Source organism: Prionailurus bengalensis, chromosome A3, assembly GCF_016509475.1.
Source record: "Prionailurus bengalensis isolate Pbe53 chromosome A3, Fcat_Pben_1.1_paternal_pri, whole genome shotgun sequence".
Classification (NCBI taxonomy): Eukaryota; Metazoa; Chordata; class Mammalia; order Carnivora; family Felidae; genus Prionailurus; species Prionailurus bengalensis.
This window is the reverse complement of record NC_057354.1, coordinates 57431262-57575440: the sequence shown is the minus strand read 5'-3', so window position 1 is coordinate 57575440 and position 144179 is coordinate 57431262. Positions and strand designations below refer to the sequence as shown.

Genomic DNA, 144179 nt, shown 5'->3' with positions numbered 1-144179 from the left:
TTTACTTTTCTCTTGTGAAAAGACCAGATATGAAGAATATTCAGAGACAAATGTCCTAAACTCCTTAAAAATAAATTTCACATCTCTCTTGCTCCAAGGGCCCACCACAGTGTGCTGGTGTCCGAAGTCATCTTTTTATTCAAGGCTCCCGGAAAGTTTCAAAACCAGTCACCGTGCAAGGTCTAGATTCTTTTTTCACGCTTTCTCTCTTTCTTTTCACATGCAATCTTCTTTCTCCGCAAAAGGGATCTGTTTCCCTTTTTAAGCCTTATCAATTGGATAAGGCTGGTATAGCTGAGGGAGGCTTGAATGCCACTAGCAAAAGAAAATTTTCCATAGCAGGTAGGGACTGCCTATGAAACTTGTTTTATTTTAAATTTTTGTCCCTCTCACACTAAAAATCATCAGCCACCTGTTATATTTACCAAACTTTTCATTTTCACATATATGTAATTCTCATAATAACTCTGGAAACTGAGCCACGAAATGGCGTTTAGGCCTTATGGGCTAAAAAAAATTCTGGTGAACACAAGACGAAAATGAAAATAATACTCATTGCAAAATATATGTAAGGAAATGCAGCAGAATTATGATTTCTTAATAAAATATTGATCATTTTTCTTCTGAAGTAGCAACTGTCACATTAATGAAGAATTTTTTTTTTTTTTTTTTAAATACCAGTGCTCTAAGCATGGAACAAGTCTTCCTATTGGAATACACATCTCTGTCCGGGAGGTAGGTTTTGTTTCCATTTAACAAATAAATTAACTAAGGATCAGAGCAGTTATCACCTGTGTAACATCACACAGTTGGTAAGTGGCAGAGTAAGAATTGGAGCCCAGGTAATTCAGTCATTTGAGACGAAGCTCATTAGTGTTTTACTTTATTTTTCATTTTGTGCTAGAATTTTGGTTGGTTGGTTGCTTGCTTGCTTAGTGTTGTTTCCTTCCATTTTATACAGCAAGTACATCCTACCATGGAGTTCTACCCCATCTTTGGACATCTCCCAAACTCTACTCTTCTCTGATTATATGAGCAGTACATTTTGGCTCCCAATGGACACATCCCATTACCTACCTGGCTTTTCAATATATCGCAAATCCTCCCCGTGAAACCAAACAATGGACTCTTCTGTTTTGAGCTTCATTATTATACGGTCTGCATTATCACTGGCCTTATTACGGTTATTTCTGGCAATAGCAAGGATTGTAGGGAGGAAGAATGAGGGTGGAAATCCCCAGTTAAGGTACATGGAAAACTTGTTCAGCTCATAGCAAAGGAACTGCCTAGTTTATGGTCCACATATGTTCCCAAGAATCAGACTCAAATAGCCCTCCAGACAGCCTCTCAATACCATTCTGAAGCTGATCTCAGTTAACAGAATGACTGAAAATTGTGACCAGGTACTCAAAATCGCCAGAGGAGAGTCACTATTCAAGCAGGTATCATTTAATATCAGTAAGAGAGAAGTATTTGAAAAAAAGAATAGAAGATTTCATCAGGTCCATAGATCTTCAGAGTAAAATGGAAAGATATTATATATATTAAGACCTAAAGAAGCACACTAATGAGCCCTCTGCATTGTGTTGCAATTTCCCAGGGGGAGGGGGGGAGGGGGCCGTTCCCAAATAATTAGTCCCTGTGTAACTAATTCTATCTCTGGGACTACCTGACTGCTTCTTTCTGAGTAATGGAGTCATCCACCAGCCACCACAAATACAGTCAGGTATAATAACCCTCAGGGTCAGAGACAAGGATCAGTCATGTCCTGCTTGAAATCTCTGGACCTTAAGAAGCTTACCAGGTTGAGAAGACACTCCCTAAAATTGTATAGGAAAATAATTCCCAATTGTGTGAAATGCCATAATTCCTCTCTTTAAAAATAATTTTTTTTTAGTCTTTATCTATTTTTGAGAGAAAGAGAGACAGAGTGCAAGCAGGGGAGGAACAGAGACAGAGGGAGACACAGGATCCAAAGCAGGCTCCAGGCTCTAAGCTGTCAGCACAGAGCCCGACATGGGGCTCAAACTCACGAACCGCAAGATCACGACCTGATCCAAAGTCAGACGCTTAACCGACAGAGCCACCCAAGCGCTCCTACCATAATTCTTTCCTTAATGGATACCTGTCTTTCAATGATGAGAAGACTTAAAACTTAATGTAGGAAATATTTGGTGAGATCTAATCATTGGTATTGATGTCTTTGAGTTAAGAAATCTGTATATGATTGATACTTTATGTATTTGTATTGTTCCAGACTTTCAACTGATAGAGACAAGATTAGCCTTACAAATGCAGTATAAGATGAATATTTAAGCATTTGAAATAGTCCCATGATTTATAACTAGCCATCTTAGTAAGATTACAAATAGCAATGGAATTATAAGTCTGATTCATCAAATGTGAACTGACTTTAAAAGGTTAGAGAAACAGCTGAGGGTTTGAATTTTAAATTTATAACTTCAGTAAATTTATTATAGGTTTCTTCTGCCACCCAAGAGTATTCCCGTGAAATCTTTCCTGAGACGGCATAAAGTGGCATAAAGTAAAGAGCAGTTACTATTCATTTACATGGAAAAAGTTTTGAGCTTTCGTAGACCCCCAAAATAACCTCTCTTATACTTTTTCTGATACATGAGGACACATCTTGCCAACAGATGCACAGAACAAATCAAGATGAAGCCCAGGTCACAGACACAGGTCAGAGCTCCGGCAGGAGTGTGGCTCCGGGGAAGGGACTCACGGGCACCCCAACCTCTCCCGTGGCTCACTGCAAAACCAACAATGAATGCCATTTTTGCTTCTCAACTTTTTTCATATAAGTGAAAATCCTTTTTGGGTTTCTTTTGGTTAGCGGAAGCAGGTACTAGTGAAGGTCTTTTTGTCACGGCAAAGTGATGCAATGGCACCTTTTGAAAATCAGGGGATACCTGTATTAACTTTTTTTAAAACCAAAGTAAACCTCTGAATAGCTTTTCCATGCACAACACTGCCCTACAGGGCACCAAAACACACATACCTATTGTGAGTTAATCTCTCGGTAAGGTTTCTGCCTGTTTGACTTTCCATTTGGCTCTTCTTCAAATCTTCCTGGAAAATGCCTTCAGGCTGAGGAATGGCAGCGTGGGAGCTGGGGACAGAGTCACTAGGTGACCACCAGGATCACGAAGAGTTGCCGGATGGGGAAGCATTGCCAGGCTGTAAACTAAGAGAACCAGAGGAGATGTGGGGAGTCATCAGAAAGTTTTCAAGAGACTTCAGCTGACCCCTGACCACAATTTGGAGAACACTAAGTTTTAGACTGGAAGTACGTGCTGTACCCTTCCACCATAGGGATCCAGGTCCCAATGTTTGGCCTTGTTATCTCCAACGATAAAGGAATTAAGACCCACAGTGTGTTTTCTCTCTGAAAGCCAGGGTGAAGGGTTGTGTCTGAGATTATCTTTTGTTAGTCCTTGCTTGTTGGGGTTTTGTCTTTCCCTGAGGGTGAATTCCCTGGCACAATGGCCCCCTCCCTTCTCTATGTGGATGCTTTAGCTGGCAAAAGAACTGAGGTTGAAATTTGAGATTGGCTTTATGGGTGAGGTTCCTGTTTGTTCAAAGCCACCTCCTATCTTTCTCTTCTGAAGCCACCAAAGAAAACTCTGAAAATCCTGGAGTGACCCTTAATTAAGGCAGCTCAGGGAGGAGGCACAGAGTGGCTAAAATAGAACGCCTTTCTTTTTTCTGTATAGCAAATATAGTCTGGCTGAAAGGCTTTTATGGACTAATCAGTTTTCCCTGGTTTGATCTATTATCTGGGTAAAGTGAAACAATCTTTCCTCTGTTCCTTTTAGACAAGGGGCCAGATTTTGAGCTAGTGGGTCCTTTAGCTCCAAATAGCTATGCTTCTGGGAGCACCAGCCATTGTCTTCAAATGGCTGTTCCCTACTCTAAGGAAGATTAGTGTAACAAGGCAGGGATGGTCCTGGAAGGTGATGATGGGGTCAAGGTCTTCCAATCCAGCCCCTTGTTGCTGTGCTCATCCCTCCCCTCCAGGCCTCATGCTGCCCACCAACCACCACCACCCCCCCCCCCCCCCCCCCGCCCCTCCAACCCTTACTTTATCAAAATGCCTTCTTAGGCAAAGTTCAAGATAAGCACCTTACATTTTGGTGTGTTAGATCTCTCAGAGACCTAGCTTTGGAGCCTCATTTAAGGAAAATGAATTTCAGGCATCAAAGTGGTTGCAAAGGGTTTTTAGGGAAAAAGGGGACTTCCCTCTCACTTTATAAGAAAGGAGGACTTCTGAAACAGAAATGTGATGTGCTAAGATCTGTGTAGGACTCCAGACCAAAAAAAAAAAAAAAAGATTGGTCTGCACTGGTTCAAGCTGAACTTGAACTGACTTGAAGCAACCACGTTGAGCGCAATCTTCTGAAATGAAAACTAGAAAGCACTTACAAGTGTATCTTTAAGCTTAGTTGAAAGGAATGTGATAATGTGCCATCTCGTTTTGGCCATGCCATTTTAAATTGCCTTTTTTCTCAGGAAGGTCTTTCAAATAGAAGCGATTGGACACATAGAAAAGTTTAAAGGTCATTTTCTGGACATTTGCACATTCTAAATGTTTTCTTAAGAGCAAGGGTGATCGGGGCGCCTGGGTGGCGCAGTCGGTTAAGCGTCCGACTTCAACCAGGTCACGATCTCGCGGTCCGGGAGTTCGAGCCCCGCGTCGGGCTCTGGGCTGATGGCTCAGAGCCTGGAGCCTGTTTCCGATTCTGTGTCTCCCTCTCTCTCTGCCCCTCCCCCGTTCATGCTCTGTCTCTCTCTGTCCCAAAAATAAATAAACGTTGAAAAAAAAAATTAAAATTAAAAAGAGCAAGGGTGATCACCTGTAAAATGTACCACCATTTTGTCTTAATGATTCTCAGTCTTGACTGTGCATGAAAATTACCTCGGGAATTTGTCTAAAGCACAGATTTCTGCACATTCTCTCTCACTTCTCCCCAGATGATCCAACAGGTCTGTGCTGGGGCCCAGTAATGTACGTTTTGAGAAGTATACGATAAATCTGATCTTGGGTAAACCAGAAGGTTCCGTGTAACCTGCAGGACTACATAGCTAATTCTGATTTGGATGCTCACCCTCTTTCCTGGCCTTGCCTGTGCTCAGCCCCCTTTTTCTTTCTTTCTTTCTCCCCTTTGCCTGTGCTGCCTCCTCCCCCACCTCCCAAGGGAAGCTAAGCTCTGGGGCACCATGCACTGAATCCCTGGTGGTGACTTAGGTTCTTTGGGGGAGTATTGGTCACATGGCAAACAAACTCTCACTTGTTCTGCCTTCGTTTCTCAAAGATAGGCTTTGTACCCTTGGGGAAATGGCCCTCTAGAAGTATGTCATGTGGAGCTGGTTACCACACTTTAAGGAAAACATAGCAGATCTGGAAAAGAAACTGCAGAGATTAAAACAGTTCAGAAGGTTTCACAGAAGGCACAATAAATAATTAGATTCTATATATCTGGAAAGTCAAAAATTCCCCAGTAGGGCCATAGTCTGAGAACCAGTTGGCACCATAGGGATCACTGAGTGCTAGCTTCTCGATTCAGAGTCACTGAAAAACATGTGCATAAAAGCAAAACAATGTGGCCTTATCTCCTAAAGAAAAAAGACCTATCATAACTTGGAGGAGATCATTTTGCAAGGTAAAGTAAATATATTACCTAACAAGTTATAGATTAAATATAGACGATTTATTATTAGCAAGTAATTCATGCAAAATTTTAAAGAACATTCTTGAGACATTGATGCATGTTGGCTATATGAAGAAATAATTAAAGAAAATTAAATGTTCAGACACTAACATCATTAACCTCTCTCTAACATTTGAAAGAGACCAGTATAATCTCATCCAAAGGCATTTCTTTTTCTTTTAATTTTTAAATTTTTTAAAAAGTTTATTTATTTATTTATTTTGAGAGAGAGAGAGACAGAGAAAGAAAGAGACAGAGAAAGAGAGAGAGAGAGAGAGAGAGCTCGTGCATGAGCAGGGGATGGGCAGAGAGAGAGGGAGAGAGAGAAAATCCCAAGCAGACTCCGTGCTGTCAGCAGAGCCTGACACCAGACTTGAACCCGCTTACTGTGACATTATGACCTGAGCCAAAACCAAGAGCCAGATGCTCAACCCACTGAGCCACTCAGGGGCCCCACTTTGCTTTTTTTAAAAAAATCACTCAGGGTGCCTGGGTGGCTCCGTTAAGGGTCTGACTCTTGATTTCAGCTAAGGTCATGATCTCATCATTCCTGGGTTCGAGCCCTGCTTCAGGGTCTGTGATGTTTTCTACCACGCCACACTTTGTTTTAATCTGGCTAACTCTTACTCACCCCTCAAAACCCTATTCAAATCATACCTCCTCAGGAAGCTGGCTCTGGTTCCCTGATTTGGTTTTGGAGAGCACTGTTATCAGCACTGACCACTCAGTCTTGGGTCTTCTCCACTAGACTCCATGCTCTTTGAAGACAGAGCAGGATTTATTTTACTGGTGTCTCCAGGGCTTAACAACATGCTCAACCTATTGTAGGTACCAAAAAATAGTTCTTCATTAAATGAAATGGTTTTTCTTAAATAGGGAAGGCAGGACTTGATACTAACTCTCAAAGTTCAGGTAAATTCCTAAAGATCAGACACAGGAGGGGCCCAAAGTCTCATGACTGAAAAACCATTTGTTTATATGCATCTGCAAAGAGGTTATAATCCCCTCATCCTGCGGGTCCTTATTCTTCTGTTGGAAATTTACTTACAGGATGCAGTTTTAGTTTGGGTGTTGATATCTAGATTGTAACTCCTTCATCAAGCTAATTTAAAGGAGCCGGACATAGAATTCCCACTTCGTAAGGTTATTATTGCCATTAAATGTAATAATAAATGTTTGGAAGCAGAATTACCCAATATTAGTGTACCCAATATACATTCACAGCACTTTTGTTAATCCAACACTTCTTTCCTGTCTCAGGCTCTGGAATATAACCCCATGAAATGCAAGGACTGTGTCTCTTTCACCATTGTAACCAGAACGCCTGGAAGTGTGATTTCCAGGTAACTGCTCAATAAATATTGGTAGATTGATTGAATGAATGAATAAGATGGAAGGAACTTTCTTCCTCAATAAAATAGTTTACTCTTCTCCCATGTGCCTTCTGCACACAGATATTTCTCCCTTCGACTGACCTATGTTCTACAGCTTGTTAACCAACTTTACATACGCAAATATCCACCTGCTTGATAGCATCCTCTCAGAATTCATTTGAGATGCTTCCTCCTTCATTCCAGAACCTTATCGATCCTCCAATATAAATTATTGCCTCTGCAACTCAAGTCCGGTAATAATTGTCACCTCTTTTATAGCAAAGCTTGCATGCTGCTTGACTTTTTCTCACCCTTATCCGGATCTCAAGTAACTCATTTTTGTTCCTTGAGCTTTGTGTCAACTCATTCTCGATCACACATACGGCACGAGCTTTTGCTCTGTTGCTTCACAGAGAATTTTTACGTTATAAAAGTAATGGCTTTCACATATCAACATATCTCAATCATATGTAGATATGACTTACATATCTAGATGTAGATGTAAATGTTAATACATAACATCTACATATCTAGATGTAGATGTTAATATGTAGATATGACTTATATGTAGATATGACTTACATAATATGTTGGTAGGCATTTAGATTCAATTATTTTCCAAATATTTTCATTGGTGGATACTTAAATAAAAATACACCCTTTCTCTATTTCCTAATTTTAATTTTTTCCCTTTAGGTTCACAACACAGTGATGCAACAATTACATACATTACACAGTGTTCACACAGGGAGTGTAGTTACCATCTGTCACCAGAAAAGGTATTACTTTGTGTGAATTTTAAAATGACTTTTTATTTTTTATATTTATATTATAATTTACATATTACATATTACCTTATGTATTTTTGTATTTATTATGTTTTAAAGTGGTTCTATAATTTGAACTGGTTCTGATGTTTCACTTAGTTTACTTCCCTTATTCTCCATTTTCCAGTTAAAAAATTTTTTTTCTTTAATGTTCATTTATGTTTGAGACAGAGAGAGACAGAGCATGAATGGGGCGGGGGTGGGGCAGAGAGAGAGGGAGACACAGAACCCGAAGCAGGCTCCAGGCTCTGGGCTGTCAGCACAGAGCCCGAGGCGGGGCTCAAACTCACAAACTGTGAGATCATGACCTGAGCTGAAGTCTGACGCTCAACTGACTGAGCCACCCAGGCCCCCCCCCCTTTTTTTAAAAAATTTTTTTTTTAACTTACCGTTTTCCAGTTTATAAGGTAGAGTTTCCCATCAGTGAACATCATGTATGTCATAAAATTTACTATTCCTCCATAGTATTTAACCACAATATTAAAAACAGCGTGGGGAGGGGCACCCGGATGGCTCAGTTGGTTAAGTATCCATACTCATGGTTTGTGAGATCGAGCCTCGTGCTGGGCTCTGTTACTGACAGCACGGAGCCTGCTTGGGATTCTCTGTCTCCCTCTCTATCTCTCCCTCTCCGTGCTGCTCCCCAACTCACGCTTTCTCTCTCTCTCTCAAACTAAATTTAAAAAATTTGTTTGTAATCTTTAAAAAAATTGTATATTAATATTATTTTATTCCTATTACTTAGGTATAGATATTTTTAAAGCTGTTATAAGTAATGTCAAATTATTTTAAAGCTGTTATAAGTATTGTCAAATTATTTTTCAAACATTTTCTGCCACACTATATGGTCTTCAGGATTGGACAGATATACCAGTTCCATTTATATTTTCACCTGTACTACATACTGTAACTTTAAAAACAACTTAATAGAGGAAATGAACTTCATTACTGCTTTCACTTGAGATCTTTCACTATGAATGGAATTGAACAATTTTCAATTTACTCAGACATCTTTACTTCCTCTTACTCTTCACATACTGTGTCCATAATGTAGTGGAAAAATATTTTAGCAACTTTTATGCATTAAAAATAATCACTACAGGGGCGTCTGCGTGACTCGGTTAAGCGTCCGACTTCGGCTCAGGTCATGATATCACAGCTTGTGAGTTTGAGACCTGTGTTGGGCTCTGTGCTGACAGCTGGGAACCTGAAGCCTGCTTCGGATTCTGTGTCTCCCCCTCTTTCTGCCCCTCCCCCACTCATGCTCTGTCTCTCTCTGTCTCAAAAATAAATAAACATTAAAAATTTTGAAAAAATAAATCACTACAGATTTCAATAAACAAATGTTTAAAACAATCTTTTTTAATGATACCAATTCTAATCAGGCAGTGTTTGCAGAGCTCAAAGCTCACTTCAATGAGAAGGATAGACACTGCTCAAGAGAGAAGTCATAAAAATCAAGCCATGGACCTGTACTTGTGACACAAACTAATACGCTAGATCTTAAGTTCTAACAATCTGCATCTGTTCATTACAGACCAGGGGCGGAGGCGGGAGAGACAGTTTCTATTCTAGACCAAACCCAGAGAAAGGGAGGCCACTTATCTGGGTAGCACAAAGCAAATCAGACTCTGCTCCTTTCCCGATTCCACCTTTGTTTGCTTATTTAACCAGGCAAAAGTACTTAACCACACAAAACAGCTTCTACTGTATTGACATAAAACTCATTTCACATGACCCACAGATAATCATTGGCAACCTTCAGAAGGGTTACCCGCTCACGACTCCATCGTTTCCGTGAAACTAACTGTGGCCACAGCCCTGCTTTTAGTTTGTGCAATTTTATAACATTTTAGAACCAAACGACCCTTCATTTGTCAAGCAGTTTCCATGAAATAGACTTTAAAAAATCATTTCTAAAATCTCCTTCTCAGTGTTGGACAAGAACCTAGTTTGATGACCAGAGCTGAGGACCTCCTAGGGCCCTGGCTCTCAGTCATGGCTGTGCACTGGAGTCTCCTGGAGCTTTCTAAGACCCCAGTGTTGCCCCCTGTGCCAAAGGTTCTGATGTAATTGGCCTGGGATGAAGCCTAGGGATGGGGATTTTTAAAAGAGCCTCCACCTCACTGCTCAGGGGAAAGCAATGGATAGAGAGTTTCGCTGTCACCTGCTTACAAACCACCGATGGTGAAAGGTAATACTAACTCAGCCTAGTGTATTTCTCAAAAAAAGAGATTTGTGGGATTTTTGTTGCTGTGGCTGACTTGCTTCTTTGAAGACACGACTCCAAGGTATTTTGCGATACAGAATTAACATGACGCAAGTTATCGAACCTCTTAAAAGCAGTTCTTCGTGCATAAGACTTTGCCGGAATGCAGTTCAAGGCAAAACCTACCAAATGTAAACAGGACATGGATGTTTTTGCCACTGAGGCCGGGCACATATCCGTTGTTGGAGCGTATTTCCACGTGTCCTCTTTTCCGACTCCCCTCCCTTCCGGGGCCACGGGGATCGACTCCTTTCTGCGCCTCTTCGTTCCTGCCACCTGGCAGTGGTGCCTGATAACATCCAATACGTGGTTGTTGACTGCATTTTCCCCTTGTTCTGCCAGCTGGATAGGCTGCTCTATCAGTAGCAGTGCCACAGTGACCTCTCTCGATGAAACCAGAAAGTGCAGTGGGGAATTCCAGCAGGAGCTCTTGGAACAACAGTCACGTTGGGGTTGGAATGTGAGCCGGTCCCAGTCTCGGAGGAAACCGAGGAGGAAATAATGTCAGAGGAGCTTGGGGCAAATGGGAAGCAGAACAGCACTATGGGTCTGTCTCTGTGAGGAGCCCGTCCCGGCACTTTCGTTAACTCCTCTGATTCTTTTGGTTCTTCGTGTCCAGAGACCAGAGACATAAGCTTAAATTCACTCTTTTGAATGATTTTCCTAGTTTTTCAACATGCAAAGATTGCAATGTTTTATGCTACAGATTGATTTTTCAGGAGCCACCAAGGCGTTCCAATCAAGGCAATTAAAAAGAACCCCACACTGCATTTTAGAAGACAAAGTCACAGGGCTTTAGGGTATATTTTAAAAACCCTTCTTGGGGTGCTTGAGTGGCTCAGTCGGTTAAGTGTCTGACTTTGGCTCAGGTCATGATCTCATGGCACATTAGTTTGAGCCCCACATCGGGCTCTGTGCTGACAGCTCAGAGCCTGGAGCCTGCTTCGGATTCTGTGTCTCCCTCTCTCTCTGCCCTCCCCCCCCCCTTCTCTCTCTCAAAAAAACAAACTTAAAAAAAAACCTCTTCTCACTTTTAGTCTGTATTTGTTCTTATTGTTTATGTCCTGATGCATGCTTGGTGTAAACTCAGAGGGAAGAAGAAATGAAAGACACTGCCTTTAATGCCACAGTCAAGGTGACAACTACTTAAGAAATTAGAGGTGAGAAAACTTGATCCTATGAAGCAAGTACAAATGGGATTACTGTCACCAAATCATAAACACTTATGCTACCGGGGAGCAGCAGGCTAAGAGTTAACTTGGAGGCTAGCACTAAACTAAGTGTTCACTTCCAACCTTTGCACCGACCGAATCAATTAACATTCTGCCTAATTAACTCGGCTCTCAGATGGGGCTCCACGTCAAGCATCCCATATGGACAGTGGCCCCATTTCCCCCTCTAACAACAAGGTATAAAATTGTTTATCTGCATACTGATAACTTAGAGGTTAAAGAAGAAACAGGAGGTAGAGTGTTTATTTGAATAGAAATACGATATTAACACAAATGTTCTTTAAACAAAAAGATAATTTTAGTGGTGGCAATAGAGGAAAGGGTATACAGCAGCCAGGTGAAGAAAGAGAACATTTTCTTCCCCGAATGAAGAATGAAAACGTGCTGGATTCTCACTCCATTGAGGGTCTGGGGGATTCGACCATGGGACCACCTTCAAAATGGGCCTATGTTGTAGATCCCCTAATAACGGTAAATAAACCTTTAGCCACAAAACCATTGTAGATGGAATCCAACACAAAGAATTCCCTATCACATTACCAAACTATTTTTGTAAGACTTCAGGGTTAGCGTATTTATTTTTCTTCACACACCCTGTCTCCAAGACTTTTAAAAAGTGCTAAAAATGATACAAAACCCAAGAGGATAACAATCATAAAGCAGAAGCAACAGAATAAAGGAAACTAAAGAGAGGGTCAGAAAATGAAGCCAGAAAAAAGCCTAAACGTTTGCATAAACCAAGTATTGATGTGCTCTCTTCCACGTGTCTGGGCGACAAATGTGGCTCGAACCTGCCAGCAGCCACAGTGAAGACAGTAACCTGGTCAAGTGCTCCTGCTCAGACTCTAAGATAGAAATAAACGCATTTCACAGAAGATTCTTCCTGGCATTTAGACCCGAACAACAACCAAAAAAACCAAAACGCTTATGTTTGGTCTCTTTTTGAAAAAGAAACTACATGATAGAATAAACAATGTCCTCAACAATATCTTTTTTTTTTAGGCTTATTTATTTTGAGAGAAAGAGAGAGAAACAGAGACAGAGAGAGAGAGAACACTGGCAGGGGAGGGGCAGAGAGGAGAGAGAAGATCCCAAGCTAACTGCACAGAGCCCTATGCGGGGCTCAAACTCAAGAACTGTGAGATCGCGACCTGAGCTGAAACCAAGAGTCAGAGGCTTAACTGACTGGGCCACACAGGCATCCCTGTCCTCAGCAATACCTTGACACAAAGTTTCATGGGACTTTTCCTTAAAATACTCCTCTGGATAGGGTGCCCAGTTTAATTTGAATTTCAGATAAACAAGCCAGACATACTCTCACTAAACAATTACTCATTGTTTGTCTGTGATTCAAATTTAACTCACCCAACTCAGGTTCTTGTGAATCCTGTAAGGAAATTCTACTCATGTATACAAGCATAGATGTTACATATGCCTCCCTTTTATTAAACCTTTTGTTTTTAACATTTTTAAATTTTTTTTTAACGTTTATTTATTTTTGAGACAGAGAGAGACAGAGCATGAACAGGGGAGGGGCAGAGAGAGAGGGAGACACAGAATCTGAAACAGGCTCCAGGCTCTGAGCTGTCGGCACAGACCCCGACGCGGGGCTCGAACTCACGAACCGCGAGGTAGTGACCTGAGCCGAAGTCAGCAGCTTAACCGACTGAGCCACCCAGGCGCCCCTTGTTTTTAACATTTTTACTTTAACGAATGCAATCTTTTCATATCTACAAAGTTTTTAAAAGCTATGCATTGTTTAACTGTTTGGAGGTACCATAATTTATTTGACAATGTTTCTATTTAAAAATATTTTTTTTTGATGTTTATTTATTTTTGAGAGAGAGACAGAGTGTGAGAGGGGGAGGGACAGAGAGAGGGAGACACAGCATCTGAAGCAGGCTCCGGGCTCTGAGCTGTCAGCACAGTGTCCCACACAGGGCTTGAACCCAGGAACCGTGAGGTCATGACCTGAGCCGAAGTCAGACGCTCAAGCCACTGAGCCACCCAGGCTCCCCGACAATGTTTCTATTGATGAACGCTTAATTTAAATTGTTTCTTCTCTATCTTCTTTATAAACAACTTTGCCAACACCGTAAATCCCTTTTGCAGGTATGCATTAAGACTGCTTTTCAGGGGCGCCTGGGTGGCGCAGTCGGTTAAGCGTCCGACTTCAGCCAGGTCACGATCTCGCGGTCCGTGAGTTCGAGCCCCGCGTCGGGCTCTGGGCTGATGGCTCGGAGCCTGGAGCCTGTTTCCGATTCTGTGTCTCCCTCTCTCTCTGCCCCTCCCCCGTTCATGCTCTGTCTCTCTCTGTCCCAAAAATAAATAAACGTTGAAAAAAAAAATTTTTTTTTAAAATAAAAAAAATTAAAAAAAAAAAAAAAAAAGACTGCTTTTCAGGCTTGGAAGGTCAATTGTGGGTTCAAAGAGATTACTTAGTCTTAAATTTGATAGAAATTGTAGGGGCACCTGGATGGCTCAGCTGGTTGAGTGTCCAACCTCAGCCCAGGTCATGATCTCACGGTTCACAAATTTGAGCCCTGCGTTAGGCTCCACGCTGACAGCTCAGAACCTGGAGCCTGCTTCAGATTCTATGTCTCCCTCTCTCTCTGCCCCTCCCCGGCTCGTGCTCTATCTCAAAATAAATAAAAAACATTACATTTTTTTTAAATTTTGATAGAAATTCCAAATTTTCCCCTAAATACATTATATCAGTTTACATGCTAACCCACAGAATAGGAGAATGCTTTCCACACCCTTCGTAACAATACTCACTATGGATGCTGTAACTTTTTTTGCCAGTCCTATACCTAAAAGAAACTACATCTCCATGCCGAATCAATTTGATATTCCTCAATTAAGAACGAAGTTCTGGTTGTCATTTGTCAATTTTGGGCTGCCAGCTCCCACCGTCAGTCCTTTTCGTCCTTCCCAGGCACCCAAGGATTATCCTTTGGAGAACTGCACCTCCCTGCATCTTTGGGTTAGGATGTAGAGTGTAAGTCTTCCTATGGAAACTGTGGGGTCCAAATCACCCAACTCCCCACTCAGAAAAGCTGGGGGGTCCCATGCAGGGGACAGTCCTTGGGACATTTGGACCCTCTGGGGGATGCTGATACTTGGGAAAATGACCCACGAGCAAGAGCGCTGGTTGAAGCCATAGCCATCATGGGGGCAGCTGCTGTGTCAGTGTCCCTTACCTATGCTGTGACTCTGACTGTGGTTCTTACCACACAGCACCTCAGAGCTTGGTGGCCGTGGTCCGGTTTGGAATATAAGCTGTTAACCACTCTGAGCGCCAGCTGTCTCTCCAATGCATCCATTTCCTCTGAGGAAATCAATGTATTCCTTCTGCTTGAAACCAGGAACGCTGGCACAATTATAGAGACAGGTTCCATCTAATTTTCCTCTAAATAGTGAATCTGTTAAATAGTGAGTCTTTCCAGTACATGAAAATTATTTGATCATGGCTTATGTACAATTTCCTCAGGAATTCACCTATGGTATTATGCAAAGTACTCAATCTAAATTACAAAAGGAGAATGATCAAAGTGGACCCATCTAGAAGGCAGTAGTATCGGCTCTCGTTAAGGGGGCTCCTGGGTGGCTCTGTCGGTTAAGGATCTGACTTCGGCTCAGGTCATAATCTCACGGTTTGTGGGGTCCAGCCCTGCATCATGCTTTGTGCTGACAGCAAGGAGCCTGCTTGGGATTCCCTCTTTCCACTCTGGAACATAGGAAGGAGAACTGAAGCTTGTCGATCTCCAGGTTCCAAGGTCAGTGGCATAGGAATACTTTTCATTTCAGTTGATTAGCTAGTGCGGAGGATCAGAACGTGCCATCCCCAAATGTGCAGCTTTGGTACGACGGAGAATCAAGAGATGCAGAAAGAAGCCTTTTCAGAACTTCTCTTATCTAACTCAAAGCAGAAACTTCTGAAAATGAAAACTGCCCCAAATCCCCTCTCCCGGAGAAACTCTATGGTCACACAGAAGAAGGAAAATCAGCACCGAAGGGGACCTGTGCAACCAAACCTTGCTAAAGTGGCCCTTCCTTTCCACTGGTTTCTCCCACGTTGCCTTCCCACAGTTGGAAGTCCCTAGAAGCCAGAAACCCTTTCTCTGTGTCTTGTCACTTCCCTACAAATTTGTCCTTCTTTGTTAAGATGCCATTTAGGTGCAAGTTCAAACCACCTCTTTGAATTACCCATCACTGGGGCGCCTGGGTGGCGCAGTTGGTTAAGCGTCCGACTTCAGCCAGGTCACGATCTCGCGGTCCGTGAGTTCGAGCCCCGCGTCGGGCTCTAGGCTGATGGCTAGGAGCCTGGAGCCTGTTTCCGATTCTGTGTCTCCCTCTCTCTCTGCCCCTCCCCCATTCATGCTCTGTCTCTCTCTGTCCCAAAAATAAATAAAAACGTTGAATTACCCATCACTGAGTTTCTCCCACATGCATGCATGCTGCCCACGTTAACAAGCTCTGTTCTTCTCTTGTTCATCGGTCCTTGGTCAGTCATTTTCAGGCTCCAGCTGGAGACCCTCGGAGGGGATGGAGAAGAGGCTTTTTTTCCCTTCCTTACACTAGCACCAAAGACAGTACCAAACAAAAATATCTGCGCCTCGTGAGTAGATGCAGCTGCCCATGGTCCGATGTTCTGAGCCCAGGTGCAGAGCCCAGGTGAAAGCCATTCGATTCAAGGAAACCTGAAGTCTCGAGAGTTCTAAGTGTGTACCCCGTTGGGCAGGAAAGCGTCGAGTGAGTCTCAAGAGTCTACCTATTGCACGCCAGCTTGTACAGCAATGTCTTGCCACCAAAACTGTAGTCTCCTGTATCCTCTGTGGGCTTCAGCATTCTTCTTACTCCAGGAGATCTCACTGTGGCTGCCTCAGGACCATCTGTAGCAGCCATTCATTTCACAAATACTACATGCCCTCCATAAAAAGCACTGTTTCCTTTTGTTATTAAATGGTGTGTATGGAGAGCACCTTCCCTTATCAAATGGTTACAAAACACTGCAACTGCCCTCCTGAAGTGTAGTTTGAGTTTTGATTATTTCTCTTTCTTTCTCTGTATGTGTGTCTCTTTCTTTCTCATCTATGTATATATTTTCGCCATCCCCTTTGGCCAGAACAATCTTTTACGGATGTAGCTGTATAATTTACGTACAATACATAGATCTTAAGGACTCATTCTGAAGAGTTTTGTCGATGGCATACACCCATTTAACCACAACCTATGGAAATAGAAAACATTTCCAAAACCCCAGAAAATCCTCTCACACTTCTTTCTGGTCAGTTCTGCACTATTTCCTGTCAGGGAAAACAACAACAACAACAACAACAACAATAACAATAACAACTCTAGTTTCTAGTACATAGATTTGTTTTGCTTATACTGAAAGTCATATGAATTGAATCACACAATTTGTGCTTTTTTGGTGGAGGGGGCTTGATATAATGTTTCTGAAGTTGATCCAAATTGTTGTGTGTGTCAATAGTTCATTTCTTTTTACTAAGAAGCATTCTACTCTATCAGTTTACCACAATGTGTTTGTCCATTCACCTGTTGATGGTTATTTGGGCCATTTCGAGTTTGAGGCAATTATGAGTAAGGCTACTATGAACATTCTTCTCTACGTCTTTTTGTGTACACATCGTCCTTACTTCTTTACTGTTTACTTTATGTAAAGTAAAGTAACTGTTTAACTTTACGAGAAATTGCAAAGGAGTTCTTCCGTGTGGTTGGACATTCCTCGACATCTACCCACAATAGATGAGACTTCTAGTCACTTCAGATACTCACAAATGTCTGTTTTGTTAGGTGTTTTGAGAATAGCCCACTAGCACCTGTGAAAGGTATCTCACCATGGTTTTAATTTGCATCCTCTTATGGTTAATGACATAGAGCACGTTTTCATTTGCTTACTGGCTATTTGCATACCGTGTTTTGTGAAATATTTGTTCAAGTGTGAGGGGGTGTCATTTTAAATTAGGTTGTTTGTACTTTTTATTATGAGGGTTTTTTTTTATGTGTTTTGCAAATTTGCATGTCATCTGTGTACAGGGGTCGTGCTAATCTACTCTGCGTCATTCCAATTTAGTAGATGTGCTGCCAAAGTGAGCACAGTTCTTTATGTATTTTGGATTCAACTCTTTCGTTAGATGTATGTACCATAAATATATTTTCCAAAATGATTATTTTTTAATGGACAATGGCAAGTACATTTCATAACCATCTCTGGAATACCCAAACATTCAAGTAGCAGATAGACCAGGCAGTTACTGCCACCACAAAAGTTTGGTATAAAAAACTATTCTAAAACATAGTGACTTCAAACAATAAGCATTTATATAGAAACCAAGGCTACAAGTCAGTTGGGGTCAGCCGACCTAGGCTGGGGTCAGCTGAAGCACCTTGGCTGCATCATTTTGCTCCCTGGGTCTCATACTCTCCTCCTGGAACCAGTGCATTGGCACAGCCATATTCTTTTCATGGCGGTGGCTGAGACACAAAGAGACCAGCAGAAACATGCAAGACCTCTTGGGTCTTAGACTCAGACCAACACTGTGTTACTTTCACATCTACCTGTGGACCAAAGCATCTGTCATGGTTGAAATCAGAGCTGAGGTGGGACACGTGCCCTGCCCATGGTTAGTAAGCTTTGCAAAATTACTTGACAAGTGGCATAGATACAGGGAAAAGCGAAGAATAAGACTCAGTGAAATCTGTTGCAAACATGTGAAAGTCATAAGTGTGTAAACACATTTTTAAAGAATTTATGATGGAAAAGAGACATTAGGAATAATCCATCGACCATTTTGCCTTCATAACTGCCTTGCTGAGTGTTTGATTTCCCTCCCTCAGCCCAACTTATTCCATTTAGTATTCAACTAGTCCTAAAACCATTTATTTACGAATTCAGGAATTTATTCAATAATTATTTAGAATATTTCCTCTATGCCAGGTACTGGGTGCCAGGTTCTAGAACCACAAGAGTGATCAAGACAGGCAGAACTTATGAAATTCAGCGTTGGATACAGACAACTGAGTAGGAAATTTCAGTTCAATAGGATGCTTTAGGGGGCCATCGGAAGGACAGCTTACCCAGAGTCATGGTGTGAAGGTTTTACAAAGAAAATGAGACCTAAGCTAAAGCCTAACCAACAAATGGAGGGCAAGCTGACTTAGAACTGACAGTAGGTAGATGCAGTTTGAGTGGAGTTTCAGTGGAGAGAGGTGACTGTGGCCCAGAATGAAGAGTGGATGGAAGACGTAGGGAAACAAGAGGCAGGGAGGCTACTGCAATGTCTAAGCCGGAGGAAGCAGGGCATCAACCAGCGTAGACGCAGCAGAGGTGGAGATATGTGGATAGATTCCAGTGACATTTTGGAGCCCTGGGGGAAGGGCTTGGAGTTCTACTCTGTCTAGGATGAGGGAGAGTGAGAAATCAAGAATAGTGCCCAAGTTTCATGCCTAATCCAACAGATGGTTTTACACTTAATGAAATCAGAATTAGAGGAAAGGGTCATGTTGGATTGATAGGGGGAAGAGATAACAAATTTTATTCTAAAATATTGAGTTACCTATGTTAAAAGCTAAGCTGAGGTATGTTAAATATTTTCAGAGCTTATTTAAGCAAAAGTCAATTCAAATCAGGTGGCATCCAATCTAAAAGACAGAGAGAAGCTCTGAGGAACCTTACAAAATGGAAGACTTACATGGGCAGAAAGGAGTTGGAACAAGGAAGGTGGGAAAGAGGCACATTAGCGTGTGCAAAGTTATGGCAGGGTTACTTTCCTTTGGGGGATGACAGGGCTTTCTCTGGCAGATTACCTAATTAGTGCCGGTTAGGTGATTCCTGATGGACTGGTTTAAGATTCCATTTCTGGGAGAGCTGAGACTGTAATTAAATTAAGTCTTGCTTCCATGACATGGGATTTAGCAGAAGTGCCTCTGTTTGGGGCCTATTGTCTTATTTTTCACACTTGTGAGATATCCAGGAGGCACTGTCTTGCAGTTAGAGGTAAACATGAGCCTGAAGTTTAGTAGAGAATTTAGGGCTGGTGGTAGATTTATGTGTCATGGGTATATTGGACTTGGACACCAGCAGAGAAGGTGAAAATGCTCATGGAGAATACACGAAGAGGGCGGAATGAGGAGGGATATCAGCCAACAGCTCAACAAGGAAAGGGCGGGCAGGCAAAGGGATCTTGCCAGGGAAGCTAAGAATGTGCAGCCAAAGCCATAGGAAGGAAGATCATGGAGGAAGAGTGTATGCCTGCTTTCAGGGAGGGAGAGACTAAATGGCAAAGAACAAGAGAAAAATCAATATGGTGATGGTCCTGATAAGACCCAAGGGAAGGAAATTTGAAGCTCAGATACAAGAATAAAATTTGGGTAGGAACTGCCCCCCACCCCCACCCCCCCAGTAGGACAAGATAAAGAGACAGTATGGAAACAAATGAACGGTTGATACGGTGTGGGTGAGAGGGTTCTTGATGGTTTCTCTCTCTCTCTCTCTCTCTCTCTCTCTCTCTCTCTCTCTCTCTCTTTAAGGAGGATAGAGTGGTATGGGAAGGAGGTGAAGCATTATTCTTTAGGAAAGTAAAGGTTTGAAAACAAAAACAAAAACAAACACAAAAATTGGGAGAGAAAATGAAGAAAACCTCATTGTTCTCCCGGCAGCGTTAAGGTCCCAGGAGTGGTGGGGGACTGTGAATTTGTCATGTCTCACATCTTAATGACTTTGCCGTTTTCCACCAGACTTGGGAACACACAAAGAAAAAGCAGACATTCGGCTTGATTTACTCAGGTGGAGGGGAGACACCAAGAACGTGCCAGACACATTTCGTTCAGCGGCAAGCTGATCACCTCTTCACCGCCAACGCCCCTCAGTGAAGAACAACCAGAAGAATTTTCAATTTAAAAATAAATCCAAACATTTGTCTTCGTATTATCAATGCTGTGGTATATTCTGAACATACTGAGAAATTGAAGAGCATGCATTTGTGTCTGCTTCTTTCGATGTCTGTAGTGTCATATAATGTTTTAATATTCAGTGTTCATCAAAGTGTTTTAGATATGATACTGTTTCTTGAGGGAAGTGGGGATACTTTATACATTAAGCACGCAGAACAAAAAATGTACTTACCTTGCCTCCCTCTGTGAAGTGCAGTGCCTGCCAGAAGGACAGCGGAACAAGAGATTTGAGGATATTGGATTTCTTTTGCTCAAAACCAACTCCTTATTTTGTATTTTTGAAATTTTTCTTGGAATTGATTGAAAAAAATCAGAATTTTAGTTACTTTTTTATTTTTTTTAATTTTTTTTTAACATTTATTTATTTTTGAGACAGAGAGAGACAGAGCATGAATGGGGGAGGGTCAGAGAGAGGGAGACACAGAATCTGAAACAGGATTCAGGCTCTGAGCTGTCAGCACAGAGCCCGACGCAGGGCTTGAACTCACGGACCGCAAGATCATGACCTGAGCCGAAGTCGGCCGCTTAACTGACTGAGCCACCCAGGCGCCCCTTAGTTACTTTTTTAAATGTTTTATTTATTTTTGAGAGAGAGAAAGAGAGAGCATGAGCAAGGGAAGGAGCAGAGAGAGAGAGGGAGACACAGAATCCAAAGCAGGCTCCAGGCTCTGAGCTGTCAGCACAGAGCCCGATGCGGAGCTCGAACCTGCGAACCGTGAGACCATGACCTGAGCTGAAGTCAGATGCTTAACTGACTGAGCCACTCAGGAATCCCCAGAATTCTAGTTATTTTTGATCAGCTTCCCCAAAATAATCAACTCTTTGGTCAATAGTAAAGAAAGAAAAAATGGGTTTCCCATAACAATGCATGTTCAGTTGCTGTCTCGTTGATATTCTTATGTTTGTTTCCAGGTGCCTTCAATGGCCATGGTGAATTTATTTGCTGATCTTATTCTCTATGTCTGATACCTAGGGACATATCCTGTATATATGCTAATTTACCGTGATACTGCAAAAATTTTTGAAAAAAAATCATATGGATCAATGTTTACTATGTTAAGTCATCTAATTAAGAGATACACCTTTAAATGGGTGTCCTTTCAACCACAGCCTTTTGGATCAAGGCACAACCATGCCTGATGATCAAGCCTATATTCCCACTTTGTAGAGTGTAATACATCTCAGGACAGAAACACACTGAGATGTTGGTGGAAAACAGGAGCGTTCCTTTAAATTAATAAGTTATGATAAAGCATCTTTATCAACCACAGTCATGAGTTATTTACACAGGCAGCACTTTAAGTATAAAAGGTAGAACCCAAGTACCACTAGAGGAATGTAGGTCTACTTACAGAGAAACTACATCATCTGATGAAAAGATGTATACCAGAAGGCTCCTCTTGGTACAGCCCGAATAGAGGAACAGGTTTTACAGCTTTGTTTGACATCTATGAATTAAACAACAGGTCTTAAAAACAGGTTTATAAAAACTGGTTCTTAAACAGTGAAAGCCGGATTGCACCGTAGGCATTCTTGAAGAGTAACCTACCTCTCACCTTGAGTTGAATATACACAAGAGGAATGAGCCAGACCATTTCATATATTTTGGTTGGCTTCACAACATATCTATGACTCAGGCAGTGAGTCATGGCAATTGTTAAGGATGATTTAGATATAAACCAAAAAGTGTGTTCTTGTGAACGCAGCTTGACCACTCATTTCAGGTAAATGGACATGTCCTTTTTTCCCCTTTGATGGCTAAGTTCCAGGTTTTCCTCGTCATTTTTACAAGCCCGGATCCTGTTGTATCTCTAGGACTGTGGCAAGGGAGCCTTATGATAGGAAGAAGCTGAGAAGAATCCAAGGGGACTTCCTGACCAGATGAAATACAATAAAAGCTTGGAGCCAGGGGACGTGGAGTGGATTATAAAGAAAATTATAAAGGAAAGCAACGCCTCTTTTGTTTAGATGCAGAAAAGTTACACGCCTGGAGAGAGAGAGAGAGAGAGAGAGAGAGAGAGAGAGAGAGAGAGAAGTTAGATAAAGTTTTGTTGTCATCAGATTGTCATTGAAATGTTTTAAGTTTATTTATTTATTTTGAGAGAGAGAGAAAGCATGAGCCAGGGAGGGGCAGAGAGAAAGAGAGGAAGAGAGAATCCTAAGCAGGCTCCTCCTCAGTGCAGACCCCATGCGGGGCTCGAACTCATGAACCGTGAGATCATGACCCGAGTGGAAGTCGGATGCTTAACCGACTGAACCACTCAGGTACTCCTGGATTGCCATTTAATTCTTACACATGGCTTCATATATGTGTGCATGTGTGTACCTGTGTACCTGAGAGGAAAGACAGATTAGAGAGAGGGAAGGGGAAGAGGCAGAAGGACGAGGAAGAAGGAAGAGGAGAAGGAAAGGAAAAGAAGGAAAAACAAAAGGAGGAGAAAAGAGAAGGAAAATAGAGATATATCAGGAGAAAAATCTATGAAAAGCACATGGCAGAGTCCCTGCCAGTCCTAAGGCGTGATTTCGGTTTCCTCACTCTCTTTTGCAGAGATATAAAGAGGAGGACAAACACATAAACATATAGACTTGTATTTAAGCATGTGTATTACACCCGCAAATACAATTCATAATATGGACTTTACATACAAGTAGAGAGTCGTACAGAAATGGGAGCATGACTGCCCTACTTCATTCATCCAGATGACTACAAAATTTTCCACTTGTCAATAGACAGCTACCCGAAGTTTGAGAAAGAGTAAGGACATCATTAAGTGAGTAAATACAGAATGGGGGGAAAAACTGGGCTGAGATTTCTTTTCTGACTTTATTTCCTCCCTATCAACAACTATGGAGATTCTTATCCCAGCTGACCTTTGTTCCTATGCTTTTACCATGTGGGAACACTCGTCCTTGGGCACTGAAGCAGCAGGTGCTGCGGTCCATACAGGCCCTTATTGGCTTTCCCTGCTGAGAATCCAGGCCATGGCTGATGTAGGGGTGTGTGTATGTGTCATGAAATCAAGTTCTTGGATTTAGCCAGATTTGATTTCAACTTCTGAGTGAGCCTGTATTTTCATGGCAGATCAGCAATAACTTCACAATTCTTTCTCTGCAGGTAGAAGGGTAGACCGGGCTGTTCTGTATTCTTTGGGATCAGAAAATTCATTTTACCTTCTCCTCTGTCCTTAGCTAATTCTGTCCTCTGAAATCTCACCCTCTTTGATAAAAACATAATATTTCATAATGACAGTCCAGTAGTATGGAATCTCACTATGTCTCAACAACATCTGTGATTATGTTTTATTCATGTAATATCTTTATTTAGATGACACATTCATAAGGAAAATTTCCAGTTAATCCCAGATAGATACCCAGAAATGTTCAAGGTATGTTAAACTGGTTGGACCATCATGCTACCAGGATTATTTTTTTTTTAATTTTTTTTTTCAACGTTTATTTATTTTTGGGACAGAGAGAGACAGAGCATGAACGGGGGAGGGGCAGAGAGAGAGGGAGACACAGAATCGGAAACAGGCTCCAGGCTCCTAGCCATCAGCCCAGAGCCTGACGAGGGGCTCGAACTCACGGACCGCGAGATCGTGACCTGGCTGAAGTCGGACGCTTAACCGACTGCGCCACCCAGGCGCCCCTCAGGATTATTAAGCTGAATGGGAAGTGATCAAGCTACAAGTCAGGAGGTCAGAATTCTTTTTTTGGATATGGCACTGATTTTTTTTTTTTTTATTAATTCAGTGCATTTTTTTAAGAACTCATTCTCTTCTGTAAATGCAGGCGTTGGACTGTGTGTGTGTGTGTGTGTGTGTGTGTGTGTGTGTGTTTATATGTGTGTGTGTAGTTTTTTTTCCCATAAGAGGAAGACCCAGCTCTTTCTTTTTCAGACCCTTCCTTTTCTGGTCAGATACCCAGAGACTTGTTAGTGAAAGAAGGGAAATTGGAGATGCTATTCCTTAGAACTGACATATTGGGGAACCGGGGTGGCTCAGTTGGGTAAGCGTCTGACTCTTAGTTTTGGCTCAGGTCATGATCTCATGATTTGTGAGTTCGAGCCATAGGTCAGGCTTTGCGCTCACAGTGCAAAGCCTGCTTGGGATTCTCTTTCTCCCTCTCTGTTTACCCCTGTCCCGCTTGCTCTCTCTGACTCTCTCAAAAATAAATAAACTTAAATTTTTTTTTAAAAAAAAGAATGGACATACGGACATTTCACTTATGTGTCTCCTTCTACTATTTAGCATTGTGGGGACTGTCACCCCCCCATTGCAAGCATTACTGAAAAGGCACCTGACCCCTTCCGTTTCAGTGATTCGACTGGCTTCAGTTTATTCATCTGGCTCATACCTGTGATGTAACAACTAAACACAAACATCTGGGAAAACAGGGTCCAGGCCAGTGTAACTTTGCACAGGCAGCTGCTTTGGTGGCCATATGTATGTTTTCCTATTAAATGTTTGTTGGAAGTCCTTTCTGCTAACGTTTGGTTTCAAGGACTACACAGGGTTCCTGGATAATTGAACCGTTAACTCCTTAGCGTGGTAACTGCGTCCATGTTTTTGAGTAGTTGGAAATGAATCCGATTAGGCACGAATTTAATCTAAAACTCAAACCTCCATAGGCCTGAATTTAAATCTAAATAGGCCCAAAATTTAGTTTAGTAAAACTTAAACTATTTTATTTGCAGATCTAATTGGAGTTAGCGATTCTTTTTTTTTTTTTAATGTTTACTTATTTATTTTGAGAGAGAGAGAGCAGGGAAGGAACAGAGAGAGGGGGGAGAGAGAAAGGCTCAAGCAGGTTCTGCTCTGTCAGCGCAGAGCCCCACAAGAGGCTTGATCTTACCAACCTTGAGATCATGACCTGTGCTGAAACCAAGAGTCAGAAGCTTAACTGCCTGAGCCACCCAGGCGCCCCTCGAGTTTGTGATTCTTGATATCCAATGTATCTTTTTTTTTAATGTTTATTTATTTGTGTGTGTGTGTGTGTGTGTGTGTGAGAGAGAGAGAGAGAGAGAGAGAGAGAGAGAGAGAGAGAGAAAGCATGAGCAGGGGAGGGGCAGAGAGAAAGGGAGACACAGAATCAACTCAAAGCAGGCTCTAGGCTCCAAGGTGTCAGCACAGAGCCCCATGTGGGGCTTGAACCCATGAACTGCGAGATCATGACCTGGGTGAAAGTCAGATGCTTAACTGACTGAGCCACCCAGGCACCCCGATGTCCAATGTATCTGTACATTCAAAGGAAAATGGTAGGTTCAGAACACAATATAAACTGGTGCTTTGGCCAATCACCCTTCACCCCCATTATTTTTATTTCCTTCTGGTTATTTCCATAAGTGCCTAAGTAATTAGAAAAATGGAAGTAAGAGCACAAGCTGATTTTGAATCATTGAAAATTTAAGTCCCTTAAATCTATAAAGTCAAAGAATTTCATTTCCTCACCACATCCGTGAAGAGGTTGTATTTTCACCATTTCGGACCAGCATAATTTATGTACGTGAAATGATACCAAGTCTAAATATATATTCTTGTAGTGCCTGGTTGGCTCAGTTGGTTGACTATCTGGCTCTTGATTTTAGCTCAGGTACAGTTTGTGGGACTGAACCCAGCATCAGGTTCCCCTGTGACAGCGTAGAGACTGCTTGAGATTCTGTCTCTCCTCTCTCTCTGCCCTTTTCTCCACTTGCATACTTTCTCTCTCAAAATAAAACATTTAAAAATTATATATATATATGGATTCCAATGAATCCTAAGAATATACATATATATGTGTGTATATATACATATATACGTACATATATATGTGTATGCATATATATGTGTGTATATACATATATATGTACCTATATATGTACGTATATATACACACATATATACATACATATATATGTACGTATATATATTCATATATACGTATATGTATTCGTATATTCATATATACGTACATATATATGTACATATATGTATATATATGTAAATATATACATATCTGTGTGTGTGTATATATCTATATATCTATATATGTATATTCTTAGGATTCATTGGAATTCAGATAGGACCCAAGTGTTATTGAGCAGTATCAATGGTCATCAGGCACTATGCCATGTGATACTGGAGCTTCCAGGGCCCTCCAGGGACTATGTAGGGAGGATAGTTGATATTTATTTAGAGTGTGCTCTATTCAGACTGCACTGGGTACTTAACCATACATTTTTGCAATCAATCCTGACAGCAGCTCTCCAAAGTAGACACCATTACTCTAATTTCATATATGAAGAAATAAAGAAATGGAGGTCTGTGAAGTTGTAAAAATGTACCTACATAGGGCCTGTCATAAGTATCATACACATTCATGATTAGTGTGTTTTTTTCTTTTTGCCACTCACACATTTGCATGTGTATATCACTTTTTTTCAACTAACTCTAGAATAGAAAAGGTATTCACACTTATAAAATGAAAGAACAATTCAAGATAGAAATATGATCAGTAAGGGTATAAAATTTATGTGAAACCATCACAGGAATGTTAACAGTAATAAACACTGAAAAACAATTAAATCTAATATTTGGTCAACTACTCTAGAGAAGGGAATATTTATAGAAGGGTAATTTTACTTCCTCAATAGAATTCTTAGGAGGGGCACCTGGTAGGCTCAGTTGGATGAGTGTCCAACTCTTGATTTTGACTCAGGTCATGATCCCAGGGTCCTGGGATTGAGCCCCTCATCAGGCTCTGTGCTCAGCACAGAGATTCTTGAAATTACCTCCTTCTCTCCCTCTGCCCCCTCCCCTGCTCTCTAAATAAATAATAAATATATAAAAATAAATAATAAAAAAAGAGTTCTTAGGAAATCTCAATGCAACATGGCATTCCATTTTTAGGAATTTTCATAGTGATTATGCACATGTGAGTCATATTGATGAAGTCATACTGCCCTTCATCAGTGAATCTCTCTTTGCATGTTTTTAGTCTGTCTATTTTATCGGTCACACACTGTTACAATACATAAGAGAGTTCTATTGTTACCACTATCATTGTTTTAATATAGGAAACTACTTAGTGTATATGTTGTTATATATACCTGTTAGTTGGCCTAAGTTATACTTATCTCTTTAAAGCTATTACATTATTTTTCATAAAATTATTCTAACCTAGAAGAGCATTCAGTATACTAGATGCATATCATAAAATATGCATTTAAAATTAGTGTCAGGGAGTAAAACTTTCTTGATATTGGAAACTTGATTTCTGTGGAAGCCATGTCAAGTATCTTTACAAACAGTGTATCTGGATAATCTCAATGCTCTAAACCCAGGAGGAAAATGTTCTCTCTATGACATTGTGGCATAAACAGGAAATATACACTGTTTTCTAAAATTGTAAAACTTGAAAGGCAAATAGTGTATTAATCAACTTAGAAGTGAAGCGCTGTCTGGTTCTGCATGAATTTCCAGTTTTCTTTCCAAGAAGGGATACAAGGAACCCCCTTAAATGAGATGGTAGGAAATGTCTTTGTCCTGGTTTCTTATCATTCTTATTTACCAGGTTCGTCCATTTTGCACCTCCCACTGTCACAACAATTTGATATCGAGTTGTTGTATATTTAAGGTTTAAAATACAAGGCTTTGGGGCGCCTGGGTGGCTCAGTCGGTTAAGGGTCCGACTTCAGCTCAGGTCACGATCTCGCGGTCGGTGAGTTCGAGCCCTGCGTCCGGCTCTGGGCTGATGGCTCAGAGCCTGGAGCCTGCTTCCGATTCTGTGTCTCCCTCTCTCTCTGCCCCTCCCCCGTTCATGCTCTGTCTCTCTGTGTCCCAAAAATAAATAAACGTTAAAAAAAATTAAAAAAAAAAAGAGATGTGTTAATCTCTATTTAAAAAAATAAATAAAAAAATAAAATAAAATACAAGGCTTTGACTTATTTGGAAACGTTTAAGAGGACTTCCCATGTCCTAGCCTCAGAGATCAGCAGTGCTCAGTTCTGGAACTCAGGTAGGGTTGAGATGATTGTGCTATCAGTTTCATTTTAGAAGGAGAGGAAAGGCTACATTTTGAATTGAAAATGTTTCATTTGTTGAAGGACGATTTGCAAGAACTCCTTTGGAAAGAGTGACCTATACAGAGAAGCAAACACATTGCTATCCACCTGATCTGTTGTACCTAATTACTTTTATACTTTTCATTGAGGTTTTCACATAAATGGATTCTTTAATTTCCTTTCAGGTTAGTCAACTGATATCTTTTCTTTTTTTTGTTTTTTAAAAAAATCTTCATTTTTGAGGGGGGGGGGAGGGGCAGAGAGAGGGAGACACAGAATCCAAAGCAGGCTCCAGGCTCTGAGCTGTCAGGACAGATCCCAACCTGGGGCCGGAACCCATGAACCAGGAGATCATGACCTGAGCCAAAGCCAGATACCCAACCAACTGAGCCACCCAGGTGCCCTGTTAATTGGTATCTCAAACCAATGCCTTAGCATTGTCCCTCCCAGGGGTGAGCTAAGGGTAAGTTTCCCTCAGGAGGTTAAATAGAGCATTGCTCTGCTGAGGCACTGATTTTGGGATCAGAAGAGCATATTCAGAGAATCAGGACTGCGGGGACTCAACTTGAATGTATGCTTGCCTTCAGCCTTTACTCAAGATGATTCTGTTCATTTGCCCAACAATAGATTTCGACTGCAGACAAGTCTGACATACCAAGCAGTGTTGCTTTGAGGAACATATTCTATGAGATGTTGTAAACTTCCATTATTTGCTAACCATATGAAAAAGAAAAAAAAAAAAAAAAAGGACACTGTGGAAAACTCATCAATTGCTCCGAAGCAGACTGGTTCCACAATTCCAGAAGTCAACTACCAGGGTGAGGTGTCCTTGGCATTCCACACAGTCATTTTCACCTCAGGAGGAAGCCCTGAGTGAATGTTACAATCTGGGAGGATGCCACCCAGACTCCGGAATAGAAAAAGCCAGTTGCAAGCGAGGACTTGCATATCTTGGGGCTCAATGTCCTTTTTACAAGGATGAGAAAAGCATGTAAGAAAGACCGAGGGAGAGTTTAGATGAAATCGCAAGGAGCACACAGTTGACAGAATGACAGACAGAATGAAAAAGAACTCAGTAAGAATTAAGTAGGACAGGACCAGGCAGCAAATCAAGGCCATTCGCTGATTATTTTCCACTCATTCAACCACTGGCTGAGCATCTACATGGCGTCTGCTCACTAGAAACTCACATTCCTAGAGGGGGAGAATGGGACAGGAATAAATGAATACAGGGAAGAGAGCCATAGATGATCACATAAGCAACTAATTAAGGGACATATAAAGTCTTCTGTAAGGATTTTTCTCTGTATAATATTCTCAGAATTCCAGAATTGACAAAACTACCTCTAAGTAACTTCTCTGACCAAGAAGGAAGTAGGCTCCCAGAACAAATCAGGGCTTTTCATTTTTTTTTTTTTAACAGCCTCTGTAAATTCTAGCTCAGATTAAGCATTGGAAATTATTTGGAAATACTTTATGGTATTTAAATCTTGCTCTAAATTTGTACAGTTCTTACCATGCATCTATATGCTCATATTAGGGATAAGTTGTTATTTAATACAAAATAGCCCATTTTAGTCAAATACAGAATTCTGAAGAAATTCCAGGCCATGTCCCTGTGCAAAAATCAATTGTGATCTATATTGGTTTGTAAACTTGAATCTATAAGAACGGTATCTCATGGGCTATTCATTTGCTTCTAGAGGAGGGACTGCCTTTTTTTTTTTAAGTTTATTTATTTATTTTGAGAGAGAGAGAGAGAGAGAGAGAGAGAGAGCACAAGCTGGGGAGGTTCAGAGACAGAGGGAGAGAGAGAATCCCAAACAAGCTCCACACCATCAGTGCCAAGCCCCATGTGGAGCTCGAACTCATGAACTGTGAGATCATGACCTGAGCTGAGATCAAGAGTGGGACGCTTAACCCACTGAACCACCCAGGCGCCCCGAGGCAGGACTGTCTTTAAACTTGAATTACCATTTAAGATTTGTGCCAATCCACGAGAAAATAAGCTTCGTTAGTTCAAATACCTCCTATTGTACAATGATGAAAGTCTGTTACGAAGTCCAAAATAATTCAGTTGAATAATCATTTGTTGAATGAATAAATCAATATCTGAACACATTTCACAAATTACATTCACCTTTTGCAGCCCTTTTTCATAAATCAAAGTATACACGAAAATAAACAAATTCATTAATAAATTCAAATATTAAACACTCCACACTTTGGTGCCCTCCACATCTTTCTGGTTCACTCTTTCAAATACCCCCAATGGTGTCAATCCTTGCCTTCACTGGCACCTGTAGTCCCTCAGTCCAACATGACTTAAATGCCGTTAGACCATTGTACCACTCCCTTGCGTATGCACTCAATCACCTCCCTCTGTCCTACACGCCTGGTGAAACCGCCATGTAGGTGAATCCGATCTCTGCCCACTGCATGCCCGCACCTATGCAAGAGAATGTACGTACAGAAAACACACAATTTATCTGACTGGTCCCTTTTTATATGCCTGGTTATAAGCTTCAAAGGAGCTCTAATTCTGCTTGTAACTCATAATTTATAGGCCTACATGCCATTCACTCTTCCAATGTCCTTGAACCAATATTTTATATTTTCACTTTTCTCCTTAAATCTTCAATGCTTCACTCCCTAACCTCATTCTCACTGAAGAATTGAAGCAGTGAGACCAGAACGCGTTAATTTGTGCTGTCATCACAACTGCTCACCGACCTGTCTGTGCCCTCTTTCCTGTTGCCGCGGATAGACTGTCCTTGCTCCTAGCCACACCGGATCCTTCCATCTGCACACTGGATACCATCCCTCACATCTAACCAGGATAGTGCATCAGCGATTTTTCTGTTTCTCTTCTTTCCCCCATCTCATGGGATCATGTTCATTACTAGGAAAACATGCTGTTGGTTCTCCAGGCTTTACAAATGTTTCTTTCTTTGAACCTGTTTCCGTCTAGCTATTGTCCCATTTATTTTCTTCCCCATACAGTAAAATCCTTGAAATCGATGTTTCTACTCACTGTCTCCAACTCCCACTTCTTCAACCTGTCAGAATTTCACAGGTACTGCTGTACAAAAATTGTTCTTCTCCAGGTCCCCAAACCTCTACGTTTCTAAACCAAAAGCCCTGTCTTCCTTCTCATCTTACCCATGAGATGATAGATGCAGTCTTTGAAAAAGAGTCTGTCTCACTTCATGTGATCAGTAAATGTTAGCTATTGGTATTCTATCTATTCTGTCATGGGTATATAATTATCAAGGGAAAGATTCATATGGTCTATCTCTGTATTTCCTGTAGGAACGAACACTTAGCACACAGTAGAGTCGCAAAAAGTTAAATAAATACTAGAGGTCTGGTTGTATAAATAAATAAATAAATAAATGGATGGATGGATGAATAAAAACAGAAGTCAAAGATAGGCAGGGCATAATGTAGCACACATTAAATTTTAAACTAATGTTATCTCTTTGAGATGTTTTCAGGTTTTTTTTAAATTTTTTTTTCAACATTTATTCACTCATGAGAGACAGAATGCACAAGCAGGGTAGGGACAGAGAGAGAGGGAGGCACAGAACTGAAGCAGACTCCAGGCTCCAAGCAGTCGGCACAGAGCCTGACGCGGGGCTCAACCCCACAAGCTGTGGGATCATGACTTGAGCCGGAGTCAGACGCTCAACCAACTGAGCCACCAAGGCACCCCAAGATGTTTTCAGGTTTTAAGGCTGATAAAGAGAATTATAGAAGCCAGGGACTGTTGGGAGAAGGGAGATTCAGAGGTACACACACTGGATTTCTCCTTGGAGAAGCACCGAGAATCCAGAGAAATAGCCCTTGGTGAACTGACTGGGCCAGAGTTCACATTGGTTGCAGCTGATGAGATTTTCTCAGAGTGAACTCTCATTAAATAAGATCTGCACAAGCATGCCTTTACAGTGACCTTTGGAGAGATAAATTAAAACTCAAAAAGCTTTAAGGACTTATTTCAGATCAAAGAGCAAGAGGAAGTGACTGAAGACGCTGGGATGAAGATGGGTGTTTTAAAGTCTGCTTCCTCTATTTCCAGGTTAGGGTTTGGGCAGATTTCCATCTCCAGTATGGTAGCAGTTGATTCACTTCCAGAATGCTAAACGAAATATACATTTGCAAGGGGATTCCTCATTCCCAGCTGCTTCTACAAGCATTTTTGCCATGATCCTGAAGAGTAGTGGTATACACTGCCCCAAAACATGCCACTTTGGTATGTTGATTATTTTGAGCCGTGGACATTTGAAAAACAGCAGACGCAGGGGGAGGCTTTCTCCGAACTCCCTTTATCTGCCTAAAGACAGATTCTCCAGAAGGAAGTTGGCTGCTATACATCTTCCTAGGAGTTTCAGCAACCAGGAAAGATGGACTGGTCACAGGAAATTGACAGGAGACACACTTGTTTTGGAATGGTGGGGGCTCGAAGCTGACAGCCAAGAAGGAATTCTTGAAGATGTTTTTGGTGCAAAAAAGGTGATTTTTTTGGAGCAAGGGGACAGGAAACGCCCAGAAAGGCTGCCTTGGGGTTAGGAAGAGTAGCTGGTTATATGTTATGGAGTTGGGGAGGTAAAGGCAAATGCAGGTTTCCAGAAGGACTTTGATATGCTAAAGAGGACTCCTAAAATAACTGAGGCCTTGCTATTAGTCACGCAAAGGTAGTTTTCCCTCCAGTAAGGCATTAACATGAAGACAGTTGGAGGTTCCTGGACTAAGGTTATACTCCGTATATGCCTCAAGTATTTGTCAATGGGCTGCAGGTTATAAAGAAATTTAATTTCACCTGCTATTTCCTCTTGCCTTTGTTCCCCACATCACTGCGGAGGGGAGGGTGGATATTAGGGGCTCCAGAAAAGGGGAGGATGGATATTAGGGGCTCCAGAAAAGTGAGCCTATAGGTTTCTGGAGATTAGGTTATTGCTAAGATTGCCTTTTTCTTGTCATTTACTAAGACATTTGTAACTGATGGAGACCCGTGTTCTGCATGACTGTGATCTCTATCAGTTAACCACCATTTGTTTTCTTTCCTTTCCTTTGTTCTTGGGCAGCCAGGAGTGCCTGAGGAATATCATACATATCCCACCTGGGGAGGGGGCGGTGCCAGCTTGTACTTTGTGCTCAGCTTGCCTTTTGCTCACTCATCACTATCATCTCCCATCTATTCTCTTACCCTCCCCTAAAAGATTACATCTTCCCTCTACTTTCCCTACAAAGATGGCATTTCATCCTGGATTCTAAGCCACCCTGGAGAGATACTCATTTTTCCCTGGAGAGCTCTCATGTATGCACATAACAGGCACACATGTTAATAAGCTTCTGTTTTTCTCTTGTTAATCTCAGCTGAAAACTCAGAAGGGTACAAAAAAAAAAGGTACAAAACGACTTTTAGTAGCAGGTGCCTAGCAACTTCAGAGGTTTACTTTATAAATATTTGTTGAATTGGTGAATGGGTGTGCCTTATATGTAATAATGGGATACTACTGAGAGGTTTCTGTGGGTTGTCTTTGGTTTTTTGATTGCTCTGCACCTCAGAATCAAGATATAGCAAGATAAAGGAGAGGGAGGCTCTTCCCCCACACCTGACATCACAGGGCCGAGGAGGGTGACATAGGATGTATGTGTGTATCTCTTTTACACAAATGTGTTGGATTCAAACCCTAGATTTTATTTAAGCCTTCTAGAAAGAAACGTAAAGTTTATTATTACAAGTCTTTTTTTTTTTACAAAAGAAAAACAAGGCTCTGCAAAGCTTAGTGGTTGAATATCTGAAGACAGAATCTTCTTTTTAAATATACTAGGAGATTTCAATATGAAAAGTACCACGCTTGTTTATTTACCTTCAATTTGCAGCTTTTCAGACACCAAAACATTTCTCTGCTGAAATGAAACAAGTATCTCTGGCTAAAAAGAGAGAGGGAGAAGCATTTAATTCTGTGCACATAATAAAACATTCACACTACTGCATGATCCTTGCTAGGGCGGCTCTTTAAGAAATGGGCTTTAGGTTTTTGCTGAGAACTGTCTTTAAACAAACAAACAAAGCTAGTGCAGGCTTCAAGACTTGCAAATATAATAATATAATTATCAAGTCAACACTCTTATGAGGGCTGACTTTATAAGCAAAGATTTGGAATTGAAATATCATTACAACATTAAGGGTTTGTAGTTGTACAATGCAGATTTCAAAGAAGAAGTTAAAATATGAATATTATACAAATGTGTAAAAAAATAAATAGTGTGAAATGTCAGTTCTAACTCTTTTCTCTTACTAGGGACTCTGCGGCACCCTAGAGCGGAGCCCTTCGCCGCCCCCTGTGCCCGGAGCACGGAGCACGCATGCGCAGCAGACTGCAGCCCACGTTGCTGTCGCCAGTTTGCCAGTGGGGAGAGGACGGGCGCCACGCTGTGGTGCAGGGGAGCCACTGCCACCTGCAGACGGATCCCTTCCTCTGATCAGCCTCCACTCTGCCTCTGAAAAATCGGGGTGACACACAGGCTTTCTGGAGTTGTCTGCCAGGCTATAGAGATCCCCGCCTTCTCCTTCACACAGATGTTCCTGGGGTTCAACTCTTACTTCACCGAGCTCCAAACTCTGGGTAGCAAGGCAGCCAGTTAAATCCCAGATCCTCCCGAGCTTTCCAGGGTGAGGCGGAGATTTAAGAGCAGCCTTGCACTAGGATGATCCTCATCTTCCCTGCAGGACTCACATTTCTATTTTTTAAGGTGCACTTTCTCTTGAGCTAAATTCCAAAGTCCTTTGTGAGTGTTAGTGATGCCAGAGGTACTGTCCAGTTTCATGACTGGATGGTTCAGGAGTTATTTCTGTTACAGGATTATAATATTCCAATCGACCGCGTCGGATCAAAGGGCAGAGAAAAAGCCTCACCGGTTTCTCGGGGAGGATTCATATGCTCCTTTGTGAAGGTCAGTCTCAAATCAGGTAGTTACCCTTCATGAAAATATTGTTTAAATGTTTATTTATTTATTTTGAGAGAGAGAGAGAGAGAGAGCGAGCAGGAGAGGGGCAGAGAGAGAATCCCAAATAGGCTTGCACTCTCAGTGCAGAGCCCCATTTGGCGCTCAAACTCGCAAACCGTGAGGTCATGACCTACCTGAGCTGAAATCAATAGACATTTAACCCACTGAGCCACCCAGGCACCCCAAAGTATGAAAATATTTACATATCCTGCCGTGTGATCAGATTTTCACATCATTTGGGTAGAAAGAAAAAAAAGGAGATGTGAGATCCCAAAATATGAACCAGGGATCATTGAAGGGAAACATTTCATGTGGAACCCTTCATATCCTTCCTGTGACTGACACAGTCAGGAAAAGGACTGCAGCCTATACCCCTAAGGCAGGAGAGCTGGCCTTCATTGGATACATACTAAGTGGTATTTATTCTAGGCACTGTGCTAGGAGCTAAGGATAAGCAAGTTAATCAAAGCGATCCCCCTTACCTTCACAGAGCTTTTGGTCTAGTGTGAGAAAAGTAAAATGATTAAGTGCTAAGACAGAAAGCTATGGAAAGACACCAAAGGCATAAAATGGGATTCTAATTAGTCCAGAAAGGTAGGTGTCAGGTAAGACATCCTTGAACCAGCTACCTTCAAGCAGAGACCCCAGGAAGAATTAACAATGTGAAGGGCAGAAAAGAGGAAGAACAGAATGTGCAAAGGTCCTGAGGTGAGAGGGAGCCTGGAACTTTGGTCAGAGTTCACAGTGCATTGGTGGTGATGGGATAGAGTAAAGTAGTAGTAAAGGCAGAGGTCAAATCAGGTAAGCCACTGTAGGATTTTAATCTTTCCAAATGGCACTGAAAAGTCACTGAAGGATTTTAATTTGATAGAGATATGATCTTACCTTCAGTCATTTCATGTGTACAGTAATAGGTGGTGTTACCACTTTCAGGGGTTGAGTTCTGACTCATAGGCCCCTTTGAAAAATGCCTCAGCCAGGCCCTCCTCGGCATGGGAGTATAGTTTGATACTTTGTTATTTGCTTTAGGGGAAGGATGAAAAGATTGTTTATAAAACTAGGTCCTTCATCTTCCATTTATAGAAAAGAGTACTTTTCTAAATGTAAAAGAAAAAGCTGATAATCTTTAACTACAATAACACAGATTTATACAAGTGATACTAGAGTCTGTAATTTCTACAGTTGCTATGGGCAGTCAGATCCCAGAAACATAGATTTGTCATTTGTTTTCTTGTTTATGATGCACAATCATTCTTCAAAGCATTCTGTGATTCAAACTTCTAGAAATTATTGTCTGAATGTGCCCTTGCCCTGCTGTTATTTCACTAAACTTGTAGAACTGGCCCGATTTGCTTACTGCAAAGAAAACTTTATTCTGCTGTGGCTTTTTTGGACAATCTTTAAATTAGCCTCCACTGTTCTATGTAAAACCACTGGAGAAAATAATCTGCCATTCATGGCCAACTAGTCCTCAGGTGGAGGGAGTGCTGGCACGGACAGGCTGACTTAAATTCCTCCGAGACCATTATTTGATTGGTAAACTTGGGTACATCAGCTTGCTTGCTTGTTTGCTTTTAAGTATTTCTTCATCGACAATTCTTCGCTTACAAAAGGGGTACAAGAATGTAAAATGGGTAGAAGAATGTCTGCCTCTTTGAGGTTTTGTGATAATTGACAAAAAATACAGGTAAAGTGCTTTGCATGCAGCTCCCCACATAGAGCTACACAGTTTTACAAACGTATTATTTGCTGCTCCTTTCTTCCCAGGCATATGAAGCACATACTTTTTAATGAAAATTTAGAAGGCAGGCAGATTTTTGAATGGCTCCTTGATTCTCTTTAAGAAGATAGGACATCCCTACATTCAATTCTTGTTACACTTTTGAAACACTAATGCTTTATATTAACTGAAGTACTCCTAGAATCCTTCTCTTATCCTGGACTTGTCCTGCATAACTTTCAAAGTCTGAAGATGACTTATATGCTCTATTCAGGTGGAGACCTTTTTTTTTTTTCTTTCTTTCTCCCGTGTATCCTCTGTTGACCTCTCATAGATTCCCTATGTTAGAACTGGGGGGGGGGGGGGGTCTGCTTTAAACTCTGAAATGCCGAGTGCTTAGTAGCAGGAATCATATTTTGACATTGAAAACATTTGAAAAAAGAGAAGGGTTTTATTTCCTAAATATCGAAGGGAAAACGGTTTCAATTATTTGAATGACGACCGGTCCGCTTTCGACGATGGATCCTTTCAGTTTCTGGTGATGAAGATACTGGGGCAGTAAGACTTCACCCAGGGAAGCGGAAAACTGCCCTGTGAGCAGGCTGCGCTCCGAAGGCAGGGGGCGGTCGGCGCTGGAAGCTCCTGGAGATCCAAGGAGAATCGCGCTCCCTTTTCCTCCCCTCTCCTAACCGCAACCCGTCCTGTAATTAGCGGAGCGAGTCAATCTGAGCTAGGCAAATCACTGGCTTTTCACGAAATAATTATATTTGTGTTGCTCTCGGACGTGTGCACCTCTAAGCCTGAAAACAGAGACAGCTGTTTTTCTTTTTCGTGACCGGGGGCAGGGAGAAAACAGGGGAAGCGACAGTGGTGGAGGGAGCGAAACCAGTACGGGGTGGACGAGAAAAGTGGGAGCGTGGGAAGAGAGTCTGGCACGGACAGTTTCAGCGCGCAGAATGCCCTGTACAGTACGCGATGTGATAACCCTCGGAAGGGGAACAAAATGAGGCTTTTCTCAACTTTCTGAAACAGCCACAGAGCTCCCCAGTGTGTCCCGGCCTCCGCAGCTCCGGGGCCGGGCCGGGAGCGCCCCCACCCCGCGGGGCCGGCCTCCCCTCCGGACCCCGAGCCTGCGGCGCCTGGGCGCGAGCCCGGCACACCCGGCGTCCCCTCGTAGGAGCCTGCGGGGGAAAGGGCGCGACGCGTGGGTCGCGCCGGCCCCTTCGCTGGAGGGACGCCCGACGCTGCCTCCGGGGCGGGGACAGCTCCGGCCACCTTGCGCGATTCCGCCCGGAGCCGGCTGGTTCCGGGGGTGGGGGGGGCCGGGCGCGCGGTGCGGGCTAGAGAGGAGCGCGGCCCCGCGTCGCCCGCGGGCTGGGGCAGGTGCGCGGCGCGTCGGCCCGGTGCTCGCGTCCTCCCGCCCCGCGGCCCGGGCGCCGTGCCCGCCCCGCCCCTGCCCCCGCCCCCGCCCGCGGGCCGCCCGGGGCAGGGCCTGCAGCTGCGGCCGGCGAGCGGCGCACCGGGCATGGGCCGGCGGCCGGCGGCGGAGGGCGGCTGAGGGTGCGCGCTCGGCCAGGCGGTGTGCCCGCTCGCAGCGGGGACCGAACCGGCAGCTGCAGAGACCCCGGCCCCGCGGCGGGCGGCGGCTCACGGATCCGCACTGTGCGCAGCCGAGCGCGCGGCGCTGCCTCGGAGCGATGCGCTGAGCTCGCGGAGGGCCGAGCGCGGGGCTCGCCGGCAGCTCGGGGAGCCGACCCCATGGAGCCCGCGGGCGCCGGGAGGAGCCTGCGGGCGCCGCCACCGCCGCCGCCACTGCTGCTGCTGCTGCTGCTCCTGCAGGTGGCAGGGCCGGCGGGCACCCTGGCTGAGACCCTGCTGGACGCGTCCAGGGCTATGGGCTCCAGCTCCAGCCCGCCGAGCCCCGCGAGCGTGGTGGCTCCCGGAACGACGCCGTTCGAGGAGAGTCGTTTGCCAGTGTTCACCCTGGATTACCCCCACGTGCAGATCCCCTTCGAGATCACCCTGTGGATCCTGCTGGCCTCCCTGGCCAAGATAGGTGAGCGAGCTGGACCCGGGAGCTGGGGTGGAGGCGATCGGAAGGGGACGCCCAGGTGGGCGTCCGAGTAGGCGAGTTGGCCTCTGGGTGGTGGCCACCTCCCTGCGGATCAGGGCAGGGGCGACAAAGCAGCTTCTGTTCCACAGGGACCCCGGGAGGAACACTTTCATGCTTTGGTTCTTAAGTGGACATTGGCCTTGAAATAGCCCGAAGCTATTAGTCCATACAAACTCAGCGATTTGCTGCTTACTTTTGCCTCGGACACCAAGTGGTACAGCCTCCTGCCAAAGTAGAGACCTGTTTACTGAGGGAGGAGGCGAGTTAGCTGAGGTTTATTGGTCTCCCCCACTGGGAGAGAGGCGCGGGCTAGCACAGAGACTAAAACGGTTAAAGCCCTGGATGCTCTGAGAGAGAGGCGCCTTGGCAGTGACCCAGACCCTGCCATGCACCTGACTAATGAGGTGCATGGAAGAGGACCGACGACTGAGTGCCTGCAGCTGCGACAGGAACACCCTGTCTCCTCCCCTCCTTTGGGCTGAGGCTGTCACTATCCAGGAAGCGTTTTCTTAGGTGACTGAGGCCAGTGAAGCAAGATGCATATTTAAAAATAATTAACCCACTTTTTAAACTGTCTCCTTAACTCTCATTTGGAAAGCAGAAGCGCAGAATGTCTTTTCTCATCTGCATTCCCCACGCCCCCAACACGTAAACTTTTGTTGTGCTCATGGTGCTTTATGCTATTTTTGCTATATATTTTAAATACTTTTTTTATTTTAAAATATGTCAACTACTGTCGTCATGATTCAAAAAGTTATTAGGTCGAAAGACACGTATGCATTATTGCATACGTCTTCTGCATTTGTCCTCGGAAAGATCCTGTGCTGCACCGTGAGGCAGGTCGCCCTAAAGGATGAGAAGACGCCTTGCCTGTCGGCCTTGGGCTTCTTGATTGGTGGGAGAGATGCCATACACACCAGTGACCCTAATACAAGAAAGTGCTAAGTCGTGTGACAAATTCAGAAAAGATAATATGGCAGTGTCGGGAGGCAGAAGTCACTTCACGATGTGAAGGGAGCATTTAAATTGGGCTTTCAAGGATGACCAGGGTAGGGTCAGTCGGAGATGAAAGGGAACAACATTCCAGAGAGGAATGAACAAAGGCACAAATTGGGAGGAAGGCACAAAGCAGGTAAGAAGAGATGGTTTGCAGGAGGGTGGAAGTTGTGGGAGGTAAGCCTGATGTCAGATAAAATTAATTAGATTCTATTAATGGTGGCCAAAGGAGGCACATGCTGTTTAGAGACTTTTCAGGCTGCAGTTGCCTGGCTTTGACATTGTTGTACTAGTTCAGTGTTTTAATTCCACCTGAGAAGTGGAAGCAGGGGAAGTGGATTTCCCCATCTATCAGGTAGGGTATACACATTTACGTAAACTCCTTGTCTGTAACAATAAACTCAGGTGCTGTCTCCTCACATGGTCCTTACAACAACCCTGCCATGCAGGAAGGGCAGATATTAATACCCTCCCCCGCCCTTGATAGAGGTGGAAACTGAAACTCTGGAGAGTTTACAGGAGTTGCCCACAGATATACAAAGTGGGGAGCCAAATGCAGGCTCTGTTCACTCTGTCCCAGCCTCCATCGCTGGAGAGGTGCTTTTGTGCCCTGTTTCCATTACTGCTGCTCAGTTGCTATTTCTATTCAATTACAAGTCTTTGTTTTGTTCTTCACTCCTGATTATTTTAATCTGATTAATTACACTAATAACAGCTGCTGGTAGGCACTTAAGTTCATTACCTCTAATTTTCACAACCATCGTGGGTAGGTCTGATTACCCCATTTCCTATACGAAGAAACAGCAGTGGGGAGGTTACCTTGCTGGTGGGTGGGGAGCCAGAATTCCATCCAGGTCTGTCTGATGTCTCATCTTTGTGTCTATCCTGGAGGCTTGTTTTGTTATGGGAATTAAATGACACTACCTATGTATAACATTCTTAGAAAATGCTGGACGTGTGGTAAGCGCTGAATATTGTCACTAGTAGGCGTGGAAGAGGAGTGAACTGAGGCCTTGGGTAGTGCTCTGGCACTGTGTTTCCTTTTCCACTGCGCTGGGTAACCTCCTGCCTTTCTCTACTTCTTTAGGTTCAGCCTTTCCCAAGTGTTCCTATTCATGTGTGGGTTGCTCTTTCATACTTGTTGTTTTCTGTCATCATCTATTCATCTCGTTTGACTTTATGCCATTAATTGTGTGGTGTTTTATTAAAATGCTTCTATGAGTTCATAGGTGTATTCATCTGCCCATTGGCAGTATTTTTGTTTTATACCCAGATGTATTTATATTCCCTGGCACTTGTTGTTCTGACCTTTCTGCCCCTCCCCCAATTGTCATCTTTACTGGCTACTAAGTCCCCTTTCTTCCCTGCATCTGGGGTGGCACAGAAATGGGAACACAGACAGATGTTCACGTCTCCCAACCAGAAGGGTCTGACCAGAGAGAGACCTCAGTGGAGACTGCCATGGGTGGGGTAAAGGGTATATATAGTTCCCAGAAGAGAGAGTATAGTTTGAGTCTCCCAAAGCCAGTTCTTGGGGGTCTTTCCTAGGTTCTTTGTGTATATATAGTCCAGCCCTGCCTTCCTATTGCAACTCTGCCCTTAGAGAAGCCTGGAAATGCCCAGATATCCACCCCCACACACCTCCCCCACCGGCCCTGAACTTTTTGTTGGATTTTAGGAAGACTGTCCTTGTATTGTGGGATGCCTTTACAGCCCATTAAACAGTATCTAGTCATTCAAATTCTATCTTAATTTTTGCCCTGGAAAAACTATTATTTGGGGAGACTTATATGACTTAATTTGCTCATATTTTGGGCACGATGATGAATTGAGCTGTGCAGGGAGACTTGAGAGATTACAGATGTGTTAACTCATGCAAAATGCCATGGTTTCTATTTGGAGCACTTTTATGCCATGTACCTGGTGTACCTGAACTTACCTACCCAGAGAACATGGAGAAACATTGCTGGTGATTAATCTAAACAAAGGTAACAGGTTGCCCCAAATGGAGGCTCCTAATAACGGTTTAAATCATGCCTGATGGTGAATTCAGAATTGTTTGCTATATTGCAGTACAATATAACCTTAGAAATATTGCAGTCAGAAGTGAGCAGGTACATTTGCGGGAGAGTGTTGAATGATTCAACTTTTCACTGTTTTACCTGATTATTAGAGAAACTCAATTTCTGAATTATTTGGTTAAAAAGAAAATCCTCTCATCATGATGATGATGTGAATGTGTATGTAAAGTAGGTTAAATAAATCAAAGAATGTAGGAAACTTACTATACTTTTGAACAGGTGTTAAATTTTGCAGTTTTAGAATTTGTTTTTCACTTAGATCCAAGTTAGCACATGTGAACTTGTATTATTCTTTAATTTTTAAGATCTATGTTTTGAATGATTGTTGATTTTTTTAACAGTTATAAAATGCACACCTTGCTTGGTAATCCTATACACAGCAATGGAGTTCTACAGCTTAGAGTAATAGGTAGCCAAAGAATTAAGAAGAGGAAGAACTTCCAGGAGTGTTCTAAGATTGTCTCCTCTGATTTCCTTGCCCATGAAGTGGATCAGTGGATTTATCCTAAACCAGGTGAACTTGGGCATGTGTTCTACCATTCTTCGGAGTTCAGGGACAGAGTACTGGGTCCCTGCTGTTTAAAGCAACACAACTCCGTTCTCTTGTCCCCTCACCTACCTAGTAGTCTTGTTGAGCTGGCCTGTTTGCCTCTTCCAGGTGTCAGCCTGAATCCTGCCTTTTCATCTCCTTTGCCCTTAAACTTGGGGTTAGGATGCAGAATTTTCCACTTCCCTCCACCCCGTTGTCTTGACATTAAATAACTTGTAGTATTATTTTAAGGAAAAGTCAAAGCAGTTTGGTTCCTGAAGGTTTCTCCTCTGGGATCAAGTCTGTCCTGATTTGAAATATGAAACCAGATAGTTTCTGCAGTTGTTATCTGTCTGTATTACCTGAGATCTTGATCTCTTAGAAAAGCCTATCGTTGCCCTTGATCTGTTTCTCTTTGTTGTATTTGTTTTTCCTGAATTGTATACACCAGCTGGTTGGACAGTGGGTGAAGCTCGTGATCTTTCCTTGTTTCTGAACCACATCTTACTTTGAACACACTCGTGGAGCTCGGTCTCCTGATGGCGTGCGCTTGTTCCTAACAAAGCTAAAAGAAGAATTTTGATTTCTTTTTGTCTGAAAGCTTCCATCTCTCTCCACTTTGGGTTAACCATACATTTCCTGTGTTCTGTGTGAAGGATGACTGCAGCAGCTTGTATTGTTTCTAAGGATCATTCAGGTGCCACCTGGAATCTTATCACTGCACCGTAACGCAGAAATATTTTCATGTCTTTTAAAAGAATAACAGGTAATTTTTCTTTCTTTCTTTACCTTGATCAACAGTCTCCGAAGTTTATCTATTTTATACTTTTTCAAAGAATTAGATTTTGTTTGGTTTCTAGTTTACCAATTTCTTCTCTGTATTACTTAGTTACTCCTACTTTATTGGCATATCTATATTTTTTTCACTCCTGAATTGAAAGTTTAGCTCATTAATTATTGAATTTACTTATTTTCTAATATGTGTATTCCCACCTAACAATGATAATTAATCCCTGGAAAAAAAACAATTATAGTTGAAAACATAATATTACTTTCAAAAATTTTAATGACAAATGTTTTTATGAGCTCCTATGTTCTAAAATAGGCATGCCCTTATGCTAAAATGACATCAGTCTTAGGAAAATGCACAAAACTATTTCAGTAGTTTATTTTAGTTATTACAACTCCTAAGAAGCCATTTCTCTTCATCAGTTCCTCCAAAATGTGGCTATTTACTTGTTTTCATTAAATTCAAAGCTGTGATAAACTAACACTCAGGACTGTGTTACAAAGCATAGTCATGATAACTATGTTTATGTAAATTTATCTGTATTGCAAATTATAATAACAATAAAGAGCATGGCAAAGACTAAAGAATTCAGGGAGGTGATGCAAATGAAATTGCACTTTCCTAAGCAATTGCATGAAATCATTACTGCTATTAATTGACAAACCACCTGTATTCTGAAATGAGAACTTAACATATCAGTGTTAAAGCTGGAAAGATGACTGAAGTATCTCATCAAGGGCACCCAGCCACCGATTTAAAATCTGTAAAATCCAATACAGTCTTTATGAAGTCAAAGAAATGCCTCATGTGCTGAAATAGGAATAGTAAAAGAAACTCTTCTTAAAGATGGTTTCTCATGATCCAAATGGGTATATCTTAGAGGAATGGCAATGTATTTATTTTTTTTTTAACGTTTATTTATTTTTGAGAGAGCATGAGCAGGGGAAAGGCAGAGAGAGAGGAAGATACAGAATCTGAAGCAGGCTCTAGGCTCTGAGCCCTCAGTCCAGAGCCTGACATGGGGCTTGAATTCACAAACCGCGAGATCATGATCTGAGCTGAAGTCTGACACTTTAACCGACTGAGCCAGCAGGTACCCCAGCAATATATGTATATAAAGCCAAAAGTATATTGTTCTGTCCTACTTTAGTTGCATTGTATAGTTTTGATATGTAGAGTTTTCACTATTGTTTAGTTTTCAGTATTTTTAAATTCCCTTATGATTTTTTTATTCTAGCCCAATAATTATTTAGAATTATAGTTTTTAGTCAGCAAGCATATTGAGATATGTGGTTATTTTTTATTTATTCATATTTTATTTAATTTTGGTTAGATAAGCCTGATAATTGATTTTTGATATTGATTGAGATGTTCTCTGTGGTTTAATATCTGGTCGTTTTTAAACTGGATTTTCCATGCTTGCTTGAAAAAGATTATAGGGGTGCCTAAGTGGCTGAGTCAGTTGAGTGTCCGACTCTTGATTTCAGCTCAGGTGATGATCCCAGGTTCATAGATTGAGACCTGTGTTGGCCTCCATGCTAAGCGTGGAGCCTGCTTAAAATTTGTGCTCTCTCTCTCTCCCCCCCCCCATTCCTCCACTCTCTCTGTCTCTCTAATATAAAAAAGAAAGAAAAAAAGATTATATATTCTCTATTTATTGGATGTAGGATTCTATACAGGCACATGTGCACATATGAAGATAACATGCCTCCACACAGAGGATTAGATTACATTTTAATTATGGTGTTCAGATATTTAATAGAATTGCTGAGTTTTGGTTATTTTATCTATTAGGTTATGGGGTACATTAAAATCAGTCTCTAAGATTGTGATGCCAATTACTATTTGTAATTTTGTCAGTTTTTGCTTTATATATTTTGATGCCAAGTTATTAGGTTCATACAAGTTTAATATTATATCTTCTGAGTGAATTCTTTAATGATTAAATTATGAGCTTCTTTATTTTCAATAATATTCTTGTGGCTCATAGTCTGTTTTTTTCTCTTATTGCTATTGCTATTCAAAATAAAACTAGATTTTGCACATGTATTTTTTCTGTATCTGTTCTCACATCTACATTTTCCAGACATATCTTTTCCCTTAACATTGCAATCAAATCAACTAGATAATTGTTCTTCAGATATATTTTGTTAAACTACATACACATTGGGGTACATGTGCCCCTATGAATCAGCACTCCCGTATTCTTTGGATAAATTCTTAGTAGTCCTATTGCTGGGTCATAGGGTAATTCTATTTTTAATTTTTTGAGGAACCTCCACACTGTTTTTGGAGTGACTGCACCAGTTTGCATTACCACCAACAGTACAAGAGTGTATACACTGTATGTTAGCCAACTTGACAATAAATTATGTTAAAAAAAATTTTTTTAAATAAAGTCCGTACTTAAAGCTCAAAAAAACCCCTACATATAACTGGATTTTTTTATATTTAATTTAAATTTTAAAAATATTTGTAATTTAAAAAATTACAGTTACATTTATTGTAAGTTAAGATATATGCAAGCTTATTTTGTTCTTTGTTTATTGTGCTTTTATCTGGTATATTTAATTTTAGTGTCATATTTTGGCCTAGTCAATTTTTTTCATTTATTTTTAACATATTATTATATATTCTGTTTCTATTCCTTTTGTGCTTACTTTTCAATTTTAATTTGATTACCTGATTTAACAGGAGTCAGGGAAGACTGCTTTGGCTCACATCCCAGTTACATTTTCCTACATATTTTGTGGTTGTGAGATATTGGGTACATAACTTAAAACTCTCTGGGGTCAGTTGCCTTATTGGTTAAATGGGTATAATGAAAGTACCAATGTCATAAGCTGCTATAAAAAATAAATTAGTTAATATATGTAAAATATGTAAACAATTTTTGGAACATGGCAAACGCAGTATTTACTATTATGTTATTGTTTTATACTGTTCCTTAATAATATTTAAACTTTAAAATTTTTAACTGCTATTTGTCTGTTTCAGAATTGTAATTTTTGGTTTAGAATTCAGACCTGGTTTATATTTAACTTCTTCCAAATTAGACTTTAATTTTTAGACCTCGTTTGTATTTAATTTCTTCCAAATTAGTTTTTAATTTTTATAAGCAGTGTTTACATAGATTTGCAAACATGCTTACCGATTTTTTTATTGTTACTTCTTCTCTCTCCCTTCCACATTGTTTTCTTTTTACTGGTTTTCTTTGATACATACTTCATTCAGGGAGGATCTTTGAATGATAAACTCTCTTGATCTTTAACAATGTCTTTATCTTTATTATTCTCTTGAATGATTATATAACAACATAGGAGTTGGAATTATTATCACTTATCAGTTGGAAAATATTGTTTCATTACTTTCTGTCTGGTTTTGTTGCTAAGGAGATTTATGTTATTACTCTCATTGCCTTTTAAATTAATCAGACTTTGCTGTCTGTGTGTATTTATGATTTTTCATTTGGTTATTTCTGATATTCTGCTGCTTCTTCAGTATGTCTAGGTATTGACTTATTTTATTTTTGTTGCTTGGACTTGTGCTTCCATGTTTCTTAATGCCGTTTGGTGTTTTTCATCTCTTTTCTATTTCTTGGTGATTTTATCAGATCTTTTTTTCCAGCACCACATTATACTTTCACAGATTAATCTGTGCCTAACTTACTCATTGGATTTTTCATTTTAATTATATTTTCATTCATGCTGCTTTGGTTCTTTTTCCAGTCCAAAATGCATTTTGTTCATACTATTCTACTATTTAATTAACTTATACTACTCCTTTGGAGTATTTTATTTAAACTGTATTCATTTTATAGTTGTTGTTGTGGTTTTTGTTTTTCCTTTTTTTTTTTTAGATTTTCCTGTTAGGGCACTTGGGTGGCTCAGTTGGTTAAGCGTCCAACTTCAACTTTGGTCGTGATCTCACGGTTTGTGGGTTCGAGCCCTGTGTCAGGCTCTGTGCTGACAGCTCAGAGCCTAGAGCTTGCTTTGGATTCTGTGTCTCTCTCTCTTTCTCTGCCCCTCTCCTGATCATGCTCTGTCTCTGTCTCTGTCTCTCTCTCTCTCTCTCAAAAATAAAATAAACATTAAAAAAAACTTAAAAAGGTAGATTTTTCTGTTATTTTTAGTTGTTAATTATGTTTATCACATTTACCGATTTTTCCCTTTTGGATATTTATTTCCTCATATAGATTATATTTTTTATCGTGAGCTTAGCTTCAGCAGGGGATGTTTACTTGGAAGTGGTTTGTTTCCCTTAAGTTATGAATGGTTCTAACAAAAATGGTTTTGAGTTTTCATGCTGGGACCAGAATTTCAGTGATTGGTTTTTAGTGCTAGCTTGGTTTTCCTATATTATTCAAGTGGACTTTAAACCTGTGTGTGGGGTCAATCTGGAATTTTATATTTCACAGGTGAATTTTCCCTCTGCCCAAGGCTATAAAGAGTTGATGTATTTCCTTCAATTTTTCCTTGGCTATAGACATCTTTTAGTACGTGTTTATTTGGCACAAAGTAGCTCTCTGAGACTCAGGAATTTATGCATGAATCCTTCCCTTACTGGTCTGACTTCGGATTTCTTGGCTTCATATAGGTGTTCAAATGCTAGGTCCCAGCACGTAGTGCAGGTAACTTGTGTGGAATCCAATCCCCCAGGTTCACTGTGGCTTGAAATCCTACTGATGTCTCTTGCTTGGACTTCTCTTGTTTCTGGCCTCGGAGACATTTTCCTTTATTTCGGATGTGGCTAGATAGTAATCTTCTGTGTTTGAAGTACGAGATGGTTTTATCTGTGTTCACATTGCTGGATGGCTCAGTGACATTTTATATGGCACTTTTAAAAGAAATGCGTGCTATGTAGTGTTAAAAGCCCATGGATATGTTCTGCCCATAGGATATCATAATGGACTCTCTTCAATGTAAGGTGAATATAGTATGTTCTCTTCCTAGTTTTTCTATCTGCAGGATGGGAAGATGTAACTATTCTCCTTTTCTCTTCTATATTTTCATAGTTGGGTAGAAGAGAAATAGTTCAGCAATTGAAAAAGTGTTGGACTTGAGGTTTGGAAAATATGTCCCCAGATTAGAAGCAGGAAGACCCTGTGGCACTTTGAGTTCTGCCATTAACTTTGTTGTATGATCCTCCCAAGACTTGGTTCTCACATTTAATTAGTAGAAGTAGGGATATGTATCTGCCCCACCTGTTTAACATTTCCAAGGGATAATAAGAGATACTCTGTAGGGGAGGAAGTAATTTATAACAAAGATTTTACTTTTATAGCAAAAGAAACTTAAGCCAAGAGAAGCATGTGTTTATTATATTAAAGGGACGTGCAGACATGGGCGTATTGTCATTCTAAATGAGGCGTGCACAATTGGAGGTTACTCTCTTGCAATTACATCTTTTAAATGTGATGAATCATAATTGATGTACTTCCTGCAACAATCCTACACATTGTTCATCACTGTTCTAGGCCTTTCTAATCTTGGTTTGTAAAATTCATCCCTTGTTTGAAGATGTATGCATTCCTTTCCCTCTTCAATAACTCCAGGGGAGGTATGGGAATTCCTTTGAAAGCTCTCTGGGTGGTTGTGACATAACCATATTTTTAAAGGTGAGTTTCATGTTAATACTTGGTGTTGGCATACAAAGGCCCACATGTGAAAAACAGAAAAGTCAAATTCACAACTGTCTTTAGAAATTTCAGCGGCAAATGGAACAGATTACACATGCCCAGCCTGCCTGTGAAAGTGCTCTAAAGCAGTTTAAAAATTTTGTTATCCATGGAAAGTTTCTCGTGGAGTCACAAGGCCATGGGACAATTCTTTTGCCGTGTTCCTGTGACTCTGCCACAGGCAATTCTGCTACTCCCTATTACTAAGCTTCTTTCCTAGGGATCCATGGGCTGGGAAACCTGATCAATGTAATGCAGCCGAGCAGAGTCTTTTATTGTGGCATTGGAGGGTGGAGATGGGTGGGCCTACATAATCCCTCTATCACAGGTTTCTTTAATAAAACAATAATAGCCAACCAGGATGAAGCATTATTCCATGCCTGGTATTTGGGCCAAGTATTTTATACCCATTGTCTCATTTAATCATCACAACAACTCTGGTTGGTAAGCCATCATTATTATCCCCAGTTTTAAAAAATAGATGAGGAAACAGGTTTAGAGAGCTGAGGTAACCTGTCCAGGGTATCACAACTCTTAAGTGGTAGAGGTGGGATCCATGGTCAGCGTACCTCATTGCTCTACTGTGTTTTGTCCCGGAGAAGAGTATTAAGTTCTAGGCATCTGTCTGTAGTCTCCAGAGCACCTAGTTGTGCCTTATCTCATACACTCTTAACCTTAATCTTGATGGTCTCAGATTTTCACAGTAAAATCGGACCACGATGATTACATCCTGTCTACTTCACAGGATCTTTGTGTGGACCAACTGAAAGCACATTTGACTCTACAGCTGACGTTGGTCGGACCTCACCGCAACTCTGTAAACTGGTAGGGCGGAAGGAGCTCTAGAAGGCAAGGTGGCATAACTCATAAGTGGTGTCAGAGCTAGAACTTGAGTCTGGAATTTCTGAAGCTTGGTCTAGCTTTTTCTCCCATGCATAACTTAGAGAATATAGAATTCCAATGCTTTTGATATATATATTTAACATGTTAAGATTCATAGGTTGAAGGTTCAACCCATAACTTGGGCTACCATATACATTTTAATAGGCCAAAGTTCAGCTTCAACAGGTTTACAGGAGACAGGGTGTTAAATGTGTTTCATGGTTGCACGTGCATGCACACGTGTTGAACTGCATGCACATGCATGCACATGCAGACACATTTGCACACGTGAATGACATTCATTAGGATGGAAGCTCTGTGCAGGAAGGGATTTTGTCTCTTTGGCGTGCTGACTAGAACAGTGCTTGGCACAGAGCAGGTACTCAATAAATAAGCACTGAGAAAATTAATAAGTAAATAGTAGTTAGAGACACTTTTTGTTTCACCTCAGCTTAATCATGTGGTAATTAAGGTAACTGTGCCTCCTGGTTTGTCCATGATACCCATGATTTGCGTCCATTATCCGAGAACATATATTAATAGTCTGCCCCTCACTCTCAAATATGCTAGTTCACGTGGTCATTTATTTAGTCACTCTACATACGATGCATATACTGTAATTGCATATACTTTGAGTGGTAACTTCTGCCCTGTTGTCCAAAATCTGATCTCTGCCACTTAGTAGCTGTGGAGTTTGGGTGAGTTAATAATCCTCTATAACCTCAGTTATTTCATCCATAAAATAGGAGAATGAGAGGTTGATGTGAGGGTAGAGTTAGTGCACGTAGAAAACTTGCCACCTTCAGACCTTGGAAATGTGGTTAGCCCTCGGATAAGAACCGATGTCTTGCTTCCTCCTCCAAAGCATAACGGTATCGCGCCACCAAAGTCTGTTTCATCCAGTTATTCTGTAGCAAGTTGTTAGATTGTCTGGATGGCCCTGTCTCCTGCTGTTGGTGTTGTGCACGGGCTTCTCTCTAAATCATAACCTTGCAGTTTTCAGTGTTGCATAAATGTAAAAAAAAAAAAATCATCTGTCTGCTTTTGTAAGTTAATTTGCAATAGAAAAGAAAGGCCACGCACCCCCCTTTGTTTGGTGGCAGGTTCCTCTGTCAAAGACTGAAGGGTGAACAGCCAGGCGTAGTAGGTAAGGGGCATAGTAGGTGGGAGGCAGCAGAGACGGCCTTGCACACAAGGCTTGTGGTCCGGTGAGACGTTCTCTGTAGGAGCTGGCTCTCCCCCAGGCCTTCCTCCTGACACCCTCTGAGCTGCTGGGTCTACTCTGTGTCCTCAGGGTCCCCAGCAATGTCCATTCACACACAAGCAGGGCAAACATGTTTTTCAGCAGGTCATTCCCAAGTCCCTTTGTACTTTTTTCTTTCTTTTTTTTTTTAAACTGTGTTCCTTTAGGAATCGAGGCAGGAAGGAGTTGTAAAACAAAGTCCTGCCCAAAGTAATCATGAATACACCATTCATGTCTACCTGTCTTCTTAGGAAAATGGCATCATTCTTTGTGCATCCTCCGTGACCTGTCCGGAAGGATACAAAGATGCTGCCGTGGGCTCAAGGAGCTGATGTCTTTAAGAGAACTAGAAAATATGTGTGTGTGCCTGCGTGAAACGGCTCCCACCCCAGTCTCTCTGGGTCCTGTTGTGCGCGGCTTCCTTCCTTTAGCACTTTTGTCACTATCTGACATATGTTTATTTATTTATTAGTCGCCTGTGTGTGCTCACAGTCCCTCCCTCCTCAAGTACAGGCTCCATGGACGGGGGCCTGTGTCTTTGTTTTTGTCTACCTCTGCAGGGCTTAGGCGATTCACAGTCAAAACTCATGATGTCTACATCCTCAGTACTGTTTTCTGTTTTCAGCTGCTTCACATGAATAAACCTATTTTGATTCTCACAAGAGTCTTCACTTGGCTTTGTTTTACTGCTGACATGTATTCACGTGCTTTCATTCGAAGCATGGTTCGTGAGTGCTAATGGCTTTGCTAAAGGGATTTGGTTGATAAGATAGCCGATTTATATATGTAATGACTTTACTCTCTCTGCAGTGATTTTTTTTTTTTTCTTTTCTTCTTTTTCTTCCCGTTTGGTCTTGATGTCTCAATTTTGTGTTTTGAGGCCACTGAAACCAAGGGAGTTTATTGCTGTCTCTGAATCTGTGAACAAGTGTGTATAACTGGCAGGACTCCGGTCTTCTATTTTTCCACTAAATATATTATTAGTAGTACTGGTTATTATTTGCCTAAAGTGTAATAATTATGATGATGCTTGGACCATAGAATTCTTAAGAATTGAAATCCCTTTGGCCTTTGCAATGATAAGCAAATCGAAAGACACATGGATGTGCAGAGATCACCGAGTTGGTAATCAGAAGCTGGAGAGGAGGCAAAATGAGCAAAAATATGCTGATTCTGGTAAGTTGAGAAAATAGCATCCTTTTGCCAAATAGGGTAGTTTCTTAATTTAGCTTTGGCCACCGGTGTGCACGCAGATCCCCTCTGTGTATATAACCAGTGGCTGGAGTTAAGTGTTAGCGACCACTTAATTGAAAAATGCAATTAGGCAGCAATTACTGGCAATTGTGGGTTCCTCTACTATACTTTGATCTATTTATTTTAAGCAAGTGGTACGTTTGTTTAGAAGGCAGGCTCTCAGAGGAATAAAAGCCAAACGGAACATAAAACTACCAACACAAGGTGGTTGGGTGGGTGCGGTAGGCTCCCTGGATAACCGTGCATGACTTAATGATGGGTGCGCAAACAACACAACCAAAAATTGCCATAAATCATTTACTAACACACGGGTTGAAAGAATGACAAATCTTGGGCTTTAACATCTAGCTGGGGCAGTAGGAAAAAAATTGCTTTCAGCCATTGGCCTGCATGGCAAGTCTTGCCTCTCTCTAGGTTAGAGTACCCCAGGGTCCCTGTCACCACTCCCGGGTCTTGGATCCCGGTGCCCCCTCCCTGTCCCTCTCCCTCCCAGCCAGATCTGCAGAAAGTCTATTCAGATACAGTTGGCAAACCTAACTACTCCCTGGCTACTCTCATTCCCCCTACATAATGCCTATACCTGGGAGAGTTTTTTCCCCTCAGAAAGATCTCTTTCAGTCTACCCCTTCCTTGGCCGAACCCCTTCATCGAAGGGTGTTACTGCAGTGGAGAATGAAGAAGAAGGAAAAGGGGTGGGCCAAGAGCCACAAGGGGGTAGAACTTGGTAACGTTAAAGATATTTAGAATATGGGGCTGTCGAATCCGCTTCAGAGATGTAAAATCTGAACCTGAAGTCCTGACAGATTCAGGACAAGTTCTGTGACGACTTTATGTGTACTTCATGAGAAACATGAGTCGAGGACTCTGCTAAATAAGAATTCTTGGCGCGTCCGAGGGCTGCTCTGAGCATTTTAACAGCGTGGATCTTGTTTCCCACCTGGCGATATTAGAAATTCCCCTGGCATCTGTGGATTACTTTACTTGGCGTAGGGAGGCACATATTTCACACCCAGATGTAAAATATGTGAAAATTCTTGGGACACTGGCCAGTGTCATTGTTATTTCCTGGTGCAGAGTTGCTGCCTTGGTGGGCGGTAAGGACGCACCCAAATCAGTTATAATTTCTGGGCCATGTGGATGGTGTGGTATGGCTACTCCATCTTGGTTGCACTGAGCTCATGGAACGTTTTGCAAAATTCGTAGGACCCGATCTGAGCATGCTGATAGCAAGAACTGAACATCTTCGGAATTCATTTCCCTGGCCTAGCCTACCTGTAGCTTCAAAAAGGAGACTGTGGGGGCACCTGGTTGGTTAAGCTTCTGGCTCTTGATTTCAGCTTATGTCATAATTTCAGGGTTCATGGGATCAAGCCCTGTGTTGGGCTCCATGCTGTCAGCTTGGGATTCTCTCTATCTCTTTGCCCCTCCCCTGGTTGTGCATTCTCTCTCTCAAAATAAATATGAAAAAAAAAAAAAAAAAGGAGAGTGTGACCCATTAACAGAGTAATCTAAGATTGGCCTCGTCAGTAGGAAGTAACCAAGATGGTAAACTATGTAATTGGTTTGATCCTCTGAAAGCCATTGAGTGGTAAGCAACCTAACATAAAATTGAAAACCACAAATAACTCAAATAAAAAGCAAGAAGTATTATTTACAGAAAAGCACAGTGCTCATTTATTTATTTCTCCTTTCTTCGCTGGCTTTCCTCACTCTCCGAGCATAGTTTCTTTCTTATCTTGGAAAGGAAGAAATTGATTTGCTTTTGACAAGATAACTATGCAAAATAATTATGATGTATGTACTTTACATAGATGCTAATAAGCTAGTCTCTTGCATGACCGTCTCCTTCAGAATTCCTAGAAAAATAGTGAGCTTTTCTGTCACAGAAGCCGCCTTCGAGCAGCCAGGGCACGCGATTGTCACTTCATTAGAGTAGATTTTATAGAGGTATTGGAAGACTGGAGATACACTGTAACGCACAAGCTGAGGAGCCGTATCAACAGAATCATTAACTTTGCACAGTGCTTCGTGTGCTCGCCACTGTGGCCCAGCCTCTTTTACAGCCAGGAGAACTTTCTTTGTGATCGGCTTGCCCAAAATTGATTTGGGCTGCCAAGCCTGGAGAGACTCTGGCCCTTTTCGCTTGGCCTCCGGGCCCCTGAGAGCCAAGGGATTCAGTGCCAGGAACATCTTCCCAGGCCAACCTGGTTCCCACTCAGCCCAGCACATATTTCCTCCCAGACACCTTCATGTGTGGAACCAAAAAATTCTCTATCATTTGAAGGGATAGCTTGCTGTTGTTTCAATTTGTGACTTTCCTTGAAATCCAGAGACCTATATAGTCTTTTATTTTTTCCACATCGGATTTCCGAGAGCAGCACCTCCAGCCGCATCTGCCTTCGGCCCCAGTAAATGTGTCTTCTGTGTCACATAAAACTCTCAGCATCGGATGCAGTGTCTTTCGTGAAGCAAGGCAAACCACAGGGCTTAGGGATGACTTCACACATGTATCTCCATGTGTTACACACACCACACACAAACACAACTTTTAAGTCTGTCATGAGCAATCACAGGTAGCCAGGTAAAAACTAAATATGAGATTTCTGCTCATGAATATTTGCATACTCGACACAGCAAAAATACTTTTCTGACCCACTGGTTATAGGCTAACTCTCTGGGCCCAACCTCTTGTAGAAAGAAAAATCTAACTAACACTGAGAATTGATCTTATCTTGCTGATGGCCCCGGAATGCAAATAATGGGTCTGAGACTGAAGAAAAGGCCTTAATTCAGGTGATAATGAGGCAAGGGCACAAGTCACTTCTTGTGCTCAGCCCTGGCTCAGGGGTCAGATTAGGATTCAGTGGAGGAGAAAGTCCCAGCCTGCAATGTATGCCTCAGCATACACTGAGGGATGTTCTCTCAGCCTGCAGAAGTCACCAACTCCAAGTGTGGCACTTAGGACCTTTCAGGGAGCTCGCCCCATTGACGGAAACCAGCCATGGGGCCCAGTAAGAAGAGGGAGGTACCCCCACCCTGAGTTGCTAAGCACTGGTCACTTGCTTATGAGATGGGAAGCCAGTCCCATAAACCATGGAATCTGAGTGCTGAGTTGTGTTCTCATTGCTGCAGTTCCGATTTGAAGTCAGGAATCTAAAAAGAAGACTGAAGAGAAAGACAATGTAAGGTTTCTCGCCCCAGTCTCCATTGCAGTCTTTTTTTTTTTTTTTTTTTTTTTTTTAATTAGAGCACAAGTGGGGAAGAGGGGCAGAGGGAGAGAGAGAATCTTAAGCAGGCCCCATGCGCGCAGGGATCATGCACGTGGGACCCTGGGATCATGATCTGAGCTGAATGAAATCAAGAGTTGGACACTCAACCGACTGAACCATCCAGGTGCCCCTCCATTGCAGTCTGAGTAGCCTCCGAAGATAGGCTTTTGGACCTGCAGTCTAGACGGACAGCACACAGTGTGGCCTAGTAGTGCATATGCATGCTGTGTGGACTGGATGGGTGGGGATGCCCAGCGTGGGGGAGGCTGGCAGGCAAGCTGGAGAGCCAGTACTCGCTCTGACTAGAGGAAGCCCCTGCCCAGTTCCAGCTGATTGCCACCTTGCACAGACGGGGGGACAGAGGGCCCAGTCTGCTGATTTTTCAAGATAAACTAAACAGAGGAATTTGTATGTGGAAACTCTCATTTACGAGAGATTAGCTCGATATTCAGAAATACAACGAGCAAAACCAAATCGGTCTATAGGCCACGATGGCCCATGAGCTGCCAGTTTATAACCTCTGGCCCAGCCTTTTTCACGTTGCATGAAATTTTGCTTCCAGTATTTATACCTGCTTATATTTAAGGGAGGTGAGTCTATTGATTGGGATTCTTATGCACTCAGGATCCGTTGGAATTTATCAAGTTAATAATAGTCAAAATGAATACCATCCTCAGAATACGGTGGTGTTACCAAAAGAGAAATAAGTAAAAATGGTGACATCCCCTTACCATTGATAAAAATGGGGAGGCTGTCATGGAATCCCTAAGTAAAAGGCATTCGCATTTTACACCTTGAGTAAGGAGCGCAGGCGTGGGAAGCAGTGTTGGGAGGGATGCCAGGCTGCCGGCACGTCCCTCTCACCCTGCCTCTGACATTTAGTTATGTCACACAGCAAGATCATTATCTGTGAAAGGTAAACTCTATGGATACATCAAATGTCATCCCGACCATTGTTAAAACAATGAAAGTGTTACTTACCTTCCCCCCAAATGTCTCTGTTTTGCCAATTTAAATAAGGCTATCTGGTCTTAGGGTCTCAGTGGATGATGAGGTCCCATATAAGAGGCACTTTCCTTTAAAAATATGTCTGTGAACAAGATCAGTGAATTTAACAGTTTTAACGATAATAAAGACAACCATTCTTGTGCGCTTGTTCACTGAGCATCATTTTCAATAAACCCATAGGAGTATTGCTGTAATTGACGTATGTGCTATGGTAGATTGGGATAGCATGTTAGCGTGTTATACTTTGGTCGGCCATCTCCTTTTGATATTTTGCTATGAGCGTTTTTGTAAAAATTAGTTATTTTCCCCTCTGCATCGCAGAAAATCCTGATATTTTGCTTGCTATTTTTGGACAGCCCGTGCTTTGCACGTTTTATGGTTCTTGGTCATTTCACCACAAACATGATTGCCACAAACGTTTTGCTATATATCTAGTTGGGTGTAAGGCAATTTTGCTGCAAAAGAGAAAATCACAGAAGATAACAGGGACGTTCATGTTTAATGGACATAACAAAACATGAAAAAAATTAATAGAAGTGCCATTAGGATATTTGTAATAAAAGATCAAGCCATGGAAGGTAAAACAGGGACATGTAAAAGGACATAAATAAACATGAAAAATACAATAAAATTCATTGTTAATGTCTTCCTTCATTTAGAGAAGTGTCAGTTTTCCAAAGACTAGGATACACATTTATAACGGAGCTTTGTACTGCACTCTGAAAGGCTTCTATACTGCTGTTCATCCTTGACATATTGTCACATATCTGCTCATAGACGTTCTAGAGTTCTATGGGAAATGTACAAGACATAGTGATGCTGTAATGCATTTGTAACTGAGCTTTGTTATCATTGTAACTGATATTTTCTAGTAGAGTATAGTATGCAATACAGCTTTGGACTGTCTTATTTCACACTTCCAGTAAGTTTGGTTACCATCTCTTCTATCAAGTCGATTTAGAAGTTATCGCCTGCTATTTTAATACTACCCTGTCTGCTCATCACCGTATAGAACATTATGAGGTCTAGCCAATAGTTATATAATGTAACAATGGGAACTTTGTCAATGGAGAAATGAAACCAAACTGTCAATCAGTCCTTCTGTCTTTTAGAGCAGAAGTCCTTTCGGTCGATTAGTTGTGCGGTGAAAATGTTTGTGAGTGGAAATGCTGTGGCAGAGACGTACACAGTGAAAATGCCCAGACACGCTTTATTTCACCATGCTGAGAGTTGCCTTCAGCTGATGGTAGTTGTTTTGGGTTATGTGCATGGTGCCAGTGCCTATCAGCAGAGATCAGTTTCAGCTACATCCTTTCACACTTGTTTGCTGAGCAGGGTTTATGTAGCTATTATCAATATTTCATTTTTCTGTGCCATAATTACTTCATAAGAATGAGTAGGAAAGTGAAAAATGAAAGTGAAGATGTATTTTCTATTGTGGTAAAATGGATGCCACATAAAATTTACTATGTTAACCCTTTCAAGTGCAATTCGGTGACATTAGGTCAAGTCACCATGTTGTGCAACCATCACCACTGGCCATCTCCAGAACTTTCCCGTCTTCCCAAACAGAAACTCTGCCCATTAAACACTAACTCCCTGTCCTATATCCTCTGTCCTCCCAGATCCTGGGAGCCTTTATTCTACTTTCTGTCTCAGCGAATTTGACTACTCTAGGGACTTCATGTAAGGGGAATCATACAGAGTGTGTTCTTTTGTGTCTGGTGGAAGTGAAGATTTTAAGGAGGAACAGCATAACTCTTACAACCTTAAGGAAATTGAGTTGAAGGTAGAACTCACCATCGGTGATGAAAGCGTAAACCTTTAGGGTAATCAGATATAAACCGGTTGGCTAGGTGTTCCGCTGGTAAATAAAATAACAAAACTAAAGATTAAAGAAAATGATAGAAAAGCTGGAACTAAGAATGTGGGTGAGGACTGTGATAAAAGGCGAAGCCCATGATCTGATCTTTGTTTTCAAGTGCTTGACCCCCAGCGACAGCATGCTTATCTGGTTGTCACTGCATGCTTGTCCAGAGGCATGGAGTAAAACCCCTAAAGGAGCACATCCAGATCAAAGAGAAGGTGAAGCGCTTTTCTCTTTATTGTCATTTTTTTCAAATGTTTATTTATTTCAGAGAGAGAGAGAGAGCAAGTTGGGGAGGGGCAGAGAGAGGGGGACAGAGGATCTGAAGCAGGCTCTGTGCCGGCTGACAGATGCTCAATGGACTAAGCCATCCAGATGCCCCTCTTTACTGCCATTTTGGTCCACCTGCTACAACCTATGACATAATGGGAGGACAAAATTGAGTGAAACTCGCTACCACCCTGGGAACCTGCTCTAGTGGGTGAAACAGACCCTCAGGTGGGTCTGTGAACTGTAGTGCAGTAAGTAGTCTGTTAACAACATCTGCACAGTGTGACTGTGGACAGAGAGCCATGTGGGTACTCACTGCCCTCTGAAACATTTTGTAAATGTCTTCCAATGAAGAGCATGCCTTTTTCTTCATATCACTGCCTGTGTTGGGTGTTACTGCTTGCCACTACCTTGAGGTGAATCCAAACTGCGGATGACAAGCCCTAGGACACATTACTGTCACCCTCTCTTGGTTTTCTTGCAGCGCCTCCTATGGGCCACACTTGGTGCCCACACTATTGAGTTTTGCACGTGCCATTCCCTCTGCTCAGAAGCCCCTCCCATGCCTCTTGGCTTTGACAATTCCTACCACTGTTTCCTTAATGAGCCCTTCTCCAATGGGGCAGACAAGATTAAAGACCCTGCAGTGGTTCCACTGTGACTTACATTTCCCTTTCCGTAACAAGCATGGCATTTGTAACCACTTCTTTGGCGTCCTTTGTCCCTGTAGATGGTAAACTTCATGGAGACAAAGACATCTCCATCTTGGTTACTGCGATGTCTCTAGTGCTATGCACGCTTCATGATGCTGAGTGCTTGGAAATGCTTGTGGGTCAATAAATGAAAGAATAAGTAATCATGGGAGTTATTTATCAGTTTTTAGGAAGGAAGAATATTTTCTTTGCAATGATTTTCCCATAACATAAATGGTTTCCACCTAATGATTTATAGTCTATTCAGTCATTTCCCAAACGTATGTGTCTTGAGCACCAACTTTGGGGTTTTTTAAGTGAACAGGCCAACCTTTCTGCCAACTAGGCACTTTTTTTGCAGGGTAATTAAAACTTGGCATTTGGAATCAGATGATCTTTATCAAGTTCAGAAAGTTCCTTCTATTAGTAGTTTGCAGAGGGTCTTTATCATAAGCAGATGTTGAATTTTTGCTAAACACTTTTTCTGCGTCAGTTGGTATAATCATGTAATTTTTCTTTAGTCTCTTGATATGATGTGTTACACTGATTGGATTTTGAATATTAAGGCACATTTGCCTCCCTGAAATAAGTAAGCCTCCTTTGGTCAAAAGACAACATATGAGTCTTTGTATATATTGCTGAATTCTTTGATAATATTTTGATAAGGATTTTTGCATTTATACCATAATCCCGCATTCAATTTCAGCATCACCAAGCAATTCTTGGATACCAGCTAGGTATCCTACAACTCAATTCTGACACTATCTACTGGGAAGCAACGTCAGATTAAGGGCTCAGTCCCACAAGACTGCTCTCTTATCAAACAAAGGTTTTAGGGGCTCTGTAAACCAGAAAAAGGGTTGAGGAACAAATATGTATTTATTATTATAAATTACAATATCACAATGCTCATAAAGGATATTGACCTGTTGCTTTAGTTTTTGTACTCTTTGTTTGATTTTGATACTAGGGTCTAGTAGTTTCAGAAGTCAACTGAAATGTTCCCTCTTCTTCCAGTTTTTGGAAACAATTATGTAGAATTGGTATTATTTTGTAGAATTCACTAATACGACCATCTGGGCTAAAGAGTTTATTTTTTTAAGACTTTTAAATCATAAGTTCAGTTTTGTTTTTGTTTTTATTTTTTGCTAGTTGTAGGGCTATATAAATTATCTCCATGTGAAGTAAATTATGGTTGTTTGTGTGTTTTGAGGCATCGGCCTATTTCATCCAGGATGTGAAATGTGTATGTAAATCTGTTCATAATATTCCCACATCATCCTTTTTATGATGGCAGGGTCTGTAGTGGATACCATTTTTTTATTCCCACATTATTGGTAAACACTAATACCAGTCTTGCTAAAGATTTGCCAATTTTATTGACCTTTTTGAAGATTCACCCTTTTTTTTTAAACAAGCATTTAAATGTTTATTTATTTTGAGAGAGAGAGCGTGTGCAAGTGAGGAGAGGGACAGAGAGAGAGGAGAGAGACAATCCCAAGCAGGATCCGTGCTGTCAGCGCAGAGTCCAATGCGGGGCTCAGTCTCCCAAACTGTGGGATCATGACCTGAGTCAAAATCAAGAGTCAGATGCTTAACTGACTGAGCCACCCAGGTGACCCAAGATTCAGCTTTTTATTTCACTATTTTTTCCCCTATTTTTCTGTGTTTGATTTCACTGACTTCTGGTCTTTATAATTTCCTTCCTTCTGTTTATTTTGGGTTTATTTTGCTTTTATTATTATTGTTATTTTTAATTTTAAGGGTTTATTTGAGAAAAAATCTTTTCAAATTGGGTGGTGACAAACCAGAAGTCATTAGGAGTACTCAACTGGCAGGAACCAGGGGCAAGACTTTCATAGAGAAGAACTAGAAGTAAAGGAAGAAAATTACTTGATTGGCTCTAGTTTAAACAATTGCCTCTATTTGGGAGAGACTTGTTGGCTGTGTTTAGTTGTTTTGATTTTTAAAATTTCCTTTTTATTCAAGTATAATTAACACATAGTGTTATATTAGTTTCAGGTGTGCAATGTAATGATTCAACAATTCTGTACATGACTCAGTGACTCAGTGCTTATCCTGATGAGTATACACCTTTTTTTTTTTTTAAGAGAGGGGTTGGGGCGCCTGGGTGGCGCAGTCGGTTAAGCGTCCGACTTCAGCCAGGTCACGATCTCGCGGTCCGTGAGTTCGAGCCCCGCGTCAGGCTCTGGGCTGATGGCTCGGAGCCTGGAGCCTGTTTCCGATTCTGTGTCTCCCTCTCTCTCTGCCCCTCCTCCGTTCATGCTCTGTCTCTCTCTGTACCAAAAATAAATAAAAAAACGTTGAAAAAAAATTTAAAAAAAAAAAGAGAGGGGTCAAGTGAGCGAGGGGCAGAGAGAGAGAGAAGTGGGGCTCACCCGGGGCTCATGTTTTTTTTATCCAAAGTGGGCTCATGCTCACCTGAAGTGGGGCTGGAGCTTACCCGAAGTGGGGCACAAGCTCACCCAATGTGGGACTCGAACTCAACAACTGTGAGACTATGACTTGAGCTGAAGTCAGATGCTTAATGATGGAGCCACCCAGGTATCTGATGATGAGTGTATGCTTAATCCCCTTTACCTATTTTACCACCCCCCCTCCCCCCTGCCACTTCCCTTCTGGTAACCACCAGTTTGTTCTCTGTATTTAAGGGTCTTTGTTTGTTTGTTTGTTTGTTTGTCTCTTTTTTCTTTGCTCATTTCTTTTGTTTCTTAAATTCCACCCAGGAGCAAAATCATATGGTATTTGTCTTTCTCTGATTTATTTCACTTAGCATTACACCCTCTAGATCCATCCATGTTGCTGCAAATGACAACAGTTCATTCTTTTTTATGGCTGAGTAATATTCCAGTGTGTGCATGTGTGCATGTGCTTTCATATCTTGGCTATTATAAATAATGGTACAATAAACGTAGGGTACATCTATCTTTTTGAGTTGGTGTTTTCTTTTTCTTTAGATCAATATCCAGCAGTGGAATTACTGGATCATATGGTAAATCTATTTTTAATTTTTTGAGGAACTTCCATACTGTTTTTGAGAGTGGCTGCACAAGTTTGCATTCCCACCAACAGTGCATGAGTGCTCCTTTTTCTCCACATCCTCGTCAACACTAGTTATTTATTGTGTTTTTTTATTTTTGCCATTCTGACAGGTGTAAAGTGATATCTCCTTCTGGTTGTAAGGTGCATTTTCCCGATAATTAGTGATGTTGAACATCTTTCCATGTGCCTGCTGGCCATCTGTGTGTCTTTTTTGGAAACATGACTACTCATGTTCTCTGCCCATTTTGAAATTGTATTATTTGTTTTTTGGTTATTGAGTTGTATGGGTTCCTTGTATATTTTGGATATCAACCCCTTATCAGATACATCATTAGCTAATATCTTATCCCATTCAGTAGGTTGCCTTTTAGTTTTGTTGATGGTTTCCTTCACTGCGAAAGCTTTTTATTTTAGTGTAGTCCTAATAGTTTAATTTTACTTTTGTATTTCCCTTGTCAGAGGATACATATATAGAAAAGTGTTTCTATGGCTGATGTCAGAGAAATTACTGCCTATGTTCTCTCCCAGGAATTTTATGGCTTTGGGTCTCACATTTAGGTCTTTAATTCATTCTGCGTTTATTTTTGTGCATGGTGTAAGAAAGCAATCCAATTTCATTCTTCTGCATGTAGCTGTTCAGTTTTCTCAACAGTTGAAGAGACTGTCTTCTTCCCATTGCATAGTCTTGTCTCCTTTGTCATAGATCAAATGACTGTAAAAGCCTGGGTTTATTTCTGGGCTGTCTATTCTGTTCCACTGATCTGTGTGTTTACTTTTGTTCCGGTTCTGTACTGTTTTGATGACTACAGTTTTGTAGTGTGTCTTGAATTCTGGGGTTGTGACACTTCCAGCTTCGTTGTTCTTTTTCAAGATTGCTTTGGCTCGGAGGAGTTTTTTGTGGTTCCGTTCAAATTTTTGGATTATTTGTTCTAGTTCTGTGAAACATGTTGTTAGCATTTTGATAGGAATCCCATTCAATCTGTAGATTGCTTTAGGTACTACGGACATTTTAACAATATTCATTCTTCCAAACCATGAACATGGAATGTTTCTCCATTTATTTGGGTCATCTTCAGTTTCTTTCATCCGTGCTTTATAGTTTTTGTACAGATCTTTCACTGCTTTGGTTAAGTTTATTCCTAGATATTTTCTTCTTTTTGATGCATTTGTAAATGGGATTGTTTTCCTTAATTTCTCTTTCTGCTACCTCATTTTTAATGTATAGAAATGAAACCAGTTTCTCTATGTTAATTTTGTATCTTGTGACTGCATTCATTTATCAGTTCTAGTAGTTTTTTTTTTTTTTTTGGTGGAATCTTTAGGGTTTTCCATATATAGTAGTATGTCACCTGCAAATAGTAAAGTAAAAGGTTAGATTATTAATTTGAGACTTTTCTTACTTTATAATGAATCCATTTGGTGGTATAAATTTTTTCCTCAGCAAAACTTTAGCTTTTGATATTTTGTATTTTCATTTCCATTCAGTTCAGAGCACTTTTTGATTTCCCTTGAGACTTCCTTTTTGACCCATAGATTTTTTTTTGTAATAATGTTATTGAGGTATAATTTATATAGTATGTATTGCATCCATCTGGAGTATACAACTTGATGGCCTTCAGTATATTCACAGTTGTGCAACCATCACTCTAGTCAAATTTAGAATATTTTCATTATCCCTAAAAGAAATCCCATATGATTTAGCCATGTCTGTGTGATTTCCCCATCCTGCCCCGCCCTAAGGAAATCCCGAATCTACGTTCTGTCTTTGTAGATTTGCCTCTTCTGGATGTATGATATAACTGGAGTCATACCATATGGGGTTTTGTGACGAGTTTCTTTCAATTGGCGCATGTTTTCAAGGTTTATCTATGTTGTAGCATGTACCATTTTATGGCCAAATAATACCCTCCCCCCTTTTTTTTTGCCACATTTTGTTTATCACAGGCATCAGTTAATGGACATTTGGGTTGTTTTTACCTTTTGGCTATTATGAATAATGCTGCTGTGAACATTCCTCTATAAGTTTTTATGTGGACAGGTTTTCATTTCTTTAGGGTATATACCTGAGAATGAAATTTCTAGGCCCAGGACATCTGTGTTTAACGTTTTGAGGCACTGCCAGGCTGTTTTCTGGTGTGGCTGTACGATTTACATTCCTGGCAGCAGTGTATGAGGGCTTCTATTTTTCCATATGCTCATGAACATTTGTGATTACCTGTCTTTTTGAGGATAGCCACCCTGGTGTCTGTGAAGACCCACAGATTATTTAGAAGAGTATTGAACTTCCAAATTGAGATTTTCCTGTTTTTTTATATGTTACTGATTTCTAGTGTGACTCCTTTGTGATGAGACAATGCATTCTGTATGATTTCCATTCTTTTAAGTGTATTGAGGCATGTTTTCATGGCCCAGGATATGTCTTTCGATGCGTTTCTGTGGATTCTTGAATGTGTATTCTGTTGTAGTTGGCTGGAGTCCACTGTAGAATTAGATCCTATTGGTTGATGGTCTAGTTATTCTATCAATTATTGAGGGAGGGAGGGGTATCAAGATCTTTAACTATAATTATGTATTTATCTGTTTCTTCTTTTAATGCTATCACTTTTTGTTTCACGTATTTTGTAGTTCTGTTGTTTGACATATATGCATTTAGGCTTGCCATATCTTGGTGAATTGACCCTTTTATCATTATATAATGGTCTTTCCTGTCTCATAATTTTCTTTGCACTGAAGCTTACATTACATATAGCTACTCCCACTTTCTTTTGGTTAATGTTTAATGATATAACTTTCTATTATTTTATTTTTAACCCAGCCTATATCCCTGTATTTGAAGTGAGCTTTTTGAGGACAGCAAACAGTTGGGTCATATTTTTAACCTATTCTATTAACAGCTGCCTTTAATTGATGCGTTTAGGCCATTTACATTTTATGTGATTATTGATATGTTTGTGTTTAAGTCTGTGACTTTGATTTTTTGTTCTCTTTTTCATTTCTCTGTTTTCTTTTCCTGCCCTCCTGTGGGTTACTTGAACATTTTTTTTTAAACTCCGTTTTTTATTTATCTATACTGTTTTTGGGATTACCTTTTTGTATAGCCTCTTTAGTGGTTCCTCTAGGTATTATGTTATATATGTGACTAAATAAAAGTTTAATGGTGTAGTCATTTACCAGTCTGAATGAATATAGAAACCTTATCTTCCGTTACATCTTTTTACTCTCTCCAACTTGTCATATAGTTGGCTTAAACATTACCTCTGTATACATTGAGAACCACATCAAACGGTGTTGTAATTTTGGTTTCAGTGGTCAAACTTAATTTAGAAAATTAAAGAGGAGAAGGCAAATGCATAGAATTTGTCCATATTTTTTATTCTATCTGTTTTTCTTTTTTGCTTCAGATGTTCTAAGATTCCATTTTTGGGGCACCTGGGTGGCTCAGTTGGTTAAGCATGTGACTTGGGCTTATGTCATGATCTCACAGTTCAAGAGTTCAAGCCCTACGTCGGGCTCTGTGCTGACAGCTCAGAGCCTGCAGCCTGCTTCAGATTCTGTCTTCTGTCTCCCTCACTCTCTGCCTCTCCCTCACTTGTACTCTGTCTCTCTCTCTCTCTAAAAAACAAACATTAAAATATATGTATGTATGTATGTAAACACACACACACACACACACACACACACACACACACATTAAGGTTACATTGTTTTCTTTTTGAGAATTCCTTTAGCCAAGACAGGTCTACTTGCAACGAATTTACTTAGTTTTTGTTCAGCTGACAAGGTCTTGATTTTCCCTTTATTCCTAAAGGATATTTTCACTGGATACACAATTCTGGGTTGGCAGTTCTTTTTTTCTGTACACGAATGATGTCTTGTTACTTCCTTAGAGTCTCCATGGTTTCTGACAAGAAATCTGATGTCATTCTCTTTTCCCTCCTGTAGAGAAGGTGTCCTTTCTCTTTGGCTGTTATCATAATTTTTTTCCAGAAGCTTGACTATCGGGTGTCATGCTGTAGGCTTCTTTGGGCTGGTCACAATTGGGGCTTACTCATCTTGATTCTGTAGGTTTACGTCTTTTGCCAACTTTGGGGAGGTTTTAGCCCTTATTTCTTTGAATGCTTTTGTAGCCCTTCTCTCTCTCTCTTCCCTTCCTGGGACTCTGATGACGGGAATGTTAGATCTTTTGCTATAGATCCACAGGTCCCTAATCCTCCCCCAATTACTCAGATTGAGTAATTTCTGTCATGCTATCTTAAAGTTGACTAATTCCTTCCTGTCTACTGCTTTCTGCTATTGAGCCTACACAACTGAATTTTTTTATTTCAATTATTATGTTTTTCAGTTCTAAAATTTATGGAAGGTTCTCCTTCATATCTTCTATTTCTTTGCTCAGACTGCCTATTTTTTTTTTCATTTGTTTCAAGTGTGTTTGTAATTGCTTATGAAACATGTTTATCATGGCGGTATTCACATTTTTGTCAAATAAATCTGACATCTCAGTCATCAGGATAGTGGTATCTGTTAATTTTTTTTCTTTATCATTTGGTTTGACATCTTCTTGATTCCTGGTATAATGAGTGGCTTTCTGCTGCAACATGAACATTTGGCGTATTAGTTATGAGACTCTGGATCTTATTTATACCTTCTGTTTTAGATGACTTCTTACGATGAGCAGTTTGGTGGTGGGAGAGAAAGGCGCTATATCGTTACTGACAGGTGGGGATGGACTTTCAGGTCTCCGCTTTGCTTGCTTTGATTACCTGAGGAGGATGCTTCTCATTACTGTATGGGGCTGGCAGTTCCGGATCCTTACTAGTGCTCCCCTGATCCTTCCTTGGCTGGGAGGGATTAGGAGTACCTCCTTGCTGTTCCTCTGGTGGCCTCCACTTACACCACAGGGGTGTGGTGGCTTCATTTCGGTTGGATGGAAGTGACCTAGTCTTGACTCCACTAGGTCTCCTTTGACCCACCTCAGTGGAGAGGATCTGGGGTGCCTCATTACTGCAGATGGCAGAGGTCCAGGCTCTCCACCTAGCCTTTAATGGCACCATGGAAGAGAGTTACCACTACATGATGAAGAAAGTCCTACCTCCCTCCTTTTTCTTTTCTGACACCATCTCAATAGGGAGGCTGGGGTTTTCCTTACAGTCTAGTAGGCACATAATCTAGGCTCCCCACTCAGACTTTGCTGAGACTGGGGCCACAGTTTCTTTTGACATGTTGGCAGGAGTAGAGCAGCTATGATCTAAAAGTTTTCTGTTTTGCTATACTGCTTCTTTCCTGGTCCGTAGTATAGATAGGGCAGACTTTTGCTGGGACTTTTGTCATCTATGATTGTTGGCATTTCCAGGTTAGTGGCTTCTTCAGGTCTGGGATATGAGAGGCAAAAAGAAAACCCAAAAAACTCTCAGCAATGTTGTTCTTCAGATCTCAAGGTCCCTAGCTGGTTTTCCTTCTTCTGTCCACTTTTCAGAATATCCTTATGCTTGTTTTGTATATAATGTCTAGGGATTTTAGGGTTTTTTACTTAGTTGGAAGAATAGAGAAACATTCATACTCCATCTTTCCAGAAGCCGAAGTTAGTTCTTTTTCCTTAATCTTTTTTTTTCTTACTTTTTTCACAGTCTTTAAAAGGTGAATTTGTCTACTTATTTAAAGTTTACCCATTTATTTTAAGAGAGAAAGAGAGGGAGGGAGGGAGAGAGAGAGAGAGAGCACCTGAGCATGAGTGGGGAAGGGGCAGAGAGAGAGGGTGAGAGAAAGAATCCCAAGCAGGCCCTGCACTGCCAGCACAGTGCTAAAAGGTGAATTTAAAAGGATATTAAGTTCTAGCTTAATATCCTCTACTTTGGGGTCATTGATTACAATATGTCACTGCTTTTTTTTTTTTTTCAACATTTATTTATTTTTGGGACAGAGAGAGACAGAGCATGAACGGGGGAGGAGCAGAGAGAGAGGGAGACACAGAATGGGAAACAGGCTCCAGGCTCTGAGCCATCATCCCAGAGCCCGACGCGGGGCTCGAACTCACGGACCGCGAGATCGTGACCTGGCTGAAGTCGGACGCTTAACCGACTGCGCCACCCAGGTGCCCCAATATGTCACTGCTTTTTAAGAGAGATAATTGCAGCATAGAATTTTATTGTGTTTTATAGATTCTTCTTTTTTTCTAATGCTAAACTATTTAACCTATATGGAATTTTCCAAACTGCTCAGATTCATCTTTGATTCGTCAGTCTCACTAAGAGAAAAACATCTAGACTTACGGAATACTTCTGGCCACCAGATGTGTGGGTTTTCCACACCAAGCAATGCTCCAATTCTCTGAGGACACTAACTGGGTGTACTACAGTTCAATTCACTTCTGACATTATCTACCTGGAGTTCATGTCAGAACCCACTTGTTAAAGGCTCAGCGTCATAAGACTGTTCATGGCAGTTGTGAGTGCCTGTGCTTCTTACTGACCAGCTATAAATCGAGGTTCTCATGATGCCCTCCGTGAGTTCAGTCATTTGCTAGATCGGCTCACAGAACTCAAGGAAACAGTTATGCTTACTGGTGTATTACATAAGAAAGGATATGATAAAGGATACAGATGAATAGCCAGATAAAGTGATATAAAGCAAGATCTGGAAGGATCCCCCAGTGCAGGAGCTTCTGTCCCTGTGGAGTTGCAGTGTACAACTCTCCTGCCAGGTAGACTTGTTCATCAGTCTGGAAGCTCTCTGAATACCACAGTTGAGGGGTTTTTATGGAGCCTTTATCACATAGGCAGGATGGACTATTAACTCTGTCTCCAGCCATTTTCCTTCTCCAGAGGATGAGGAAGGAGAGCTGAAAGTTACAAGTTTCTACTCATGGCTTGGTCTTCCTGGTGACCTGACCTCATCTTGAAGTTATCCAGGAGCCCACCTTGAGTTGCCTTATTAGAACCAAAGACACTCCTATCACCCAGGAAATTCCAAGGAATTTAAGAGCTCTGTGTCAAGAAGTGGGGTCAAAGATCAAATATTAGAACAAAAGATGCCCTAGCACCATTATCACTTGGAAAATTACAAAGGTTTTAGGAGCTCTGGCCAGGAGCTTGGGATGAAGACCAAATATATATTTGTCTCATATCACAATATGACAGTCACATCCCTCCTCCAGGCCAGCAACATGCCCTCTTGGAGCACTTATCAAAATATGTTCAGCATTTGGCCTCCTCTTATACACACCACCACTTTAATGGAAACCATCATCTCCTTCCTGAATTCCTGAGAGACTGGTGTTCTTGCTTCCATTCTTCAACAGCGGTCATAATGACCCTATAAAACCGAATCTGATCATGACATTCCTCTGCTCAGATGCTCCCAGTGGCTCCCATTGCACTAATAAAATATCCAAAGCCTTTCCCATGGCCACAGGCTCTGAGTGTTCTATTATTTTGCTGCTCTCCATGTCATTTCCGACCCTGTTCTCCTGACTTCCCCTGTTCCAACCACAGTGGTTTTCTTGCTCAGGGTGCCCTCAACGCAGAGCCCTTGTTCTTCTCTGTTCTGGAAAGTTCTTCCACCATGTTTCACATACTCAGTTCACGCAGGGTTTTGTTCAGATGTCACCCATCAGAGAGGCTCTCTTTGACCAGACTGATGCCAGATACCACCTTGTCCTGTCACTTTGGATGCCTCACCTTTCTCTGGCTTTCTTTGTAGCACTCATCACTACTTGCCGCTCTGAATTTACTGGCTGATTATTCATTTCCTGTTTCCCTCCATTAAACTGCAGCCTTCCAGCACAGGGGCTTTCTTTCTTTCACTGCTGCAGTCCGAGTGCTTCATATGGTACCCGGCACATAGTAGAGTCCCGGTAAACGTATATTGAATAAAAAATATGATCGGATGGTATTGATAACTTTTATTGCTCCTGATTTTTCCCTGGCACATATAATGTTGCAATATAGTTTTGTTCTGTTACGTATGTGTTCTTTTTACATTACAACGTGGTTGTGCTGAGTGGCTCTCCTCTCAGACTTTTCCTCTATAAGATTATGCATACATCCCTTTGGAGTTTGGGCTCTTCTTAAACTTTTTAGTCACATGTTTGCATCATCGTCTTCTTTATTTTCACTGATGGTTAATCGCATCCATCTGGTGTAAAACTCTAGGCAGCTTTCATCCCTCATTTTTAAATTCCAGTCTCTAGTCTCTTAGGAGGGGCTCATCCCTGTTCACGCCATGCGTGGAAGACAAGGATGGTTCTGAGACCCCCTCAATAGCTCCCTCTGACCCAGAGAACAGAGGCAGATCTTCAAAGATCGCCTCTCCAGGCCTTCTGTAGTGTGGCCATTCCTTGTTTGGCTCATCTCTTCTTTGCTGTTCGCACTTTGTATCTAGGTCAGGTGTGTTGCCCCTCCCTCATGGCACCCAGTCTTTCTCGTGCCTTCTTTGTGCTTCATTCCCCTTGAAACCTACATATCCACAGCTAGTTATCTTAACACCACCTCCTCCAGTTTCTTCCTGAGTCTCCTCCTCTGTGATTTTCTTCCCTTCCTTATGTCTCTAGAACTTCTACAGCTCTTCTTTCTTCACGTTTATCACTCTCTGTCTTGTGTTATTATTACTTATGTTCGTGTCTTATCTTCTGTGCCAAATCCAAGCTCACTGAAGGTAGCCCATTCATGATCCATGATACTGGTTCCCTCACAGCCTCGTGCAGGGAAGGGACTCAACAGTCTGATTAAGGGTTTAACTCTTCCTTCCTTTTCGAAATTCTTCATGGACTGACTGTACTCATTGTGCTTTTCTTTTCTTTGCAAATGGTCATGTCATTTGGAAAAATTAAATACCATCTAAGTTCTGCTTTGGAATAATCCCAATAAATTTTTAATGTTTCATTTATATTTTATTTGTTTTCAATTATTTTATTATTATAAGTCCTTTGCAGACCTCCTAAGTGGGGCATTTTTAAAACCTCTATGGAGATACTTCAGGTTCAGCTCCTGACCACTGCAATAAAGTAAATATTGCAATAAAGCAAGTCAAATGGATTGTTTGGTTTCCCAGCGTATATAAAAGCTATGTTTACACCATCCTGCAGTCTACTAAATGTTCTAAAAAAAAGTGTACATACCTTAATTAAAAAATACTTTATTGCTGCAAAAAGCTGACCATCATCTGAGCTTTCAGCAAGTTGTAATCACTGATCACAGATCACCATAATGAATATAATAATAATGTAAAGTTTGAAATGTTGGGAGAATTACCAAAATGCAATACGGTGACATGAAGTGAGCAGATGCTCTTGGAAAAATGGTGCTAGTCGACTTGTTCAAGGACACAGAGCTGCCACAAAACTTCAGGTTGTAAAAACCAAAACGAACAAAAAAGAAGTGCAGTATCTGCAAAGCACAGTAACGCAAAGTGCAATACAACAAGAGTTGGCTATATATTCATAGTTGCACTATTTTTTGGTGGGGAGAAATTAAATGTACCTTTCGGCCCCGGCATCTGACTAAATGTTGTAAGAAGTATACATTCATGTGTCAATAAGTTACTGACATAAATCAGTTAATTCTGTTTTATTTATTGAATTTCATTGTTTATTTTATGTGTTTATTTATTTCCATACTTTTACTGTTTATTTTTATTTACGAATGCAGCTTGATTCTATTTTTAAGATAGTTTTTTTAATGTTTATTTATTTTTGACAGAGAGAGAGAGACACAGCATGAGCAGGGGAGGGGCAGAGAGAGAGGGAGACACAGAATCCGAGGCAGGCTCCAGGCTCTGAGCTGTCAGCCCAGAGCCCAACGCGGGGCTCGAACTCACAGACCATGAGATCATGACCTGAGCCGAAGTCAGACGCTTCAGCAACTGAGCCACCCGGGCGCCCCAATTCTATTTTTAGAATTAAAATCTGTCACTCGGTCTTTGTCCACTGGCATCAATCTGGCAGTGACAGCAGCTTGTTGCTGTATCAGATCAAAATGATTCACATTATTTCCAGTTTCTCAATGTGTAGTGCTTACTGCCATTTTGGTTTTGAAATTGTGCCTTTGCTTGCTTGCTATGTGAATTGGGATACATAAAACCAGCATTTTTAGCTTTGAATGAACTTGCTTATTTCTCTTAATACTTAAAAACAAGTTTAATATACTCTATATTCACCTATTTATCCCCCAGCCAAGTAGGCATGGCTTATTTTAGACTATTTATGTTAAATCCAATGTTTCCCAGAGTTTCTTCAAGAAGGATGACCCTGGGACACGAATTCGGAGTCAGGCTGCCTATGCTGACTTTGTTTCCAAGCGTACCTGTCCCCTACTTAACACAAGCTTGGAAAATATTTGTAGATCCAATAAATGTCATTATTTTTTCTTTAAGCTCTCATAAAATATGGAACATTAATTGGATAGTTTTGTTTGTCTGGGCCTGGAGGGTAGGCTTTCTCTCCTGTAGGCTTTGTCCCTGCTCACCTATGCTAGTTGCCTCTTTCCCTCCTGGCCGTGTCACTTGCTAATTAGAACTGTAGGTAATTTTGGAGGTGCCTGGGTGGCTCAGTCAGTTAAGCATTGACTCTGAATTTCAGCTCAAGTCATGACCTCGCAGTTGGTGAATTTGAGCCCTGCATCAGGCACTGCCCTGGCAGTATGAAGCCTGCTTCGGATTTTCTCTCTGTCTCTCTGTCTCTCTGTCTCTCTGTCTCTCTGTCTCTCTTTCTCTCTCTCTCTGGCTTTCTTTCTGCCCCTCCCCAGCTAACATTTATTTACTTTTTCTCTCAAAGTAAATAAATAAAAAAAAAAGAACTGTATGTAATTTTTGAAACTTATTTTGTATGGTTTTTTGTTGGTGGTGGTTCTCTGGGATTTAGATTTTTACATTGTTGCTCTTCTGTGGATCCTGCTATCTGGAAGCTTCCTGTGTTCTCTTCCCAGGATTTGACAAATAGCTTATAAGCATAAATGAGAAAATACAGTGAATTAATTGCATTGTACTTCTTTCTACATAGATCTTAAGCTCTTAAAAAAAAGCTCAGTTAATTTCAACACTTGTATGCAAAGAGAAATTAAAATAGATTCACTCCAAGAGAGGATTGTCTTAACTACGCATTTTGTATGAGACCCTAATCCTGTTCCCCTTCTTGCTAAGTGAATTTTGAAAATTTAAAGCATCCACCCTCACAGACTCTTATGTGCTAGTGATAAAAAGTGAATGACACAATTACAATGCCCCATTACATTACTAAGTAGAATTTAGCAGGAAATACAAAGAACAAACTAAAACAGGGACAGGTAAACCACAGCCTAGGGGCCCAGCATGGCTCCTGCCCTGGTTTTGTATGGCCTGTGGGTCAAGAAAGGCTGTTATATTTTTAAACAAAATCAAAATAAGAATGACATTTCGTGACATAAAAACTAGTAGGACATGTCCACAAAGAAAGCCTCCCTAGAACATACTCCTGCACTTAGGTATCATCTCTGGCTTCCTTTGTACCACAACGGCAGAGTAAAATATGGCCTGCAAGCTGAAAATATTTGCTATCTGGCCCTCTGTGGAAAAAAATTAGCTGACCCCTAGACTGAGCAGTAGATTGTACTTGGAGTAGCATACGTTTAACCTCATGAAAATCATCAGAAAGTTCATTTGTTTTCCTTTTTTTTTTGTTTCCCTGATTACTGATCTGTTTCTCCATAGCATTTGATGAGATAATGACTCTGCAGAGCAAATTCTGTCCATTCAAATTCATGTACCCTCCAAAGAATTGAGGGTGGGGAGAGCCACAAACGAATTCACATTGGCAAGTGTTGATTTATTTGTTTTATTCTGTGAACAGTGACGTTTAAGACGACTTTTGTTTTGACTAGTTATTTTGGTGATAGGTGTCTTGACTCTTGTCATTCATAAACCATGAACACCCAAAACCTTAACACCCAAAACCTTCTGTGCCTACAGAGAGTGTCTTAGAAAATTCAGTGTCTCTGCTTGTGTTTACCCAGAAGCACAGAACGAAGATGTCTTATGACCACCCTTCATTTAATCCCCCCTTGCTTGTGGAACAACTGGGCAGATTTGGGACTACTGTCCAGTTTCAAGCAAGGGTCACTCAGACCAATTCGGAATGACCAAAACATTCGTAAAAGAAAGGGAAACAGTGTTTTAAAAATATAAACACAGGCTCTTTTATTTTTATTTATTTATTTTTAAATGTTTATTTTTGAGGAAGAGAGCATGAGCGCAGGAGGGGGAGGGGGAGAGAGAGAGAGGGACAGAGGAGCCACGCTAATAGCAATGAGCTTCATGCGTGGCACTCACAAACCGAGAGATCACGACCTGAGCTGAAGTCGGACGCTCAACTGACTGAGCTACTCAGATGCCCCTAAAGGCAGGACCTTTTAAACAACAGTTCTTGATGTTCACTGTTCTTTTCTGATGTTTGCTGCTACCAGACTTCCCCCTCCTCATCCCCTAGCCCCATCTCTTTTAGCCCCCTCTCCCAGTGGCCCTTTCATCTCATGGTATTCTTCTGCCTTTCTCTGGCATCTGCTTGGTCATTTTCTGCTCCCCCGGTTCCTGGTTAGGATCCATCATGGCGCCAGAGCATGGCAGCTGTTGGCCTGCAAAATGCATACAAGCAGCCTCTGTTTCTTCCTTTCTTTCATCTGCCTTGTTTCCCACCCTCCATCCTTAGGAGTGGGACCTCCTTTCAATACAGTGAGAGGAGACGACACTCCACATGGCAACACTGGGTTTTCTGGGACTGAGTGGCAGGAAGAGGAAAGCAAGAGGCCAGAAGAAGAGGGAGCCACCACCAGGAAGAGGCCTTGCGTCTGTAGAGGATCCTAGGCCTTTTGTGCATTTCTTTAGAACTTTTTTCTCTTGTGTTTTCATGTAGAAGACGGGGAAGAAGCCAAAATTGGGGGGCATGTGTGATATCATAGGCACAGTGGTGACTGCCATGCAGCCATCAACTCATGATTGTTCCAGTCCTTAAGGTGGCAGGTACGTTTGTCGCCAGATAACCAAACAGGCCTGGGCCTGGTTGTGACCTATCCACAGCCGCAGGCAGAGTGGGAGCACTGGATGTGAAGCCACGGGCCATTGTCAGACAGCAGCCATTAAGGCTCACAGCACACACGGCGCCTTCAAGTTGGATCTTCCTGTCCTGCATTCCAGAAAGGAGCTGGTTTCCCTTAGAATCAAGGGGGCCAGCAGGGCTATTGTGGGCACATCCTTATCACACAGGGGGAAGTTGAATGTAGAAGCAGGAATCATTGTGAAGAGAGGTTACAAAGATACGGTTTTCAGGGGCGCCTGGGTGGTTCAGTTGGTTAAGTGTGCAACTTCAGCTCAGGTCATGGTCTCACGATTCGTGGGTTCAAGCCCTGCGGTCGGGCTCTGTGCTGACAGTTCAGAGCCTGGGGCCTGCTTCAGATTCTGTGTGCTTCAGATTCTCTGCCCCTCCCCACTCATGCTCCGTCTCTGTCTCTCTCAAAAATAAACATTAAAAAAAAATTTTTTTTAATTAAAAAAAAAACAAAGACAAAGATACGGTTTTCAGGGGACTTTCTTAAAATTCTCTGTTCAGCAGAGGGGTCAGCAGGATAGAGGTTATGTGTAAAGAGTGGCTGAACCAGTTGAATACATTTATTCACCAATTATTGGAGCCTGTTAGAATATGAATAATAAAATGATCAATGCTGGAGGAATGATTCGAATCCCAATGTAAAGATGTTTACTTCATTATTTAGAAATTAGGTCTTTACGTCTCTTCAAATTGTTCGTTTAGTGTTTTGCTGTCGTGTAGAAGCTATTTCGTGCTATGACTTTAGTACGGTTTGTACTAAGGGATTTCTTGTTAAAATTTTTGTGATTCAGAGCTTCTAAGGACTCATTCTGTCATTTCCGTATTGCGTTCCTATAACAGATCACTTCCACGTGCCGTGTTAATTCTACAGTGTGTGAGATGTCTTCAGGATGGCTCGCTGTTGTCTCATAAATAAGGGCTGGCCTTTCATGTGTGAACTTGCTCCTCATGTTACCCCATGTACTGGTACATTTCACATTCCTCTCCTTTTACTGCTGCAGGCCTCGCACCCCCCCCTCCCACCGACATAGTCTTTGCAATAAAGCTACACTGGGCTCCACCGTGGATTGGGAGATGGGTATTTCCCTCCATTTCTTCTCTTCCTGGGAGACTCTTCATGCTTCCTCTGTGTATTTAAAGTCTGTCCTTTAAGGAAGCCCTGCCTGATGTTGCTTCCTCCATGATGTCCTTCTCTGCTGCTCCCCTAGTGGCTGTTTGGGGCCTTATCACACAGTATCTTACATCAGAGGAGGTCATAAACGTATCTCTTCCTTTGCCTCAATTGGAGACTCTCTGAGACTGGAGATGGTGGTGTGTTTACACCTCTCGTGTCATAACTACCTGATGTTCCTTTGGAGGGTTGATTTGGTTGTTTCACACCTCTGAAAAATTAAACATACTTAGCGTTCCAAGAGATCATCAGACATTAAAAATATTAAGTAAGTTAAAGCTCTTCTCAGTACTAGAGGGCACAGTGGTAACCCAAAAGCTGCCATGTGATGTGGCCACCGTGGCTAGACCCTGTATCTCTGTGAGCCTCGGTTTCCACGTAAATGAATACATTTAAAACGGTGAAAATAACTGCCCTACCTCCTTCTTGAAGTTTTATTTTTTTATTTTTATTAAAAAAATTTTTTTAATGTTTTACTTATTTTTGACAGAGGGGGAGAGAGAGAGAGAGAGAGAGAGCGCGCGTGCGCATGAGTGGGGGAGGGGCAGAGAGAATGGGAGACACAGAATCCGAAGCAGGCTCCAGGCTCTGAGCTGTCAGCACAGAGCCCAATGCAGGGCTCAAACTCATAGACCGAGAGATCATGACCTGAGCTGAAGTCGGACGCTCAACCGACTGAGCCACCCGGGTGCCCCATTGAAGTTTTTTTGAAATGACCTGTCACATTTGAAAATGTGTTGGAAATCGCAAAATTGCTTCAAATGTAAAATTGTGTGATCTCATTTAAGAAAACTTAATTGGAATTTAGGCAAAGCCGTGCTGTGTATTATGTATGTATCTCATTCAACTTCTAATGTAAAGTTGCATTTGTGCCTCCATGTACTTTGTGAATAGTTTTAAGGAGATCATCTGACTTTGTACATCATAATCTGTAAAGCCAGTCTGTAGCCAATTATGCTGACCTGGGAGGTTTTGAAACAGAACCTGTTGGTTCTGGCAAAGAGAACCAGTATACCTTCTCCCTAATTCATGCACAACCCAAATACCTTGTCTTTATTTTTTCCTTCACAGGCTTCCATCTGTATCACAAGTTGCCCACAATAGTGCCTGAGAGCTGCCTCCTTATAATGGTTGGCCTGCTGCTAGGAGGGATTATTTTTGGGGTTGATGAAAAGTCCCCCCCTGCCATGAAGACTGATGTGTTTTTCTTGTATCTTCTCCCACCCATTGTGCTTGATGCGGGCTATTTCATGCCCACTCGCCCGTTCTTTGAGAACATTGGCACCATTTTCTGGTATGCTGTGGTAGGGACCCTCTGGAATTCCATTGGCATTGGGGTGTCTTTGTTTGGTATCTGCCAAATTGAAGCCTTTGGCCTGAGTGACATCACTCTGCTCCAGAATCTACTCTTCGGCAGCTTAATCTCAGCGGTGGACCCCGTGGCTGTGCTCGCTGTCTTCGAGAACATCCAGGTCAACGAGCAGCTCTACATCCTGGTCTTTGGAGAGTCCCTGCTGAATGATGCAGTGACAGTGGTGAGTAACAGGTTCATGCTGTGTCGCTCCAACACCGCTGGTCTATCTGTGTCTGGTAGTAACAGTTGAGGTGAGACCCCGAAGGTGCAGCCTGCCTGCACACTTGTACGGCCCAGTGCTTAGAAAGGCCCCGCGCTTGGTTTCATGCTGTTACTGCTGTCTTGAAATACCTTGTAAAGATTTTTTATTGATTAATGACTTTTTTATTTGTTTTTATACAGCGGGCCCCTCATTTTCACTTTGCACTGGGTTGTACAAACTGTATTGCGGGTCCCTGCTTGGAACAGAGGAGCGTAAGAGTGATTGTGACCTTCCTATCTCTGAGGATTTCTCATTTGGCATTTTCAAAAAAAATTTTTTTTGAGGTTTATTGATTTTGAGAGAGAGGCAAAGAGAGAGAGGAAGTGGGGGAGGGGCAGAGAGAGGAGGAGAGAGAATCCCAAACAGGCTCCACGCTAACTAAGTTGAGCGTGGAGCTCAAACTTAAAAACCGTGAGATCGTGACCTGAGCCGAAACCAAGAGTCGAACGCTCAACTCACTGAGCCACCCAGGCACCCCTCATGTGCCATTTTCAAAAGTGATGGTCTTTGAATAGAATTTAAGGACTTCAAGTCCCAGAATTCTTTGTGAGATGCGATGCTGCCAGTATACGATACACGTGATAGAAGTGAAACGATAATACCTGCTGTGTACCGTTCTGTATCTGGGCCTGGTTTATTTGTCATTTCATGATTTTAGGCCAACTTTTCATCACACATCACTCAACCAGCTTATTTCTGGTCCTCGCCACTTTCCTGCAAGTGGGTATTTGTTCTGAAAATCCTAGTTATTTTTTATTGTCACTAATTACCCCATAATTAGAGTCCGAGGCTGTTGGGATCTTAACAGTAGCACAATTTACCTCCGCCCTGCTTTCGGAGCTCAGGCAAAACACGGAGAAGTGACCGGGAAGTGTCTCTGTCCACCCAGCCAAAGGCCTACAAAATGCCCCTCCGGCAGCAAAAGACACTCAGGTGTCCCTGTATCAGTAAACCTGTTAGTGGGCACCAGTGAGGCCGTTTTATGTCAGCCACCAATCTGTAGTGGTGATGGTGACAGTTGTCAATGTAGCCGTGACCCTTTTGTGGATGTCTGCTTTGTGCTTGGGTCTTTATGACAACCTATGCAGTAATTATTTCTTTACCTTTGATAGGGAAGAAAGTTGAGGCAGAGAAGGATTAAATCCTTTTAAGTAACTTGCGTAATTTACATCACCCCCTTCATTAGGTCCTTTCATTAAAATATTATTCCTGATTCATTTAAAAGTCAGCACAGAAACCTACATCACTCGCCATTAGCCTATATTCAGACCCCTGAACTGAGTAAAATATCATTTTCAAGGATATCCACTAACTCCATGTGGACATTATTAGGTAGAAAGTAATTTATTGAGAAGGGAATCCCATTTTTTAAAATGTTTATTTATTTTAGAGACAGAGATAGAGAGCGAGTAGGGGAGGGACAGGGAGAGAGGGAGACAGAGAATCCCAAGCAGGCTCTGCACTGTCAGCAAAGAGCCCGATGTGGGGCTTGAACTCACGAGACATGAGATCATGACCTGAGCTGAAATCAAGAGTCAGACGCTCAACTGACTGAGCCACTGGGGTGCCCCAGGAAATCCCATCTTTTAGAATGGCTGCTAAGATGGGTATTTTAAGGCAGCTAAGTTGCCTCACGCAAGTAACAAAATACACTTCCTTTATTCCATTGTTCATTAACAGTGATCAGTCATTAACTTACCAGTATAAATTGTAACTGGGAAGGTGCCATAGCAACGAAGACATTTTGTGATTTATTCTAATTTCTAGTTTGATATGTACACGTTACCCTTGTTGAGATAGATTGTGGACATTTTAATGAGGATTTCTTGGATCTCTTTTGCATATAGAAAATTTTATAAAGAAATAATAACACCTTGCTGTACTCATTCTTGGGCAGTATAGCAATGTCAGCTCAGTTTCAGAGTGATACTACACTGCTTTCTCTTCTCATAAAATCTGTCATTCAGACAACTCAGTGTCCATTCTTTGAGTTTGTGGAGAATCAGATATGAGGAAACAATCTGGCTAAACCACCATTCAAAGTGTGCAAAGGCCCCAGGCTTTCCAGAGGCACATCCTGTGCTTCCTGTCAAGAGGCACCAAGCCATCAAATGTGATTTTATGGACAGAGAGGGCAGTGGGCCAAATTGAGGACGTCATTCCACTACAGGAAGGAGGGCAAGGACAGAGAAAGGGCATGACTGCCCTTTAGATGTGAAAGCCCTTGTTACAAAGCCAACACCTGTAAGTCAGGATGACTATAATGGTTTCCCATGAATGAGCCTTCCTCAGGTTATATACCCTGGGCTCCAAGCTGAGAACCCTTAAAGCCATGCCCACAGGATAGCAGGGCATGCCCAAGGGTTTTGCCTACCTAAAGCCGAAGAATAAACTACCAGGTATTATTTTCACTGAACTGGCTGAATAGTGGACTGCACTGATGTGGTGTTAGGAATGATTAGAACAACGTTGTAAAAATGATCATCTTGCCTCCCAGTTAGGTACCCTCAGAGTATAGAAGTGGAGATGTTTTATGGAAGATTCTTTGACATTTAGTCTTATCTCCAGGAGTGTTTTAAGGACTCTGAGGGTAGAGAAAGGCATGAAAAGTATGAATCCTGCTGTGTACAGTGAAAATGATGAGTCACTAGGAGTTGCAACTAGAAGGGTAAAGATTAAACAGAGAGAACTCGTGCTAAAAAGGTAGTCTGGGGGCACCTGGGTGGCGCAGTTGGTTAAGCGTCCGACTTCAGCCAGGTCACGATCTCGCGGTCCGTGAGTTCGAGCCCCGCGTCGGGCTCTGGGCTGATGGCTCAGAGCCTGGAGCCTGTTTCCGATTCTGTGTCTCCCTCTCTCTCTGCCCCTCCCCCGTTCATGCTCTGTCTCTCTCTGTGCAAAAATAAATAAACATTGAAAAAAAAAATTTAAAAAAAAATAAAATAAAAAAATAAAAAAATAAAAAGGTAGTCTGGTTGATGAGTGAAATTATAGGTCAGTGCAATTAATTCCTTCCCCAAATCACGGTAGGTTCACTACTGAGGTGGCAGAGATGAAGGGAGAAAACCTACCCTAACAATGTCCCCATTCAAAGAGAAATTGATGATACATATGTTGCAGTCCAACTGTGCCACTGTCTAAGGCTATAGTAGATTGGAATCAGCTGGAGAAATGACAGCCAAAGGAACAAAGGTGAGATTTTTAATTGGGAACTTTGTACTTTCCCTTATGGTAAATATTTTAGGAAAATCTGTCAAAATTTTCCTTATTAGGCAAAGATGGCTCAGGTTGTCAGTTACCAGATCATTCCTGCCATTCCTAGTAGTCCATAATCCAATGACTTGTGCTCAAATGGTAATTTCCAATATCACCTCTAGACCGTGTTAATGCACCCATTGAATAATCTAATACATTTTTCAAGAACACTTAAAGAATTTCCTTAATCAACCATAACAAGGCTTGGATAAGGATAGCTGGTTCTTTGGAACGAGGCTGGGGATGGGCTTTAATGGCCCAGTCGTTATGTGCAGTGCCCTGGAATTTAACTTCAGGAAGCTAGAAGGTAAACAGCAACCACTTGGTACTCACTGTTGCTCTTGCGAGTAACAGACTATATTTCAAATTCCTTATGCAAAAATGATTATTTCTTGTATTTCACATAAAAAAAAAAGTGACCTGGAAACTATTTTTCCGGAACAGAGCTATTCTGGTAAAGGATCCATATTTGCATCTTTGTGTTCTGTGATTTCACTGAATTATTGCACATTTTAAATCAAAGGTCACAATAGATCATTTCTAATTCTTCTATATGTAAGTATTTTAGGAGTCTCCTGCTCTAACAGCTGAGCTAGCAGGGTGCTTATGTAAGAATTTTTAAAACCCCAGTATCAAGTAGAAAGATTGGAAAGTACTCAGCTGTCAGATTAGCCCACTACAAAATACAGGCAACATCCGTATTTCAGTCTTCGAAAAGTACAGTTGTCAGATTGAGGTCAGCTTTGCACAGACCAACTAGCGACATAATCGTAGCCGTCATATTTATATATATGTTTATATATTTTACATACATGTATAACAATATATAAATATAGTATATAATAAAATCTCCAAAAGCACTTTTCTACATAGATTCCCCTGTGATACAACTAAAGTATTTAACTGGAATGAACTAACTATGGGTTATGGCCAGTGGTAACTAAAAGAATTTTATCTTGTGCCGATCACTAGGTATCAGGTTCAGTGTAAAGCAGGTGGGAGGTTATGGAAAGCTTTCTGGTTGTCAAGGCAACATCTCTACCTAAGACATTTCCCTGTAACATTGCCCTGGTATCTGAGGCAGTAGATTGATCCAACTGGAGCTTCTGCCCGGGTGCAGAACGTACAGTGCCTGTGACTCAGCTTTGTTCTCTGCAAAACCTAAAAAGCTGTTGAAACCAGAATGTCCCTTGGATGGATTTGATGGATTAAAATGGAGGAAAATGCCTCTGGAAAAACTGTGACTATATGCTAGTCATGGGCCTGCACCTCCTTTGGAGGCCTCATAAATGTGCTCGATGGGGTGGGGAGGGGAGATGTGAGAGAGGAGGAGAAGGAGATTTGGGTTCTGTGTGCAAGGGCTCTCTGCTTTTGCTGGGGAAATGAGGTAGGCACCAAGAGGCAACACCTACAATGCAAGATGGTGCATCACCAAAGCCCAACTGGTTTGGAGCTCATCTCAGTTGTAGGAGGGCAGAGGATAAGGTGATTTGCAGGGGCTGTAGACGTACAGGAAGGCTCTGGAGAGGGGTAGCAGCTTCAGCTGGGCCATGGAAGATAGATAAAGATTGCCCTGGGTTTACTTGGTAGGTTTCTGCCAAGAGAAACCACAAGAAGGAAACCAGGGGCAGTAATGGATAAATATGGTATGTTTTGTGGAGCTGTGATGAGACTCCTTTCCAGACTGAAGGGTGTTGGAAAGTGGTAAAAAAAAAAGAAAAAAAATTGTTGTCAGGTGTATTGAGCCTTCCCCAAAGTCAGGAAGTCAAGGATTTGATTCGATTTGATTATTACTACTTTTTTTTAAATTTTTCTTTCTTTTTTTTTTTTGAGAGAGAGAGAGACAGATTGTGAGTGGGGGACAGGCAGAGAGAGGGAGACACAGAATTCGAAGCAAGCTCCGGGCCTCAACCTGTCAGCACAGAGCCCGACGTGGGGCTCGAGGTCACAAATTGCGACATCATGACCCGAGCTGAAATTGGACTCTTAACCAACTGAGCCACCCAGGCACCCCAGGAAGTCAAGGAATTTAAACTTGAGGGTGACAAATAGAATAACAATATTAAAAGGAAGGGAGTCTTAGGGCCCCTGGGTGGCTCAGTAGGTTAAGCATCTGACTTTGGCTCAGGTCACAATCCCATGTTTCTTGAGTTCAAGCCCCACATCGGGCTCTGTACTGACAGCTCGGAGCCTGGAGCCTGCCCTGGATTCTGTGTCTCCCTTTCTCTCTGACCCTCTTCCACTCGCACTCTGTCTCTCTCTCTCTCTCTCTCTCTCAAAACTAAATAACGTTAAACAAATTTTTTAAAAAATAAAGGAAGTGAGTCTTGTGTTGGCTGTATGGGGCATTTGAGCAAGGGAGAGCTGAGATTTGCTGGTGTAGGTGGGAGACAAGGAGAGCAGAAGTCATGGAGCCTGGGGATAGAAGTACAATGACCAAGTGGCCTGGGGAGCTTGTCTATGCAGAGATGGCTGGCCAGGAAACCTACCTCTCTCCTCAGGAAGCAGGTGACCATCACCCTTCAGTCTTGGCTGTTTGGAGACATGGGGTATATATAGCACATCTCTGAACCTGCCTCAGGAAGCAACCGTGGCATGTTGATGCTGATGGAATCCCGTATGCAGCAAGCCTCTGGTTGAAAGTAGGAAGCAGCCACTGCTTGAAGTCAGTTTCTTTTTCAGAAAATGATGATACTCTCAACATATTCAAATCTTTGGGGGCATGAGTTGCTTTTTTTTTTTTCTTCTTACTCAAGTCATTTCTTGGTGGTCCAAGACCAAATGCTCTTGAGTGTCATACCTGTGAATGAGCAAAGCTCCTAATTTCTTAGTAATCTGCTTTCTTCAAAACCAGCAAACATTTATTGTCCCCCTCCAGGCAGCATGGAAGAAGCAAATTATAATAAGGAATGAACCCTGACCACAAGGAGTGTATGATCCAGCGGAAAAGAGGGAAAAATTACACAAAACCTGTAACACGGTAGACTAAAAAAGGACCTTAAGTGAGGTGAAGAGTGGAGTAGACTTTTTTCCAGATCACACTCTGGTTCGCTGGGTCAGAACTTGACTCACTCTCCCATGGTTGAAGCTTGAAAAACTTACCAGGAAGGTCAGAAGACCTGGATTCTCATATTGCCTGTGACATTTTGTGTGACCATGGACAAATGGGTTCAGTTTTAGCTTCTCAGAAACCAAATAAGGGGGTAGCACGGCCTGTACTGTAAAAGGCCTTCATCCCAATGTCCTGACAGCCAGCTTCCCTGGAGATTCTGGCTGTAAATAACGCAATGAAAAGAAGCAGGGCACCTGCTGGAGTATTTTACTTGCTGGCTTTGTAAAAAGTGTGGCAGGGCGTAAGCCATCACTTCCTGTTTCATTTGGCCCAGTGACCCTTAGAAACATGTTTGCAAGCATATTCCCTAGCAGACATGAAGTGCCTGGCATTTTTGAAGCTTAATTAAACTGAGACTATGTAAAGACTGTGGATTTTTCAGAAGCCAAGTACCTGGGTAAGCTCATTACTTTAGAAAAGGGATAAAATATTTATGAAATTACAGTGCGTGTGCACACACACACACACACAAACACGACACAGGTGCCTCTTGACTTCAGGAAGGTTCCTTTGGGTCTCCTGTTCTAGCTGATGTGCATGTGTGGGCGGGGTGAGGGAGGGGTGAGAAGGGAGGACCTCAGTGCCCTGGGAGGAAGATATCTTTAGATGGGGTACCTGGACTGCTGGGTGGGGCCCCTTCCAGGGCAGGGCCTCACCAGAGAGCCTCACAAAGTAACTAAACTCACAGCAACACCGACAAGCTTTCTCTGTGATGTACCACTTGTCCAGCATCGGTAATACAAGCAGGGCCTCTTGGATGGCAACCACATCTCATAAAATTATCTTTTAGATGGTATCTTAAAAAATAACATTTTAGGAGCAAGTCACATCATAATTGTGAAGTCTCCTCTCCCTCACTTTTAGAAATCTCTTTCCCGACAATACACTTTTACATGGCTTTCTGTTCAAAGCTATTCAACACAATATTAAAACATGCGATAGAGAAATATAGTTATTGCCACTGGTCATCAACTTTGGTACATAGAAGGAATGTCCTTGTTGCAAGGCCAGGTGGATTTTTCTGTGGCTGCAGTTACACGGGGAAGTTGGAAGGGTCTTGACCATGCGCTCTCTTTCTCCCACAGGTCCTGTACAACTTGTTCAAGTCTTTTTGCCAGATGAAAACCATTGAGACCATTGACGTGTTTGCTGGAATTGCAAACTTCTTTGTTGTGGGAATTGGTGGGGTGTTGATTGGCATCTTCCTGGGATTTATAGCGGCATTTACTACTCGGTTCACGCATAACATCCGGGTGATTGAACCACTCTTTGTCTTCCTGTACAGTTATTTGTCCTATATAACAGCCGAAATGTTTCACCTCTCAGGTATCATGGCGTAAGTATTTAACTCTTTGTTAAAAGCACTTAATGATGAAGTTTCATTAAATTTATGTATTCTAAGCCAAGAGGCTAAGGTTGAATCCATTTTATAAAACAGGGTTCCTTAAATTCTTTCCAGAAAGATTAAAAATAGAGTCTCCTTACTCTTACTTTCAAAGAAATGAAGAAATTCAGCCAATTTTATACTAAAGCGATCTGGTGCTAGAATGGAAAACGACTAAAGAATTCTCTTTTGGGTCTCATATGAAACATGACAATAAACTGTTGGGGTTGATTGTCAAGCACCAAGAATTTTCCCAGTTTGATGCTCACTCAGAGGTTGTCCTGAGGACTCTAAACTTACTCCAGCAAGGTCAGATTGCCCAAACTGCATCTGGAGTTCTGGAATTGCATATGTATATTCATATGAATGATACGGCAGGAGGGAACTTTCACTTTGCATGCTCCATTCGATTTGAAATAATAGGTTTAAGTCATTCAAAGCAAAATTCAATGTGGAAAGCATGTAATCACGTCATTTTAGCTTAGCTTTTTAAAAAAGAGGTATGTTTATAAGGCAAGAAATGTATAAAGCAAGAAGTTCTTTATTGAAGATACAGTTGGTGTATCATTCACCGACAAATTCTGAAGGACTTTTCTCAAGAAACCTTGCATGCGGGCTAGAGAAGGGTGGTGTTTGGATCAGTTTCTAGCCTTCACAGGGTCACTTTGAAGGAGGCTCCTTGTTGAGTGTGGATATTTTTTTAATTTCCAAAAACAAGCCTACTATGGTCACACCCTGTATAGGGTTGGTGAGAAATGCTTAGTAATGGAATGGCTCTATATGGTTTCATTTTGATAAATACTTATTTATAGCTAGACATGTGCTGGGCTCTATGCTTGGCCCTGCTACATATTGAGTTTTGTAGACACGAGCCTGGTTCTTGAAGTTTTGTCTTGCATCCAGATTTAGATGTTGCTTCGATTAAGGACTGTTTGTTTTTCAAGTCCTATCACCGCTGCTATATTGGAAGCAGGCTAGGTTTGTGGTGGAAGAAGTCAGGTGCCTCTCCCCGAGGAGAGTGGAATCCATTATAATGCAAGCCATGAGTTAAAGGTTGTGTGGTTTTCTGTTTCACAGAGAGCCTAAATAAAGCAACATATTAATCCAGTTTGACCCAGTAATGAAATGTTCTGTATCTTCCTGGTTGCTATTCATATCATTTGTATGACTTCCAGTTTCCTCACTGTTCTTTGACCAGTGTCATTGAAAGTGTGTGATCAGCTAGTTACAAGGTCTCTAAAGAATGATGGGGGTGGAACTCTGTGTCTAGTATCCCAACAGTATGCTAACAGCAGTTTGTGTCAGAACCTTGAATATCGTTTGACCACGTGCACAAGTGAAAGTTCTAGAACACCCACACAATTATCTAAATATGTTTGACATTGGCAGGGACTGAGATGGGAAGATCTAGGGTGCTGGGGGGATAGTTGATGTGTTGCAAGGGGTTGGGGTCCTGGTGCATCTTGCCTAGAAATGTCCGTGAGGCCCAGGGTCCACAGTGGTTGGTTGGTTCTCCACCAAGGTCCCGACCTCCTGCGAAGATGAGATTAGGGGTTTACTTGCTCTGGGAATTAGGAAATCAGGGACAAATAGGGCCACATATCCCTGGGAGATAGCACAGGGAATCCTCTGCATGGTTTGTTGGTGGAAGAAAAACATCACCTCTGTTTCCAGCTTCAGTGTGAACATTCAGCTTACTGTACAGAAAGGTCCTTTATTACATTTAAACAAATTTTGTCATTGCGTGTAGTGTGCTAACATAATAAGTTAACTGTTAAATAAGACATGGCAGGAGATTTAAACATTTTCGGATCTGGAATTACCATGCACACCCGTTACCCTATGATAGCCGATGAAGGGACAGATTGATGTTGGAGTGCGTTTGTTCTCAGAAGGACCACCCTGTTTTCTAATGTGGGGTATTAGTATGCTATTCGGGACTCGCCCATGCGTGATGCTTCTGTATGGTGTGCATCCAAGGTGTGCGTGTCGCCCCTTTGAAAAGTGCACTGTGTGCTCTTCCCCATTGTAAGTACTACCCTTACCTTGGACGTCAGTCCAGGGGATCCACTCTAATGATGCAGTTAAAATTGCATATCTATGTGTGCTGCTTTTATAGAACTAGGGATTTTTTTCTGCATTTAAATTGCACGGAGTCTAAGAATTCCCATCATACTTCATGCTAATTGCACTCTTCTGCCATTTAAAAACAAATTTTAAGGTTAATGGGAGTGAAGGCATGTGACATGCTGAGCATGCTCAGTGATTTCCCCCGTTTTCTTGAGAGAAGTGAGCAGCCACGTAGAAAGGAAAATAGGCACTGAGGTTAGGCAGCTGGGAAGCAGAGAGGAAGGTTAAAGCCCCTCTCAGAATCTGCAAAACAGTGTAGCAAAGTGCATCTGTCCTGCTTGAGTTTCGCCTGGTTTCCTCCCTCTCTCCCTCTCTCCCTTCCTTCCATCACTCTCTCCTGTCTCTTCCTTCCCCTTCTGATTGCCTTCCAGATGCTGTAACCCTCTGTGCTTGCACTTTGTCTTGGGTGGGCTGTTAGGCAGCAGCCTGTCCAAGATTGAGATCACTCAGTGAGCAGGCAGTTAACACAAAAAAAGTCTGATTAAAAAGAAACATCCTTCCACAGAACAGAAGACTTGGGTCTGAGCTCAAAATGCTGTCAGTCTTTTAGGTAGGAAGGCCCTGGGTAGGAATTCAGCACCTTGGTTTCTTTGGAGAGATGTTCGGAGTGATGTACCGTGGGCATCCAGAAGCTCCCCTTGCAGCTGTTTATTTTGTCATGGAATTGTGGAGATATCTGATTTTCACTGACAACAAGTATGTGAAATAACACGAGGTGGAGTTCTATCTGCCTTCTCCTCCTCTGTCTGACAGAAGCTATTTGGAGAGCTGATTTCTAGGCATCCCTAGGTCTGGTTTCCCCTTTGTGGTCTCTTCATACTTTCAGGAAGCTAATTTAATGTTAAGCGATTAATGATAGTCCTGTCTTCCTGTGTGTTCGGGAGGGTTTTCGCTGCAACCCCTAGGAGGGTAAATGAAATTCCTTCTTTCCTAATATTCTCTTGTTCATTTCTACACCGGAACAGATTGTTGCAGTAGGAAAAGTGCACGTGCGTGTGTGTTTCATAGGCAGCTCCACAGCACTGCAGCTAAAGTTAAGAGGAAGTATCCGTAGTCCCTTGAACTGGGAATTTCATGTCTCAGGAGCACTGGACACCTTTGAGAATCACAGCAGCATGGTAGGGCATATAGAGGAAGCGGAATAGCTATTGGCTTTAGAAATGCGTGTCTTGGTTTGCATGTTTTGGGCTTTATGTTCAGAAAACTGCTCAGAAGTAAGACACAATTCCATGTTGTCCCCTTCCCCTTATCCAAAGACACAAACGGATGTGTAAGATGATTCCATAGATCAGATCCACAAAGAAGTGAACTGAAGTAGGACTTTGTTCTCTTCCTGTGGACATCAAGCACCTCTTTCGGTCCTCACCTCGTGCCTGCCACGTCCCCCGTGCTCCAGTCAATGAGATGCTAAAAACACACTGTTACCAAGGAGGGGATGTTAGTCTCCACAGCAGCTTGCAGCCTGCGGGGAAGTGCTGATTTCTTTTTGAGGTGCTCCAGGAATTTCAAAAAAATGGCTAAATCCTCCTTCAGATAGGAGAATAAGCACCCAGTATTTCTTAGTTGATGTTTTCTTTCATGGATTCATCATTCCTTAGTCTTCCTTCTCTTGAGGGTACTTAAAATGTTTTCCATTTGGGGGCACCTGGGTGGCTCTGTCGGGTAAGCGTCCAACTTCGGCTTGGGTCTGATCTCACCATTCATGAGTTCAAGCCCCACATCTGGCTCTGTGCTGACAGCTCAGAGCCTGGAGCCTGCTACGGATTCTGTGTCTCCCTCTGTCTCTGACCCTCTCCTGCTCACACTCTGTGTGTCTCTCTCTCAAAAATAAACATTAAAAATTTTTTTAAATGTTTTCCATTTGTTGTTTCAATTATTCTAGCAGCATTGTGCAAAGACAGTAGACAATAGTAAATATAAGTCCTGTCTTATGAATGAGTAAACTGAGACTCAGGTGGTGAAAAAATATGGCTGCAGGTGAGTCTTTGTAAGCTGGTCCTGGACACTTGGACTCCAGTTACCAGGCCAGTCCAGCATATGTCCCAGTATACATTTAAAAAAACTGCACATTTGTATGACAATTTTTAAGTGAGACTTTAACAGGGAATTTCCAGAATGATAAGCTCAGAAATGAAGCCTAGGAGTGGGTCAAGCTAGCTGGACTGAGGAGTCATTGCTGAAGATGTGAAGGCCGTTTTTTCTCTCCTCATTTCTCTGTGTGTGAGTTGGTAATTGTCATTTTTTTTCAAACATTGAGAAAAATAGGAAAGCATGCCTTTGTTTGCCATTTTATAGCGACTGTCCTGGTTTCTCTTGATCAGCCTGCCATTGGTAGCATTTAGAAGACCGTCTCTTTAAGAGACAGTCATATGGACTCATAGGCCAGTGTGCCAGAATGTTCCTGCTTGCAGAATATTCATGTATTCTGCTCTTCTCCAAATATGGGGCAAAAATGAACACTCGACATTGCAGGACATTCATAAAACCTTACATATGTACATATATACATATATTTGTATGTATGTGGAAGACAAGCTCCTTTTATTAATTTTCCTAGACTTGTCTCATGTTAGTGAATGTTTTCCTTAGTGTAAGAATGTGACTTGGAGCTTTAATAAATCAATCTGGATAATGCAACCAGGATAAATAGTGCCCCCAAGTAATCTGTTATTACACACCCTCCGGCCTGGCCTCCATGCAAATCCATTTGGTCTTAAAGCCTGTCTAAACAGAGAGCAAGCAGATCACATCAGCTTATTTCTAGTTTGAACTTCAAATCCACTCCCATCCCAGCGCTCCTACCTTTCCCTGCGCACACTCAAAGAAGAGATGGCCTTTGAGAATTGACTTCATCCTACAGCCGGCACTTTGAGTCAGTTATTGGTTTCAGTGCAGGCCAGCTGGAGCTCTTGAAGCATCACAAGTAAAGAATGGGTAGGGGATGCTCTAAGGACAGCCCCAGGTCCCGGCGCCCTGTGGCTCCCATGCGTGCGTACTGCAACGCATGTCTACTGCCTCCTTAAGCTGTGTTGTTCCATAGCACTTTTCCATCTTGCATCCCTCTAACATTTCGGAGTATAGCGACGGACAGAGACTCATTCTGCAGCGCCTGGGTGGCTCGGTCGGTTAAGCGTCTGACTTCGGCTCAGGTCATGATCTTGTGGCCCGTGGGTTCGCGCCCCGCCGATAGCTCAGAGCCTGGAGCCTGCTTTGGATTCTGTGTCTCCCTTCCTCCCTCTGCCCCTCCCCTGCTTGCATTCTGTCTCTCGAAAATAAACATTAGAAAAAACTTATTCTAAATAAGCAAGGTCTGGCTGCAGTCACCCTGCTGTACGCTAGATCCCATAACTTACTCATCTTATAAGGGAAGTTTGTACCCTTTGGCCACCGTCACCCATTTCCCTCACTCCCTCCACCTGCTCCCCACCCGCTCTGCTCTCCACTCCTGCTAACTACTAGTCTGCTGTCTGTTTCTATGACCTTGGTTTTTTTTTTCGATTCCACACATGAGTGAGATCGTGCAGTATTTATCCAGAGTAGTGTAAGCGCTCCATGAAATTGCTTGGATTTATTTTTGTAGTTTAAACTGTTTCACGAAACAGAGTCCAACTGACGAACTGCAGAGTTTGCTTGGTTTTTCAGAAGAAGGGGCAGAACCAGTGGGCTGTCACATTTTCCCTGAGTGCTGTCCAGTGTGGTGACCACCAGCCACATGTGGCTTTTTGAGCACTTAAAATGTGGCTAGTCTAAATTGAGATGTGCTCTAAGTTTAAACTAGACACCAGAATTTTAAAATTTAGTGGGAAAAAAATTGTAGAAGCTCTCATTAATGATTTTTATACTGATTTCAACTTGAAGCAACAATAAATAATATAAATAATTGTTGAGTGAAATCAATATATTATGAAAATTAATCGCACCGATTTCTTTTTGCATTTTTAAAATATTTATTTTTGAGAGAGAGAGAGCATGCACACGAGTGGGGGAGGGGGCAGAGAGAGAGGGGGGACAGAGGATCCAAAGCAGGCTCTGTGCTGACAGCAGAGAGCCTGATGTGGGGCTCGAACTCGCGAATGGTGGGATCATGACCTGAGCTGAAGTCTGACTCTCAACCGACAGAGCTACCCAGGCGCCCTTCGTTTTACATTTTTAATCATGGCTACTAGGAAATTTAAGCTCGCATTATATTTCTATTAGATAACAGTGTTCTCTAGTGCTCGCCATTAGTTTTTGCTGTTTGGATATTTGAAGATGTTGGAACATATTTTTCTTCCGTCTGATACAGTAGAATAAAAAAACAGGGCAAGAAAAGACAGAGGTAAGAAACAGAACGGAAATGCATTCCCTTCATGGATGTTTATAAATCATGCTGTTTATAAAGAAGATTTCGGGGCGCCTGGGTGGCGCAGTCGGTTAAGCGTCCGACTTCAGCCAGGTCACGATCTCGCGGTCCGTGAGTTCGAGCCCCGCGTCAGGCTCTGGTCTGATGGCTCAGAGCCTGGAGCCTGTTTCCGATTCTGTGTCTCCCTCTCTCTCTGCCCCTCCCCCGTTCATGCTCTGTCTGTCTCTGTCCCCAAAATAAATAAACGTTGAAAAAAAAATTTATAAAGAAGATTTCTTTGAGAGTAAGGAAGGTCAGAAAGCAAGAGAGGAATAACAGAGGAGAGGGCAGAGGGTTCTCCTGAGGTGGCTTGTGATGATGAAGAAGTCAACTGAAAGCCCCTGTGAGAAAAGGAAAATTGTTACCCTAAGGTCCACATTTAGAGGCTTTGAATAAACTCTTCAAAACATGGCCAAGGGGAGTGACTGTTCCTGAGAAAAAGTTGTTATTGCTATAGGAATGAGCGAAGTCCATTAAAACAGATTCCCTGGGGTTGGGTACTTTATGTTTTTCACAAACTGAAATTGTAAAATTCAGTGTTCAGAATAATGTGTTTTCATGCCTCATCTTCTTACAAGTAGAAACACTAAAAACATTATCATAATCATCTGTATGGGGAATATCATTCATAGAGGCCATGAGTTCTCGACTACAAGAGTGGTATATGATTTCGGTCACACAGTCTGTCATTCGGCATGTTCAGGGAGGGTAAGCATGCAGCAAGTGGCCCAGGGGAATATTTCGTGGCAGTTCCTGAAAAGAGTATAAAAATTAAAAAGAGGGGTCACATGGGGCGCCTGGGTGGCGCAGTCGGTTAAGCGTCCGACTTCAGCCAGGTCACGATCTTGCGGTCCGTGAGTTCGAGCCCCGCGTCAGGCTCTGGGCTGATGGCTCAGAGCCTGGAGCCTGTTTCCGATTCTGTGTCTCCCTCTCTCTCTGCCCCTCCCCCGTTCATGCTCTGTCTCTCTCTGTCCCAAAAATAAATAAATGTTGAAAAAAAATTTTTTTAAAAGAGGGGTCACAGTGAATGTCACCATAAGTGTGTTTGGTTTTGTGAAGTGCACTTTATGGATTTCTCTTTTTTTTTTTTTTTTTTTTTTAATTTTTTTTTCAACGTTTATTTATTTTTTGCGACAGAGAGAGACAGAGCATGAACGGGGGAGGGGCAGAGAGAGAGGGAGACACAGAATCGGAAACAGGCTCCAGGCTCTGAGCCATCAGCCCAGAGCCCGACGCGGGGCTCGAACTCCCAGACCGCGAGATCGTGACCTGGCTGAAGTCGGACGCTTAACCGACTACGCCACCCAGGCGCCCCTATGGATTTCTCTTTTGAGAGCAACTGAATAGAATGATAGAACTTGAGGCCTGCCTTCCTCACTGGAGGGCTTTGGTGGCTCCTTTAGGCGTGTCGTTTCCACACATCTTTATTTTAGGGAACGTGGTTGGTGTTGGCCTGCTACATTTATTTACATTACGTGAAACTTTAACAATTGGCTCCTGAATTAAGAACCCCATTCCCTGAGATCTCGATGAATAGAGGTTCTCGATAGTAACCAGTGATCGGGTAGTACTGGGGTTACTGTCACTTTGCTCTTTGGACTGTTTAAGTCTTGTTTGTGTTTATGTCAAAACAATCACAGCACCACGTCGCTGGGTTACTCTTGGTCCAGAGCTCGCTACTTCACGTGGTGCTTTCCGCTTCCATATTCTCAGGTATAAGTAAATTGCAATAGTAAGGCTAAAATTATTTTCTTTTTTTTTTTAAGTTTATATATTATTAAGAGACAGAGCATGAGTATGGGAGGGACAGAGAGAGGAGGAGGCACAGAATCCGAAGCAGGCTCCAGGCTCCGAGCTGTCAGCACAGAGCCTGATGTGAGGCTCATACTTACCAACCGCGAGATCCTGACCCGAGCCGAAGTCAGACGCTTAACCAACTGAGCCACCCAGGCGCCCCTAAAATTGTTTTCTAGTAATATGTAGGCCAAAATGTAAATGTAAGATTATAAATCAGAAACGTAAATGTTGTATAATTGCTGAGAAGCAGTTGCCTTCTCTGTTTTAATGAAAAATGAAAATGTCGCAGCAAACTGATGCTGAAGGAAAGCATGCAGTTACTTCCCAGCTAGTACTTCTGAGTAGGACACCAGCCTTTGGCCACATGGCTCGAATCAGTGTCCCGCTCCCTTCATGAGGGAATTCAGCAATGGGGGTCAACATTTGCTCTTTCAAGAACAGGACAGGTGCCCTAAGGAAAACCTGATTCTCTTTCACCTTGCTTTAACAAACCTTAGTGTACTTCTTTTTTTTTTTTTTTAATTTTTTTTTTAACGTTTATTTATTTTTGAGACAGAGAGAGAGCATGAACAGGGGAGGGGCAGAGAGAGAGGGAGACACAGAATCTGAAACAGGCTCCAGGCTCTGAGCTGTCAGCACAGAGCCCGACGCGGGGCTCGAACTCACGGACCGTGAGATCATGACCTGAGCCAAAGTTGGACGCTTAACCGACCGAGCCACCCAGGCGCCCCAAACCTTAGTGTACTACTTAGTAGTTGTCTGTGTGGGGGAGGAAGCTAGCCTGAAATGAACCCAGAGACTTCCTCTCTTGGTGCCCTTGGCATGGGGCAGCTGTGAGTAGCTCCTCTTGATGCTCTAGTATTTTCTGTCAGTGTGCCCTGTCCCTCTGTTGCCACTTACTTTATGCCAGTCAGACATGAGGGCGTTTGATTCCAGGGGATCTGGAAAAGTGGCCAAGAATCTTTTTCCCACATGCACCCTCGCAGTTAATCCCCAGCTATTTAAGGTAAATAGAGTCACCTGGGGTCCTTGTAAGCAGGAGCCCAGCTCAGATGGTAGAGGGAGGCTCTGTGTGAGCAAGGGAAACCCAGATCAAACCAGATTATTGGTCACCCAGTGAAACCCAAAATCAAACCAGATTTATTTGAATAGAGGTTCTTGTAAATCACTTCTTGATGAGGGCAGGTGTAGATTTGGCTTTGGGTTGATGGGACCCGAGGCCAGAACCCCCTCTCTCTCTTTTTCATCTTACTCTGTGTGATGGCTTCCTTCTGATAGGCTAGCCATCTCTAAAGCATCAAGCAGGGGTTACAGACAGATCGGGCTTTATTGCTCTGCGACTCTTGTCACTAAAGCGTTCAGGGAGTTCTACTCTGCCAGCTCCTGTTAGAAGACATTTCAAAGCAAGGACCATGATTGGATCGGACTGTGTCACATGACCAGCCCTGTGGTGGGAGAAGTACCGGAAGAAGGTGTCGTGAAGTTAAACTTAATTCGAGTGTGACCTGCCTCTCGGTCTGTGTTGACCACAAGTTATCCAGGAAAGCTCAGTCCTTTGTAGTATAGTGAGGGTTGGACTGGTGACGTATTGAGTTGAGGCCTCAGTGATGAAGAGAAGGGCATTATGTGCCAAGGGTGATGCACAGCAGAGAGCTCCAAGGCGAAAAGCTTTGCTACCTCCAGGGAATGGAACCCCGGGGTGATGAGAAAGGCGATAGGTGCTTGGTCTCGCCCTGCTTTGTGCTGTAGGCAGTTGGGAACCTTTGGAAGCTTTGAGCAAAGAGGTGACGCAATTGTGTTTCTGTTTCATAGTGAAGACTGGAGTGCCTCCAAAGCTTTCTTAGGCCATCACACATCAAACTAATAGTATTTTCCTAGCACTCTGGGGTGAAAGCTGGCAGGCAGTCATGGCCTCAGGCTCACTGGATGCCCCCCCCCCCCCCCGGGGCAGAGGATTCGCCTTCTGGGTGGGAGGAGAGGGAACAGCTTCTGGCAGCAGAGTGAAGGTGCCTAGGTGGAGGCTTTCCAGGACAAGAATGTGTGCCGTCCAGGCAAGAGAAGATAGAACCTACACCCAGAACCGAGTAATGGAAATTGGGAGAAAGGAAGGAGAGAATAGGTGGTGAGGTTTAATTCAGTCCTTACATCTCATGTTGGCCCTTATTTTCACTCTCCAATAACATTGTAAATAAAATGATACAAGTTGCAACACTTTTTCTCGTTCATTCTCTCGTTCATTCTTACTCCACTGAACCCTCTGCCTGTAACCCCTCCTGCTTTCCTCAAACTTTGATGTATTTAGGAATCACCTGGAAAGTTGTCTTACGTGTATACAGAATCCCAGGCCCCAGCTAGAGATTCTGAGTCTGTATAGGTCTGGGATGGGGTCCAGGCATTTATGTTTGTCCCAGGCTTTCTAGTCATTACAGAGAAGCTATATTTTTATGAAAGAAACGCAAGGCCTTTGCCAACACTCCCCAACTAGAGTCAGTGGACTCCGTGGGTCCCTTGATGCCTTGTGTGTCACTATACTATTGATAATGAACTATGATTCTTTATGTGTTCTCTCCACAAAATCAACCCTCACTCAGTGAGTGACCTATAAATGTTAGTTGACCTGAGTTGAAAGCCTATAAAGGAGAAGAAACAAAAGACATGGAAAATACACGAAATGGGCAAGACTACACAGATAACCAGGCATTTATGATAGTTTAAGTTTACTTTTCTTTGGTATTTTAAGAAAGATTGCTCCGTTCTTAGACTCGGATCCTTCTTTAAAAACAAATTTTGCTTGCATTTTCTCATATGTCAAACTCTCTCTCTCTCTCTCTCTCTCTCTCTCTCTCTCTCTCGGTTGTCAGGTTTTGTAGAAGAGGCAATCCATTATATAGTAATTCATGCCCTGGAATAATTAATTTACCTCACATGAGTGAGTACTTTATTCTGAGAACATGCAGTGTACCTTGAGTCACCACGAGACCTGGCTTTAATCAATACAGAGAAAGCTTTTTAATTGTCCTTTGTCACTGCTAATGCTTGACACTGATTAGTGGAGTATGCTTTCCTATCTGGCAAAGTCTTTATTGAGAATATGCAGTTATAATTTGGACCGTATTTTTCTGCAACTGAATCCGTAGTTTTTAAGTTCACATGTGGAGATAGAACAGGAGCCAAGAACTTTGCAACATTCTTTTTATCTGTTTAACTCCAATAAGCAGTTCAGATTACAGAAGAAGTCTCCTAATCTGGGAATGGAAATTAGAGAATTGACCACTCTTCAGAAACATACAAGTGGGGTACCTGGGTGGCTCAGTTGGTTAAGCATCCGGCTCTTGATCTCAGCTCAGGTCGTGATCTCACAGTTTGCGAGATCGAGCCCCGCGTCTGGCTCTGCCCTGATAGCACGGAGCCTGGGATTCTCTCTCCTCCTCTCTCTCTGCCCTTCCCCCACTTGTGCTCCTGCACTTGTTTTCTTTCTCACTCTCTCTCAATAAATGAACCTTAAAAAAAAAAAAAAAGTAAAAGCACTTGTATTTATAAACTGAAGTCACTGAGGCATGGCATCACCATATGTACATAAACACAGACAGGGTATGCATTCCATATTGATGCTGGTCCCTTTCGTCCTACAGATCACAGCCATCTAAATGAAGGGTTCTGGACCTTCATTAAACTGAGCTCAGCCAGGATCATTTGAACATGCAACTCAGTACCATAACATGAAGTGAACCATGGTAAGCGTGGTTGAATGCTAGCCCTGCTCTCTCAAAGTCTACATTCTGGTAAAAGGAAATGAACGTCCATGGAAGACTGGCTTCATGGACTGCTGGGATGGAGTCTTGCAGTACAGAGAAAAGGAATTTGTTGGAATTTTCTATTCAGAAATAGTCAAATGACAGGTCCTCTAAATACAAAGTTTGTTTTTCCCCCCAAAGACTCTGTTGAGATAGTATTAGCTGGCCTGAATTTTGTGTATGCTGTATTTAGCATGACGTAGTGATGAAGAAAACCTCAATTGCTGGTGAAGGTAAAAACCACTAATTGTAGTGCTTTAGCTTCTCCGCCTCTAAATTGGTGATAATCACCATACATTTATGTTAAAATGTAATGTGAGGCAAGGTAATAACAAAGCAGAAAACACCAGTGAATTCTATACATACCTTACCTCCATGTGGCCCCGCAGAATGGAGGCCGACACCTGTCAAAACACGGACACATTTTGGGATATCGTATGGGCCAGGTAGGTGCTACAATGGATTTTACAAACAGAATGACCAACCATTGTAGGAAATGAGTTGACTCCAGCCTCTAGGTTCCTGTCCCTCCAAATCTGGTCTCCGCATTTCCTTCAGAGTTCTCTTGATAAAACACAAGATCTGTGCACACCACACCAACATCTCTGTGAACAATTCATCCCTGGATCCAAAGTAGTCATTGATTTGAAACACATTAATGACCTGCTGGACACTATGCTAAACATTGATGACACTTTTTATTTATTTTTTTTTTTTTCATCATGAAACTAACAGTTGGGTTGGGGAAATAGGCATTAAGTATAAGATCAAAGGTAGAATCTCTCATTTTTTCCCCTCCAACCTTTGGAATGAAGTTGAAACTCCTGAGCATAACATATAACCGTGTCATTTATCATTATCTGGCCCCTAACTCCTTTCTTTTGACATTGTCATCTCTGGCTAACCAAATCATTCCTTGTTCCCTGAATATGCCAACTTTTTTTTTTTTTTTTCTTTTTCATGCCTTCGTACATGGCCACTGCTTTTGCTCGGCTTACTTCTTCCTGCTTGGTGAGCTCTTCCCTTAGCCATAGAGATATTGCTCAAATGACTCCTCCTTTGTGACAGGTAGAGTGATTTCCTTCCCTGCACTCCCAAAGCCTCATTTCCAATCCCCATATCTGGCACTTGCACTGTTGTGTCACGATGCTATCTTTGTGTGACCCTTTCTCCTCTGAGACTGTGAACCTTTGAAAATAGAAGCTGTGTCTTACTTTTTATCTTCCTAGACCCCAGCACAGAACTTGACCCAGAGTAAATGCTAAGAAAATGTTGGTTGATCTTAAATTGTTCTTCATAATCATATTAGCTAGCTCTGGAGACTAGGAAAGAGAAGTGTGCATGGGAAGGGGGGGGATGACTCAGTGACATAGGCTTATAAAAGTAAGGCTCTATTGCAAATTCTAAAGGCCAATGGTTTTATATTTGATGGAGCTTTAGAGTTAAGAGATTCAACTAGAATTTTCTAAAATGAGCCTGTCTGGGTTATTATTTTGAATTAAAAAAAAGTTTAATGTTTATCTTGGAGAGAGACAGAGAGACAGTGAGTAGGGAAGGGGAAGAGAGAGAGAGAGGGAGACACAGAATCCAAAGCAGGCTCCAGGCTCTGAGCTGTCAGCACAGGGCCTGATGCAGGGCTTGAACTCACGAGCTACGAGCTCATGACCTGAGCCGAAGTCGGACGCTCAACCAACTGAGCTACCCAGGCGCCTCTGTTTAGGTTATTATTTTGGTGCGGATATTATCTGTCACACTGATGCTCAGAATGAGGATGAGAAGGCATGGATTTCAGGCATGAAATCGTCATGTGATCCCATGCTGATGGAGGAAGAAAATCTCAGTTCTCTGTAAGGACATTGCTACAGTGACATGCTTTGACATGACCCTGTGCCCAAGGACACTCCTGGCCACACACTTCAGAGCCAGTGAGGCTGAAGACAAGACACCAGCCTGGACCATTACCACCTCGTAAGTTTCTTGTGCCTGCTTTTAGAAAAATGAAGAAGATGCAAATTTGTGGTGCCAAGACTGTCAGCTACAGATGATGGTCTTTGCAGCGAGGAGAGAAGGTTTCTATTCTTCTCAGCTGCTGGGAGACTGTATCGTGTTTGCCTCCCTAATGGGTCGTTTTGGGTACTTACAAGATGATTGCAGTGAGGTGGTTTGACTTCAGGTCAGAGCGTAGCACAACAAAAAACCCCTTTGTGATGAAAACACCACTAGGCCTTTGCTTGAGAGGCCACGTGCATTATTAAGCTGTCCGTGACACGCCAGAACAGGGACACTTGGAACTTTTGTCCCCAGCCTGTAGAGAGCATCAATGTCCTAGACATGCCCACACTTCCTGAACAGGGAACTACCGGATGCCGAGGCCTCTGGTACCTTCCAGGGCCGTTCTTCTCCCTCCAGTGTCTCACTGTGCAGGTAGGAAGTGGCATTAAGTTACAGTGACGTGTCTGGCAGACATGAGCATCACTGTGGTGTCGTGTTAAGGACACAAAGCCATGGAAATTGATACCATGGACATTCATGTAAAATTCATTCATGTCTTATTCTTACACCAAAGCTCTATCTCTTTCAATAATTTCTGAATAGAATTTTTATTCAGTTGCTCCCATAATGAACTGGAGCTTATTCTTTGCCTATATACGGTTTACATTTTGCCCAGTGACTGATGGGAACGTGATCTTAGAGGGAAATGTTTATCATATTCACAAAAACAATATTCTCCGGCCCTTTAAAAATCACTTTTGGAATGATTAAAATCCAATGCCAGGAGGGAGAGAGGGAAATAGGGGTAGTAAGAAAAGTGTAGGGATTTCAACTCTGTAGCTGATCTATTTAAAGAAATAAAGTGAGGGGCGCCTGGGTGGCTCAGTCGGTTGGGCGTCCAACTTCGGCTCAGGTCATCATCTCGCGGTCTGTGAGTTCGAGCCTCGCGTCAGGCTCTGTGCGGACAGCTCAGAGCCTGGAGCCTGTTTCGGATTCTGTGTCTCCCTCTCTCTCTGACCCTCCCCCGTTCATGCTCTGTCTCTCTCTGTCTCAAAAATAAATAAACGTTAAAAAAAAAAATTTAATAAATAAATAAGTAAACGTTAAAAAAATTTTAAAAAAGTGATTAGAAAGAGCTGGGAAGTAAGTACTTTGGTGTTTATTCTGTATATTTGTATCTAAGCTTAAATGCTTTATAATAAAATCATTGTGAAGCACCCTTTGCGTAGCATTAGATAATTTCAGGAAGTAATGGGACTGTTATAATTTATTTTTGTTACAAATTTTCAACTTGACAACAATGAAGAAATGCTCACTAGTGTGTATTGTTGTGTGTATGTCTTTTTTGTATAAAACATATGCTTTAGATTTTTAATCAGCTTAATCTGGCTTTTGCCTTCATTACTTTCTATTGGGTAAATCTTACTTTTTTAAGTCGGGTTAAAGAAAACCTAAAATATGGAAGCCGAAGATGTTCAGGGGTGTAGTTAACAAGTGACTTCTATTCGGGGGGTGGGGCGCTGGTGAGATGCCCTGTAGACTTGCTCAGAGAGATGCTCCTTGCCATTCTGTTCTCCTCAGGCTGTCTCGCCTGCTAGTGGACATTCCAGCCTTTGATTCAAGTTAGCGTGGCAAAGCTTCTGTTTGCCTCTGTCACCAAGCACACTTGAGCAACTCCGGTCACCCTCATCTAGAAACACACACTTGACTGTGGCCACCACACATCTGCTCAGTGACGGCCCCCTGAAGATTCTCATCCCCAGACTCTCCTTGAGAATATGGTACCTTCCATGGCAGAAGGGACTTTGCAGGCATGATTAAGTTAGAGCCTTGAGATGGGGAGCTAACACTAGATGGTCTGGGTGGTCAGATCTGATCACATAGAACCTGAGGAAAAGGATCGTAGGAGGAGGGTCAGAGTCGGAAGGAGATGGCCAAGGAGGTTGGCATGACCAGCTCGTGAGTCCAGACCTGTGAGCGGCCTCCAGAAACTAGAAAAAGTGAGAGCAGTCTCTCTAAAGAGCCTCCAGAAGGAATACAACCCTATCAGTCAGTACCTTGATTTCAGCCCAGGGAAAGTGGTTTTAGACTGCTGACCTCCAGAAGCATAAGATGATGAGTGTGTGTTGTTGTTGCTAAGTTCTGGCTAATTTCTTACAGCAGCCATACGAAGCTCATACAGAGGGGCTTGTACCTGAGACAGGATGAGCAAGGGCTTGGCAGAAGACTGAGACCTCTTCCCCATCGGAGGTAACCGGGCTCACAGAGAGCAAGGGTTACATCCTCAACAGTGCTGGCTTTGAGTCAGACTGCCTGAGTAAAAATCCTGGCACCACCATTTATTAGCAGTGTCATCTTGAATAAGAGGGCCTCTGTCTGCCTTTGTTTTCTCATCTGTAAAATGGGAAAGATAACAGAACTTGCTTGAGAGGCTTGTAATGAGGCTAACTGACATAATCCACACAGGGAGCTTGCATAGCACCTGGCACAGCAGGGGTGCTATAAAGGTTGCTTGTTATTATACAAGCCCTCGGCTATGTCAAAGGCTTTGCTGTGTGTTTGTGGTTGCTGAATTTTACTAGGTTATTTAATAAGGCACTCTTTCTTTCAGGAACCACGTGAATTATGCATTCCTCCCACATATAAATCTAAAAGAAGTACCCACTCGTTCTGGGGACAGTGACATTGTAGCTAAATGCATGGTTCTTGACCTGATGGGGTCTTTGTTTTCTTTTAATAGGGGCACAAAAATAAATATACATTTTTTGTGTTTAAAAAACAGGTCTTTTTCTTGCAGTGAAATATGTTCATGATTACCCGTTTAGGTCTTGATTCAGAGAGCCCTTAGGTTTGTGTTCTTTACCTATCCTTGTGCTCACAGTAGGAGGATTTTCCTAAAATACCAGCCATCTTCTCAAGGTCAGGAGGACTATACGTGGTGGTTGGGGGCAGGGTGCATTCAGGGTCCTTGTAGCTTTGAAGTTAGAATGTGGAAAACTTCACAGATCATGGCCAGCAATTGGTTTATGGCATGGTGGAAGGCGGACAGCTCACTCAAATTCTGTCTTCCTTCATTCTAGAACAGCCTCTCTCATAATGAAGTCATTTGGTACTTTCTAGTCCCCATGTCTCTGTATATTTTTTTTATCACTTAATTTACATCATGATAAGTGTACTCTTTAATGCTCATCCCCTATTACTCTACCCTCTCCCCTCCCCCACCTCCTCTCTGGTAACCATAAGTTCTCTAAAGAGTCTGTCCTTGGTTTGCCTCTTTCTCTCCCCTTTTTTCCTTTGCTCGTGTGTTTTGTTTCTTAAATTTCACATATGAGTGAAATCACAGGGTATTTGCCTTTCTCTGACTGACTTAATTCTGCTTAGCATTATACTCTTGTAGCTCTATCCATGTTGTTGCAAATGGCAAGATTTCATTCTTTTTTATGGCCAAATAATATTCTGTTGGATGTATATATATATATATATATATATATATATATATATATACACACACACACACACACACACACACACACACACACACAATAGTTTGGCTATTGTAAATAACGGTGAAATAAACATAGGGGTGCATGTATCCCTTTGAATTAGTGTTTTTTTTAACATTTATTCATTTTTGAGAGACAGAGCGTGAGTGGGAGAAGGGCAGAGAGAGAGAGGGAGACACAGAATCTGAAGCAGGCTCCAGGCTCTGAGCTGTCAGCACAGAGCCCGATGTGGGGGCTTGAACTCACAAACTGTGAGATCGTGACCTGAGCCGAAGTCAGACACTTAACTGACTGAGCCACCCAGGCACTCCTGAATTAGTGTTTTTGTATCTTTTGGGTAAATACCAAGTAGTGCGATTGCTGGATCATAGGGTAGTTCTATTTTCAATTTTTTTTTTAATTTTTTTTTCAACGTTTATTAATTTTTGGGACAGAGAGAGACAGAGCATGAACGGGGGAGGGGCAGAGAGAGAGGGAGACACAGAATCGGAAACAGGCTCCAGGCTCCAAGCCATCAGCCCAGAGCCTGATGCGGGGCTCGAACTCACGGACCGCGAGATCGTGACCTGAGCTGAAGTCGGACGCTTAACCGACTGCGCCACCCAGGCGCCCCTCTATTTTCAATTTTTGAAGAACCTCCATATAGTCTTCCACGGTGGCTGCACTAGTGTGCATTCCCACCAGTAGGCCACAAGGGTTCCCTTTCTCCACATCTTTGCCAACACATGTTGTTTCTTATGTTTTTGATTTTAGCAATTTCTGACAGGCGTGAGGTGATACCTCATTGTAGTTTTGATTTGCATTTCCCTGATGATGAATGACGTAGAGCATCTTTTCATGTGTCTGTTGGCCAACTGAGTGCCTTCTTTGGAGAAATGTCTGTTCATGTCTTTGGCCCATTAAAAAAATTTTTTAGGCTTATTTTTGAGAGAGAGGGAGAGAGAGACTGAGCATGAGCGGGGGAGGGGCAGAGAGAGAGGGAGACATAGGATCCAAAGTATGCTCCAGGCTCTGAGCTGTCAGCACAGAGCCTGACACGGGGCTCGGATTCATGGACCATGAGATCATGACCTGAGCTGAAGTCGCGCTCAACTGACTGAGCCACCTAGGCGTCTTCTGCCCATTTTTTTTTTTTTAAATAGATTGGTTTTTTGGGGTGTTGAGTTGTAGAAGTTCTTAATATATTTTGGATACAAACCCTTTGTCAGATACATAATTTGCAAATCTTATCCCATTCAGTAGGTTGCCATTTAGTTTTGTTGGTTGTTTCCTTTGCTGTGCAGAAACTTTGTATTTTGATGAAGTCCCAGTAGTTTATTTTTGCTTTTATTTCCCTTGCCTCAGGAGACATATCTAGAAAAAATGTTGCTACAGCCGATGTCTAGTATCTGTGTCTCTTTAGGTGGAACCTGGGATGAGCTGTCATTGGGCTCATACTGAATTTTCCTCTGTGGTTGCCATCTGAGTGGTCAGGGGTAGCATTCCAGACAGAGAGATGAGCTTATGCACATGGCGAGGCAAAAAGACAATAAAGAACAGGGTGTGGTGGGGAAATTACAGTTGAGCCATATGGTGTATGCTGGGTGGAGAGGCTGTGTGGGAGATGAAACTGGAATGGTCCACTGAGGAAAGAGTGTGAAGAGCTTTGGACGTCCAACTTAGGAGCATGAACTTGACCCTAAAGCCCTTCGCTCACCAGTGTGTGCACAGGTGCTCTATTAAAACAGATATATTCCGAGGGGAAATAAGGGCTCTGTAGTCCCAGAGTTTTGGACATGTTGGAGGAAACAAGAAAAAGGGCTTCTTTCCTCTTGGAGTTTCTCTGAGCCTATAAATACGTTGGGAATTTTCTAGAAGCGCATACAGTAGATAGGTAGAAACGAGACCCGAAACTAAGGCTTTGGGATAAAAAAGAGTAAGTGGGTCTGGGAAATATTCAGGATGAGGGGTAGAAAACAATTGGTGACCAATTAGGTGGTGGGGTAGGGGGCACCGAGGAGGTGTGGCAGGGGAGAGAAGGCCAATGCCACTGCAGTTTCAAGTTCAGGGTTTTAGGCAATACCTTAGCATTGTAGGCACTGGAGGCATAGAGATGATAAAGCCGGTTTTGTGGGAAGACGACAGGTTTTGAATTTATCGTGGACTTGTTTTTGTGATGCTGGCAGGTGCCCGTGCCCATAGACTACAAAGCTGGGCAGAGCTGAGATGTTCAAGCCATAGGTACTGATGAAGACCTCCAGGGACAGTGGGGTCCGATGACGCACGTCACGTTCACTTACACCGGTCAATCAATAACACTATAGTGACTGGCAGAAGGGTAGAGCCGCCATTGAGCCCTTAAGTGCTGACACTCATATTCTGATTAGGATCCATGTCATGTTTCAATAGGAGCTGCATCTTTTCTTGCAGAATCACCGCCTGTGCAATGACTATGAATAAGTATGTTGAAGAAAACGTATCTCAAAAGTCCTACACGACCATCAAGTATTTCATGAAGATGCTGAGCAGCGTCAGCGAGACCCTGATCTTCATCTTCATGGGCGTGTCCACCGTTGGAAAGAACCACGAGTGGAACTGGGCCTTCGTGTGCTTCACTCTTGCCTTCTGTCTCATCTGGCGAGCGCTGGGTAATGGTGCTTGTTTCGCAAATGAACACTCAGACGAATGGGGCTCGCTTCTTCTTGTCCTCCCTTTGGCTGCTGCTCTTCGTCTTCTTCCTTGTCTTCTCCCTCGCCCTCCCCTCCCCCTCTTCCCTATTCCTGATAGATGCTTTCCATCCCCAAGTACCTTCGTGACTATGCTGTAAGTCAGACTAACCTCTCTGGGCCTCTCTGAGTCCACGTTTTCTCCCGTTATCCTGGAACAACGAGGACGCACGCCTGAGAGCGGAGGTGCAGGGGAAGATCATGGGACTTAGATTAGATACCCTGCCCGTGTGCCACAGAAGTGCAGAAAATGAGTCTTCCTAGTTTCACGTCCCGGCCTCACACAGTCTGCTCTCTTTGGTTTTGCTTTTTGTTCTCAGGTGTCTTTGTCCTGACTCAGGTCATTAACTGGTTCCGGACGATTCCCCTGACCTTTAAGGATCAGTTCATCATTGCCTATGGAGGGCTCCGAGGTGCCATCTGCTTTGCGCTTGTGTTTCTCCTACCTGCTGCTGTGTTTCCTCGGAAAAAGCTGTTCATTACAGCTGCAATCGTTGTCATATTCTTTACTGTCTTCATCCTGGTGAGTAAGTTTCTTTGTTCCGGCAGAGTCTGTCTGGTTACCAAGAGGAGACCAGATCTTTCGGGCTATCATAATGTACTCCTTTTGCAGGATACAAAGTGGCAAAGGTGGGTTGGAACTTTGGCAGTCGTGACATTAGGGAAAGTGCTATCTTCTCATGTCACCTGATGGTACAGGACCCTGGGAGAATCCAGTTTGTTCGCTTGCCCCCCCCCCCCACAGGAATTCTTATTTAAGGAAACTCAGCTAAGTGATCTAAGCTTACTACTGGAAATTTATGAACTGAGCTTGCTAACCCTTGTCATTTGTCTTACTCTCTGACCTAGTAAATGTGCTCGTTAAATGCTACTTGTGTGATGACCTTCCACAGCAATTTGACATTAGTTGACTGCATAGCAGTGTGTCCCTGCAAATGATGGGCGGTGTGAATACATGTTTAGTATTAGGAGGCAGAAAGTGTGGTAGGAAGAACACGGGCCCGTGTCAGGATCCTGACTTCGCCAACCAGTCTCTTTAAGTTAATGAGCCAGCCCTTAGGAGATTATATTTCGCAGATACTCACTTAGTAAATACGTATTGGGACTCCTACGATATGCCAGACAGTGCTCTGGGGGCTTAGGATCCGTGACTGAACAAAACACAGAAACATCTCTGTCCTTGTGAACTTAGCATCCCAGAGGGGATGGCAGAAACTAGACCCCAGACATGGTGAGTGAGTAAATTATAGAGTATGTAAGAAGGTAAAAGTGCTATATAAGGAGACGTAAGGGCTCAGGCGAGGGTGGAGTGGTAAATGACAGGGAGTTGCAGTTCTTTTTAAAATTATTTTTAATGTTTATTTTGAAAGAGAGAGAGAGCGCGTGTGCGCAAGTGTGGCAGGGTCAGAGAAAGAGGAAAGAGAGAATCCCAGGCAAGGTCCACACTGTCAGCACAGAGCCCGATGTGGGGCTCAAATTCACCAAACCATGAGCTCGTGACCTGAACCAAGATCAAGAATTGGACGCTTCACCTACTGAGCCACCCAGACGCCCCAGGGGAGTTGCAGTTCTAAATAGAGTCATCATGGAAGGCGACACTGGATCAAGTGACACTGGATCAAAGGCTGGTAGGGGGTGAAGGAATTAGCTGAGCTGAAGAACATTCTGGGAAGGTAGGACCATAGGTCTGCAGGCAATGTGTTCCTGGCCAGTGTGGCTGGAGGGATGGGGGATGAACACAGAGGACGCAAGGTCTTTGGGTCTGAACAGCTAGGAGGAGCGATTTGCTCTTAAGTGAGGAGGGAAGGGTGTGGGTGGAAGGTATTGGACTCGATTACATGCAACGCCGGGTTAGGGGTGCTGCGTAAACCTACAAGCAGAGGGATGAGCAGGCAGGGTCCTGAGCCTGGGATTCAGGAGATAGCTTGGTCATCTGCAGAGAGCTGGTGTTGGAAGCCGTGAAACCGGACCTGTTGCCAAGGGAGTGAACATATATATCAAGGAAGCCAATATACGGGACCAGCAACTGGTCTCTGGGGTAGCCCAACTCTAAGACACTGGGGAGAAGAAGGAGGTAGCCAAGGACACTGAGAGCAAGTGATAATGACAAAGGGGGAAACCCAGGAGGTACTTTAAAAAAAAAAAAAAAAAAAAAAAAAAAAAAACTTTGTTCAACAGTTCATCACAGAATGCTTCCTAGCTGCCTCACTCAGGTCTAAGCTCTTCTTATAGTATCTCATTCAATCCTCATAACAATTCTATGGCACAAAACTCTAGGACTCACTGTTACTAACCCCATATTACAAAGGGGGAAACCGAGACACTGAGCCTATGCTTAAGTCGCTTTCCTAAATTTACATGCATAGTAAAAGGTGGTGCAGAGACCAATTTGGTCTTGACTCTCAATAAAGTACATAATAAGCATTCAGTATTGTGACTCATTGTGCTCCTTTTTCTCCCGCTGATCAGTTCCCCAAAAAGCAGTTCATCCTTTATCCGTTCATACTTCCCAGTCCTGGGGACAGTGGGTTGTCCTGTCTGAGGAATCCTGGAGAAGAATGCCTTGGGCGACCCTTTCCTAAGTCAAGAAGTAGCCATTTTTTGTTACTGTCTTTGTCCTCAGCACCTTCAGACTGCTGGTACCCATCAGGGATCCTGTGCCAGGTACTCAGACAAGGACTTTCCTCTGTGCATTATCTCATCTGCACAACAAACCTTTGAGCACGAGCCCCATGGGGCTGAAAGAGAGAAAAGAGACTGACTCAAGGACACACATAGGCGAATGACAGAAGCTGAGGTTAAGCCTAGGACTCTGACCCCACAGACGAGCTCAGAATGACTGAATTCCATTGACTTCACTCAGAGAAGACATTACCTATCAGATTATGATTCATAACAGTGCCGGTTATAGTCACACATACTAGTTGTGGTTCAAATATCCCATGTTGGCTTGAGTCCCCTTCTTATGCTCAGTGAGTCACCTGGGGGTGTACAGGAGAAGCAAACTGACCTTGTCTTTATCTCTTTACTGTGGTGTTTACAGGATTCTTGTAAAAAGTCATCCAATTTGCTACCCCCACACGTTACCTGAGGCAAAATTGTGCATTGAATCCATTTTGCCTTGAGCGTTTTAAGCTCTCGGGAGCATCCATCCTGGGCCATCCGGCTCGAAGGGAAAAGTCAGGCGAGAGTGAGTGAACTACTGCCTCTCCTAGGCCAGCTGCCCTGTCCTTAGCACTCCTAGCGAGCCCTGCCAAGGCTTAGTCAGTGCTCTGGACTCCTCCGTGCCCTCAGAACTTAAGGTGTCGAATACAAAAATAGAACCAAGTCAGCCTGGGGTAACTAGGAACTAGGTCATTTGGAGATGAATATATCAGCTGCTATTAATTACCTACACAAGTGCTTCTCAAATACCTATAGTGCAAAACCAGCCCCCTCCCCCGACATCAGGGGCACATGCTTTTGTAAAATATAATGAAAAGGACTAAGGGGCGCCTGACTAAGGTGGCTCAGTCAGTTGAGTGTCCAACTTCAGCTCAGGTCATGATCTCACAGTTTGAGAGTGCGAGCCCCCATCGGGCTGGCTGCTGTCAGCGCAATGCCCGCCTCAGATCCTCTGCCTTGCCCACTCTCTCTGCCCCTCCCCTGCTCACACTACTCTCTCTCTAAAATGAATAAACATTAAAAAAAAATGACTAAATAGGAAGATGCAATTCAGGAGAGGACATACAAAATACAACCTCAAATGTTTTAGTTAATTAGAGTCAACAGGCATAAGATTGCATTTCTACAATCAGAACAAACATAGGGAAAAGGAAAGTATTACAGAAAAGTGTCCAGTTATTCAATGAATGTGTGTATATAGGTGATTAATATAGAGTGCCATTATTATGCTTATAGTATCTTGGCTTTTTGGAACTGTAAATCAACCAAAAGATACAGGTGAACTTGACATACCCATATTTAAAGCCTACACACCCAGTTTGAATGAACAGCATGTATATCCAGACTTAACTGCGATTAACAGAGTTTTTGATGCGACAAATGAAAAAACACTGGCCACAAACAGAATAGTTTAGATGTATTTGCTATATTTGGTATAGTAGGTATATCAAATTAACCCTTCAGTGATGGAGATATTTGGGGGTCAACATTTGGGAGTCTGTAAGCATACACCATGGATAGTCTTCTCCTCTGATTCGGCTTAAGGATAACCTGGCAAAGCTCTCTCTGATGCCCCTGAAGGAGAGGGATTTCTATAGTTCCATACTTCCCATAATCTTCCTGTCACTGTTGTTTGCCCACCCTTTTGTGTGCACAGATTGGAGACTAATGTATCTGGCTCTTTTTATTTTTATTTTTTAATTTTTTTTTTATGTTTATTCATTTCTGACAGAGTGGGAGGGCAGAAAGAGAGAGGCAGACACAGAAACTAAAGCAGGCTCCAGGCTCTGAGCTGTCAGCACAGAGCCAGATGCGGGGCTTGAACCCACAAACCATGAGATCATGACCTGAGCCACAGTTGGACGCTTAACCGACTGAGCCACCTAGGCTCCCTTGAATCTAGTTCTTAAGAGCCTCTGGGTTATGAACACACACATGCACACACACACAAATGCACACACACTTCCTTAAGAGAGGATATTTTTTCCAGAATACATCCATAATTAAGGGACTCGGGGAAAGAAGCCTGGAAGAAAAGACTTAAATGGATTATAAACATACCAGAAATAATTGTAATATATGCATAAAATTGTGCCTTCTGATTAAGGGCTATGCATTCTTTCTCCAATGACAACTTTTATATTGATGGATCTATCATGAAACTTCAAAATGCCTTCCCCCCTTATTTCACTATTTCTTATATGATGAGCGCTTCCGTTCTAATACTGTTGAGTTATCAGCACTATATTCTAAAATAGAATTCCACGTGACATGGTTTATTGTGTGACACCAAGATTTATAAGGAGAATTTTAGCGTTCCTTGAGTCATGGTGATAATTAGAGAAGGTTGCCTCTTTATGAAACACATTAACATGTTACCAGAGTACAGTCTTGCTTGTGGAATATTGAATGAGTAAACAATCTGATCCCTTGAGCATGTGAATTCATTTTCTTTTAGATAAGATAGGTAATGATACATAAAATATAAGCTGTCTCTCCTGTTTTAAAATTATATTCAAGATTGGGGATGAGGTAGAGTCCAGTAGTAGAAAGCACAGACATTGGGGTCAGGCTGTCCTGGCCAGTCTCTTTCAGTCTCCACTGCAGATAAGCGTTGTAAGTCGTTGTTCAGAACCATAAAGCATCTGAGATTTTACCCTGTTTGCAAGTTAACAAGTTTAACCTGCTTGTCAAATTTCCACGGATACTTGCAGACGACTCCATGAATCAGAGAAGTCAGAGAAGATTCTGACTCGTGACTCAGAGACGAGGGGCTTTCTTGCACATGGCCAAAGGAGCAGCTGGAGCTTCGTGTTGGTTTGTGTCAGTGTTCCATCCCCCCGGGGTTTCCCCACAGAGGACTCACAATGGAGGTCTGCACGTGTGGTGCGTGGCAGGAGATGGGACATAGGCACTGAGCTTCAGGCTCTATCTCTCTTTGTCTTGAGGGGGATATTACCTCATCCCTCAATGTTGCTTGTTGCAAATGCAACCCTGAAAAATGGCCTGGGTAAAAGTGGTTGAGGCCCCGCATTATTGGTACCCCCTGCAAGAATGGGTGGGACACTCAGGATCCGAGGTGGGCTGGCCTTTTTCAACAACAAGTATCTCTGCTGACTTAGCCTCTCAAACTGGCCCAAGGATGCCAACTATTTTATAGATATTGCGAGGACCTTCAGGTGTGCTTTGACTTGTTAAATGAATGGTCATATTTAAGATATGTATGTAGTGTAACAGTGACACCTTCCAAATTTAATTAACATACATCATTACTAAGTGAGTGGGGAGGGGGCTATGAAATTAACAAAAATTCATTCTGGTCCTGCAGTAAAATGACAAGATGATCAGGAATTTTTAAGATAAGAAAAAAAAAAGTAGGTGAATAATTTAGGACGTGGGAGAAAGCACAAAGATAGTTCCAAGGGTTTGTGACTGAGCAACCAGGTGAGAGAAGGCAATGTTTAAATTAATACCGGGGGTGGGTATTGGGTTTGAAGGGTGGGGAACCAAGTGTTCAGTTTTGGACATGTACATTTTGGATATGAATATTTGCCTATTAGACATCTAAATGGAAATATTGACTAGGCAATTATATATATGGGTCTAGAATTTATGAGAGAAGCTGTCTTCTCACTGGGAGATAGAAATTTGAGACTCTGGTATATACATGGTTTTTAAAGCATGAGTCTGGAAGAAACTATTCAGGAGCAAGCATAGGAGGAATACAGAAGAGGAGGCCTATCCATATTGAGAAGTCAAGAAAATGTTTAGGAACCAGCCTAGGAGAATGAGAAAGGTGAATAGTAAAGTGGGGGAAAGATCAAGAGGGGCTCATCCGGAAGTCAAGTGAAGAAAGTGTTCAGGAAGGAGAGGGTTCTGGTAACTGTGATAAAGGGGGTGCATGGTCAGGTGAGATGGGAGCAGAGAGTGGACTGTTGGATGCAGCAAGTCTGTGATGAGTGGACATCTTCACAAGAGTGCTGGGGTTCGATGGTGAGGAAACACCAGTCGATTGGATTCCAGGGAGAAGGATAAAGAGACATCGAAGACAGGAGACATAAGGCAAGTCTGTTGAGATCTGGGAGAGGAAAGGGGTAGTAGCTAGAAGGGACTGTGTGGGCTTTTGTTTGTGTTTTTCAAAGTAGGAGCTATAGTAGCATGCCTGAATGCTGGTACAGTAGAGAGAAACATTGATGGCACAGTAAAGGGAAAGACTTGGTTTAGGGAAAGAGACAGACAGATGATGGCCAGATACCGGGCAACGTGGTTAAGCTCAGAAAGAAATGTAAACAGAAGCCGGGAGACTGGGGGGTGAAGAGCGTGAGCACCGTGTGAACACTTTTATGGTTCTTGCCCACTTATCCCATTCAAAAATAAATACTGTGTGTGCAACTGGGTTTACAATCTCTGTGATCAAGTTTGTAATGTGAGCACGGCCTTACATAGGATATGGGCTACGCATAGCAATGATAGCGCCATTTTTTAATAAGAGAGTTTCCTCAAGTTGTTCTGGAAATTGTCTGCTAAATCAGCAAAGAAATAGAAAGTAGTTCCCCCCCCAACCTCCTTTTTTTTTTTTTTTTTTTGGTAAAATTTAACTAAAACCAACCAACCAACTCATTTTCTTCCAGAAGCTTAAACCAAAAGAATGCTCATTACTTAATCAGACAGCAGTTCTTTTTCGTGACTTGTTACTGGGAACAGAAGCAGGCAAGGTGGGTGGAAACAGGGGTGGCACCAGGTAGAAAACAAGGCTCACCTCGCTGTCCTTCTGTTTGCACCTGCTATTAAATATTCCCTTCCATGGGGTCTGGCCCTGCGGTGTTGTGTTCGTTGTGCCAAAGCCGGATGAATGGGTGAACATTTTACTCGTACTTTGCAGATGCGCTTTTCAGTGGTTTGATGGAGAACCAAGGGGTTTCTTTATTTTGTTTTTAAGCCACACGGATGGTAACAAGCTGATCAGGTTGCTTCCCAAGTGACCTAAATTAGAAATTTTCCAGTGTGGTAAAATGAGGTGACTTCTCAAGGGTTAGTTGTTGTTGTTGTTGTTGTTGTTGTTTTCCTTTGTTTCTCCCAACCCAAGACCCAGGGCTCCTAGAAGAGGGCATCCAGCTTGGGGAACTTAATATGACATATGCAGATGCCACATACTCTGCCTCCAAAATAGATGGACTGAGGAAGGAAGGAAGAAGGGAAGGAGAGGAACCTATCAAATAATTCCTGTTGACATGACATGACAACTGCAAATACTTCAAAGAGCAAATAGGAGACTCTTAAAGGAGCTGTCTAAGAACAGGTTGTCAAAATATTGTAGCAGTGATCCACTGCATATAACCGATAGATTTTATTAATTATAAACTATAAAATAGGTGGTGTTTTTGGAAACTGGATTTGCCCTAAGCACCAGACCGCACTTGCTTCCTGTAGTTGATCAGTTTTCTTTTATTTGTAGCAGTACATTAACTTCTAGATTATATGTTCAGTGGAAGGAGTCCACATGTGGATCGGGGCCCGTGTCCTGTCTTTATTTTTATGTCCCCTATATTACAATGCCTGGGCCCTTGTTTATTTTTTTACTAAATGGATACTGATAGAAAAAAAGCATGAAAACAACCGCGAGTGTCCTTAGAACACATTAGATAGTTTCTACATGACACTGATTTTGTTGATTTTTTTTTTTCCTGGAGTGATTATTAAATCAGTGTTTTCATGGAATCTCAAATTCAATGGAATCACCCCTCTGTAAACCACGTGTTTACACCTATTTTCATTTATAGAAGTTAAAAATTACAGAATACTTGTTGATTGGAAAACTGTGTATCACCTCTTATATTATCTCAGAGAGAAAGACTGAAATGCAAATAGAACATCATGTGTCTTATATACCAAATTTGGTCAAAATCAGTTCACACTCCAGAAAGTTAAACTTAAAAATACCTGAAGCTGGATTGATAGAACACAGTGGATAATAACCTCCTTTAAAAAGTGTGTGTGTTTCTCCCTCTCTCTGACCCTCCCCCATTCACACTCTGTGTATCTCTCTCTCGCAAAAATAAACATTAAAAAAATTTTTTAAAAAGGTGGGGAGCACCTGGGTGGCTCAGTTGGTTAAGGGGCTGACTTCGGCTCAGGTCATGATCTCACGGTTCATGGGTTCAAGCCCCATGTCAAGCTCTGTGCTGACAGCTTAGAGCCTGGAGCCTGCTTCGGATTCTGTGTTTCCCTCTCTCTCTGACCCTCCCCTGCTCATGCTCTGTGTCTCTCTCAAAAATAAATAAACATTAAAAAAAAGTTTAAAAAGTGTGTGTGTGTGTGTGTGTGTGTGTGTGTGTGTGTGTGTGTCACAGTTTATATTATCAAAAACATTCTCAAAGACATGTGGAAAGGCAAGACAAAATCAAATACATGGCAGGGAACATATTTTAATATGTGTATCCACCCCCCAAAAAACCCAGTTACCACCCCCCCATTCATGTGTTCCTCATGCCAAGAAGGGCCACCTATCTGCCTACCATGCAGCAGACTTGGGGATCTTCCTTGACCCCACATTTTCACCACCTCCTTACCTGGCCTGTTTTAGTGCTAGTATCTCATAATTTTAAGTCTATTAACTGGTTGTTTTGATATCTGTAACTTCCTCCTCATTCTTCTTTTTCTAAGTTTTCCTGGCTACCTGGCTATCTGTACTCTTCCAGACTAATTTAGAGCCAGCCTCTTAAGTTCTGTTAGTAAAAATACTTTGGAGTATGTTACCGGAATTTTATTGCATGTACTGAGATAAAATTGTCAGGATCATACTGTAATGTAATCCCATCTAGGAACTGTGTCTTTTTAAAACTCAAATCTTTTAAATATCCTTTATTAATTTTTATGGTTATTTTTATAAAGGTTTTGTGCATTTCATGATGGGAGCATATATTTCATAATATGCATATGTGGAGTATATAATATATATTTAGTATCTATATAGTATACTAGCATATATTTTATATGTTATTATATACTGGCACACACTAGTATTATATATATGTGTTCTTTCATGTAAGTGTTCTGTTTCTTTTTTTAAATTAGGATATGGGATAGATTTGTGTATGTTGATTTTGTGTCTAGTGACTTTATTAACTTTCTTGGTATTTTTTAATGAAAAAAGATCGTCTTAGATATTTTAGGACAAAAACTAGATCGCTCACGAGCAACAAAAATCTTGTTATTTCATTTTTATTATCTCTACTTCTCCCTGTTTGTCTCTTATTAAATTGGCTGGGACATGCAGAACTGTGTCAAATAGCAGATAAGGAGTATCCTTGTGTTATTTCTAGTTCTAATGGAAAGGCTTTTAATGTTTAATGATTAAGTCAGATGTTCACTACAGATTTCTGGCAGATGTTTTTTATTTTTTATATTAAGGATTTTTTTTCTTTTCTTAGATTACTAAATACATTATGGTTCTGTCCATTTTTCAAGTTCGCAAACGTGCCCAAACCCCTCTGTACCCTTTTTCACCGCTGATTCTTTGCTCGTGTTTGGTCCTGCTACGATACGCTTCCAATGTCTTTTAAGACTGTTATCCAGTATTCCCTTTCCAGGAAGCCTTTCTGGATGGGCTTCCTGGTTATCTCTCATTCTTCCTTTTGCCTACTTTATAACTGTTTTTGGTGTATCCTTCTCTCTGTAAAATTACAAAGTCCTAGAGCTGAGTGCCTTAACTTTGTCCCAAATGCCCAAGACCCTGACATTTGTGCAGAAGTTCAATAAAGTGGTTTTAATAAAGTAATGAATATAAGAATTACTGAGAAGTTTTCTATGGGTACTGCAAGTAGGTGATTCCTCTGACTTGGGTAATACTTTACTATTTCTTAGAATTTCTTTCTTTCTCTGTTTCTTAGAATAACTTACTTAGAGTCTGTCTGCAACGTCTTGTACTTTGTCCATTGTTGTGTTTCTAGTAGAGGAGGGTATCTTTTGTTAGTTATCAAAGCTTAGAAGAATAAAAGTTATTCTTGAATTTTTAACTTAACTTTATAAGAAGATACACTTTTTTTTTTTTTTCCTATGTAGGGAATTACTATCCGACCGCTGGTGGAATTTCTAGATGTGAAGAAGTCCAATAAGAAACAGCAAGCGGTCAGTGAAGAAATCCATTGCCGGGTAAGTGTTAATGTAATGTAATGGTTGAAATGATAAGAGAAAAAATTGTTGGATTCGGTCGACCACTTGATATTAAGGTGTTCATTTCCTGAAGGAGAGGGAAGTGGCAAAGGATAAAAGGGAAGGGGGGCCAAGGAAGGCATGAGTAGGGGGAATAGAACGAGCACAACCCCATAGTGGCTTCTCCAAATTGACCCGCTAGACCTCTTGGGAATAGGGGCCCAAGAAATCCCTCTTGTTACTTCATTCAACCTGAAAATGTTTCTGCTGGAAAACTATCACTGTATGTCATTATTTTCCAAAATTATGAGCAAAGTGTTACGATGAGAAAACTAACCTGAGAATTGCCTAATATTGATATAATACACATCAATTTGTTTGGAGGTGCATTATTGTTTTGTGGCTTGCAGTAAGAACAAAACAAAATGAGCAAACAACCCAACAACAACAACAGCAAACGAAACAAAAAATGACCCGCATCTTCAGAGTTTAGAAGTGGTGGCAGTAGAGTGGAAATTAGTGATTTCAGGTAACAATTAATCAAGAGCCTGCTTTTTCCGTTTTAGTTTTTTGATCATGTGAAGACCGGGATTGAAGATGTTTGTGGACATTGGGGTCACAACTTTTGGAGAGACAAGTAAGAAGGTCTTGCGCCATTATATTCTGAAGTGGCTCTGGCTCGCTCTGGAAGCAGGGCTTACTGAGCTGTGTTACTTTTCCGAGTTGCACACCTTTCCTGCGCTGTGCCAGCCTCTGTCCTTTAAGATAAAGTTCAACAACCACAGACACCTAGAACAAGATAGAAGCTTACTTTTCTCTTCTGTAAAAAGCCAGAGCTCTGTAGACCACGTAGGCATTAATAGGTGAGCTCCGCTCCACGGACCGCTTGTGGTTCTCGGGACCCTTCTGTCTAGGTGAATCCACCAACAACTTCCGTTTCCAAGGTTGCCTCTTAGACCAGAGTGGCTGCTGCAGCATTAGTCATCATGCACACATTCCAAGCTGCACGTAGGAAGAAAGATAATGAAGAGACAAGGAATATGTACCAGCTTCCTCTGAAATGGAGCTGTCCGAAGCTTTCACAGAATTCTTCCAGTTACACACATGGCCTGGCCCTATAGGGCCAGGGCTCCATCACATGGGCAGTTCTCACTGCACAGGAGGCTGAGGAATGTAGTCCATTTGGTTAAAAACTGAGGGTTCTGTTACTGTCTGTTCTCCCACGCTTGTTGAGGGGCCTTGTCCAGTGCAGAGCTTCAGAGCACCTGAGGATATAAATAGAATAACATGCGTTTTACAAATAGATTTAAAATACAAATAACAAAGGCTTTTCAATCTACACTTACACGAAATATTGTGTGTGCTTATATAAATGTGTCTGTCTCTGTCCGTTTTTGTTTGTTTCTTTGTCCTTGTTTTGTTTTAACCTTTAAAGTCTCTGCGGTAGATAAAGAAGATTCAGTGCTTCTCCTCAAGGATCTTAGAGTTGAAATGGACAAGGTACACTAGCCAGGCAGAATTAGGTACAGAATTAGGTACATGCTTTCATATTAACTGAAAAACGGACTTATGGGATCAAGCAGTAAGGATTAGTGTGGCAGCAGGGCTGGGGACCACAGAGTGGAGGAGCCAGCCCACCCGACCACCAGGAGCTGATCGTGCGCCTTCACTGCCATCCACACGGGTAGGTTGAGTCAGCCATGGCAGGAGTTTGCCATGGAGCTAACAAATGCTCTGAACCAGAGCCTTTTTCTGGTTTGTCATAAAACAATTTGTTAACACTTATCAGCCCATCACTGTTGAGGAGAGCCTTTTGAAAGAGACAGACAGACAGACAGACAGACAGATTTAAACTATATTTTGGTAGATTCCTCTGCTGCTTGCCTTTGCTTGCCTGACTTGCTAGAGCCCCTCGCTCTCCCTGCTAACTTACGTGAAGTTGACCAACATACCAATTTATGTAGTTTCACATGAAGGAGTTTTTGCGTACTTACTGTTTGTCTACATGTTCCGACATGGTATTGGATTACACGAGAAATATAAACCATGAACTCAGGACTTTAAAATTTTGCAATAAAATAGAGGTAACAACACAGACACACAGCAAACCGGTGTGTGTGTACGTATGTATGTGTGTGTAGGTATGTATGTGTGTGTGTTATATCATTAGGTGATCAAATGAGTTACAGAGACTCTAAGTTCGAGAGCAACCTTTACAAACCTGGCTACACTTTTCTATTAATGTAGAAAAGCTCCTGGGACCTTTTAGTGGACCTTGGTGGACCTTTTAGCAACCTTTAGTGTTACTTTATTAAGTAAAGAAAAAATATTTTATTTGTCTGGAGAGAGTGCCCAGTTAGCCACATGGGAGCACAAAGTAATAAAGCAAACTGAAATCTCCATCGTAAAAATATGGAGAAAATGGCCATTTATCTTGGGCAGGATTTTACATTTTTTGCAGGCAGGAGGTAGATGAGAGAAGCTACCCATCTCTGTTGTGACTTTCTACACTACCCTGCTTTACATCGCTGGAACCTTCCTAACAAAGATGGATCCTTGTCTTCGCCAAGCGAGCAGTAGAGACTTTTCTGCCTTTCTCTCTCTCTTGTTTTCTCAGCCCGGCCCGTTTTCCACCTGTATCCTCCCTTTCCACCCGACCACTTTTCTCCCTTCTCTAGGCACCCCTTCCTTCCCTGGAGGGACAGGAGAGTGTAGTAGCCCACAACAGTTGGTTCCTTTCCAAAGGGGCGATGAAATTAAAGAGTTATATCACTCCTCTGCCTCCCAAACAGGGGGAAGTAGACATGAGTAGATAGATGTAGGCATCAGGTCCACAGCCGCTGGGACAGTGGTAGGAGGGATTGGTGGACCCTGTGATTCTGTGGGTTTGATCTGGAACGGCAGAGAAAAGTCTGGCTACATCCTGTCTTGCAGGCAGAGATACTCTGTCTCTGGGGTACTGGAGTCTGCTCCAGACTGATTTCTACATGCTGCCAGGGTAATTGGACCATAAATAGTAAAGAGGGCAGCGCCAACTCTGATTTCCTGTCCGAAAGGTGGTATTGCGTTGTGTCTCACGTTTTTCTCTGCAGTGTGCATACTTCATTTCAGTCCTGTATATTTCCATGCCTCATATTCTCCAGGTAGATTTCAAATACTTCTCTGGACTGTCAAGTACATTGTATGTCGCAGGTAGAGCAGGGAAGTGGGTGTGGGTGTGGAGGAATTTGGTGCTGACGCAGGCCATTTTTAAAATTAGCTTTCCGCAGATCCTATCTCTGGTATGTACATGATTGTTGATGTTAAAGATCACATATAAAGAAGCGGATTGTTTCAGGTATGTTGGGTATCTTTCCATTTCGTCTGGAACCCTTATGCTGTACATTTCTAGTGGTCTTGCCAGAGAATTCTTGAGGCATTTGATGCTTTGAGGAAGGGTAAGGCGCAATCCTTTGAGTAGGGAAGTTTCTCAGACTTGGTAAAAGTTGCCTAATGATGGTGAAAGGAAGAAAGCACCTAGGCGTGGCTTGGCAGAGAAATGAAAGGTGTGGAAATAAAGAAAAGAAAGTACATATTTCCTATGCTAAATAGATCAGATGTCATTGCCCTTGATGTTAATTCTTCTGTTGAAGAATTCTTCTCTACTGAAAAGCTAAAGCAATAATAAAAATAACAGAAGTTTAAAAAGAGGTGTTGCTGTGGGGCACCTGGGTGGCTCAGTTGGTTAAGAGTCCGACTCTTGATTTTGGCTTTGGTCCTCGTCTCACAGTTTGTGAGATCGAGCCCTGCACTGGGCTCTGCGCTAACGACACAGAGCCTGTTTGGGATTTCTCTGTCTCTGTCTCTCTCTCTCTCTTCCCCTACTTGCTCTCTCTCTCTTTCTCTCTCAAAATAAATAAATAAACGTTAAAAAAAAATACAGTGAAAAGATGTGCTGCTGATGCCAGGAGTCCTGGCCTAATGGGCCTAACATGGAGTTGAGAATAAACGGAGAAAAAAGTTAGCTGTGTGTTTAGTGTTGTGGCCCCAGTGGAAAGGATGGCTCTCTTTAATTACTCATAGCCCTCCAGTACAGAACAAAGGACTAGTACCAAGAATGTGGGTTCACATTGTTTCCTTTCATAGCACAGGTGTACCTATAAACCTCTTTGGGCTTATGGTGATCACTGTAATGCATTTCTTTTCTTTCTCAACAAATATTTATTGCATGCTGTTTTGCTTACCTGTTGGCATAATAATGTTACATAATAAACTGCCCTGATATACAGCTGTCCAAACAACAGTCACATTATGAAAGCATATGAGTCACGCGTCTGAGAGTCCAGGATCTGGGGCTGCGCCGGGCTGATGCGGACAGGTCTTGCTAATGCTTCAGGGGGTTGGCTAGTTGTCAGCTCATCCTGGCTGGCCTTCTTGTATGTGACTGGAGTAACAGAGCTCTGCTTCGTGTGGCATTCACCTTTGTCCTGGGACTCACGAGTCACTCCATGAATGTCCTTCTCATGGTAATTGTGAAAACAAAAGAGATAAGCTTCAACATGCAAGTGCAAGCCAACAAGTCTGTTTTAAGCCTCTGCCCCAATCATCAATTAATTATTTAATTAATTAAATAATTAAAGCCCACTGACCAGAGCAAGTAACGTTATTGGGGCCAGTGGCAGGAAACAGGACAGCACAGGTCACCTAGGCTGTGGCGGAAGGACATTGCCAAGTAATATGGCAGAGGGTGTAGATACAGGGAGGAATCGAGGCAAAAGATCTCTTCTACCATCCATACTTATAGTGTACCAGGCACTGTCCTAGGCACTGGTGATACAGGAAAAAGTGGAAAAAAAACAAAAACAAAAACAAAAAGTCTCTGCCCATATATACCATTCTAGTGCTAGGGGACAGAAAGCAAGATAAATAAATTATATAGCATGTTAGAAAATGATAAATGGTATGGAGAGAAATCTATCTGGGAGGTAGAATGGGAAGTTAGGAGGGTGGGAGGGAGACAGCATGCATTTCTAATGGGATGGATGGGAAAGCCTTTTGGAAAAATGGCTCTTAAGGAAAGACTTAAAGGGGGGTCTGCAACTGTGGGGCAGGGGTGCTCCTGTGGAAGGAATAGTGGCTACCAAGCCCCACAGGTGGGAGTAGAACTGCCAGTTTCCAGGGCAGAAAGGACACCAGTGAGGCTGGATGTGAGAAGCACAGTGCTAAGAGGTACAGCTCCAAACTGTGTAGGGCCCCCAGGTCGCTGTACATTTACTCAAGAGAGATGCGGCGTTGTGTGGTTTGACTTACCGTTTTACCGGGTTCGCTCTGGCTTCTGTGTTGAGGGTAGTCTGGAGGAATGCGGTGGTGGAAGCAGGGAGCCCAGCTGGGTGCCTGTTTCAAGAATCCACTGAGAGGGGCGCCTGGGTGGCTCAGTCGTTAAGCGGCCGACTTCGGCCCAGGTCATGATCTCGCGGTCTGTGAGTTTGAGCCCTGCGTCGGGCTCTGTGCTGACAGCTCAGAGCCTGGAGCCTGTTTCAGATTCTGTGTCTCCCTCTCTCTGACCCTCCCCCGTTCATGCTTTGTCTCTCTCTGTCTCAAAAATAAATAAACGCTAAAAAAAAAATTAAAAAAGAATCCACTGAGAGGTGATGATGTCTTGCATCAGGGTGGATCCAAGAGATAGGAGGATAGAAGTGCCGAGGCATGGTGGGATTGTGTGTGTGTTCTGATGGTGGCACTAACAGAAATTTCTGGTAGAGTGGACATGGAGTATTAGTTTGCTAGAGTTGTTATAACAGAGTTCCACACATTGGGTGGTTTAAACAGTAGAAATTTAATTTCTCACAGTTCTGGGGGCTAGAAGTCCAAGATCAAAGTTATCAGTAGATTTGGTTCTTTTTTTGGCTATAAGTAAAGCATCTGTTACAAGCCCCTCTCTTTGGCTTGTAGATGGCCGCCTTCTGCCTCTCTACATGGTCTTCTCTGTGTGTGTGTGTCTGTGTCCAAATTTCCTCTTACTATAGAGACACCAGTCATATTGGATTGAGACCTGACCTAATGACCTCATTTTAACTTAATCACTACTGTGAAGACCCTATCTCCAAAGACAGTCACATTCTGAGGTACTGGGGGTGAGGACTTCCACCTGTGAACTTTCAGGGGCCCACAGTTCAGTCCATAACGTGGAATGTCAGAGAAGGAGAAGAATCAAAATTGACTGGGTGGAGTGGTCATTAACTGAAATGGCGAGAACTATAGGAGAAGATGCATTCGGTCTGGGAAAGTCAAGTTGGAGAACTAGATATCCAAGTGCAGATGTTGAATAGGCAGCTGAATATTCATTTCTGGGATTTGGGGGTGAGGCTACAGCAGGATACAAATATGGGAGTCGCTGGCACAGAGATGCTATTAAAATCACGAGACTGGGCAAGATGGCTAGAGAGCAAGTGGAGGTAGAGAGGACCAAGATGGAACCCTGAGCACTCCTACATCAAGAGGCCAGAAAGAAGAAAAATACCCAACAAAAGAGACTGGGAAAGAGGTAGGACGGAGCCCAGGGGAATGTGACGTTCCGGAAAATGACCTATTAAGCAGGACAGGTCAGGAAAGGTGAGTGCTAATAATTGGCCATTGGATTTATATTGTAGGGTCACCAGTGACCTCAGTACAAGTAGCTTCAATGGAGTGCTGGGGACAAAAGCGTAATTTGTGAATGTGCAAGAGAAAATCCGTGGAGAGGAATTGGAGATAAAAAGTATTAAAAACACTTTCGAGTAATATTGTTGAAAGCAGAAGCAGTGAAATAGCAATTGTTAAAAAAATACATAGTTTACTCTGTTATTAGTAAATATTAGATACATGTATATCATGGCTGGATACAGCAGTGTCATTTATGTATACATATATTATATATGCACATACATTGAGGTCTACACATAAAAAAAATTATATATATATATATATAATGATCAGATGAGCTAAACATTGCTACTGAGTTTTTCCCCAAGTATAGTAGAAATGATTTTATTGGTAAAAGCAGGCTTGTTGTTTTGTTGTTGTTGTTGTTGTTGTTGTTGTTGTTGTCAGTTTAGTATTAATTACTTGAAGCTCTGATTTCCTTTATTTCCAGGTTTAAGAAGTTCGATGACAAATACCTGCGGAAGCTGTTGATTCGGGAAAACCAACCCAAGTCAAGCATTGTGTCTTTATATAAAAAGCTTGAAATAAAACATGCCATTGAGATGGCAGAGACGGGGATGATAAGTACTGTTCCTTCTTTTGCATCTCTGAAGTAAGTGCTGTTTTGCAAATAAAAGTTAGTATTCCTGTGTATGTCTTTATAGTTTTTGGAAAGCGGTAATAATAACAAATTTGACCTCTTCCTGGACACCTCACAGAAGAGTGAGATCCTGGTTAAAATGTGCAGCCTAGAAATGTGTGCCGTATGTCACATCATGTCACGTTATTTTAGAATTGACTGGTCAGCAAATACTTTGTCATGTTTAGGATGGGTATGCCTTTATTCTATCTTCTTAATGTAATTCAGTGCTTTTTAAAGGTGCCTCTTTAGCGAGCATTTTGAAATGGAATATCTTAAGGTGTGCTATTATAAATACGCATGTGGATATAGCTATTTCCTCATAGATTATTCATGCATCGTAGTTTAAGGCTTGCAAGGAACATTAGTGATCATACGGTATGATGGTTCTCAACCTAGGCTGCGTATTAAAAATATCTTAGGAGCATTTAAATGATACAAATGTCTGGGCCTCACCCACACCAATAAAACCAGGATCTGTGGTGTTAAGGCCCAGGTATAGGTATATTTATAAGTTCTTCAGATATTTCCAATATGCAGCCAGAATTGAGAGCCACTGACCTAGTCTATCTTCCTAATTTTAAAAATGAGGAAATGAAGACTCAGAATGGTAAAGTGACTTACCCAAAATTTTATAGCAAGTCCATAGCAGAGCAGTAAATTACTGCTCAGTTAACAAATGAGGTCATTTTGTCGTGTAAACATCAGTCCTTCCCTGCCACAAAAATAACAGAAATTACAGGTTCTGCTGATTTCTTCTTTCACCGATGAGCTTGAAGTGCATTTAAAGAACATGTCACGTAATTAGAATGCTATCAATGGGAGAGTTGAAATAAGACAAGGAAACTCCAAATTACACCCAACCATATTAACTAGGGTTTTTACTAAGACTGTACATCCCCTATTAAAATTATGGGAGTTTACCCAATCCAAAATAAAAAGAAATAGTGATCAAGAATGGCTTGGAGGTAAAGGCATTATATTGCACTAGGAACAGTAGTTGACTGAGCGCAGTGACTGATTTATAGTCCTCCGCTGCAGTAACTCACTATGTGACCTTAAGCTGGTCCATCTATTTCCTTGAGATTGAGTTTCTTCAAGTAGAAAATGGGGCTACACTTGATCTTTGTTTCCCTCTAGCTTTACAAATTAATGATCTTTCTTACTCACCATTCCTTTCACAGTGGTGGCAAAGGATAATTCAGTTATTCAGCTTCACAAAGGAGAGCCATTATCTTTGCGATCACGAAGAAATCTTAGTTTTCCTCTCTGTGTAAAGTTCATTTGGAAGCTGGTAGTAAGCAGAAGAAAGGCAAAGGCTTAAGGTTATGGAAGTAGGTAACAGAATTAATGGTCAGCTGCATGGCTGTGTAAATGAGTAGCATATTGACCATTCCACAGCTCCTGAAACATTTTCTTTAGAGAAAATGAAAAGCAGAAAGGGAGGTAATAAGGAACTGTGTTTCTGACAGTAATGGACTCAGTGTTGTAGTCCAAACCATCCTATGCAAACAACTAGAAAAAAAGCACAAAATGTATTTTTAAAACCTGCTGAAAAGCTGGAAAGCACCAGTGCAAAGAAGAATATCTTGGCCAAGAGTCAACAGAAAAGGGAAGTCCAAGAGGATGGAACGGGCATTTGGTGCCATTTTTTCCCCTGGATCACAGAGAAGTTATCTGAGAGTCTAAAAGGCTGAAACAGAATACAATTGGAATTCAGTACCTACTAAGAAGGAGGGGTTCTTGTACCCAGCTTATAAGCTATTACTTCCAAATTCTACCCTTTAACCCTCAAGGGAAAGAAGTCTAGCCTAGAATTCTCTCAATCCGTGATTGTTTAAATCATCTGAAATTGGTAATTACTCCTATCCCAGCTGCTTGAGAGAAATAAACTTAAATCTTCTCCAGAGGAAAATAAGATTATAAAGAGTCTTAAACTACTTCCATGATTTTTCCTATATCGTGTCTATCAACCAATCCAAAGCATAAGAGTAGACAAGGAAGTGAGATACTGAAAACACTGAGAAAAAGATAAAACAAAAACAGGGAGTAGTAACAGACATAAAGGGGATTCACATAATTAAGTTATCAGGCAGGGACTTTAAAATAAAAATAATAGTATGTGTAAGGAAAGAAAATGGCATTGATGCTTTTGACATTGTTGTGGGGGATGATAGAAATAGAAAAGATCTAAGTGGAATATTTGAGCTAAAACTAAAATAACTAAATTTAGGATCTCATTTGATAGTGTAAAGGCAGATTAGATACAGCTATCGAGAGAATCGACTGATTATAATGTAAGACAGAAGGAATAACCAGAATGAAGCAGAGAGCTGGTGCGGTGGGGCGGGGGTGGGAGGGGAGCATGGGAAATGCTGAAAATAAAGTAAGAAATATATGGGATTATGTGAAAGTTCCAGGAGAAAATGAGAGAGAAATTAGTAGGAATAGTATTTTAACAGTTAATTACTGAGCATTTCCCAGAGAGATAAAAGACAAACCCCAAGCAGATTAGATAAGAAAAATACCAAATGCAGGTACATGCTAACAAAACTGCTAAAAGTCAAAGACACAGAGAGAATTTTAAATATGATCAGCGGGAAAAAGAGACCTGTTTTCTTCAAGTAAAAAAGAAATGCTGACAACTGATTTTTCAACAAAATTCTGAAAGCAAGCAACTGATAATCTATAGAGTTCCATATCCTGCTAAAATATTCTTCACAAAAAGGAGAATGAAAACATTTTCAGACAATTAAAAATCATCATACTAAATTGAATGATAAAAAATTTCAGGCAGAAGAAAAAAAAAATTCAGAAGGGTAAGACAGAAGGGTAAGAGTCTCCATAGAGAGAAGGGTTGGAGATTAAGGAAGGAATTAAAACAATGGAAATGAGTACTTGTAATAGCTAAATGAATATCAGTTGCATAAAGTAATAATGTCTGTGTGGTTTTGAATGTAAGCAGAATTAAAATGAACAACAAATACAGTTTATATATTGGGAGGGAGGTAAATGTTGTTAATTGTGTTTTGATAACCTTGTGTTGTCCAGAAAATAGTAAAAATTATTTTGGATTTTAATAAGTCAGTGATTAATGTTGTAATCCCAGGTGACCACCAAAAAAAAAAAAAAGTAAAAGAACATAAAAGCCAACCTAACTACAGAAATAAAAGAGCAAAATAAAATAAAATTTAAAAAGGCAGCAAAGTAGAAAAAACAACTATAGACGAGGTAGAACAAATAGAACGCGAATACTAAGATGATAGTCTTGAACCCAAAGGTAATTACATTAAATACAAACATTCCATTTGAAAGGATGGATGATCAAAATGGATAAAAATATACAACTCACTAAATGTTGCTTATAAGAGATAGCACTTCTAGCTAAAAGTACAGACCGATTGCAAGTGAAAGGTTGATAAAAAGGTATCTTGTTAAAGCACCTAAACAAAAGAAAGTTTGTATAATTATATTATTACCATAAAATGTAAACATTACATTCTGCATAACAGAACCACAAGTAGAAATACACAAATTCATAATCATAGTGGATAACTGTATTGCTCTTCTCCTAGAAAATGATAGAATAAGCAGACAGACTTTCAACAGGGATATAGAAGATTTCAATAACATAATAAATAATCAAGTCTTAAAAAGTTTCATATAGGGTATGTTCCCTTACCGGGCGGAATCAGAACCAAAATAAAATATAAAACAGCATAAAAAGTAGAATATCCCTGTAGTTAGAAGTTAAATAAAAATTGGATCTAGTAAGAAATTATGCTATAAATCAGAAAATACTTTGAAAAACAGGATGTATGAAAACTTGTATAAAGCATTTTTAGAGGAAAATTTTTTTAACCTTTAATGAAAATGTTAGAAATACAGTTAATAGGCAAAAAAAAAAAAACCAAAAAAAAAACAAAAACAAAAACAAAAAAACAACAAATTTAGGCTGAAAATCAATAAATCATACTAGGAAATTAGAAAAAAGGAATGACAAATTAAACCCATAAAAGAACAGAGAATTTGAATAGTACTGTAAATACTAAAGAAATAAATCTGTACTTGAAATTGTTTCTACAAAGTAAACCCCAAGACCATTTGGCTTTATTTGTAATTCTACAAAATATTTAAGGAGAAAATAAAACCAATCTTCCACAGACTTCTTCAGTAAGTAAGGAAAAATGGAAAGCTTCCCAAATTGCCGTATGGGACTAGCATAATTTTGATACTAAACCTGACAAAGACACTTATAAGAAAGGAAAATTATAATAAACCTGTAAAAATTCTAAACATAATATTGGCAAACCAAATCCGGAGATCTATAAAAAAGATATACATCACAATAATTTTGGTTTATTCTAGGAATGTAAGTATGATTTAAGAGTCAAAATCAATCCATTATTTACCACTTTTACTGAATAAAGGAGAAAAATCAAGGGTTATTATCTATCTGTAATAGAGGCCCAGAAATTATATGATGAAATTCAATATCCTTTATTTTTTTTTAATATTTAAGTAGACTAACAATAGAAGAAATCCTTTCTCAAGCTAATAAAGTTTGTTCACGAAAAATCTATGGCAAATACGATTTTTAATGTTGAAATGTTGAAAGATTTATCCTGAGATCAAGAACAAGGATGCCTATTATTACTATTTCTATGAATATTGTACCAATGGTAGGCAAGAAAAAATGTAAAAGTTAAGGATAGGAAAAGAAGTAGAACTGTCACTATTCCCAAACAGCTGGATTGTTTTCAGAGAAAATCCAAAAGAACCTACAGAAAAGTAATTAGACATAATAAGGTAATTTATCTAGGTTTCTTAATACATGGTAAAAAAAATCAGTGGTGGCTTTATAAGTATCAACAAATAGAAGATGACACTTTAAAAAAGGCTTAATTTAGAATGGTATCATGAAACATTCATATACATCAATGTCAAACATCAAAATGAAATTTAGAGAATATGTGTGAGACCTCTCTGCAGAAAGTCCAAACCAAATAAAGACTATATTAGTAAAAAGAAAGACTCAATATTATAAGACTATCAGCTCTTCTCAAATTGATCTGTGGACTCAAAGCAATTTCATTCAAAATCCCAGTGTGTAATTAGACAGTCTGGTCCTAACATTTCTGTGGAAACATAAAGGGCCCAAATTAACCAAGACAAAATTGTCTTTAACATGAAAGAACAAATTTGGAGGATTTATACTATCAGGTAGCAAAACTGTAAAACTCCTATGATTGAGACAATGTGATTACTGGGTAAGGATAAAAGAACAGATAGACCAGCGGAACAAAGTAAGAGTTTGGAATAGACCCATTTTCATAGAAGCATTGTTTGTCATATCCAAAAGTTGGAAATAAACCAAATGCCCATCAATATGGGTAGATTGTGCTATATTCATGTAATGGGATATTGCACAGTGAATAAAATGAACCAACAATAGCTACATGCAATAACACAGTTGAATCTCCAACATATAACGCTAAGCAAAAGAGGCTAAATTTAAAAGACTACCTATTATAAAAAATAAAATAAAAATAAAAAACTACCTATTGTATTTAAAAGACTCCATTTATATAGAGTTCAAATTCAGGCAAAAGTATTCTGTGAATTCCAAAGTTAGGATTGTGGTTGTTTTTGTCAAAGAGGGAAGGAAGTAGTGATTGTTGGGGGCGTGTAATAGTGATTTCTGGGGTTCTAGGTCACGTTCTGTTTTTGACTTGAGTAGCGGTTGTACAAGTACACTTGCTTTATGGTAGTTCATTGAGCTGTGCATGTAAGATTCCTGTACTTTTTGTTTTTGTATTACATTCCAGTAGATATACTTTGGGTATAAACAAGGGAGGTAGTTGGGCACTTACCACTAGAGTTATACAAACATATGTTGGATAAAACTTGGTGGGAACATTGTACAAGAAAATCAGACACCCAAAAGATTGTTACCTCTTGACTAAATTTGTCCTTCTCAAGTCCTGTGAATTAACTTTGCTGATCAAACTCCTGATTAGATACCTGGACAGCTGTCTAAACAACAATGCTTTAGTCTAAGAAGATGCTTCTTAAAAACTCAAGAACAATTGAGGTTGAGGCAAAATTGAATCATTTATATCTAGAGAAGTCTGTCCTGCTGAAGCCTTAAATCTCTGTATCTGTTCCTTTGCTTTTCTCCACTACCAATGGGCATAGGTAATTAATATTATGGCTGATTTTCAGTAACAGCAAGTTTGCATTTAAAAAAAAAAAAATAAAGGAACTATGCCTTCAATTGGTGTGTCCTTAGCCCGTCTTCTATAAGACCTGGATTTATGTATATTAACTTTCTCAGCTTTATTCTCTTAATTTATCTTCTTAGCTATGTATTTTATTTTACTGTATATTTTTGTAGGCCCTCTCAAAGTCTTTTTGAAGGCAGTAGAATAAAACTGTGTAAATACGGTTGGTTCTCATTGTTGGCAGTAGTCATGTCTTGTAAAATTGCCATAAGCGCTGATTTGCCCATACTGAACAGTTGCTCCTAGGGGAAATACGGGCTTAGGTTCTTGTGAGCTTCTGGTCACAACATTTTCATCAACTGATGATATATAACCTTGTTTTATGTATGTTTCTATTTAAAGACTCCTTATTTCATATATATTACTATTTCATTAACATTCCTCTCACGGCCAGCAGCATTGTACTCATGCCTGAACAAAGCTTACCGAACATGACTTTTCTCTAGAAGGCACATCACAGCTTTCTTTTGTTTAGGAAAATTGGACAGCGCTTCAGATCCATGCTTGGGGGCCATTTTAAACAGTGAAGTCACCAAAAGAAAGCACAAAAATGTGAAAAATGTGTCATTAAATAGACCACAAAAAGGACATTTGTTTACAGTACAAGACCTGAACCAAGAAGGCAGAGTGTTGCCCTGTTTAGCCTTATCCAGGAACCTGTGTGTTGGGGCACTCCTATTTCCCCCCAACTTTGCGCATGTCTGTGAAAAAGTGCCAGGAGTACTGATACTGTGTTTACAAGTAAATTTTAGCAAGTAGGTTACTTTACAAATACGAAATCCTTGAATAATTATGATTGACTGTATATGCATCCATATTATAAGTGGCGTCTTTGCAAATATTTATAATGATGTGTTTAAAGGACTAAGCCCTAATAGTAAAATGTAGCTAATTAAGTTTCTGTTGGAAAAAACTCAATCAAGTATTACCTTATTTATGGAGTATTAGAAATACTAAAGTGAGACCATTATAAGCTACTATAGTTTTTCTTCCTTAAAATAATAATTGTATGGAAAAAAATAATTGCATGAACAGACTGTGAAAACTTGTGCATGATTGAACTTGTTTTGAATAATTTTGATGCTGAACAGTTTTAGAATTTTGAGTTATCTTAAAATACTGAATAATCCCTAAGCATTATTCTTTAAGCTAAGATTCTACTTAGATGATATTCTATCTCAAAAAAAATTGATGATTCCAACATTTGTCCAATACTAAAATATATTCTTCTTCTAAACTTTCACAGTGATTGTCGTGAAGAGAAAATAAGGAAGCTCACACCTGGTGAAATGGATGAAATCCGAGAAATATTATCCAGAAATCTCTATCAAATCCGACAGCGAGTGAGAATAATTTATTTAGCCAAGCATTTCCTTGCCTTTGGCTGAGAATATGCCTTCTGATTTCACACTACCCAGTTGTAGCGGATATTGCCCTACGATTATGCCAGCCTTTTGCGAGTCCCACACCAGACAACTTCTCTTCTCTGGGTCCTATCTTGTTAGGGTGCCATTCCTTCCCAGACACCAGTGGGAAAAGCTTGGAGTCCCCTGGGAGTTCTGCTACTCTGGATTTGGAGATAAAAGAATATGTTTTAACTAATTGTGAAAAAAGAAATTGATGGCTCTCTTCTGATTTTTTTTTCTTAAGAGAGAGATTGACAGCGCGTGTGGGGAAGGGGCAGAGGGAGAAGAAGAGAGAGAATCTTAAGCAGGCTCCACGCTCAGCACGGAACCTGACACAGGGCTTGGTCTCACAACCATGAGATCATGACTTGAACCCAAATCAAGAGTCAGACGCTTAACCGACTGGGCCACCCAGGCATTAATTTTTTTGGTGAAATAGCTTTATAGCTTGTAGAAAACTTACAGCTTTAAGAAAACTTATCCAAATTCGTTTAATCTTCCTTGTTATTCATAAAGTGCTATAGTTTCTTCCTTTAATGTATCTCCCGAATCACTTCTTTCACAGCCGTCCCATTGTTAACACCTCATTCTAACAGTTGGCTAATAATTTAGCTAACATTTCGAGAGTGCATACAATTTGCCGTGCCCCATTTCGGCAGGTATTAACTCATTTCTCCAAGTGGGGTGACTGTTGTTTCCATTCTGTAGATGAATAAATTAAGGTACAGTGAGGCAAGGTGGCACACAGATCACATCGCTTGTCAGGAGCCTTCCTCACCCATGTTGGGGTCATTTCTGCACTTTTTCAGCTGGTCTTCCCCAAAGCAATCCCCATTCCATCCTGCATTACTATGGCTCCTCCTTTTCCCCTAAAGCACCTTTTAAGCAGCCTTCCCCTGTTTGAATTGAAACAAAACCACAGCTGTGGCTTACAGGCTAAACTATTCTCTCAGTATTTGGGATCTCTAATTCCAAGTTCTACAGTGTCTGACCTTACACCTCCTTGCCCTCCCCAAGCCCCCAGGTTCTGTCTTCCTTCCTTGGACTCTGTTCCTCTCTTCTCTGTCTCCACTTGGAATGTCCCACTGGTTCCTGTCAGGAGATCCACATCCTCCGATGTTTAAGGATTCCTCAACAGCCTCCGTATTATTCCCAGCCCTGTCTTCAAGTGGGGTAGCCCTAGGAGCTGATAACGTACCACATAGTTTTAGCACTTAATTTCACAATTTTGTATTACTTTGTTAGCCTTTGATGTCCAGCCAGCCAGTAATTTTCTCCAGGCAGGACTTGAGCCTTGTTCTCTATGAGTTTTGCATATTTCTTCAAGATTTAATATTTAATAGTTCGGGACACAGGGATATTCCCAAGAAGAATATATTAAGACACCAGAAAATGAACTCCATCGCTAATTATGGTTTATTTTAGGAAACTTAGAAAACTAACAATGTGTGCCATGTCCAGCCCTGGTTTAGAAATTTTACTGCTTCAAATACTGGCACATGGTTATTGCCGGTGATAGCCCCCAGCCTTTTCAGTTTGACCACCCAGTTGTAAAAGTGTTCTTAAGTTTAATCACAAGGACATGGCACCACCAAGTGGCTCCAAGTGGTTTGTTTTTATACCAGTAATTCCTGTTCAATAGAGAATTTATTAAGATGAATTGTATCATTTTCTCCAGCTACTAATGAGGGCTAAAAACATATAAAGCACTTCAAGGTGGACAGAGGCATTTGATGAGTTCCATCATTTTTCTGATTTATGAAGATCACACTTTTGAATGAAAGATATTTTATTCACACACTTTTATTAGAAAACAAGTGCTTTCAAAATTTGAACGAATGTTAACTTTTTTATGAGTGCTAACAACTTTTATGCTTTTTATTCATTTATTTTTCTGCTCTGCACATTAGTTAAGTGCCTCGCTGAGGTGCAAAGCCAAAGAAACACAGCAAAGTTTTGGAATTTCTGGGGCAGCAATCAGGCTTTGTTTGTTTGTTGTTTGTAAAATGTCTCTTTTTTCATTTCAGACTTTGTCCTACAACAGACACAATCTGACGGCTGACACAAGTGAGCGACAAGCCAAGGAAATTCTGATCCGACGAAGGCACAGTTTGCGAGAAAGCATCCGGAAAGACAGCAGCTTGAACCAGGAGCACAGGGTAACTGGCGTTTGTTACCATTTGTCTGGGAGGAGGGAAGCTTCCCAGAGCAGAGCCAGCCGCCAGTCTGGAGGGTCTACTGACAGAATGGCTGCTGAGGGTTGATTCACAGGAATTCTGAGATGGAGTTAATGGTAAAGTCTTTCTAGATATTTCTGGAACACCTATTATGTTCCGGGCACTGTTCTAGGCACTTGAAATATGTTGGTGAACGAAACTGACCAAGCAAGATACCTTCGCTTGTAGAATTCCTATTCTAGTGAGGAGAAGGCAGCCAGCAATGGAATAAATTATCTGTTATGTTAGAGGGCAGTGAGTGCTATGGGGAAAAAAAAACAAAAACAAACAAAAAAACAATGCTGAGGAAGGAGATTGGGAGCACAGAAAGGGTCAGTTAAGTTGCAGATTTAAACAGCATGGCTGGACCAAGCTTCATTTGGAAAAGTCCTATCTGATATCTCCAGGGAGAGGTTGCAGCCCAAAGATGGGCAAGTGGCACGTGCTGGAACTGCAAGGTCACAGCCGCTGGGGGGACGTGAGTGTTCACCTTTGCCCTTGGTGGAGGGCATTGTCAATAGATAAGGAAAGCCATTTTTAAATGACATTATGATTGATTGATTTAACGTAGCAGACGTTATATCTTATCACTCTGACACACAAGGCTGCATTAATTTTAGGATTGCATTTCATTTTTTAATAATATTCTGTATTGGGTCGTCAGAGACCAAAATGGTAATGTGTGAACAAGATAATTATCTTTTTTTAATGTGTAAAATGTGGCAGCATCGATGAAAAGTTAAGGAAAGTAGGATTGTGGCATTTGAATTGTCAGCAAATTAGCTATACTAATAACTTTTTGTTCTATCATTTTCAAGACTTACTAAAGTAATTAAAACTCAAGTAAGCTACATTTTTCATATATTTTCTTCCCACACATATAGGTTCTACATATTTTTAAAGTTTATTTATTTACTTTGAGAGTGAGAAAGTGCAAGCGGGGAAGGGGGGGTGAGAGAGAGAGAGAGAGAGAGAGAGAGAGAGAGAGAGAGAGAATGAATATGAATGAGAGAATCCCAAGCAGGCTCTCAGCGTGGAGCCTGACACAGGGCTGGGTCCCACAACCCTGGGATCATGACCTGAGCTGAAATCAGGAGTCAGACACTTAACTGACTGAGCCACCCAGGTGCCTTGTTTCTACATATCTTTTGTATATTCTTATACATAGGTGTTTCCTTAGCTTTTCTTTAAAAAGACTCAGTAGTTTGCACATCTTATTGTTAATGGTCCTATTTTATTTTCATTTTCCTTAATACTGATTTCTATTACATTTTAGAAGAGATTTGGTTATTTTAAGTAAAATAATTATTGCTGGGAGCTTTATTCCCTATGCCCCCAGCCCCTCACAAGTAATTTTGGAGTAGAAAAGTACAATTTTAATTTTTAACACCAGGGTTTGCCCTAAGAATTTAAACTTCTAATATACAATAAATGACATCTGCGTAATCTAAACGTTTTCTGTGTTTCTCACAGGCGTCCACTTCAGCCTCTCGATATTTATCCTTACCAAAAAATACAAAGCTTCCAGAAAAGCTACAAAAGAAAAAGAATATTTCTAACACAGGTAATGAACTCAGTTGGAGCAGAGTCATGTTACTAATGTTCGCAAAATAGAGAAAATTTCCCATTCTTCTTCTTCATTAAGGACAATCTGTTTAATGGTTTGCAAACCTCAAATAATAATATGGTGACTTATTATTAGCATTGTAAGCTTTTTGGATGGAGTTCTGTGTACGTTATAAATAATTTAGCCAATGATTTTCCATAATGATTCCATTTGATACAGCACGAGCCACTATTGCCACCTGTGGTAGTGAACAGGTAAATAGGGAGTTGTGAATGTGCGAAGGAGTGTTTAAATTTTTACAACCTGCATATATTTTCATAAGGTCAACCATAAATTTTACTTCTGCCTGTAATCACGAGTCTAATATCTCTTTATTTAATGATAATCTTTGGGTGGACTCCCAGCCATTTTCTGTGAACCCCAGAAGAAATATGTTAAGATACCATGTTATTAGAATGTGGGATATAACCCTACCACACCCTTTATTTTTGCTTATTTACTTAATTAACCAAGAAGAGGAAATTCTAATGCTGGCTGGTGGTGATGATCAGTGAGATGAGACCTGAGAAGAGAGGCCAGGCAGCACTGAATATGTAGAGCAGTGGGCCACGTCCACTAAGACCGGGTCTTAGGGTCCCAAGAATCTCAGCTCCTGGGTGAGCTCCCCGTCAGCTCTTCTACCCACAGTTCTCTAGGACCTGAATTTTGACACCAGCTCATTCTGATCGTGTGTCTTCCCACTGTTTGTAAACGGCACATGGGTGTTTTGGCCCTTTTATGAAACTGCACAGGAGATAAAGAAGGCTGTCTCTGAGATTCCAGATCAAGACAAGAATTTTCCAAATAGCAGCCAATTGCCAATCTGCTTTCTATGTGCCAGACACGTAGCTGAGCCTTTCTGGGATCGTTCTGATGGGGCAGGTGGGAACACAGCTGCTGTCGCCAGATAGTCGCACTGTGACACCCACATGCACTGATTAATAATATCTCTTGAAGCTCGGTTACTTCACCTGCCGAATGGGCGCTTGTGAGGATTAAATGGGTTAATGCATTTCCAAGTGCTTAGGACACTTGCCTGGCGCACAGTAAGCTCTTCGGCGTTAGTGTGGACAGTCAACATTAACGCCCACAGAGGTTATGTATCATGCCCAGGTCTGTGGGCTAGAGGTAGCGAGCCCTCGGACCTCCCCTGCCCAAACCGTGCCTGAGGTGCCTGAGGGCACCGCAAATGCTGGACCCACTGTTGCATTGCTGAGTCACTTAAAATTCCTTCCCTCTGAAATGCTTGCCCATGTTGTCCTTCTTTTGCTCTGTGGTAGGTGGCAATAGCAGTGACTCGGACACAGATGTTGGGACTACCGTCCTCAATTTGCAGCCCCGAGCAAGGGGCTTCTTGCCAGAACAGTTCTCAAAGAAAGCCCCACAGCCCTATAAAATGGAATGGAAGAACGAGGTAGACGTCGATTCCGGACAGGGCCAGCCTTGTAACCCCCCAGCACCCCCCAGCAAAGAGGGGGGCACCCAGACCCCAGGCATGCTACGGCAGCCCCTTCTCTCCAAAGGCCAGTTTGGCTCAGTGCGGGAAGACAGTGTGACCGGAGGCGTCTGCCCCAAGCCACCACCCAGGCTGGTCCGGAGGGCATCGGAACCCGGCAGCCGGAAAGCCCGATTTGGAAGTGAGAAGCCTTGATGGAAATGGCCAAAGCAGACCTGGAGTGACTGACCCAGCACAGCTGGGGGTTGTCACTCTGAAACATGACACAGAAGTGGAATCCATTTAATGCCCTCTATGCATCTCAATACTTCTTTGGGTAGCAGAGTCATGCCATTGACTTACAGGATGAATGCTCATCCCAAGAAGAGGAATATCAAAGAAGAAAGTCCCATAAAATGCCTTTTATGACTTCTTGCTAGCAGTTGTATTCCTTACAAGCCTAAAGAAAAAAAAAGTGTGCCTTTATTGAACTTGAATGACAGAACTTGAAATTTTTAACACACCCTTGTTGGTGAAAATTTTAATATATACATGTATGCCTCAAGTTTTATTTATGAAAACATATGTATATCTGTAATCAGTTTTTAAATGAAGGGCGCTAAACATACTCAACATCTTTCTGGGGTGTAAAAGGCGGTGCCCGGAGGATGGTGGGCCATTTGTTCAGAGTCAAGGTGTTTTGCCATCCTGAACTGATGACCAGTTGGTACAGGAAGAGCACAGCATGGAGCAGACCATGCTCCATGAACTCAGACCAGGGAGACAACCAGAACATCTAGGCGGATGAGGTGGCCTGGCTCCCAGAGCGCGGATTCCCGTGAAACAATGAGTCAGCAGGACTTACTGTGTTCCTCATTCTGTATGTTTGGGGGTGACATAGGTTCCATCTCTCATTTGTGTTTGGCGCAGACAGGCTGTGTGGGTGACGCAACATATGACAGACTTGGTGGCAGCTTTTGATGAAGTTCCAGCGTGCAGGCCTCATGTTGAATGTGGGGGAGATAAAGCAGCACCTGCTTACACCTTGTGGGCAGGTTTTATATTGTGCAATACTGGGAAGAGGATACAGGAGATTCCCTTTCATGCCCATCTAGGACTACCTGCTTCAGAATTTTCTGTAGAATGTTCTAGAACTTTGAGCCTCCAAGCAGTTTATTCAAACAGTATTCCAATATTTAGCAAATTGGTGAGAATTCAGGTCTTGAAATTTATTCAGGAAGCACTTTGGAGAATGTAGTGGGTTTTTTTTTGTTTTTTTTTGTTTTTTGGTTTTTTTTTTTTTTGCACTAGTGTGTAATCTGTTACCTCCGGCCCCTCAATAAAGTAGTGACTCAAATTCTTCGTATAAAAATGGATTCTCCTCAGCTGAGTACTTTTTAAAAGTACAGCAGAAAGACAAGAAGTGGAATATAATCATTAAAGATTAATATTTGAATTTCTGTCTCTTAAACTGTAGATTTTATTGCCGCCTTGGTTTTTTGGTTTTTGTTTTTTTTTTTCTTTCCTGAAAAACTCCTTTTTAAAACTTGACTAGAACAAGACTCTAAATGTCTGGGTTTAGATACAAACCCGGCCACACATTTTGTCCCCTGGGTGCACATTGGAGATGCAGCAGAGGACACAAGGGACCACGGTATTGTTGGTGGAAAAACATGAATAAATTAAACGAAGACTCAGTACTCAGAAATCCTCAGCAACACTTCTCCCACCCCCTTCCTTCCTCCCCATCGACATGGAGAAATGAATCTTCCACCCTTTCTCGCGTGTTCTACAGTCTTGGAATACTGCTAGATTGCTGGGCGTGAGGCGGAGGGAGAGATAAGGACACGGGGTACAAGTACATCAAGAGCACCATTTCCTTCCCAACCTCTTCCACGTTGGCCAGTGGAAAGTGGCACAGCCACAATTTGGAAACTGTAGGCTGAGGACTCTGTGCCAAATATCTTAATTTTAAGCAAAAATATTTATATAAAAATACATATATCTCATCTGCAGAAAAGAAATTAAAACTGACTTTTAGAATTTTACTATAGGAATATGATTCATGAAGAGATGGGATGAATATTTTTGAGAATGTCCAGAATAAATTTTTAGAAGTTAATGAGGACTGAAAAAAAAAAGAGGTTAAAATGGAAAATGACCTTAAAAATAAACTTACTGATTTTTCCTGGTGTCCTAAAATAATAAATAGTATAAGGAGTCCAATTTTCTAGAACCGAAGGAGAAAACCTGAAAATTTTTGTTACATTTCTTCCTGTTAAGTAGGTATACCAAGTTCATCTAGCACTGATTAAAAGTCAATAAAGAATTTGGTTGACATTGTGTAAACTTCCAAAAAACAAAACAAAACAAAACAAAAAAAGGAGCACTTAATGTCATCATCAATTTAAATTTTTTTCTTATTTGTTGAATGACAAAAGCAATGAAAAATAACCTTGACTTCAATTTCGCTTTTTTCTATACTTTTTTCTTCAAATAAAATTAAGTTCTAGACACTATAGGAGAGAATATGATGCTTTAAATATCAAAACAGTCTAAATTTTCTGTAGGACAGACCCATCCCAGACCCTTTGTAAATGATTCCCCTATTTCAAGCAATACTTGATCCAACCAAAGTTCCAGTGTAACTGTAGAATTTTGATGGGTGTTTGGTGATTGTTGTAACAGATTTGACTTGAAACCTGTAAAGTGCAAGGTCAAGGCTTGTTTCTTTACGTTTAACGTTAAGGGCTGACTGTTGGGAACAGTTAGCAAACAACTAGAAATTGGCTCCAGAGTTCGATACTTTTAAAAAACATGTGTTTTATGTATGAGCCCCCAGAATATCTGGGATGAAATTGCCTTTGGCTTTTTCTGAGCTTTGTAGTGGGGGAAGGGAGTGTGTATTTATATAAAGAGCATAGAGAATTAGTTATATATTACATGTCTCAGCATGTTTTCCATTTGTTGTCCTGCCCAAATCATGTCTATGTGAAAACTGGCATTTTATAGACAAGTGTGAGAACTGTAATATTTTGTTAGCTCAAAGTTCACACTTGACTTTCTTCTCTGAGGAGTTATTAAAGAGATTTCTTTGTCCAGTTGAAGTAGCTGTTGGCATCACCTGCCAAAGCCTGAACACAGTATGTTGATTCCCTTTGTTGAGATGAACGAGATTTTGGCTCATGACTCAACTGTCTCATTATCTGAGATTTTGTGTGTGTGAATGTTTTTTTGTTTGTTTCTGTTTTTGTTTTCTTTTAGAGCAAAACAAGTAGCTTGCTGGTACTTTATCTCTGATATTTTAACCAGGCCCTTTCTTCAATCCATTTGTAAGGCAGTGAGAGCCCCTTGTGGGTAACTGCTGCCTGCCAGTGACCACAGCTCTTTGTTCAAGAAAATTGACGCCTCCCTTCAGAAGTTTTTACGATGTCATTCACTCCACATGTGGCTGACACCCTCAAACATGGTCGCCCACCGTAGATGTGCAGACCAAGCACCCGCGTGGTTAGTTGTGAACGTCTTTAATGTTGCAATGGTACACGGCTTTTTGATCCCTTTTGTTCTCTAATTTTTTCTACATTTTTTCTCAAAAAAATGTTTCTACATTTTTTCTCAAAGAAAATTCTATTTTACTACCTCTAAAAAGAGTCATTAAAATGTGGCTAGCTCTCTTAACTGTCCGGTCAGAGAAGTAAGTGTTTCTGTGTGTAGAGTGAATATATCTACTGCAAACGGATTACCAAATTTTCAATCTGCACAGCGTATTGATTATTTTGAATGGCTCAGCACCTACTTCAGTGCTCTTATGTCACATAGGTTTCATGGGGATCTTTTATCCTTGTGTTGTGCGGTGTTGAACTGTCCCTCCATGAGATGCCCAGTAGACAGAATGCCAGACACATTGGCGGGGACTTTTCTGATTTTCACTACTGTAAAAAAAATACCTTGAATTAAATATTCAAATGTACATTTCTCCTTTTTTTTTTTTTTTTTATTTCACTGGGTCTTGTCCTCAGTGCAAGTGGTAACAACATTTCTAATTTAAACAAGGCTCTCTGCATCTAGTCATGGTCACTGCTTGCCAAACAAATTTTATAGATGTACACCAACAAAGAAGTTTTCCTGGTGTCTGTGAAGTATACAAAAGTCTAAGGGTTAAATCACTATGGAGTGGAAACATTTAATGGAATAAACGTAAATGGAAATACTTGATCACCGTGGAGAAAATCATGCATCACAAGAAACCAGGACAGTTCCCCAAATTCCACTTTTTACATTTCTATATCAAAACCACTCTCATTTGTGCTAAAATGGAGGCATGATAGCTGGAATTAGTGAAAGGTAAGAATTCAAGAGTATTAAAAATTTCAGTTGTTTTAATTTCAAATACACATATCTTAAACAGGGCTAACATTGCTACCGTGTTAAAGAACCTGATTAAAGGAATGAAGATTTTAACTGGTCCATTAATTTTCTTTTTTTTTTTTTTCTTTTTTTGTTTTGTTTTTGAGAGTGCCAGAGGGCCTGCACCAGTGGGGGAGGAGCAGAGGGAGGGAGAATCTTAAGCAGGCTGCATGCACAGCCTGATGTGGGCCTTGATCTCAACACTGAGATCATGGCTTGAGCCGAAATCAAGAGTCAGATTCTTAACCGACTGAGCCACCCAGGTGCCCCTTAATTTTCTGTATGTCAACAGACCCTTCCGTAAAGGGCTCGAAGATAATGCATGCTCTGGCATTTTGAACGCTGCTTTCCAAAGCCAACACAAGGAAAACAAATTAGGTTAATGCCATCCACTGTCTTAAGGAATGATTTTTAGAGATGATTTATGCAGGGCTATGTACCAACAGATCACATTTTTAGGTTTTCACTAACGTTTTCGTACCCGATCGAAACCACTTACTGTGGTTTCAATTGCTACCCCAAGTACCTCTTACTGCTGGGCGTCCAGTTCAAGTTCTTACCTTTAGCTGGAAAGTTACTTTGAATGGCGTCACAACTTGGCATACTCTGTTGTGTTACTCATTCCAAAAAGATGGCACAGGGAAGGTGCTCTGAAGGTGCCCAGGAGAAAACGATCACCCTTACCCGTGTCATTACCGCCTGGCACTGGTCAGGAGTTGGCTTGATGCCCAGGCATCATGACCAAGGCAAGCCGGACCATGCACCCATTCACATGCACTCCCACTCACAAGGGCCAGGCCCCAAGTCAGCAGCAAATGCATTTATTACATCAGGTTCATTCTGGATAGTTCATGTGGTCTCAATTTCATTGGGTAAACTCAGGAGAGATTTAGGTGGGTAAGCTATCACATGAAAAAATAATTCTCAATATGGATAAGAACCTGAGTCCCAGTGATTCAAAATGTAAGAGATTCTTTGATAAGCCTGAAGAAAGGACATCTCCTATTCCATGTTGTAAACCGCAACTATTAATAGGTACTTTAACTACTTTTATCCCCCGCCACAGTGTATATTTTGGAAAAAAGATGTTTATTTATCAGGATGTAGTATAGTTTAAATCAAGACTGATTAAAATACAATTTTTCATTCTAACAAGATCCTTATAGTCCACTTTCATGCTATAGTTTATGCGTATAATTATTGGTAATAATTAACACCTCCTTCTTTAATGTTTATAATTGTCTTTTCCCCTCAAGGAACAGCACAAGCTGTTTGAGAGTGTCCAATTCCAGATAAAATCCACACTATTTCTTACAATGTACTGAATCACAAAAACAGTAGAAATTGTATTGTTTTCATATGCAGCTGTCTGTAAAGTAGTGGGATTAGACAATCCATTTGGGAAAAGTGAGAAATCTAAAGTAAAATAATGTTTTAAAATAAGTTAGCATTTGTGTACCTGATTGATTAAAAATAAATCCTATTGATGAGATATCTTAAAAAATTTTGCTTACCAACGGTGTGCAATAAATTTCAGATTATGTGTATATTTGGTATTAGCAGATGGTGTGCAAAGCCAAAAGCTTGTTGTTCTTACTATTAGGACATGTTTCTATAGTAACTGGAAGTTAACATTTTCAGGCGCTTCTGGATACTGATGTAAAATATGTATCAGGATACAGCAATGGCTCCTAAAAATGACAATTAGAATAAATGACAACACTTCATTATAATTTTAAAGGGGTTGTATGATTAAAGACAATTATTACCATGTAACTGGCAAGTTCTTCAGGAAAAATAAAGCTTTAGGACAGAAAATTATTTTTTCAGTTCATCACCCTGTTCTGAGAGGAGTCACATTATACATCATCCTGGCTAGATCTGTG

The 144179-nt window shown here is 41.6% G+C and overlaps 1 protein-coding gene and 1 non-coding gene across 2 annotated transcripts; one reads left to right on the top strand and one right to left on the bottom strand.

The window, feature by feature from the left end:
• Window positions 1-17448: 17448 nt before the first annotated feature.
• LOC122467392 lies at window positions 17449-17554 on the bottom strand. Its single transcript, XR_006292928.1, has one exon. It is a non-coding gene; the product is annotated as a U6 spliceosomal RNA (small nuclear RNA).
• Window positions 17555-38710: 21156 nt separating this feature from the next.
• SLC9A2 (solute carrier family 9 member A2) lies at window positions 38711-139342 on the top strand. Its single transcript, XM_043603055.1, has 12 exons — window positions 38711-39243; window positions 78230-78693; window positions 86224-86474; window positions 106529-106746; window positions 107145-107347; window positions 117550-117639; window positions 118206-118276; window positions 124751-124912; window positions 132470-132566; window positions 134657-134788; window positions 136319-136409; window positions 137732-139342. Exons 1-12 carry the CDS (start codon window positions 38946-38948, stop codon window positions 138100-138102), a joined length of 2448 nt encoding a protein of 815 aa, XP_043458990.1. The 5' UTR covers window positions 38711-38945; the 3' UTR covers window positions 138103-139342.
• The last annotated feature ends 4837 nt before the right edge of the window (window positions 139343-144179 follow it).

Bases quoted from the DNA above. Each gene is read 5' to 3' on its own strand.
- SLC9A2 (XM_043603055.1), top strand. From the start codon at position 38,946: ATGGAGCCCGCGGGCGCCGGGAGGAGCCTGCGGGCGCCGCCACCGCCG. The intron at 39,244-78,229 runs GTGAGCGAGCTG...TTTCCTTCACAG, and splicing joins GGCCTCCCTGGCCAAGATAG to GCTTCCATCTGTATCACAAG. The intron at 78,694-86,223 runs GTGAGTAACAGG...TTTCTCCCACAG, and splicing joins TGAATGATGCAGTGACAGTG to GTCCTGTACAACTTGTTCAA.